At 39.8% G+C, this 144,179-nt stretch overlaps 3 protein-coding genes and 2 long non-coding RNA genes across 6 annotated transcripts in view; 2 read left to right on the top strand and 3 right to left on the bottom strand.

Annotated features, from left to right (window-relative positions):
- Positions 1-699, top strand: part of SMIM17 (small integral membrane protein 17) — a gene marked incomplete at its 5' end in the record, with an annotated part of 10,804 nt that extends 10,105 nt beyond the window's left edge. The window contains one exon of the mRNA XM_082861953.1: positions 541-699. Within this exon, the coding sequence (XP_082718079.1) occupies positions 541-651 (111 nt within the window). The 3' untranslated portion in view covers positions 652-699. The remainder of the gene's footprint in view (positions 1-540) is intronic.
- A 17,633-nt stretch (positions 700-18,332) lies between these two features.
- Positions 18,333-25,513, bottom strand: LOC309976386 (uncharacterized protein; the record flags this gene model as incomplete). The annotated part of the gene is made up of 3 exons (XM_082861952.1): positions 18,333-20,353; positions 23,264-23,359; positions 25,450-25,513. 3 exons carry the CDS (start codon positions 25,511-25,513, stop codon positions 18,333-18,335), a joined length of 2,181 nt encoding a protein of 726 aa, XP_082718078.1.
- A 16,169-nt stretch (positions 25,514-41,682) lies between these two features.
- Positions 41,683-66,011, bottom strand: ZNF582 (zinc finger protein 582; the record flags this gene model as incomplete). The annotated part of the gene is made up of 5 exons (XM_082861951.1): positions 65,780-66,011; positions 64,389-64,477; positions 62,647-62,773; positions 62,289-62,384; positions 41,683-42,734 (listed from the first exon to the last, which is right to left on the bottom strand). Exons 2-5 carry the CDS (start codon positions 64,395-64,397, stop codon positions 41,683-41,685), a joined length of 1,284 nt encoding a protein of 427 aa, XP_082718077.1. The 5' UTR covers positions 64,398-64,477; positions 65,780-66,011.
- A 12,746-nt stretch (positions 66,012-78,757) lies between these two features.
- On the top strand, positions 78,758-102,696 carry LOC309977282. The gene is made up of 5 exons (XR_014327042.1): positions 78,758-78,852; positions 80,729-80,821; positions 98,821-98,947; positions 99,245-99,340; positions 102,561-102,696. It is a non-coding gene; the product is annotated as an uncharacterized lncRNA (long non-coding RNA).
- A 22,217-nt stretch (positions 102,697-124,913) lies between these two features.
- On the bottom strand, positions 124,914-143,641 carry LOC309977281. Of its 2 annotated transcripts, XR_014327041.1 has the most exons (6): positions 143,194-143,641; positions 142,925-143,088; positions 138,053-138,144; positions 136,459-136,585; positions 135,061-135,153; positions 124,914-127,703 (listed from the first exon to the last, which is right to left on the bottom strand). It is a non-coding gene; the product is annotated as an uncharacterized lncRNA (long non-coding RNA). The 2 variants fall into 2 exon arrangements; XR_014327040.1 differs by having other exon boundaries at positions 142,925-143,641.
- Positions 143,642-144,179: the final 538 nt, after the last annotated feature.

The following is a 144,179-nucleotide window of genomic DNA, read 5'->3' as shown; positions in this document are numbered from 1 at the left end:
AGATTTATGTCAGGAATTTAAGAGAGGGGTTGGGTCAAGAAAAACACACACACACACGTACATGTGAAGATCATTAGAGTACAGGTGGTATTTGAAACTGTGAGAATTTATATATCATTTTGAAATTTTCACCACATGTATCATCATTCTGATATTTCATCTGCTAGGACATAGGTATAGTACTTACTTTTGTATATTTATATCTGGTCACTTTGTTGTATACTTTTTTATTTGTTTTTATTGAGGTATAGTTAATTTACAATGTTGTGTTAGTTTCAAGTGTACAGCAAAGTGATTAGTTATACATATACATAAATTTTCTTTTTCAGATTCTTTTCCGTTATAGGTTATTACGAGATATTGAGGATAGTTCCCTGTGCTGTAGTTTGTAGTTTTTAATTCAAACAGCTTTACAGCTGATACACTGTCTCATTCCCAATCCTGTAATCCCATTTTCTTGCACGTGACAATGGTGGCTCCCCCTCTGATATTTATAGTTTTTCTTTCTTCTTTTTGTGTGTGTGTGTGTGTGTGTTTCAGGGCTTTGTGGAGTGGTCAAAATCTCCGCAACAAATGACCATAGTTTTGGTAGTGTGTGTGCTTTATTTGTTCCTGGTTTTAACAGGGATGCCTATGATGTTTCACATTTAACTATAAAAGTGGCTATTGTTTAGAAATAGATGCCCTGTGTCATGTTAAGGAAGAGACCTGATTAAAAATCAGGAACAGGTCTTGAATATTATCAAATGCCTTTTAAACATCCATTGAGATGATTTTTCTTTTGTATTTAACCTTTTTGTGTGAGGTTTTGAATTACTGTATTTCACTGACCTTAAGACATCATCGATTGTAAAATACACATTACCTTGTATACCCCTGAGAAAGAAAAAAAATGCTACTTAAATGTAAGATGCCACCAAGTGGAAGATGCATCCTGACTTCAGAGAAGGTGAACACGTGCAACTTAGGAGCGATAAAATCTGGTAGATTTCTTAATTACAAATCATCTTTGCATTCTTAGGATGGTGGTACAAGCAGTCTTTTCAGATATTGAATTCTATTTCTTGATATTTTCTGTAGGATTCTTGCCTCTATCTTCTTATGTAAGACTGGTGCTATCTTTGTTAAGTTTTGGTATCGTGGCTAAGCTTGCATCATGGAAGGACTTGAGTAAAGTTTAACCTTTTTCTGTGCTTTCGAATACTTTCTGTAGCTTGAGAAGTATCAATTCCTTGACATTTTGAAAGAATTCACCAGTAAAGTAATCAGGTCCTAGAGCTATGGAGGGGAAGTTTCAGTGAGTTCTTGGATGGCTTTCTCCATTTCTTCTCATGTTATTAGCTTATGAATACTTTTTACTCCATTAATTTTTATGATTTACAGTGTTCTCTTATCCCCTAGGCTATGCTTCATTCCACTAAGCTTTCCCCCCCAAGATGATTAGCTTATTTGTGCACAGTATTTTATAATTAAACAAAATCTTCTCTTTATTTTATTCTGTCCCCTTTCTGCCTTTCAACTTCGGTTTGTGGTTATTAGATTTGTCAAAGTTTTATTTAGTTTATTATTAATTTTCTGAAGAACCATCATTAGGATTTATTTATGTCCATTATTTCTCCAGTTTATAATTTGTTTTCCTTTAACATGTATTGGGTTTATTTATTTTTTATTTATTTATTTATTTATTTATTTTTGCCGTATGCGGGCCTCTCACTGTTGTGGCCTCTCCTGTTGCGGAGCACAGGCACCGGACGCGCAGGCTCAGCGGCCACAGCATGTGGGATCCTCCCAGACCGGGGCACGAACCCGTGTCCCCTGCATCGGCAGGCGGACTCTCAACCACTGCGCCACCAGGGAAGCCCAGTTATTTTGTTTTAATAGGACTTTCAGTGGCCTCCCCTGAGTTTGCTAGAGAAATCAGGGCAGGAGAAGTATGGGCTTCTCTCTCTCTCCATTCCCCTCTCTGGATGATTGCACCCAACAAGCCAACAACTGGCCCTTAAAAGAAAGAAACACAAGCCTCAGCTGTTTCATTCATTAGCACTTTATTGTTTGCAAATAGGAGAGTCTCAATTCAAATGAACTCAAGCAAAGAGATTCATTATAGATTCACTTACACCAAAGTTCAGGATGAAATCGGCTTCATTTAGAGCTGGAATGAACTGTTGTGATGACTGAATATGTAAATGAGGATATGTAAGCTGTGTTAAAGATGTTATTTGTAAAAGGCATTTAATTACTAGAAATATGCAGGGGAGGTAGTATATCTTTTTTATTTTAATGTATTAAGTATTCCTGGAACAAAAGCAGTGAGTTGGAAGGAGAGGATTGTCCAAGTAAAGAATGGATTTATAAGGAAAAAAATTTAGAGCTGGTTTTCCAGGTCTAAAAATATTGCTGAGGACTTTCCGCTGACCTCCTAGTTACCTTCCTTTTGGGGGTGACCTCCTTCTCCTTCTCCATGTGGCTGGGAGAATAGCTACCACCCCCATCACCTACATGGCAAGGCGAGGAGGCGGGGGTGGTTTCAGGGCAGATTCTCATCACACACACACCCCCTCCCGTCGCTGCTTGGCTGCAGGGACCAGAGTCTTGCAATAAAGGATGCAGAGGCCTGAGGCAGGAACAAGCTGTTGGAGGAGTAGGCGAAGAACGATGCGCAGCTGGGCAAGGGTGGAATGGAGATGCCTGTGGAGACCATCATAGATGTCCAGGCCAAGGGACTGTGATTAGCTCAGACGGAGCTGGTAATCTTAATCACATTTGTGAGATATTGAAAATTATCACGCTAGTAATATAAATCATATTAGCAGTGCTTATTTATTTGGGCTCTACCACATGCCAGGAACCTCATTTCATGGATGATTAAAGTCTCCACCAGCACTGCTGATGCTCTGTTCTCCACCCAACAGCCAGGCAGATCCCATTAAACCATAATTAAGACCATGTATAATGCACACCTCAGCAAGTAAAAGCTAAAGTCCTCACAATAGCCGTCCAGCCCCACGCAAACCCGCCTGCGCCCCCATCTCTGCTTTTTGCTCCCTCCGCTGCTCCAGCTGCTGCTCCAGCTGCACTGGCCTCTTTGCTGTTCCAACAAGCGCATCGTGCACCAGCCTCAGGACTTTTGCACCAGCTCTGGAATGGACCTCTGCCTGGAATGCTCTTCCCCCATAAGCCCACATGGCTCCCTCAGTCCTACAGGTCTCTGCTCCAACGTTTGCCTCCTTAAAGAGGATTTCCTTGACCACCCCATCCGCAGTTCACTCTGATCATCCTTATAGCCTGTATCACCACCTGACAATTACGGATTAATGCGGCTCTTTTCTGGCGTCCTCCTACTCGGGTGGCTTTCCCCAGAGAAACTTGGTCTTGGGAAGGTTGAATTGGAGAGGGCTGCAGAGATCAGGCTCTGTCTCCCAGGAAACCTTCCTACACCGACACCACCTTGTGGGGCCCCAGCCTCTTGGACACTCTCCCCCAAATGCTTGAAGCTGCTCTGTCCCCTCCTGGAACAGAGATGTTGGACCCAGGGTAGTATCTGCATATAGTATGTGGGGTACGTGGTGGAGGGGGAAATAGATCAAATAAGTTGGCAAATATGGCAAATTTAAAATCATAGGGAAATAGCTGGGATGCCCAGCCGCTGGTCCATAGCTTTTAATTCTCATCATGAGACTGCCTACTCCGAGGATGGGCAATTCCGGTTATGAGAGTGGTTTTGGGGTCGGTGGGCTTGCTGCAAGCTGCCACCAGGGAGCGGCTTCAGCATCCAGCACCGTGGTGTTCATGGACTGTCCACTTCTCTTCCTCTTGACCTTATCTGTATCCCTAAATTTCAAAAGCTCCGAAACAAACATTTTCGATGACTCCTGCTCCAGGGGCTCAGCTCCTTCTGCAGCTGTAGACACTCAGACTCTGACCTCGCGGGGGCTCCATTCTTTCTGCAGCAGGAGGGTCTACAAACTCCTGCTTCCTCTGGGGGCTGCTGACTGCAGCAGGAGGGACTCAGGGCAGACTCGCCACACACATCCCTACAGCCCATCCCTGCTCCTGGGCAGGGACAGGAGGTCACAGCCGGCCAACCAGCCTACACGCGAGGCCGGAGCAGCACAGTCCCCCACGAAGTCAAAATCAGCTTGGGAGCCCTTCACCCAGCGAATACAGGCTGGTGCCTGTGGACTCAAGGGGCGCCGGAGCCCTCTGCGCCTGCGCACTCGGACCAGGTAGGCTCTCCCTGAAGTCTTGGTGGGAGGGCTCAGTGGACAGTCCTGTGGCCCCGCCCACGGCCCTGTAGCCCCACCCCCACCCAAGGCGGGGCTGACCCACAGCTCTCCAGCTGCTGAGGGCCTGTTTCTTCTGTTCTCTCGGGTCATTGAACTCAGCACCATGTCTGTAAACTAGGTTCCATTTTACTCATTCACCCATTTCACCTGGCATTTACTGAACACCTACTGTGTGCATAGGCCTGAACTGAGCAAAGGTCAGACGGAGGAGCCAGACTGTGTGTGGTCCATGACACTGAATGGCTCTAGGGCTGGGGCTCGGCATTTCGACTATCCATTCAGTCACTCAGTATTTCTTGAGGACCTACTGTGTGCTATGGCCTGAGTGATGTCTGGGGCACACAGAGGAACCAACTCTGTTGTCCCTGATTCTTAATGACTCCAGGGCTGATGCTGGGATGTATAAACTACTCATTCAGTCACCTGGCACTTCTTGGAGACCTACTATGTGCTGAGGCCTGGGCTGGGCAAAGTTTGGATCACAGGAATGGACTAGAATTGCATGGTCTCTGACCATGAAAGGCTGCAGGAGTGGTGCTGAGGGTGTTCGCCTACTCATTCATTTACCTGACCTATTCATTCATGTCTACTGAGGACCTACTGTGTGCTAAGGCCTGGGTTGCATGATATCTGGGGCACAGGGAGTGCCAACTCTGTGGTCCCTGACTCTGAATGACTCCAAGTGCTGGTGCTGGGGATATACAACTGTTCATTCAGTCACCTGGCACTTCATCAGGACCTACTGTGTGCTGTGGCCTGGGTGATACCTAGAACACAGGGAAGACTCAGACACTGTGGTTCCTGACCCTACAGGATACCAGGGCCAGGTCAGGGGTTTTTCTCTTATTTATTCATTCACCTGATGTTTCTTCAGGACCTACTGTGTGCCAAGGCCTGTGAAGAAAATGCCAGGACAGAAGTAAAAAAGGCAGACAGATTCTCTCCTCCCAGGCCCCTCACTAGCTTCTTTTGTAGGGCTGGGAGCTGAGGGAGCTGGTGGACTGGGAGGCAGATGGGTCTCCATTTGTTATATGTCTGCATCTCTCCCTTCCTGGCTTAGCTGAAGATCACTTGTGCTTGAGTTATTTTCGAGGCTTGACATATCAGTTTCTGATAAATTACAACAATTTTTCAACCTTTCTTGGGGGGCCAAGGAAATCTAAATATGGACTGGTCACTGGCTGATATTAAGAAATTATTTATTTCATTATGTGATAATAATATTGTGGTTGCAAAGATTTTCTTTATTTCTTAGAGATGCAGGCTTAGGTATTTACCAGTGAAGTGAGATATGTCTGTAATTTACTTTAAAATAGACCTGAATAGATAGCTAGTGGGAAGCAGCCGCATAGCACAGGGAGATCAGATTGGTGTCTTGTGATCACCTAGAGGGGTCGAATAGGGAGGGTGGGAGGGAGGGAGATGCAAGAGGGAAGAGATATGGGGATATATGTATATGTATAACTGATTCACTTTGTTATAAAGCAGAAACTAACACACCATTGTAAAGCAATTATACTCCAATAAAGATGTTAAAAAAAAAAACAACTAGACCTGGAAAATATACATATAGACATATTTTCATGACTATTTTAAAAGCAAATATATGTTATAAAATGCGGTAAATTTCATTATTTAAAAAATTTTAGGTATTATATTTTTATGTTACCATAATTATCATTATTATTATTATTTTTGTGTGTGTGTGCAGCACGGGCCTCTCACTGTTGTGACCTCTCCCTTTGTGGAGCACAGGCTCCGGACGCGCAGGCTCAACGGCCCTGGCTCACGGGCCCAGCCACTCCGCGGCATGTGGGATCTTCCCAGACCGGGGCACGAACCTGTGTCCCCTGCATCGGCAGGCGGACTCTCAACCACTGCGCCACCAGGGAAGCCCCCAATATTATTTTTTAAAACACATCTTTGTTGGAGTATAATTGCTTCACAATACTGTGTTAGTTTCTGTTGTACAACAAAGTGAATCAGCCATATGCATAAATATATCCCCATATCCCCTCCCTCTTGAGCCTCCCTCCCACCCTTCCTATCCCACCCCTCTAGGTGGTCACAAAGCACTGAGCTGATCTCCCTGTGCTATGCTGCTGTTTCCCACCAGCCAACTATTTTACATTTGGTAGTGTATATATGTCGATACTCCTCTCACTTCTCCCCAGCTTCCCCCTCCCCTCCCCCGTGTCCTCAAGTCCATTCTCTGTGTCTACATCTTTATCTCTGCCCTGCCACTAGGTTCATCAGTACCATTTTTTTTTTTTTTAGATTCCATATATATGTGTTAGCATACGGTATTTGTTTTTCTCTTTCTGACTGATTTCACTCTGTATGACAGAACCTAGGTCCATCCACCTCATTACAAATAACTCAATTTCATTTCTTTTTATGGCTGAGTAATATTCCATTGTATATATGTGCCACATCTTCTTATCCAGTCATCTGTCTATGGACACTTAGGTTGCCTCCATGTCCTGGCTATTGTAAATAGAGCTGCAATGAACATTGTGATACATGACTCATTTTGAATTATGGTTTTCTCAGGGTATATGCCCAGTAGTGGGATTGCTGGGTCATATGGTAGTTCTATTTTTAGTTTTTAAAGGAACCTCCATACTGTTTTCCATAGTGGCTGTATCAATTTACATTCCCACCAACAGGGCAGGAGGGTTCCCTTTTCACCACATCCTTTCCAGAATTTATTGTTTCTAGATTTTTTAAAATTTATTTATTGGCTGCGTTGGGTCTTCGTTGCTGTGCGCGGTCTTTCTCTAGTTACGGCGAGCCGGGGGGGCTACTCTTCGTTGTGGTGCGCAGGCTTCTTATTGCGGTGGCTTCTCTTGTTGCAGAGCATGGGCTCTAGGCGCTCAGGCTTCAGTAGCTGTGGCACACAGGCCCAGTGGTTGTGGCTCACGGGCTCTAGAGTGCAGACTCAGTAGTTGTGGCGCACGGGCTTAGTTGCTCTGCGGCATGTGGGATCTTCCCGGACCAGGGCTCAAACCCGTGTCCCTGCATTGGCAGATGGATTCTTAACCACTGTGCCACCAGGGAAGTCCCTGTTTCTAGATTTTTTGATAATGGCCATTCTGACTGGCGTGAGGTGATACCTCATTGTAGTTTTGATTTGCATTTCTCTAATAATTAGTGATGTTGAGCATATTTTCATGTGTCTCTTGGCCATCTGTATGTCTTCTTTGGTGAAATGTCTATTTAGGTCTTCTGCCCATTTTTTAATTGTTTTTTTTTTTTTCTGATATTGAGCTCCATGAGCTGTTTTTATATTTTGGAGATTAATCCTTTGTCCATTGTTTCACTTACAAATATTTTCTCCCATTCTGAGCGTTGTCTTTTTGTCCTGTTTATGGTTTCCTTTGCTGTACAAGAGCTTTAAAGTTTAATTAGGTCTCCTTTGTTTATTTTTGTTTTCATTACTCCCAGAGGTGGGTCAAAAAAGATCTTGCGGTGGTTTATGTCAAACAGTGTTTTTCCTATGTTTTCCTCTAAGAGTTTTATAGTGTCTGGCCTTACATTTAGGTCTTTAATCCATTTGGAGTTTATTTTTGTGTATGGTGTTAGGTAGTGTTCTAATTTCATTCTTTTACATGTAGCTGTCCAGTTTTCCCAGCACCACTTATTGAAGAGGCTGTCTTTTCTACATTGTATGTTCTTGCCTCCTTTGTCATAAATTAGGTGACTATATGTGTGTGGGTTTATCTCTGGGCTTTCTATCCTGTACCATTGATCTATATTTCTGTTTTTGTGCCAGTACCATACTGTCTTGATTACTGTAGCTTTGTGGTATAGTTTGAAGTTGGGGAACCTGATTCCACCAGCTCCGTTTTTCTTTCTCAATATTGCTTTGGCTATTCAGGGTTTTTTGTGTTTCCATACAAATTGTAAAATTTTTTGTTCTAATTCTGTGAAGAATGCCATTGGTAGTTTGATAGGGATTGCATTGAATCTGTAGATTGCTTCTCTGATCTTCCAATCCAAGAACATGGTAAATTTTTCCATTTATTTATATCATCTTTGATTTCTTTCATCAGTGTTTTATAGTTTTCTGAGTACAAGTCTTTCGCCTCCTTAGGCAGGTTTATTCCTAGGTATTTCATTCTTTTTGTTGCAGTGGTAAATGGGAGTGTTTCCTTAATTTCACTTCCTGATTTTTTGTTGTTGGGGTATAGGAATACCAGAGATTTCTGTGCATTAATTTTGTATCCTGCAACCTTACCAAATTCATTGATTAGTTCTAGTAGTTTTCTGGTGGCATCTTTAGGATTTTCTATGTATAGTATCATGTCATCTGCAAACAGTGACAGTTTTACTTCTTCTTTTCCAATTTGTGTTATTTTACTTCTTTTTCTTCTCTGATTGCTGTGGCTAGGACTTCCAAAACTATGTTGAATAAGAGTGGTGAGAATGGACATCCTTGTCTTATTCCTGATCTTAGTGGAAATGCTTTCAGTTTTTCATCATTGAGTATGATGCTTGCTGTGGGTTTGTCATATATGGCCTTTATTATGTTGAGGTAGGTTCACTCTGTACCCATTTTATGGAGAGTTTTTATCATAAGTGGTGTTGAATTTTGTCAAAAGCTTTTTCTGCATCTATTGAGATGATCATAATGGTTTTTATTCCTTAATTTTTTTATGTTCTGTATCACATTGATTGATTTGCGTATATTGAAGAATCCTTGCATCCCTGGGATAAATTCCACTTGATCATGGTGTATGATCCTTTTAATAGTTGGATTCTGTTTGCTAGTATTTTGTTCAGGATTTTTGCATCTATGTTCATCAGTAATATTGGTCTATAATTTTCTTTTTTGTGATATCTTTTTTGGTTTTGGTATCAGGGTGATGTTGGCTTCATAGAATGAACTTGGGAGTGTTCCTCCCTCTGCAATTTTTGGAAGAGTTTGAGGATTGGTGTTAGCTGTTCTCTAAATGTTTGATAGAATTCGCCTGTGAAGCCATCTGGTCCTGGGCTTTTGTTTGTTGGAAGATTTTAAATCACAGTTTCAATTTCATTACTTGTGATTGGTCTGTTCATATTTTCTATTTCTTCCTGGTTCAGTCTTGGAAAATTGTACCTTTCCAAGAATTTGTCCATTCCTTCGTAATTGTCCATTTTATTGGCATATAGTTGTTTGTAGTAGTCTCTTATAATCCTTTGTATTTCTGCAGTGTCAGTTGTGATTTCTCCCTTTTCATTTCTAATTTTATTGATTTGCGTCCTCTCCCTTTTTTTCTTGATGAATCTGGCTAAGGATTTATCAATTTTGTTTATCTTCTCAAAGAACCAGCTTTTAGTTTTATTGATTTTGCTATTTTCTTCATTTCCATTTATTTCTTCTCTGATCTTTATGATTTCTTTCCTTCTACTGACTTTGGGTTTTCTTTGCTCTTCTTTCTCTAGTTGTTTAGGTGTAGGGTTAGATTGTATATTAGAGATTTTTCTTGTTTCTTGAAGTGAGATTGAATTGTTACAAACTTCCTTCTTAGAACTGCTTTTGCTGTGTCCCATAGGTTTTGGGTCGTCATGTTTTCATTGTCATTTGTTTCTATGTTTTTCTGTTTTTGTTTTTGTTTTTGCAGTACGCGGGCCTCCCACTGCCGCGGCCTCTCTTGCTGCGGAGCACAGGCTCCGGACATGCAGGCCCAGCGGCCATGGCTCACGGGCCCAGCCGCTCCACGGCATGCAGGATCCTCCCGAACCGGGGCACAAACCCGTGTCCCCTGCATCGGCAGGTGGACTCTCAACCACTGCGCCACCAGGGAAGCCCTCTATGTATTTTTTTATTTCTTCTTTTATTTCTTCAGTGATCTCTTGGTTGTTTAGTAGCGTACTGTTTAGCTTCCATGTATTTGTGTTTTTTACAGTCTTTTTCCTGTAATTGAATTCCAGTCTCATAGCATTGTGGTCAGAAAAGATGCTTGATATGATTTCAATTTTCTTAAATTTTCTGAGGCTTGATTTGTGACCCAAGATGTGATCTATCCTGGAGAATGTTCCATGTGAACTTGAGAAGAAAGTGTGTTCTGCCACTCTCAGTTGGAATGTTCTATAAATATCAATTAAATCTACCTAGTCTATTGTGTCATTTAAAGCTTGTGTTTCCTTATTTATTTTCTGTTTGGATGATCTGTCCATTGGTGTAAGTGGGGTATTAAAGTCCTCTACTATTACTGTCGATTTCCCCTTTTAGAAGCAAATATATGTTATAAAATATGGTAAATTTCGTTATTTAAAAATTTTTAGGTATTATATTTTTATGTTACCAAAATTATTTTTAAAGGTATTGAATACGGGCACTTATTGTATTTTATACCTTTCTGTGTAATTGAAAATCTCCTAACAAAAATTTTTTTTAAAAGGAGTACTATGCTACATTACAACACAGGACAATTCATTGGTCACACTCGGCCGAAAAGCATTCTTCATTCATAACTGAAAAATATTTTTCAGTGATCTCTTTTTCTGGAGCCGAACAAATCACAGTGAGATCAAAATAATCATAAGGAATTCTTTTAATAAATCTTATGCCCAAACTTTGTGAAATGATAACATCCACCCCCCTTGTCTAAGGACACAAGGGGTCTCAGATGACAATGGATAAAAGCAAGATGGAAAACTGTTCCACATGTTACCATTTGTGTAGAAAGGTGTACTATACGACTTTTTGGAATATTTATGTATATAAAAAATCCACATAAATATTTGCTTATATATGCATAGAGTGTTCTGGAAATATACCAGGAAACTGTTCAGGGTGGTTGCCTCCAGGGAGAGGAACTTGCTGGCTGTGGGGGAGGGGGAGGATGGGGTAAGATTTTTCTTTTTCTTTTACTTTCTAAATTGGGGACATATGGATTACATAAAATAATTTTTAAAAATAATTAATTTATTTTTGGCTGCGTTGGGTCTTTGTTGCTGTGTGTGGACTTTCTCTAGTTGCATCGAGCGGGGGCTACTCTTCATTGTGGTGCACAGGGTTCTCACTCCCATGGCTTCTCGTTTCGGAGCACGGGCTCTAGGTGTGCAGGCTTCAGTAGTTGTGGCACGTGGGCTCAGTAGTTGTGGCTCATGGGCTCTAGAGGGCAGGCTCAGTAGTTGTGGTGCACGGGCTTTGTTGCTCCATGGCATGTAGAATCTTCCCAGACCAGGGCTCGGACCCATGTCCCCTGCATTGGCAGGTGGATTCTTAACCACTGCACCACCAGGGAAGTCCCATAAAATAATTTTGTAGAGGTCATGCCATGTGATTGACACTTGTCTTCCACCGAAACAGCAGATGGATTGCATTAGTGATTACCATGTTTCACTCTTCCCTGTAGCCACACCATTGGGTAGGCCCTTCCTAGGATATTCCTGGCTTGGCTATGGGGCCTGCTTTGGCCGATGGGATTAGAAACAAACTTGAAGCTGTGCCTGTGTGTCCCCACTCTCATAAATCCCTGCTCTGTCCATGAGAGCACACCCCGGCAAGATGTGAGTCAGCTGAGCCCTTCTGTACCAGCCAGCCCCCATCCAACCCACAGCTGACCACAGATGCATAACTGAGCCCTTCATGCGTTACAGTGGGGTTTCAATGGCCATGCACCTGCTGTGAGCACACCAAGAGTGAGGGTGCTATGGCGCCCCCCCTTCACATGCCCCTTAAGAGTGGTGCTTCGCCCCTGTGGTAGGCTTGGGTTTCTTCCCCATACACCCCCAGTTGCACGCCTCTTGGGCTGGGAAGTGCAGCCTGGTAACACAGACCCTCTGTGTCAGTCTCTGTCTGTTCTGCCTGCTGCCAACCAGCTGCTGTGCTCTCCTCCAAGCTTCTGAGGCTCCCTTTCTGTCCCAGCTGAAAGGGCTTTGAAGGGGCTTCCCAGGGTGCAGGAACCTTTCCTCTTTCACAGCTCCCTCCTAGGGGCACAGGTCCTGTCCTGCTTCCTCCGGTTTGTTTGTTTGGTTTTTTTTCCTTTCTTTCATCCTACCCTGCTACATGGTGATATTTCCTGCCCTTCTGGTGTCTGAGTTCTTCTGCCAGCATTCAGTAAGTTATGCTATGAGAACTGTTCCACATGGAGATGTACTTTTGATGTATTTGTGGAAGGAGGTGAGCTCCACGTCCTTCTATTCTCTTCTATTCTGCTATCTTGATTCATCTGCCTCCAGAGCTTTCTTTATCCCAGAAGCTGAGAACATTGTTGGCTCAGTGAATGACCTCACAAACAACAGCCAGGCATAATGCTATTATTACAGTCATCATCAAAAATTCTAAGGGCTACATGCTGTGTGATTCCACTTATGTGACACCCTATAATGTTATATAAGACAGGAAACAAAGCAGTGGTAGCCAGAGGCTGGGGGCAGGAGGAGGAGACTGACTACAAAAGACGTAAGGGAATTCTTGGGTCCTCTACATCCTGGTTGTAGAGGTTACATGCCTGTATGAGTTTGTCAAAGTTAGAATTCTACACCCAAAATGAGTGCGTTTTACTGTACGAACTTAAAAAAAAATTTTTTTATTGTAGTATAATTGCTTTACAATGTTGTGTTCATTTCTGCTATACAGCAAAGTGAGTCAGTTATACATTTACGTATATCCCCTCTTTTTAAGATTTTCCCATATAGGTCATTACAGAGTATCGAGTAGGGTTCCCTGTGCTATAGAGTACGTCCTTATTAATTATCTGTTTTATATATAGTAGTGTGTATATGTCAATCCAAGTCTCCCAATTTATTCCCCTCTTTCCCCCAGTAACCATAAGTTTGTTTTCTATATCTGTAACTCTATTTCTGTTTTGTAGATAGCTTCATTTGTACCCCTTTTTTAGATTCCACATATAAGTGATATCATATATTTGTCTTTCTCTGTCTGACCTTACTTCACTCACTATGACAATCTCTAGGTCCATCCATGTTGCTGCAAATAGCATTATTTCATTTCTTTTTTATGGTTGAGTAATATTGCATTGTATATAGTACCACGTCTTCTTTCTTTCCTCTGTTGATGGACATTTAGGTTGCTTCCATGTCTTGGCTATTGTGAATAATGCTGCTATGAACATTGGGGTGCATGTCCTTCTGAATTATTTTTTTTTCTGGATATTTGCTCAGGAGTGGGCTGCTGGATCATATGGTAACTCTATTTTTAGTTTTTTGAGGAACCTCCATACTGTTCTCCTTAGTGGCTACACCAGTTTACATTCCCACCAACAGAGCAGAGGGTTCATTTCTGTCCACACCCTCTCCAGCATTTGTTATTTGACGACTTTTAAATGATGGCCCCTGAATTGACTTCTTGCACCTGGCAAGTTGCTGCTATCTGGAGCTCAGCTTTCCTGGGCTCCTGCATTTACGGGAGTTCAGAAGCAACCCCCACCCCAGTAAGCCCAGCATCATAAGAATGACCATAGGGCTTCCCTGGTGGTGCAGTGGTTAAGAATCCGCCTGCCAATGCAGGGGGCATGGGTTCGAGCCCTGGTCCGGGAAGATACCACATGCCACAGAGCAACTAAGCCTGTGTGCCACAACTACTGAGCCTGCACTCTAGAGCCCACAAGCCACAACTACTGAAGCCCGTGTGCCTAGAGCCTGTGCTCCTCAACAAGAGAAGCCACTGCAATGAGGAGCCTGTGCACCACAACAAAGAGTAGGCCCCGCTCACCACAACTAGAGAAAGACCACGCACAGCAACGAAGACCCAACGCAGCAAAAAATAAATAAATAAATTTTAAAAAATACTTAAAAAAAAAAAAAGGAATGGCCATAAAGCACTTTCTGAATATAGTGATGATTTCCCCGTGGCACGGATTCAAGGAAAGGAATTTGGCCCTGTCTCACGGAGCCTAATGATAGAGTAAGAGAGAAACTCAGTAATAAGAAAGCAAATTCAGCATCCCCAAGTTTTCCCAGGTCCTTCCTGTGTATCAGGCAAGATCATTTCTGGTCGTTCAATGTCATTTAGTCATCAGTTAGGACTTAATAGATTGCATTTGTCTACCCAGAAAACTATTGGAAAAGCAATAAGCTGCACAAATTAGCACATTGAATATGTAATTCCTGATGTGTAAACCTATAAATAAATTCAACCCAGCTCAAAATTTTATTCCAACTTCTGAGGCCAAGCACTATTAAAACCCGTTCCTGAGGCCATTTTCTAGATTCTGATATGAATGTTGATAAATACTTTGGGGAGTCCTTCATCCATTTCCTAATCTCTTTTCTTATATCAACCTCTAGACCACTTGAGAATCAGACCTTTCTTTCTGTCTTTTCTTTCTTCCCTTCCTTCCTCCCCCCATTCTTCCTTTCTTCTTTTTAAATCAGTGAAGCCGTAATATTGGTAAGCTAAAAGGGAAATTGGTTAACCTTCATCCATGGCTATCTCAGGCAAATGTGAATTAGTTGGTATGTTTTTTGTTTTAAGGTTTCTTAGCGGCTTAGAGTTTCAAAATCTCAAAATTCTCCCACAAGTCCTCTTTCCAATAACCAGGATACCAACTGTTCCTAATTAATATCAAACATTCTACTTAAGAGACCTGCCAAAATTGTGAATTAACCTGGCACTGTAGCTCATTCTCTGATATTTAGCAAGCACAGCCTGATAGCTACAAGCAAGTCTTTCAACTATGTTACAAAAATGGCTTGTGTTCTACTCCATGCCTTAAAGCAAAAATTTTAAGAAATAAGCCCTTTTTTCTTCTTGCTTTATACTATTCAGTTCCACTATGAACAAACATCATACATATTTCTTGGACTGGCACTTCTTGTCCTCTTTGAATTCGTCCAAAGCAAAAGCCATCTAGACCGCAGCTGATCAGCTGTTTTACAGTTGCTATGAAGGCATATTACTTCCATGGCACAAAATATGATTAGAAGCCTTACACTGCTTTGCTCCATTTCATCCAATAACCATACTTTAATAATAATTCCACATTTTCTAAGGATCTTTTGCCTAAAACCCACTCAAGGCTACCAATTTCTATATTGGTAGGTTTCCTTGTTTGACAGCAAAAGAACTTAATCTAATTTTAAAATGAAAACAAGGGACTTCCCTGGTGGCACAGTGGTTAAGAATCCGCCTGCCAATGCAGGGGACATGGGTTTGATTCCTGGTCTGGGGAGATCCTACATGCCACGGAGCAACTAGGCCCATGTGCTACAACAACTGAGCCTGTGCTCTAGAGCCTGCGAGCCACAACTACTGAGCCCACACACCACAATTACTGAAGCCCGCATGCCCTAGAGTCCATGCACCACAACTACTGAGCCCATGTGCCGCCACTACTGAAGCCCTTGTGCCTAGAGCCTTTGCTCTACAACGAGAAGCCACCGTAATGAGAAGCCCGCACACCGTAACAAAGAGTAGCCCCCGCTTGCTGCAACTAGAGAAAGCCCGTGCACAGCAACAAAGACCCAGCACAGCAAAAAATAAATTAAATAAGTAAATAAATAAATAAAATAAAATGAAAACAAAATGCTTGTGGGAAACAACCTACCAGAACATGAAACAGGTCAGCTCTAGCAAGCAGAGCAGCAGGAACTCAGGAGCCATCTTAAAATTGTGGCCAAAGGATGACTCATATTCAGCTTCCTCCTGAGTCCCAAGGAGAGAGTATATGACTGGATTAAAGTGAACTGTGTACAGCTGGCAATGCAAACAAAGCCTCAGCGAATGACATCAGAACAGCCCAACCAACACAGCTGGGGGAAGGAGTCTATATTTGTGTATGCATGGTTTCTATTTGTATTGTAGACAAAAACAACACATTTCATAATTTTAACTTTAAAAAGTTTATGTGTTTATAACTATGCCATCATATTATATAGTTATGAAAATTACATTCTCAATAAACTACAAAGCATTGTTTTGTGAGCATAGACATCCACCTCATTCTTTCCAGTGACTGCTTAATAATCTACAGAACTGATTTTCCACAATTAAGTAACAAATTTACTACTGCTGGACATTTAAACCATTCCAAGTTTTTTACAATTCTGTAATGAATGTGCTTATGCATCTATATTTCTGTACCTGTGCTTTTCGAGAAGATAAATTCCTAGATGTAGAATTGCAGCAGTGATTAATTACATTGTAAATACTGACAGGTCACACAATATTGCCTTCTAAAATGGCTTTCCACCTATTTACCCTCCCAATGTAATATAAAAATATGGTTTCTCACATCTGCAACCATACTGGATATTACCCATAAAATGTGTGCTGGTTTGTGTTGGTGATGAGGACTTTTAAAATTTCCATTTATCTGATCATTAGTGCAATTAAGATCTTCCTTTATTTGACTGTTTTAATTTCTTCATTTAAGATTTGCTGTTATACTGTGTATCTCATCTTATCAGACTTTGTCAGACTGTGTATCTTACCTTATCCTTGCTGCTTTCCAACAGCCCTTTTTTAAGGGCTATATGCTTCGTAATATATGCTTAAAATATATCTCAGTCTGGGGGCTTCCCTGGTGGCACAGTGGTTGAGAGTCCGCCTGCCGATGCAGGGGACACAGGTTCGTGCCCCGTTCTGGGAAGATCCCACATGCCGCGGAGCGGCTAGGCCCATGAGCCATGGCCGCTGAGCCTGCATGTCCGGAGCCTGTGCTCTGCAATGGGAGAGACCACAACAGTGAGAGGCCCGCATACCGCAAAAAAAAAAAAAAAAAAAAAAAAAAAAAAAAATATATATATATATATATATATATCAGTCTGTCATGTGCCTTTTAACTTTGAATACAGTGTCTTATACCATGGAAAATTTTAAATTTTTTACATGGTCCTATCACTCTGTCTCTCTTCATGGCTTCTGGACTCTGTGTCCTGCTTACCAAAGCCTTCCTGAACTCAAAGGGATAGAAATATTCTACATTCTCTTCTAGAATCTTAATATTGTTTCCTATTACATCTTTAATCATATTGAATGAACTTCTCTGTAAGGCGTGAAATGTGGATCTGACCTTATTTCCAGTTGGATAACTGTCAAGCACCATTTAAGTAATCCATCTCTCCCACTGACACATCAAAAATAATTACTTTTGCAATAAACTAAATTCATGGGTATACAATCTTTTTCAAAAATTTCCTTGTGATGCTTTCCTATTTACCATTCTACATGATTTTCAGAACAAAACTGTCAATGTAAAGATATCCTATAGGGATTGTGACTGGAATTGACTGTACAAACATGTTAACAATATTGAAACTTCCATCTGGAGACACAGATCTCCATTTATTCAGAACCTCTATTCTCCTTAACAGAGGTTAATAATTTCCTTCCTATATATAAAACTATGAGTAAATTCATCTATAATTTTTTTTTCTTCTAGGTTTGATATTAGGGTTGAATTAGCCTCATGAAAGAAGTATTCCAAATACTGCAAAATAATCCATTTCATTATTTTTTCTACACTCTAGAACAGCTTAATTATGATTCCTTGAAGGTTTAGAATTAATCTGTTAACCCAGGTGTCTTAGAAGAGGGCTACACTATTCAAGTTCTGTTTCTTCCATTTTAAATATTAGGAATTTTTACTTTCTGCCTTGAATAAATATAGTCTTACATTCTTCCCAGTAAATTCTAGTTCTTTTGTTCCAGTCTTATCCAGAGTTCTAGAATTTCCTAAAACATATTCTATGTATCAGGTCACACTGAATTTCCTCACCAACAAAGGAACACAGCCTTATTTTGTGGTGATCTCAAGCTTTAAACATACTACTCATGCTAACCCTCATCATATACATTGTTTCAGTTCCAAAATTGTTATGATCTCCAAGTACATATACTGCCTTCCAGAGTTCACTGTTTAAAAATAACTTTCAAGCAGACTCTGAAGGATACTGAGCTAACATTATGGAGCACTTCGTCTGGGTCAGGCACTGTGCTGAGCACTTTGTATGCATCAAGTAGTTCAAAATTTCATAGCAAGGGTTTTAAGGGAGTCATAAAATTACATTTACATTTTGAAAATACCACTGTGGCAGTAGTGTGAAAAATGAACTTGAAGGGGACAAAAGAGGATGCAAGGAGACCAGTTATTAGACAATTGGAATAGTCCAGGTGAAATGACAATGTTTTGGACTAGGGCAACGAGAATGGAAAGATGTGGATGAATTCCAAAAATATTCAGCAGACATATCAACAGGACTTGGTGACACAGAAGGTGAGGAAGAGCTGGGGGCCTGAGATGACTCTACAGCATGAATTTTCTGATGATGAGCAAGGTGCGCACTTTGTCTGAAGACCTTTCTGCATTCCTTACATTCATAAGATCTCTCTCCAGTGTGGATTCTTCTATGTAGATTAAGGTGTCCAATCTGACTGAAGGTTTTCCTACATTCCTTACACTGATATGGTTTTTCTCTACAGTGAATTCTCTGATGAATGCTAAGGGATTGTCGATGGCTAAAGGCTTTACCGCACATGCTACATTCATAAGGTTTCTCCCCCGTATGACATCTTTGATGACAAATGAGCAACGATTTTGTTCTGTATGCCTTCTCACACTTAACACATTCATAGGGTCTTTGGCCAGTGTGAAGTCTCTGATGCTGAGAGCGGGATGAGCTATCACTAAAGGCCTTCCCACATTCAGTACATTTATAGGGTTTCTCTCCCGTGTGAACTCTCTGATGTTGAATAAGGCGGGTAGTCTGGCTGAAGGCTTTTCCACATTCAGTACATTCATAAGGTTTCTCTCCGGTATGAATTTTATGATGCTGTGCAAGGTGTGCTCTCTGTTTGAAAGCTTTGCCACATTCCTTACATTCATAAGGTTTCTCTCCAGTACGAATTCTCTGATGAGTAGCCAGCTGTGAACTGATGCTAAAAGCTTTCCCACATTCTTTACATTTATAGGGTTTTTCGCCAGTATGAGTCCTCAGGTGACTAGCAAGGTGTATGCTCTGCCTAAAGGCTTTCCCACATTCCCTGCATTCGTAAGGCTTCTCTCCAGAATGCACTCTTTGGTGCTGAGTGAGTGAGGCATGATGGCTAAAGGCTTTCCCACAGATATCACATTTGTATGGTTTCTCTCCTGTGTGAATTCTCTGATGGACAGTCAGGGATGAGCCATAGCTGAAGGTTTTTCCACACACATTACATCTGTAGGGTTTCTCTCCAGTATGAATTCTCCTATGCTGAATAAGTCCTATGTGATCACTGAAGGCTTTCCCACAGTCGATGCAGTCAAAGGGTTTCTCCCCAGTGTGATAATACCTCCAGTGACGGATAAGGGATGTGTTCTGCCTAAAGGCTTTTCCACATTCAATACATACATAGGGTCTTTTGCCAGTGTGACATCTCTGATGTCGTGCAAAGGATGAGCCATCACTGAAGGCCTTTCCACATTCCTTACATTTATAGGGCTTCTCTCCAGTATGAATTCTCTGATGCTGGGCAAGGTGTGCAGGCTGGCTGAAGGCTTTTCTACACTCCTTACATTTATATGGTTTTTCTCCAGTATGAATTCTTTGATGTTGAATAAGGTGAACATTTTGGCTGAAGGCTTTCCTACATTCCTTACATTCAAACAGTTTCTCTCCAGTATGTATTCTGTGGTGCTGGGCAAGGTGTTGACTCTGGTTGAAGGCTTTCCCACATTCCTTACACTCATATGGTTTCTCTCCAGTATGAATTCTCTGATGAACAGTAAGGGATGAGCTCTGGGTGAAGGTCTTCTCACATTCATTACATTTAAAAAGTTTCTTTCCTACATAGACTTTCTTGTGTTTTATTACCATGGAATTTTTAGAAAAGCTTTTTTTATCTGACTTGTGATTATAAATATTCTCTTCTATATTGTCCAATGAGACAAATTTCCCAGATTTGTTATATTTGTGGTCTATTTCCACTGTAAGTGTTTCTTTATGAGTGATTGTTTCTTGCCTGATAAATGTCTCTTGGCTTAACAACTGCCTCTCAAAAAGATCTTCACATTTCCAATCTTCTCCAAAAGTGGGACACTCAAGTCCATAGCTTATAATTCTCTCCATTAATACATCATCACACACAAATTGCTTCAGAGGTAATTCTTGTGTCTCATATACAGATTCCCAATCTGAAAGTTTCAAAAAAGCAAATGTTTCCTTTATCATGGGCTATAACAAAGGAAACATTTAACACGGAAAAGGTGAATTGAAAATAATGAATCCCACAAAATGTATGATACACAGGCGTGTCAACTGAACAAATATGCAAGCAGACCCTAGAGAATGAGACCTCATAGAGGAACATGGAAAAGGTGATTTAGAAAATTAAATGTAGGATAACAAAGTCCTGAAGTAGTAATGCAATGGTAATAATATGTTATGCCTATATTAACATAACAGACTATAAATGAAACTTCCTCTATTCTTTCCCACTTCTGAGAGACTTGCATATATAGCTAGGCTAACTTTGTTTAAAAACCAATATCATCACATAACTACTGCCACTCAAAAATCTCTGTAGATTCCCAGAAATCACAAATACTTTGTGCTTTGTGACTTCCCTTGGGATTTAGGTAAAATCTTAAAGTCATCTCTTCATAATCAGAAAATAGTGTCCCTATGAACCATTTCCATGTGTCTTAATACAGTAAACTCTCTTCACTTCTCATAGATCCCTGAACTTCAGGCTGCATATTAAGGGATTTTTCCATTCACCTTCTCACTTTCACCCGGAAAAGTGGAAAGTAGGAAAAGTGTCACATCTTAATAGGGTTTTGCCATGTGTCTTTTTGTAGAAACAAGTCTTACAGCAATATGTGGGTTGGTATCACTATTATTACTCACGTTCTTATTTCCTGCCACATAAGTACCTGTCTTGCCTTCTGAGCTAGAATATAAGCTTTGGGGAAGGACTAGATGAGCCTTACACACTACTACTAAGTCACTTAACATGCATCACAGAAACTCAGGCATATATAAGAAATTCTCGATAAATCTATAAAGAAGAAATTTGTATTGAAGAGGTGACACTAAGAGAAAAATTTAGGGGAGAGGTGATATCAAGAAAGGGCAAAGGAGAAAGTGCTTTCCTTTCCCATCTTGTCCATAGCAAATTATGGACTAATCCAATACTCCCTAAATAGTTTTCTATTACATGTAAAGCATTAGGAACACTAGAGTAATTAGACAGTTGTTCTTGAGAAGTACAGAAAGTGATTAGGAAGACAAGGCCAACAAAGGAAGTAATCTGAGAAGAAGAAAATATGGAATATCAAATGCGAACCCATGTGGTAAAAAAGTAAAATTGGTATAAAAGTTCAGAGATGGGAGGGATCAAATCTACCAGAGAAGTTAAGAAAGACTCTGAGGTGTTAACAAGTCTCCTACCCCAGGTCATCTGTGGTATCAGAAACACCCAAGCTTCAAGCATTCTAGAACTGAGGCCATAAGAGTTCAGTGAACCAATCACCTACAGTTTTTCATACATAGATGGGCTGAGGAGAGCAATACTAGAAAGAGAAAAACAGAAACCTGATGGCATCATCTACTCCTCCCTCAAATTCTTTCTTGTCTGTGAAGGCTGCCTTCATCTCCAGCCTCCCATGAAGAGTCATGGTTGTCCCTTATCTTTTGGGCTTTTCTCAACACAGATGCTGAGATATCTTAGTCACTGAATTATACTTACATCTATACTGTGACTCAACGTCCCAGCAGATTTACAGGCTTCTTTATCCCCTTTCCCTCATCCTCTAGCTATTCTTCACATGGCCAACTATTACCTCTTATCAGGAAAGTTCCTCTTTCTCTTTTCCTATTTAAGGCAGGTGGTAGCTTCCTACATAACCAAAGTATAAAGTGTGTCTAAGCACAGCTTATTTCCCTCCTAATATTTGGGTATTTGGAGGATCCTAGAAGTCTAGGGTCCAAATCATCTCCAAATGTAAAGATCAAATACTGTTATAGAAGTGAAAGGAGAATTTCATAAAGGCATAATTATCACGTGTGATCCCAATATTCCCTTGTGTTTGTGAATTTTTGGCTCATTGGGGGAGGCAGAAAATAAGCATGTACACCAGAAAAAAGTTAATTATAGGCTCTCCTAAGTGTTACAAAGAAAATAAACAGTGGCTTAGTAGAGAGTAATTGGGTTGGAAAAGGGAAAAGTTCACTATACAATGTGGTTAGGGACGGCCTCCAGTGAGATGATTTTTGAGCTCTGGCCTGATAGCCAAGCATGGACAGAGAGCTGACAGAGGAGTCTTCTAGGCAGAGAAAATAGGGAATTCAAAAGCCTGAGTCAGTAAAGAGCTTGGTAAGTTCAGAAAAGGTGACCAGTGGGTTAGAGCAGTGCTTTTCAACTGTATGTCAGGCACTCATTGATAATGACATTTGTAAGACACATGGCACTGCTTATGATCCAGAGGCAACCAGACTTAGAACTCAGACTGCTGCTAGCCCCATGTGGTCTTCCAAGGCTTAGAGACTCAGGATCTTGGCATACCTGTAACAAACTTGGAACATACCTGTATACCTTGCATAGTTTAGAAAACTCTGGGCTAAAGTATAGTGAAAAAACTAAAAAGTGATAGAAGATAGGGTTGGAGAAGTAGGAAGGAGCTGGTTACATAGGGGCTGGTAGGGTTTGGATTTTTCCTATTTGCAACAGGAAAGCAAAAAAAGATTTAAGCAGCAGGGTATGTTATGATTTTAGGTAGCATCTAATTTTAGAGTTAAGCAAAGATGTAAGAAGGAGAGAAGCTTATATAAGTCTGTATGGCACAAGAAAAGAGGATGAGAAGGAGCTGGATAAAGATTTTTGCAAAATGAGTTATTAGAGGGAAGAGAGTCAAGTAGAAGAGAAGATATTTGGGGAGCCCATGCTAAGTAGTCAAGTTTCAGATTTTTCCCAGGCTTGAGTCAAGGCGTGACTCAAGGCTTGAGATGTTTCTAAGACCATAAGAAAGCAGGAAGTATCACCTTGAAAAATGGCTGAGCCATTACCTAGAAAGAATTCCCCTATCTGGTTCTTCCACACTCACCTGGGAATCGGGTTCTTCTCATCTCACTCTTCATCTCCCAAGGCTCTTTCCCTTGCTCCAATAAGGAGATGACATATGGCTTAGAGACACAAAGTCCTGCATACAAAAATCGATATGAAAATTGGCCATGTTTTGGGCATTTCAGCTGGTTCCTTAATTCTGATGGAATGACATTACAGGAATGAATAGATCAAGGGGTGACAGACTATATAAAGCTTTTGGCATAGTTTAGTGGGACTGCCAACAGTCAATTCTATAAAAGTTAAACCATTTTCTAAGAGGCCGGGGCAGAAATTCAGCCCAGCATTTTCGGAGGATCATCAGACAGCAGTAAGTGAGGTAATACAAAGGGCCCCTAGAGGACAGGGTGTTCGACCCCTGGTCAGGGAACTAAGATCCCACATGCTGCAGGGCAACTAAGCCCACTCACCACAACTACTGAGTTTGTGCACCTCAACTAGAGAGGCTGCATGCCCATGTGCTCTGGAACCCACGTGCCACAACTACAGGGCCCACACACCCTGGAGCCTGCATGCCACAACTAGAGAAAGAAAACCCGCAAGCCACAACTAGAGTGAAGCCCGTGCACCACAATGAAGAGCCCACACGCCTCAAAGAAGATCCCACATGCCACAACTAAGACCCGATGCAGCCAAAAATAAATAAATAAACAAATAATAAATCTTAAAAAAAAGGGGGGGCCCCCTAGAGACAGTTTGGAGTTTGAGTCAGGTCAACTGCCTGATTAAAAAAAAAAAAATCAATATTCTTCAGAAGAATATAACAGAATCCAGAGTTTCCACAATGCATTATTTACAGTGTCCAGGATAAAATCCAAAATTACTATATAAAAGGAAGAAAAAATGAATCAGACTCAGAAAAACAATTAATGGAGACCTAACCTGTGATAACACAGGACTGATAACACAGAATCAGTAGACTAGGCTTTTAAAACAGTTAAAATATCTATATTCAAGAATGTAAAGGAAAATATGCTTGTAATTTCTCAGCAGCGAAATAGAAATTATAAAAAAGAACCAGTAAAAAGTCTAGAATTGAAAAATACAGTATCTGAAATACAAAAATTCTCTAGATGGGCTTAACAAGACATTGAAAAAGACATGGAAGCAATCAGTGAACTTGAAGACACAACAATAGAAATTAATAAATCAATAGAAAAAATTAGTTGAAGAAATAATGGCCAAAAATTTCTCAAATTTGGTGAAAGACATATTTAGTTTCAAGAAGTTCAGTGAACCACAAGCAGGTTAAAAGGGGCCTCTAGGCTGAAGCCCGCGCACCTAGAGCCTGTGCTCTGCAACAAAAGAAACTGCCGCAGTGAGAAGACCGGGCATTGCAACAAAGAGTAGCCCCCGCTTGCCGCAGCTAGAGAAAGCCCAAGCACATCAACAAAGATCCAATGCCGCCAAAGATAAACAATAAATAAAGAAATAAATGTAAAAAAAAAAAAAGGGGGCCTCTGGAATTTTGCTGGTGGTCCAGTGGTTAAGACTCCACCCTCCCAATGCAAGGGATGTGGGTTCAATCCCCAGTTGGGGAACTAGAATCCCTCATGCCATGCAGCACAGCCAAAAAAATAGTAATATAATAAAAAATAAATATAAAACACCCTCCTAGGGGAAAATGAGGGAAATAAAGGGGGGGGGCTCTAGACAACAGAAAGCTAATCCAACCAATGGTGGGCCCCAGGGCTGAGAAGGGTCCATTTTAGTTTCCCTAAGAATATCTGAAGCAATTTTCATAGTTTGTGCCTTGCTAGTTCATTTATTGCAAGTTAATAAAAATATACAGATTTTAAAGCAATATTCTGAATTTTTAACAATCCAGCTATACTCTTTGTGAACTTTGTTATGGTGGTAACAATACCATAGGACAGAGAAAACAAAGCAGCACAGGAGACCAGTGAGAGTCACATCACATCCTGTTCCCAACTGACTAAAGGGCACACTCATGAAATATCTGATACACACCAAATTCACTTATTAAATCTGAAATTTTCATCAGTTCCTGAATACCCTCTTTATTTCCCAGATTCGATTCTGACCTACACACAGTAAAAAAAAAAAAAAAAAAAGTTTTAATAATTAAACAAAAACCAAAACCTAAAGAGTCCCTAAGGGTAATTCTGAACTATGAGAGGGGAAAAAATCCTCACCCACTGATACCAGGCTCTGATAGTTCTCCAACATCATACTCCTGTATAAACTCCTCTGAGCAGGGTTCAGCCATTCCCATTCCTCCTGGGAAAAGTCTATTGCTACATCCTTGAATGTCACCAAGTCCTGAAATGACACAAAGACATTCTTGATCAACCAATGCTCATGTCCACACGTGACTTCGAGTTGAAGTGTTAAGCTGTCCCTACTTTATGTGAGAAATAGCCCTTAGAGAGAAAAAAAAACTTAAACATATAATATTAAACGCTAACCTAAAATAGTACTTATTGAACTAAAATGCTAACCTAAAATGCTAAACTGCATTGTATATGATGGTGCTAATCCACTTCTCAGCATGGGGAAATATGGACAGGTGGCCACAGGGCAGTAAACAAGGGCTTCAAGTAAGGACGTATACCTGTGGTTGAACCTTCCAAAACAGCAACAAAAGAATATCTAAGTTGATATTCTGTAAATTGTACTCTATGGGATCCTGGTGTTTCAGGGGAAAGAGGCATTGAACTGACATGGCTGTGGTTTTTTTCTTACATAATAAAAATATATATCTAGAATGAAATTTTTTTGTGCTGTACCATTAAGAATTAATTAGCATGCCAGGCCATACCACAGTGACCTGGATAGCAATATGAGAAATCACCCAGCATAAGACTACAACACGGGCTTTCCTGGTGGCGCAGTGGTTGAGAGTCCGTCTGCCGATGCAGGGGACACGGGTTCGTGCCCCAGTCCGGGAAGATCCCACATGCCGCGGAGCGGTTGGGCCCGTGAGCCATGGCCGCTGAGCCTGCGCGTCCGGAGCCTGTGCTCCACAACGGGAGAGGCCACAACAGTGAGAGGCCCATGTACCACACACACAAAAAAAGACTACAACACATCCAACTTGTGTGCTGAATTTGAGTATAACAAACCAATATATACTTAGACAATATCAAAATGAAATAATTATAATTTTTAGTTTCATAAAGACTTAATGTCCAGTTACCATCACCATCAGGTTGAGACAAATTTTTTTTCTTTTTTTTCAAATTGAGGTATAGTTGATGTACAATAAGTTTCAGGTGTACAACATAGTGATTCACAATTTTTAAAGGTTATACTCCATTTGTAGTTATTATAAAATAGTGGCTATATTTCCCTGTGTTGTACAATATATCCTTGTGGATTATTTATTTTACACATAATAGTTTGTATCTCTTAATTCCATACCCCTATCTTGCCCCTCCCCCCAGGAGCCACTAGTTTGTTCTCTATATCTGTGAGGGTTGTGACAAATTTTTTTAAGTATTATGGGCATTTTCATCTTCACGTTTATTTCCACTGAAAATAAAAATCTTTGTAATGCTGTGTTGTCATTTGCAGCAACATGGATGGAACTAGAGGGTATTATGCTAAGTGAAATAAGTCAAAGAAAGACAAATACTGTATGATCTCACTTATATGTGGAATCTAAAAAACAAAACAGAAACAGACTTTGTATAGATATAGAGAGCAAACTGGTAGTTGCTAGAGAAGAGGGGAGTACAGTATGGAAAAGTGGAACAAAAAAGAGTAACCTTACAGTGCAGAAACCTGACAAATACTACCTCAACCAGGTAATCAAGGTATAGTAATAACTCATGTTGATAGTATGAACCCTTGATATATGATGAAAATGGAACTCTGTGATCTTCCTTCTAAAAACACATTACTCCGGTCTAACCAGGAAAAAAACATCAGGTTTGAGAGATGTTCTGAAAAATACCAGAGAACCTCTCAAAACTGACAAGGTCATCAAAAAGAAGGAAGGTATGAGAAACTGTCACAGACAAGGAGACAAAACTACCTAGAAGATAGAACTACTAAATGTAATGTGGTATCCTGGATAGGATCCTGGAACAGAAAAAGGATATTAAGTAAAATCTAAGGAAATCTGAACAAAAAATGGACTTTACTTAATAATAATGTATCAATATTGGTTCATTAATTTTAATAAATGTCCCATACTAATGTAAGATGTTAGAAACAGGGGAAGCTGAGTGTGATGCATAAGGATCCTCCCTGCTATCAGCAATTTTTCTATTATTAAAAACAGTTTATTTTAAAAAATCTATTTTAAAAAGTAAATCCTATAGGGAGTTCCCTGCTTGCCTAATGGTTAGGATTCCAGGCTTTCACTGCATGGCCTGGGTTCAATCGCTGGTCGAGGAACTGAGATCCCACAAGCCACACAGCGCAGCCAAAAAAAAAGTAAACCCTATCAAAAGGAAGACATCAAAGCTTAAATTATCTCTAAGATTTTTAAATATACAAAGTCCAGCACTTAACTCAAAATAATGAGGCACATAAGACAAAATTAAGAGGAAAAAAATCAGAAAATAAAAACTCACAGAGGGACTTCCCTGGTGGTGCAGTGGTTAAGAGTCTGCCTGCCAATGCAGGGGACACGGGTTCAAGCTCTGATCTGGGAAGATCCCACAGGCCGTGAAGCAACTAAGCCCATGCACCACAACTACTGAGCCTGCGCTCTAGAGCCCGTGAGCCACAACTACTGAGCCCACACACCTAGAGCCCGTGCTCCGCAACAAAGAGAAGCCACTGCAATGAGAAGCCCATGCACTGCAACAAAAAGTAGCCCCTGCTCGCCACAACTAGAGAAAGCCTGCACACAGCAACGAAGACCCAATGCAGCCAAAAATAAATAAATTAAATAAATAAATAAATAAAATGAAGTGGGAAGAAGAGGGGGCTTTATGCCTCATCACACTCAGTTTTATTTACCCATTAGGCAGTCTGAGTTAAGGACAGTGCTCTCTGGGAGAAGTGGGAACCAGGCCCTTAGATAAGACTGTTAATCAGGGAATTTTCAAAAGGAAAGCAGCTTTACAAAGTCCTAAACAGTAAGACTGCTTTTCAAGAAGGAGAAATGAAATAACTAACCTGAGGTATGGCTTTCACTAGTTCAACTGTCATTTTCGCCTCCTTTTCCTGGCTTTTCTCTTGGGGAACAGCACTGTCCTGGAAGGGTAAGGCTGAAGGGAGAAAAAGGAGAGTGAAAAGATGAGGCCTTTGCACTCCCAGAATCACCAGCCTAAAAACTCTATCTTCTCCTTCTTCCTCCCAGCCTTCTTTGCTTCCACTGCCCACATAACTGGGAGATTATGGGCAACCGATGGCAGTTGAGATGTATAACTTATAACTCTGTTTCTCTTATGCTCAAGGTCCTAAATTTAATCTTTTTTCTAAAAGTTGCTTTCCCATTCTTTGGTCTTATTATGAATAAAAATAATGAGACGTGCTAGGTACTCTGCATAGATTATCTTCTCTTACCTTATTTTAAAAATGATCCCATGAAATAGCTGTTTCCTCTATTTTACATTTTGTAGGTAAAGGTGGACTCTTTCCCTTCCTGCGTCCCTGCTTCATGCTTTGATACAGTCTTCAGTTTGAAAATCTGACTCCTAAATGCCACCAGAGGCCAGGGTTATCCACCTTCTCCTGTCAAACCCCCAGGGGCTTTGCTTTCCTCTCACCCTGGGACAGTGGATCCTTTAGCACCCAATTCTGCCACCTACACTCTCATCTCTGTCTTCAACCCCTCGGTTTCCCCTCCTTTTTGTCACCCAGAACTGAGGGTGTCTCCTGCTTCAGTCAGGAGCTCCAGTCACCCCACCTCTTGCTTCTCACTGGAACTCTTGGACTGGGAGCAGGGAATTCTACTCCAGGATCCTTATCCTGGCAACACACAATTCCATAAAGCAACACACACAAAGAAGCCAAAGCTATCAACCTTCCAAGTAGTCTCCCCACACACAACACAGTCACACAGGGCCAGTTACAACCATACAGGGTAACACAGAGACACTGACACAAGACCTCACATACCTCCTGATTACACAGAGGACACAATCGCAAGCACCCAACGGAAGGCACATCATATGCAGTCACATATATCAGTCTCAGAGAGGCCATGGGTACAAACACACATGGTGATACACAAACATCACACATATACCCCCAATCTTATTCTCTCACACACACCCATGGCTCACTGCGCCTCATCTCTGTCTCACTCACACCCACACTCTCCGCAACCTCACAGAAGCTATATTTGCAAGCCTTGTGGTGACAATCCATGGTTCACAGTCTCTCTCCTACTCACTTTTGTGTCACACACATCACTAGTTTTCCTCTCTCTCACACACATCTTAATGATCTCTGTTTCAGAGACACACGGATTTCTCACACACATAGATACACAAACACTGCAATTGCTACCTCTCTCACACACAATACACACTGGGGTCTCCCTCACACTCGGACACACACGGACTGTCATACACCCTCACACGCTCACACCAACATGCTTTCGGTCTCTCTCACACACACACCCGCCCCCACGATCTCTCCCTCTCAGCCTCCCTGGGGCCCCACACACTTGCTGACCTCTCACACTCGGGCACACCCGTTTCCCTCACACACACCAACATGCTTTCGGTCTCTCACACTCACAGTCAGGTCTCTCTCTCTCTCTCACACACACACACCCGCTCTCAATACGATCTCTCCCTCTCAGTCTCTCCCGGGGCCCCACACCTGCTGACCTCTTACACACAGGCACATCCGTTTCTCTCACACCCACACCAACACACCCCGCTCGCACTCTCTCTGTATTTTTCACAGTCCAGTCTTGCCTCTCACACACACGCCGCTCCAGCCGCCCCACAGCCCAGAGCCCGGTTCGAGCCGCTGCCTCGGCGCACCCGCGCGGGCCTCTGGGAAATGTAGTCGGTCCGGGAGAGACGGCGCAGCGGCGCTCAGGCCAGGGCTTCACGGCCAGGTCCGAGCCGCTGGCCTCGCTTGCCCTGCCCCGTCCCGCCCCGCCCTCGGGCTTGGACACCCGACCACCCAAAACAACCCAGAGGCCTCCCCCCGGAAGCCAGCCGCACTCACCCGAAGGACTTCGGAGCCGACGCCCGGGAACCGAGTGCGCAGGCGCCGAATCTCCCAGGTGGGCGGAATAAGGGGAGGGGTTAGGCTCGAGGGGCGTGGAACGGGGCGTGGTTTAACGGAGAGGGGCGTGTTCTTAGGCTGTAGAGAATGGGAGGCGGAACCTTAGCGTCAGAGCGGGGGTGCCTGAGCAGGTATGTGACTACGCTCGAGGGTCTTGGCCCAGGGTTTCAGCAGAAAGACTACGATCGGGGGTCGGGGCCCAGGGTTTCGGGGCGCGTGGCGTGGCTGGGTGCGAGTGTGCGCAGGCCCATAGAATGCGCACTCGCCTCTCCCGCGCCTGGAGACCAGAAGTGTCCCTAGTTACGGGGTCTAAGCCAGGTGCGGCGGAGCCCCTGGTGTGCTCCTGTGTGTACCTGTGATTTGACGCTGTCTGTGTCCGTGTGACCGCCGTGTCGCTCCGAGTGCGGCCCTCTGAGCCTGTCTGCGGGAACGTGATTTTCTTTCTGTGCTAAGTTTTATGGCAGCAAGATCAGCGAGGGAACCCCGAATAGGCTTTATCACCTCTGTGATAACAGTAAATTATTACACTTCTCACCTGCAAAATGGGAATGTCGTTATTATCACTGTTCAGAAGTAGTGACTATGAGACGCACGTCTTTGGACCAGATCACTGGGATTGAACCCCATTCTGCCCCTGACTAGAGTGTAAATGGTCCGTCGTATGGGAGACTAAGAAAACGGTAAATTAGTAGCTGCCTTGGAAGTTGAAGTAAATAAGGAAAAGCCGTTCAGAGGGATATAGCAGAGGAAAAAAACCCCACAAAATCCCCCGACCTCTCAGATCTTACTTTCAAGTGAATGGAAACAGACCACCAAAGAATGAGTAAAATAAATAGTATATCGAATGTTGAAAAGGCTGTGGAGAAAACAGGGAAGAGGAATAGAGAGTAGAGGAAATTAGAATATTTATTGTCAAAAAATGAGTAGTCAGGGCATTGCAACCTTTAACCATCATTCAAACTTTCATCCTGAATTTCAACATCGGCTCATTTGGGAAAGGGGGCGGCGGGAGATTCTTTACGTTGAATCTACTGTTATATTCTACCATTTCGTATTCACTTTGTTTGTAGTAACACTTTTATGTAGTCTTTCGGTTTGTATTTTCTCATTTTTCTATTTGAACTCAGAGACGCCTTAAGTATTACCCTCCACCAATTCTGCCGTGGATATCCAAAATATTCTAAGACAATTTACTGAATAAATAGTCTTATTTTCCTGCTGATTTGAAATGTCCAATTCTGTTGTATCGTAAATCTCTATACGTGAATCCAATCCATCTATTTATGGACTCGGTGTCTGTTTCAACCCTCACACCCCACTGTCCTCTACGGAACAACTATCACACTGTTTTAATAGTGGGACCTTTATACTTCTGTGTTTGATAGTGGGTACCACATTTCCTACGTAAGGGTTCACCATTTGCAAAGTTGTGGTATTTATTCTCTTGGATTCCTCCTTTGTGTGGATTTTAAAATTGTCTTGGAAAATCTCCTAATAAATACTATTGGTACGTGGATTGGAATTTTAGTGAATTTATAGATTAATTGGTGGGGGAACAGACATCTTTGAAATTAATAATTTTTCCTTTCAGGAATATAACGTTCCATTTACCATGTTGTTTTCCTTCTCCTTTATTAATATTTTATAGGTATATATTTCATTCCAGTCTAGTATTTTTTTCATACTAAATCTATTCCTAAGGGTTATATTGGCTTCATCACCATTGGGAAGGATTTTTTGTTTTGTTTTATTCTGATTACATTTTTAACTGGTTACTTGGGTAAGATTGCTTCTTCCAATGTGTTCTAGATCAGACCGGGTTTTTAATCCGCTTGTCAGTTCCATTATTTTGTTTGTTGAATCTCTTGAATGTCTAAGCTGTACAACCATATAACAATTTTTTTTTCTTTTTCTATCCAACATTTACCTCATTTCTAGATTTAGTGTGTTGGCAAGTTTCTCTGATATAATACTTGTCATGGGAATTATGGGTCTCTTTGTATTGTTCCTGTCTTGACCACAAATACTATCAATATTTACCATTAAAAATCAGGCTTCCTGGGCTTCCCTGGTGGCGCAGTGGTTGGGAGTCCGCCTGCCGGTGCGGGGGGCGCGGGTTCGTGCCCCGGTCCGGGATGATCCCGCGTGCCACGGAGCAGCTGGGCCCGTGAGCCATGGATGCTGGGCCTGCGAGCCATGGCCGCCTGGCCTGCGCGTCCAGAGCATGTGCTCCGCAACGGGAGAGGCCACAACAGTGAGAGGCCCGTGTACCGCAAATAATAATAAAATAATAATAATAATAATATTGTTAGGCTTTTGAATCAAACTAAGAGATTTTATTCCATTTTGAAATTGCAGACAGTTTTCTCTGGTTTGGATGAAATTTATTTGTTAGAACCTACGGAGATGATCATTTCCTCTTTAAATTATCCATTTTCTGAGCTGTGTTAATAATGTGAGCAATCATTTATTCCTGAGATGTGCCTTTTTTAGTTATGGTGGGTTACTCTTCAATGAAGTTGGTAGATTAAATTTGTTAACACTGCATTTGGAAGTTCTGCATCTATATTGATAAATAATATTGGTCTATAGTTTTCTTGTTCGATGCCATCCCTGTTGGTTTTTTATGGGTACATTTATGTATGTATGTGATAATATTTACAAAAGTGTCTGGAATCATTCAGACCAAAGTTATTTTTAGTTACTTCTTGGGAAGAATCTTCAAACGATAAAGACTTATCCAAAGGAAATTTTGCTCCATTTATTGTATATTAGTATATTATTATATAGCATATTATAGTTCTCCACTGGGGCGATATCATCCCCAAGGGGGCAAAAAATGATTTTTTTAAAAAATTGATTCTTGGTGGGGGAAAAATATTCCTTTATTCTTTAAAAGAAACAGACATACATAAACATAAACATATACAGTACTTCTGTGGTATTAAAATTTCATGGAGGTGGGAATGATTAGAAAAAGAAAAGTCTAAAAAAGGTTTCTTGGGAGGACAATACTGAAAAACAGTTTGAGAAGACAGTGATCTCTCTATATATATTTTGCTCTTTCATAAAGTAATATGTTCTTGTTTTATTTGAATCACTAGAAAATTAAAATTATTGAGTAAGAAAATATCAAAATTAAACAAACCCTCTGGTCAGGTGATTCAGATTTACAGCCAAGTTTGGAATTCACTGTCATCAGAGATGCATAAGACTCCTGGATCTAGGATTGGGCAGGTTGTTGGGAAAACAGGCAGAAACATAAAAGGCATTGTATTTCTTTGATATAATACTTTGGGTGTGGGGCCCTTAGGAGAACTCTGGTAGAACTATGATTATCTTAGAGAAGGAAACCGGTGATGAGATACACAGGCGAGAGTAGTTTTCCACCCAACACTGCGTTTGGTGGACTCAGAATTTAGAATATCCATGTTGTTGACGTCATCAAAGTGAGCCTTGGCAGTTGGGAGACAGAGGTTCCTAATGAAAACGGTCTGGCATCCTAGAAGAAAAGAAAAGAAGAAGAAAAAAAAAAGAAGGCATCAGTTTAAAAAAAAAAAAAATCACCGTGGGAAATGCTGTTTCGCAGTACGGCAGCGCTGCCTTCCGGACAGAGGCCCCAGGTGCAACGGCTCTACGTCCTGGAAGCTGAGATTTCTCTCTTGGAGGCCTTGTGAATCTCCCCTTGACATCCGCATGCCTGAGCAAGTCGACGAATGATTAGCAAGCAAAGGACCCCACTGGCTTCGCTGGCCAAATGAACATAGTATATTCAGGGGTGTAGCCGACACGGCCCTGGCGTCATCTCAGTTTTACACGAAGGGGTGACAGCCACCCTTTCTGGGAAATTCTATCCCTATCTCTGCCTCCTAAAGATGCACTAGCTCTAGGGGCCTTTTTTCACAGAGTTTCCTCTGAGACTCCTGGGCCCGATTTGTTGGTATTTCGGCCAAGAAGAAGGCTGATGGTACCTGCTGATGGTGGCAGCTCTCCAGACCGATGACAACCTCAAAGAGGAAGAATAAAGGTCAGATAACAGAACAGGTCAAATGAAAAGCCATCAGCCTGCCTTAGACAACACTCTAAGGACCAGGCCTCACAAAACACTAAGAATCTAGAGGAGCAACGGCCTACTTTCTACCCAAACAGGAGAGAGAAGAAAGGGCAACTGATTTTATTAGTAATTGTTACATACTTTACTTTAAAAAAAATTTTTTTTGGAGTATAGTTGATTTACAATGTTGTATTAGTTTCTGGTGTACAGCAAAGTGATTCATATATATATATATATATAATGTATACATGTATTCTTTTTCATATTCTTTTACATTATGGTTTATTAAAGAATATTGAATATAGTTCCCTGTGCTATACAGTAGGAACTTGTTGTAATTTTTACATACTTTAAAAATCACAGCAGTTGGCTAAGACAGGGAGAAATAGGTCATACTAGTTGTCTCACATTTTAAGAGATACGATATGCAAATTGATGCAAAACAAAGCTTGCGACTGTTAAAATAATCCTAGGATCTTAGATAAGGACTTTCCCCTCCCTAAGAACCAGAAAATATATTTCATATAAAACAATAGTTCCTGGGGACCTCCCTGGTGGCACAGTGGATAAGACTCCACGCTCCCAATACAGGGGGCCCTGGTTCGATCCCGGGTCAGGGAACTATATCCCACATGCATGCTACAACTAGGAGTTCACATGACGCAACTAAGGAGCCCGCGTGCCGCAACTAAAACCCAGTGCAACCTAATAAATAAATAAACGTTTTTTTAAAATTATCATTTATTAAAAAAACCAATAATACTTCCTATAAAATCTCTACTGAGATTGTGTCCAGTGCAGATGGGGGTCCCACTTAATACTCCAGGAAGATGAGATATTCATGGTTTTATTTTATTATTTTTTTAAAGATTTTTTTTTTGATTTGGACCATTTTTAAAGTCTTTATTGAATTTGTTATAATATTGTTTCTGTTTTATGTTTTAGTTTTTTGGCCACGAGGCATGTGGGATCTTAGCTCCCCAACCAGGGATCAGACCCGCACCCCCTGCATTGGAAGGCAAAGTCTTAACACTGGACTTCCAGGGAAGTCCTTAATAGTTTTAAAATACTGTCAGTTTAACTCTAGTCAACAAATATTCTCTAGGCACATGTTGGATCCTGAGAGTTCAGAAACCAATAAAATAGAGTGTCAGCCCATAAGGAGTTCATGGTCAAGCTAGAAACACAGATAGGCACTTTGTATTAGTCAGGTTTTTCTCCAGAGAAACAGAGTCAATAGGACATATATAGACATAGAGATGTATTGTAAGGAATTGGTTCGTTTGATTACAGAGGTTGGCTAATCCAAAATCTGCAGGGTGGGCTGGCAGGCTTGAGACCCAGGAACATTGATGTTTCAGCTCCAGCCTGAAGGCCATCTGCTATAGAGCCAGGAAGAGCTGATGTTTCAGATGAAGTCCAAAGGCCACTGCGAGAGAATTCTCTCTTGCCCAGGGGAGGCTGGTCTTTTTGTTGTATTCAGGCTTTATTACGGAGGACAATCTGATTACTCAAAGTCCACCAATTTTAAAGTATGATTTTTTTTAACATAAATTTATTTGTTTATTTATTATTTATTTTTGGTTGCGTCAGGTCTTTGTTGCTGCGTGCGGGCTTCCTCTAGTTGCGGCGAGCGGGGTCTACTCTTCATTGCAGTGCACGGGCTTCTCATGCCGGTGACTTCTCTTGTTGTGGAGCACGGGCTCTAAGCACGCGGGCTTCAGTAATTGTGGCATGCAGGCTCAGTAGTCGTGGCTCATGGTCTCTAGAGCACAGGTTCAGTAGTTGTGGCACACAGGCTTAATTGCTCTGAGGCATGTGGGATCTTCCCGGACCAGGGCTTGAACGCGTGTCCCCTGCACTGGCAGGCTGATTCTTAACCACTGCTTCACCAGGGAAGTCCCTTCACCAATTTTAATGTTAATCCCACGGGACTTCCCTGGCAGTCCAGTGGTTAAGATTCCACACTTCCACTGCAGGGTCATGGGTTTGATCCCTGGTTGGGGAACTAAGATCCTGCATGCTGTGCAGCACAGCCAAAGAAAAATTTTTTTTACTTTTCTAAAATTTTAATCCCATCCAAAAACACCCTCACAGAAACACCCTGAATAATATTTGACCAAATATCTGGGCCCCATCCCATGGCCAGTTTTGCAAATTACATATAGACATATAGACATACATATAGACATATAGACATACATATAGACAATGTGAAAGAGAGGTGTGGGTGTAAAAATGTATCTAAGTTTTGCATCAAAATATGAAAAGTGGGCTTCCCTGGTGACGCAGTGGTTGAGAGTCCGCCTGCTGTTGCAGGGGACACGGGTTCGTGCCCCGGTCCGGGAAGATCCCACATGCCGCGGAGCGACTGGGCCCGTGAGCCATGGCTGCTGAGCCTGCGCATCCGGAGCCTGTGCTCTGCAACGGGAGAGGCCACAACAGTGAGAGGCCCATGTACCGCAAAAAAAAAAAAAAAAAAAAAAAAAAAGAAACAAAAGGCAGACTGTAAAGAAAGCAGTAAAACTGTATTTGTGGGTGACATGATTACATAGAAAGTCCTATGGATTATACAAAAAAATTACTTTAAAAATAAATGTTTATCAAGGTTGCAGAATATAAGATCAATATATAAAAACCAATTACAGGGTTTCCCTGGTGGCGCAGTGGTTGAGAGTCTGCCTGCCAATGCAGGGGACATGGGTTCGTGCCCCAGTCTGGGAAGATCCCACATGCCGTGGAGAGGCTAGGCCCGTGAGCCATGGCCGCTGAGCCTGCGCATCTGGAGCCTGTGCTCCACAACGGGAGAGGCCACAACAGTGAGAGGCCTGCGTACTGAAAAAAAAAAAAAAAAAAAAAAACCAATTACATTTCTATATACTAGCATTAAAAATCAGAAATTGAAATTAAAATACTTATTAAAATAGCACCAAAAAATGAAATACTTAAAAGACCTGTACACTAAAGACTACAAAACACAGTTGAGAGAAATGTTGAAGAAATACAGAGATATGTTTATGCATTGGAAATCCCAATATTGTTAAAACATCAGTTCTCCCAGAATTCATTTGTAAATTTAACAACATCTCAATCAAAATCCCTGTAGCCTTTTTAATAGAAATCAATAATCTGATTCGACCATTCATATGGAAATGCAAAAGTTGAATAGTCAAAGCAGTTTTTATTTTAAGTGTTTTTTTTTTTTTAATTTATTTTTTGGCTGCGTTGGGTCTTCATTGTGCATGGGCTTTCTCCAGTTGCAACGAACAGGGGCTACTCTTTGTTGTGGTGCGTGGGCTTCTCATTGTGGTGGCTTTTCTTGTGGTGCACAGGCTTCAGTAGTTGTGGTGCGTGGTCTCAGTAATTGTGGCATGCGGGCTCTAGGGTCCACAGGCTTCAGTAGTTGTGGCACACAGGCTTAGTTGCTCTGCAGCATGTGGGATCTTCCCAGATCAGGGATCAAACCTGTGTCCCCTGCATTGGCAGGAGGATTCTTTTTTTTTTTTTTTTTTTGCCGTACACGGGCCTCTCACTGTCATGGCCTCTCCTGTTGTGGAGCACACGCTCCAGACGCGCAGGCTCAGCGGCCATGGCTCATGGGCCCAGCCGCTCCACGGCATGTGGGATCTTCCCGGACTGGGGCACGAACCCATGTTCCCTGCATCGGCAGGCGGACTCTCAACCACTGCGCCACCAGGGAAGCCCGGCAGGAGAATTCTTAACCACTGCACCACCAGGGAAGTCCCAAAGCAATTTTGAAAAAGAGTAAAGTTGGAGGGCTTACATTACCTGACTTCAGGACTCATAAAGCTACAGTCATAAAGAGAGTATTGGTATAAAGACAGAAAAAGGTTAATGGAACAAACTAGAGTCCAGAAATAAACCTGTACATATATGGTCAATTGATTTTTTTTTGAAAAAGAAACAAAGGCAATCCAGTGGAGAATGGAAAGTGTTTTATCAATTGATGCTGGAACAACTGGATATCTATATGCAAAAAAAAAAAAAAAAAAAAAAACCAACTTTGATCCATCTCTTGCAGTGTATACAAAAATTGACTCAAAAATATGATAGAGCTAAATGTAAAACCTAAAACTACAAAACTTTTAGGAGAAAATATTTGTAGCTTTAGGTTAGGCAAAGGTTTCTTTTGATATGACACCAAAAACACAATTCATAAAAGATAAAAATGATAAATAATGACCTCATCAAAAATTAAGAGTTTCTACTCCTCAGAACATACTCCTAAGATGAGAAGATAACAGCCTAGAAAAAATTTGCATTTCACAAATATGAAAAGGGATTTGATCTGGAATATATAAAGAGCACTCAAAGCTCAAAAGAAAGCAAACAAATCAACTTTAAATGGGCCACAGATTTGAACAGATATTTCATTAAAGATTAACTGATGGCAAATAAGTACATGAAAACATGTTCAATGTTAGTCATTAGGGAAATGCAGATTAAAACCACAGTGAGATACCACCACGCATATTAGCATACATAAAATAAAAGGAATGTCCGCATACCAACATTATGATACGGAATAAATGTTGGAAAGGATATTGTTTGTAGGCATGTCAAGGTATATGTTAATATAAAAATATACTTGGAAGGAATAATGTCAGTGTATTAGAAGTATTTCACATAATTATACAAGATTATATATGCAATTGACTGATTTTATTATAGCCACTTAAACATTCTGTTGGTATAGTGAAGAACAGTTGTCACAAATCAAGAATAACTGAAACAGTAATAACTGATTGCTGTAATGACTTCATTCTGATCTTGTCAATTATCCTAAAACCTAACAAAAGTTGGAAATAGAGAATATTGCTTTCTCTCTGTTTAGAAATTTTCACAGAATATATATGGTTGGAAGACTAAAGCAAAAAGAAGAAAAATTATATTGATGTCGTTCACGATGTAACAGAGGAATTTAAGAAGCATATATTTCAAGGACTATTAACATTATTTCCTACAAAACAAAAACAAAATAATACATTTTAGGACTGCAAGCAGTTCTTTCAAGATTCATGCTTAAAGATTTCAGAGATGCTTAAATACAAACTTTAAAAATAAAGCAAAACACTGATATTATGAAATCTTCCTTTTTATACTTGACTGAAGGAAACCTCAAAAGTAATGTTTTCATTTGGATATAGAGGAAGACATAGTTAGAACTTGTCTTCTTGAGACATAGGTTAAACTTGCTTAGCTAAAGTTTTCTTCAATTCTCTTCCAAGGACAGCCTTTACAAACATTTGTATAAGTTATGTAAAAATTGAGAAATGTAGCTTTCTACTCATTTTTTAAAATTTCCATTTTAAAGAAGGCTGAGTAAAAGAAGACATTCCACATTTTCTAAAGAAAATGCATATGTCCAGGTGATTCTAAGTTGTTCTTATTTTTTGTGGTTAATAATTATTTTTAAGTATCACATTCTGATTCTACCTATGTCATCATACCATTCTTCAATGCAAGGATCAAGTAATTTTTAAATATTTTCCTTTTAGTTAATCTGTGTAAACTGTGGAAGGATAATCAAACTTGGAAATAGATACGTTCTTCTAAATTCCTGAAAAGTAATCTTCTAGTTTAAAAAATACTAATGAATATATTACTGGTTTAAAAATATTTCCATTTTAAAGAGAAAAAACTAAGATGTATTAATATGCTAGTTCTTATGACTTTTTAAATTTAAATTCAAAATTAACATGTAGAAAAGTACCTGGCTCTCATAGGTACTCAACATTTTTTTTGTAATTGGGAGGTTGAGGACATCTGCAAATCTTGGTTTCTGTTTATATATTAAAATTATGCAAGATTCAGAAAAGGAGCTGATGAAATCTGCATGTTTTCAAACTTGGAAATTTGTATCATATTTTCTATACACTTATAGTTTGGTAAATCTTTGCTCTTAACAACTGATGATACTACAGTTTAAAAAAAAACACTTAAGTGAATTCCCTATAAAATCTGTCCTTTTCTAATATTCAGTCAACTCTGGAAAACTTAGGTTTTTCTTTATAGGAAGTGAAGTATATCTAAATTTGAAATTTATTGGTATCAAAAATGTAAAGCATTCAACCTTATTTTTGAATACTCTTTATGTGTGTTATTACATCCTCTTTTTTTTGTTTGCTTGTTTACATCCTCGTTTTTAACAATACTGTAGCATACTTTTACGAAATTTATAAGTGCTTATATTTTCTTTTTAAAGAAAAGGCTTCAAGGTTAATAAAACCTACTTCTCTGTTTAAATTTCAATTAATTTTTTTTCTTAATTCTGTCTGTTGGTGAGTTATGTTCATTTTTTACCTTCTCGAGGTCTCTGGTTCACTTATTATTTACATTGTTTGTAGTTTTCTTATCTATAAATGCATTTAAAGTAGTAACTTTGAGTATAGATATGGTCACATCCCACGGGTTTTGTTTTATACTGCTCATTCACTTCATCTTGCTCTCATTGTTTCACTGAAGGAGAAAATATTAGGTAGTATGTAACATAAATATTTTGTTAATGTCTAACTTATTACATTTTTACCTGAGCTATAGCCCTATATGATTGGTTACAAACTTCTCCACACCTTCCTCAACTTGATAGTTAAATGTTTAACTGTTGTTTTTAAATGTGTGGTGTTTTATTCACTGTGTATTTTCTGATGCACAGTAAATGATGAATGGGGATTTTTTTTAACTTATATTCTTCAAATATGAATTTTCTTTAGCCATAAGAGACTTATGGCTAAAGAACTTCCCACATACCTGACATTCACAGGATTACTTTCTCTTTTGCTTTCTTTATGTGTTAGAATTAGCTTAAACTAAAGGGTTTCCAAAATTTCTCTACTTTAATGGTTGCTAGCCAGCATGAATCTTCCAATTACTAATGATTGATAGGTAGTGTTGGGAAGCTTTGCTACATTATCATATTAATATGGTCTTTAATGTTGAATGTGATGGTGATGAATCTGCTGATGAATGTAACATGAGTTGAACCAAAAAACGTTTCCACATTTCACAAGGTTGTACATAATTACCTGATGTTCCTTGAGGGATGAGACCAGTGAAGTCTTTGCTTCACTTTTTTATGGGGATTTTCCATAGCATGAATTCCTTAAAGTTGAGGAAGAGGAGAGTGCCCGAAGGCCTTCCCACATTTCTTACATACATTAGGAATGAATTTTCTTATGTCGAGTAAGTTGTGAGCACTGACTAAAGGCTTTCCCACATTCCTTGCATTCATAAGGCTTCTCACCAGTGTGAATTATCTGGTGTTGTTTAAGCTGTGAGCCCTGCCTAAAGGCCTTCCCACATTCATTACATTTATAGGGTTTCTCACCAGTATGAATTCTTTGGTGGTGGTTAAGCTGTGAGCCCTGCCTAAAGGCTTTCCCACAAACCTTACATTTGTAAGGTTTCTTACCAGTATGGATCCTCTGATGTTGAGGAAGATATGAACGATGGCCAAAGGCCTTTCCACATTCATTACATTTATATGGCTTCTCACCAGTATGGGTTCTTTGATGTTCATTAAGTTGGGTGATACCTCTAAAGGCCTTTCCACATTCCTTACAGACATAGGGCTTTTCTCCAGTATGAATTCTCTGATGTTTAATAATCAGTGATAAGTAACTGAAAGCTTTTCCACATTCAGTACACTGATAGGGTTTTTCACCAGTATGAGTTCTGTGATGTACGTTAAGTTGTGAGAGCCGAACAAAGGTTTTTCCACAATCCTTACATTCATAGGGTTTCTCACCAGTATGAATTCTCTGATGTCTGGTAAAGAGTGAGACAGAACCAAAGGCCTTTCCACATTCTGTACATTCATAGGGTCTTTCCCCACTATGAGTTCTCTGATGTTGAGGAAGATAGGAACGGCGATGGAAAGCCTTCCCACATTGCTGACATTCATAAGATTTCTCACCAGTATGAATTTTCTGATGACTAAGAAGACATTTCTTCTGCCAAAAACCTTTTCTACATTCATTACACACATAGGGTCTACTTCCAGGTGGAATGTTATGAAGCAGGTTATGGGATGTTTGTTGTGTCAAAGCAGGTATTTCTTCATGAGTGATTATGACTTGACTGGAACTTCCGTCCTCATTTCTGTGATATGTTTCAAATGTGCCTTCACATTCCCAGGCATCTTGGAAACTGGGGTTCTCAGGATCTTTGTTTATAAATTTTTCCATTTTCTCCCATTGGGATACCTGATCTGAAAAATAATGAAAAAGCAGAGATGCTTTAGTTCCTGGTGTCAGTTAGAGCTTCTTTAGTAGAAATAGTTTTAAACTGAAAATAATGCTTATGAAAAAAGTAAGTGTTCCGTACAGCTCCCAAATGTGACTACGCAGTTCCTGTTCTCCAAAATCCCCAGAGTTCCTGCTTTAGCTGGAAGGATCCAGCCAATCAGCAATGCATGCTTGAAACATTGATGGGATACTAGGTGGGCTCTGACCTGGAAGAGCTGCCCCCCTGGCTGCAAGGACCAGACACAACCTCATCAGGGCAGCACGCAGGATGAGGTTGGGTGCCCTTGGCCAAGGAGCAGTGCACAAGCCCAAACCAGGAGCAAGAACAAGACAGCAGCATATATTGAGAGAGAACATAAGTATGGTTTAAAATGCATCAAGAGGTCAAGGAAGAAACAAAAATCTTAACTGCTGAAAGGAAAACAAACCAAGCAAAGGACACTGACAAAGAACTAAATAGAAATTCTAGCAATTGAAAGTACAGTGACTGTAGTTAGTTTTGTCAACTGGCATTCAGTATCCATTCCCACCTCCTAGTTGGCCTTCCTCTACTTAGGCTGGGAAAGTAATTTTCCAGCTCCTGGCACTGAGGACTCTGAAGGGAACTAAGCTTCCACCCTTTAGGCACACTTGTGTGAAATTCAGATGATAGAAGCAACATTTTCTGCTGCTTTGGCTATCAAAAGGTTGTTGCTGGCCTCTTCACTCCAGTTTCAAATTACGTGTGGCAGCAGTGGTGGTGGCTTCATCACCTTACTTTCTGATCCCAGATCATAGCTAAGGCAGTGTGCACTTGCAGGTGGTGGTCCTAGTGGCAGCTCCTGTGTCTCTACATCTTGGCTGTGGCTGAGGTAGCACATCTTCCAAAGATTCAGTGTTGCCACGTTCTGGAAAGCATTTCTGGAGAGCCAGCTCCTGTTACCCTTCTAACAGTTTTTAAGCACCCATTTCCCATATTTTATATCTTTAAATACCTTCCTAATTTAAAAAAGACACACACATACACAGTCTTAATACTGATCTTAAGAAATTAGGAAAAAAAAAACAGGATTTCAGGAGAAGATAAGCCAGAGCAACCCTTCCAATAAAAACACATTTAAAAAATAAAACTTACACCAAAAAATCTTTATCAAAGATCTGAAAAAAATAGCCCAGAATTACCAGGCAAAAATCTAAGGAAACTTGAGCTACCAGCTCAAAGAGTACTGAAGCTGGTTTGCCCTGAGTACCAATCCTAATTTTAGTTCAGGTGATCGTGTGTGTGTGTGTGTGTGTGTGTGTGTGTGTGTGTGTGTGTGTGCGCGCGTGTGTCTTTTTTGCCCAAACCCATGTCAGGTGTCTTAGTCCATTTGGGCTGCTGTAACAAAATACCACAGACTGGGTAAGTTATAAACAACAGAAAATTTTATCTCACAGTTCTGGAAGCTGGGAAGAATGAGCTCAAGGTTCTGGCACTCAGTGTCTAGGAAATAAATTCTTATGTTGAGCCACCATATTTTGGAGTCAAGCTAAGTTTGCATACTAGCTTGAGCCCTAAGACAAAAGTAAAGTCAGTTTAAGATCGCATGTGAAAGGAGCCTCATTTTCTCTGTAAACCTTTGAGAAAAGAGTTTAGAAGGAAAACCTTTGAAAGCCAAACAGGTGAGGTTTGTTTGTTTGTTTTCCCTACAATGGCTTACCTCTTCCTCATTCAGCTACTAGGCTGCTGTCTCTTCACCACCAACAGCTATTCCCTTGTTCCAACAATCGATCACACTTGGCTTAGAATTGCTAAACTTTCCATGTAGGAAAATGAGTGGGACCTGGTCATGCTATTGCTATCCAAATGCCCAATCCCTTGAGGGGACATGGATACAGCAAAGTAAAGAGAATGCCTTGAAAAATCAGGAAGGTGAAGTTTCAGAAGTAACTCAGACCTATTTCCAGCTTTACAAATCTCAAACTGTTGCTTCCAAAATGCAGTCAAACACTTTAGCACTTCCCTGGAGGGTCAAAATGGAGGAATCATGATGCTCAGGTGATAGTGAATTATGAGAGGACGGTCTTAACCAACAGCTGAGACTCCTGTCTTTCTCTAGTTTGTACACATCCCTCTGGGTGGCTATGTGTGGGAGGAGAGGGAGGGAATTAGCCACACACACACACTCTGCTTAAGTGGAGTTGATGGCCACATCTTTGTGGTTATCCTGATAAGAAAAACCAACATTTTTAGACTTTGAGAGCTGAGTGACCACATGACCCTAAGGGGAGGGGCAAATTTGCCTCGGAAAGGGAAAGAGGGCACTATAAAAAAATTTTCTCGGATAGCCTTAATGTATTGAGTCCAATACTAGTTAAATAAATTACCTAACACCCATGGATTTACTCATTTAAAAAAGTATTTGAATGTAATCGGCAAATTTCTTTCTGACAGTGCAATTTAAATACAATTATTTTTTGAGAACACATACATCATTGTGAATGTTTAACATTACCACAGACATTTTCCCTTGTTCTGAAAAATTCTTCAAACATAATTTTTGTTAACTGTAGAGTAATCCACCACATGAATGGACATGAGATTCACATGTAAGTCTATGACTTGCCCAGTCATTCTTGATTGTAGGGCACTCCTTTTAGATAAGACCTTAAGGTCTTTCCCAGAATCTGCTTCTAGACTAGTGGTTCCAAATTTCTGAGAGGTGGTATACATATATTGAGTCTAAACAGGGTGAGACTGCTGGGGTTGGAAGGGCAGCTGCACCAGTATCCTTAACTTCTCCATGCCTCAGTTCTCTAATCTTTAAATGGGATAGGTGACATTATGTACCTCAAAGTGTTGCTGTGAGGATTGACTTATGTGCTTACTATATTATAGTGCTTGCTACATAGTGATTAGCAAATATATATATATATATGTATATATAAATCTGTATGTATATATACACACATCTATAGCTACAGATCTGCCTCAATTTACTATGGCGTTATGGCCTGATAACCCCATGGTAAGTTGAAAATATTCTAAATCGAAAATGCAATTAATACACCTACTGAACATCATAGCTTAGCCTCGCCAACCTTAAACGTGCTCAGACCACTTATATGAGCCTACAGTTGGGCAAAATCGTCTAACACAAAGCCTATTTTATAATAAAGGGTTGAACATCTCAGGTAACTTATTGACCACTGTACTGAAAGTGAAAAATAGACTGGTTGTAAGTGTATCCATGGTTTACCCTTATAACCTCCTGGCTGCCTGGGAGCTGCAACTTGCTGCTGCCCAGCATCATGAGAGCATCATAGAGCATAGCACTAGCCCAGGAAAGGGTCAAAATTAAAAATTCAAAGTAGAGTTTCTACTGAATGCATTATCGCTTTCATGCCATTGCTAAGTGAAAGAATCCTAAACTGAACTATCGTAAGTTGGGGACCATCTGTATATATAGAGTGATCTATATCGACATGTATCAGATATATTTATCAATGGATATCAGTCAGTCAGTCTCTATCTTTCTTTCTCTAAACACACACACACTCTCTCTGTCTCTCTCCCTGAACTAACTCTAGTCAGGCTCCTCTAGGCCCCAGTCTTGGGCTCTGTCCTTCACCCATTTAGTCCAGTTTTAGGAAGAATTCCCCTAGGTCAGTTTATCAAGAACACCACCACCCGCCCCCATCCATAACATCTCATCACTCTCGCCAGCCCTCAGCAAGAATCCTATTAAGTCCTTTTAGCCAGATACTCCCTCTTACCCTTGATGGTTCTTTTTTAGTAACCGTATATCCAGTGACACCGCCCCCCTTCACTATAAATCCCCACTTGTTCTTGTATTTGGAATGGAGCCCAGTTATGGACAAAGGTCTCTCGCCCTATGGCAATAAAGTTCCTGAATAAAGTTTGCCTTGAGAAGCTTTCGATTCTGTCCGGCTCTGGTATTTTTTGACAATATACTGAGGAAGGCTCAGATAACTTTGGGAATCCATACAACTATAGTCCTATTCCTAAGAGAAAACGCAAAAAAAAAAAAAAAAAAAAGCAAAACTGCACAAAACCTTAAGTGGTTTGTGGGGTCTACGAATCCCAGATTAAGTATCTTTAAGGAAAAGACGCTGGGATCCATTTGTGGCTGGACACATTCCCTGCCGCCATGGTCTCTGAGAAACGTAGTCCAGAGGCAGGATAGCCAGAACTTGGTCATCCCATCACCACCCCCGAACCCCCAAAATACCTTCCCCGCCACCCATAAAGAGCTCGGACCCGGCCCCGGGCGGAGCCGAACGTCGACCCGCTCTAACGCGGAAACAATCGCCCGGAATTAAAACGCGCGAAGGCTCCGCGGACGAACCCGCTTATAAACTCCAGGGAGCTTGGGCTCCTCAGTTGGACAACAAGGAGGCATCCGAGAGCGGCCCCAACGCAGTGCCTTCTGGGAAATGTAGTCCAGAGCCGGAGGGCCGGTCGCCCGAAGAATGCTGGGAAGACAAACCCGGACCGTGATTGGGCCCCGGCCGCAGTTGGCTTTTGGGAGTGTAGTTCGGCGTGTCGCTCTGGTCAAGCTGGAGCCCGGTCTTCCATCTCCTCAACCTTGGCCTCGTATGACCGCCCAGAACCGAATCTTTCTCCGTGAGTTGTGCCTGTGGGCCATGACCTGTCCTGCGTACTTCTCCGGGTATGAGCTGTGGGGCAGCCTGTTTGTGACAAAGGGGAGGCTGTGGGTCTGTGACGTGAGAGGTTTGGCCCAAGACGGTGCCAGTGACTGAGGGTGGGGAGAGGCAGGTGAGTGGATACACCTGCCTCTGCGTGGGTGGCGGATGGGATTCTGCGACGTGGAGCGTGACCGTGCGAGGAGGGCTTTGTATGTGACGTGTCTTTGTGTGTGACCGCAGGTCTTAGAATGTGTGGCCTTGGTTATGTGTGAAAAGTTGGTGTGACTCTCAACCTTCCTTCAGCCTATCAGTGTGACCGGAGTTGTTCAGAAACTGTGTAGGTTTAAGATAACATGAATGTGGGTTTCTGTTAGGTTGCCTGTGGGATTGTGATAACTGCTTCCAGGTTTGCTTTCCCCCTTTACAAATAGCGTAATAACTCCAAATTTCTTATTACCCTGAAGTTCTGCAGCAAAGCGCAAACAACATAAAACATGATAAAAACATGACTTTTACATTAAATAAACTCAAAATTATTATAGAGAAAAATTCAAAATCAGCCTAAAATGTTAAAACATGAAGATGGGTTTGTTCAAAACAATTTCTTATCAATAGTATGGTACGGCCTGTCTTGGCTCTGCCCCAAACACCACAGTTAGTCATTTCCTTTTGCTGATTGGAATGTACCTGCAGAAATTCAGGAAGCCTTGGACTGCAGAATTAGCGTTACCCATCCTGAAGCGCTCATCTACAATATGCATGGCCTGGTCTGCCCACTCTCTGAGGAAGGACGCTTTCCCTCAGAAGGTCTCGAAGCTTGCCCAAGGCAGCAGTTTCTCCCTGAGTCAGACCCAGAACTCAAGAGTTTCTATCCCTTAATATAGTTTTGTTTTCATCTGGCCTCATGGCTTCTGTGATGTCATGAAGCAAATGTCTGCTATCTCTGATATTGCTTTCTCTAAAGAGTTTACCACCTTGATTCCACCCATATGGGGCTGGAATAAATAGAGGAACATTTCCCTGTAGGCCTTGTATTTCATGGAAGGAAATTTTAGAGTCACAGAGATCTGACTGTAAATACCAACTCAACCACTCATATTCTACAAGTCACTTGTAGTTTGTGGTTTTCAGCAAGTCACTTTTCTACATCTGTCTTATTTTTTCTCCTACAAAGAAAATCTGACTGCAAGGTTATTTTGAGGAATTACGATTACTGATATTAAAAGTGATGTTAGCATAAAGAGGTTGAATCTCACACTTTAGTTGTTACTGCATCCCTTTTACATCTTCAAGTTTTTGAATCATGAGGATATACTGCTTATTCAAAATATTAAACATTTTTAAGCAGAAATAAAATAGAACAATTGAGAAGTAATAAACAATATTTAGAAGAAAATTATCTTGGGCTAAAAAAAAGACATGAGATATTTAAACATATCCTGCTAAGTTCCCGAATTCTAAGGATAGAAATAAACTCTTGCCAAATGCTGGGATGGAAGCAGTTACTGTGGTAGGCAGAATTATGGCCCTCCAAAGATGTCTATGTCCTAATCCCAGGAACCTGTGGATATGTTTTTACATGGCAAGAGGGAATTAAGTTGCAATAAAATTAAGGTTGTTAATCAGCTGACCTTAGGACAAGATTATCCTGGGTTGTCCAGATGAGCCCAATATAATCACAAGGGTCCTTGAAGGTGAAAAGAAAGGAGGAGGCAGAAGAGTCAGTGTCAGAATGATGCAATGTGTGAAAGACTCAGCTGGCTACTGCTGGCTTTGAAGGTGGAAACGGGCCACACCAAGGAAGGTGGTGGGTAGCCTCCAGAAGCTGAAAAGGCTAGGAAATAGATTCTCCCATAGAGCCTCTAGAAGAGAACACAGCCCTGTCAAGACCTTGATTTTGGCCCACTGAGACCTGTTTCAGACTCTGACCTCCAGATAATAAATGTGTGTTTTTTTAAGATGCTAAGTTTTGATAATTTGTTACACCAGCAACAGGAAATGAATACATCCCCATAAGCTAAAAGAAACAGACTAGCATTGGGTTCCTCTTCTAGAAGATCAGAAGCCAGAATTCAGTGAAGTGACATCTCTGGATTACTGAGGAAAAAACTGTAATCCAAGAACATTCCACTAACCAAAAATATAACTTGTGAAGGTCCAAGAAACTCTTTTGGACATATAAGGATTCAGAGAATACCAACTATGTAACATTTATTGAGATAAACATAAATACTCAATAAAATAGTCTAACCAAATTGCATTTGAAATAAATCTGTAAACTCAAGACAGGGGAAAACAGTAAAAAAAACAGTGGCCAGCAATGAATGTTACTCTGAATACTATATTTAAGTTTAAATGGAAATCATGAATGGGTCTGGCAGTAAGTAATATAAGCATCAAATACAGTGAGTCCCCTACATACGAACCTTCAAGTTGCAAACTTTCAAAGATGCAAACATGCATTTGCATATCCAATCACGTTAGTTCATGTGTCTGGCGTACATTGTCATGTGTATGTATCCTCTCCAAGTGGTTGTGCTTTTGTGTACTTTACTATGCAGTACTGTGTAGAGTACTGTAGTACAGTATCTTTATTTTAAGCCCAGGATGTCTGGAAGCGTAAAAGCAGCGGTGATGAAACTGGTAAGAAGCGCCAGCTGTTGTACTACAATACTTTTCAAGGTACTGAACTGGAAGATTAAAACTGTTTTATTTTTGTGTTTGTTTTTTTTGTATTATTTGTGTGCAAAGTATTATAAACCTATTACAGTAGGTACTATATAGCCGATTGTGTTAGTTGGGTACCTAGGCTAACTTTGTTGGACTTATGAACAAACTGGAATTACAAACATGCTCTTGGAACAGAACTCGTTCGTATGTAGGGGACTTACTGTAAATAAGAGTAAAACTAGTAAAACTATGAGTTTTCATTAGGTTAGTAAAACGGAGGAAATGTTAAAGAACAGGCTGTGAAGGAAGGGAAAGAGAGAGCAAGGATGGTCTCTTTTCAGAGGACAGTAACAAAGAAAACTAATGATGGGTTAGAAAGTATAATAATGCTCTCATTCTGCCCAATAATGATTAAGAATGGGGAGATAACCACTACCCTAAGCACAGTGGGAAGTTCCAATTTAGCAAGAGAAAAGGAACATAAGGAAAGGAAAAGACCAAGAAAACATAAATAGTACAAAGTAAAATGAAAGGAATAAGGTGGAGTTATTACACTAAATAAAAATGTGGGGCTTCCCTGGTGGTGCAGGGGTTGAGAGTCTGCCTGCCAATGCAGGGGACACAGGTTCACGCCCTGGTCTGGGAAGATCCCGCATGCTGCGGAGCAGCTGGGCCCATGAGCCATGGCCGCTGAGCCTGCGCGTCCAGAGCCTGTGCTCCACAACGGGAGAGGCCACAACAGTGAGAGGCCCGCATACCGAAAAAAAAAAAAAAGTGAATTTCCCTACAGAAAAAGAAATTTGTATTTTGAGTTATTAAAAAATTAGCTATATGTTTTTTTTATAAGAAATAACTAAAACGACAGAGGTTGAAAATAAATGGATGGGCAAAAACATACCAAGTAAACAAGGATAAATTATTATTAGTGTTACACAGTATGGAAATAAAATACCAAAAGGATTATACTAGGCCAAGGTTGGCAAACTTCTTATCTAGAGGGCCAGATAGGAAATAAATAGGCATTGTGGCCATAGTCCTTGTTGCAACCACTCAGCTCTACTGTTGTAGACAATATGTAAATAAATGAACATGACTGTGTTCCAATAAAACTTTATTTATAAAACAGGCAGCAGGCCAGATTTGGTTTATTGACCCCTACACTTAGCAGAGTAGGATATTGTTTAGTGATAAAAGTATGATTCTTAAATAGGGGTTAAGTTATATGTCTTTATAGGTCAAACAACATAAAGTAAAAAATCTCTGGATATTCAAGACTGTGGTTAAAAAATTCAATTTTAGGAAATTCTGATCCAGTATACCAAATTATATAAGAATGTGGAGAATTTTATCATTATAATCTACTGCTTAAATAGAATCTAGTATCCAAAAAAGAATATACATTATTTTTCAATGTTATGGAACATATACAAAAATCAATCCTGTACTTAGCCACAAAGAAAAATGCTAAATACAAAAAAGTAGATACTTTCAGGCCACATTTACCAATCATAATAAAATAAAATTTGAAGTTACATCACTTAGGATGTTTTCAGCTCAAGTTTACAAAATGTCCAACTAAAAGTAACTTCAGCAATAAAGTTTTATTTTTCTTAGATAACAAGGCATCTAAGAGACAGTTCCAAATTGGCCTCGTAGCTCAGTGTTAGGGTGCTGGGTCAGCTTCTTTGAGGTCCTTTCTTTTCTGCTCTTGGTTCCAAGATGGCTGCAGCAGCTCCAGGCATCAAGTTCTCAGAGGAAAATGTTTAAAAGCAAAAAATGAAAGAGGAGGGAGTCTCCCTAATGTATCTGTCTCTTCTGAATGAGAAAGATCTTTCCCAGAAGGCCCTGTAGATCCCTAGAACATACTGGCCATACACTGGAACATCTGGGCCATCTTGAGCTGCAAAGTGGGCTGAAAATTAGCATGTGACATCTGCAGCTTCTAAGACAAGACACAGATGCTGCCAATAGGAATGGGAATTGGGTATGGCTGCTAGGTCGGCAACCAACCCCTTCTGTCTGTGATATTATAAAAGATAATCTACAACAACCTGGAAACTAAGAAACAGTCTCCTAAATTTAGTTTACTCTTGGATCAGAAAGAAAGAAAAAATGAGATTATTGTAGGATAACCACTTTCTATTTCATCATTTTCTGTTTTTGTTTTCTGTTCATTTATTCATCATCAGGGTGTTTGGTATTCTCTTTTCTGGCTTCTTAAATAGTACATTTAGTATATTTGAGTACTAGCTTTCAGCTTTTCGTGTTTTGCATATACTTAAAGGCCATAAAATGTCCTCTGAGTAACTTCAGCCACATCACACATTTCTTGACATGTAAAAACTCTCATTGTCATTCTGTTCATTACCACTGATGGTAACTGCATTCCTTAGTTTCTTGTTAACCCAAGAGTAATTCGGCGGTTTTGTTTTGTTTTTTTTCTTTTTAATTTCCAATAAAATTCACACTTGGCTATTGTTAAAATTATTACACTGTGGTGAGAAAATGTGATTCTGGTGTGTGTTAGAGACAAAATTTTTTCCAACCTTTTCGTCTTTGACAATCATGGTCTAAAAAATTTGCATCCGTATAATTTTTCTTCAATATGAATTTTATTACTCAGGATAAAGGACAACTCTGAATAAAGGAATTCTCACTTGCATTACATTCTTCATGTCTTTCTCCAAGATAAAAAGAGTAAGTTGTGATTAGCCTAAGCAAGTGGACTCTTCCCATTATTTCCATTCATATGGTTGCTTGCTAACATAAATTCTCTGATGATTAATAAGGGATAAGTGCCAATGGAAGGTTTTTCTACATTTATTAAATTCACTTGTGTTTCTCTATTATGCATTCTCTGATGTTGAATGGTAGTTGAGTCATGATTTAAAGTCCTCCCACATTCCTTATATTCATAGGGCTTTTCCTCAGTATGAATTACCTGATGTTGAATCAGTTGTGAGCAATGGCTGAAGGCTTTCCCACATTCCTTACATTCATATGGTTTCTCACCTGTATGAATTCTATAATGTACAGTAAGATGTGAGACCCGTTTGAAAGCCCTACCACATACCTTACATTGGTAGGGTTTCTCTCCTGTGTGAATTCTCTGATGTTGCTTAAGTTGTGAGTTCACCCTAAAGGCCTTCCCACATGCCTTACATTCATAGGGTTTTTCACCAGTATGAATTCTCTGATGTCGAATAAGAGTTGAGCCTTGATTAAAGGCCTTCCCACATTCTTTACATTCATAGAGTTTCTTGCCAGTGTGAATAGTGTGATGTTGAATCAACTGAGAACGATGACTAAAGGTCTTCCCACATTCCTTGCATGCATAGGGTTTTTCACCAGTATGAATTCTATAATGTACTTTAAGATGTGAGATCCGATTGAAGGCCTTGCCACATTCCTTACACTGATAGGGTTTCTCACCAGTATGAATTCGTTGATGTTCAATCAACTGTGAGCTTCGACTAAAGGCCTTTGCACAATCCTTACATTCATAAGGTTTCTCACCAGTATGAACTCGCTGATGTTGTATGAAATTTGAACCAGAATTGAAGGCCTTTCCACATTCCTTACATTCATACGGTTTCTTGCCAGAATGAATATTCTCGTGTTGAATTAGTCGTGAGCCATATTTAAAGGCTTTCCCACATTCCTTACATTTGTAGGGTTTCTCATTAGTATGAATCCCTTGATGATTAATAAGGAAGTCCTCTTGCCAGAAGTCTTTTCTACATTCATTATATCCATAGGGTTTTTCTCCAATATGAATTTTCTGATAAAAAGTAAGAGATGCTTGCTGGTCAAAAGTGGACATTTCTTCATTATCGATTATCATTTGACTCAAATGTCCATCTGGATTTCCCTCTTGCCTGTCAAACTGACTTCTGCATTCCCAATCATCTTGGAAACTTGAGCACTCAAAACCATAACTTGTAAGGCTTTCCATTATCTGCCACCGGGGTGACTGTACTTCATAACTGTGCTGCTTTGGAGATAATACCTTAGTATCATACCTGGACTCCAATACTGAAAAAGAACAAAACAAGTATGTATTTGTTTTTTCCTTTTCCAGAAATAGTAACTTCTATAGTAAAAACTGGAAAGTTCAGACTCAGGATAATATCTGTAAGCTCTTGAATGTGACTAAGAAATTAGAAAATGGAGTAGAACAGAGAAAGAGGAAATACCATAAATAAAGATGAATGAGGTAATCAGAGAGATTATAAGAGTAGTTCTAAAATGTTAGTGTGGATCAGAATCACCACTGAACCATGGCTTTAAAAAATGAATGTTTCTATGAAACCCTAGAAAAGACACATATGAGTAACAGAAAGCAAATCATTTGTTGCCAGGGGCTGGGGGGGTATGAGCAACTGTGTGGGAAAGAGTATAGGGAGCTTTTCAGGGTGATAAATATGTTCTCTATCTTGTCTGTGGCAGTGGTCATATAAGTGTATACATTTGTCAGTAGCCATTAAAATATTGTACTTAAGATGCATGCATTTAATTTAATATAAATTATACCTCAATACAGTAGATTTTTAAAAATGATGGAGAGGGATGACTGGATACTTCTCTGGCCAGAAGAACATGATGGTGCATCTGCTTGACAGGGGATGTGGTGTTATAGGAGGGCTATTTTCACATGTCCACTGGAAGGTGTAATAACACAGCTGTGGCCTTCTGCTGTAATGCTTTCTGTCTCTGAAGTTTAGCTGAACACCATGGCTAGAGCTAATGTCAGCTGGACCAGTCTCTCCTGGACTTTTCCACTGCCTAAAAGTGTCCTTGGAAAAAGAAGGGCCTTGTTCCTTGTTTAGAAGATTAGGCCCAAATTTAATAGGGGTGGCCTCTTCCAGAGCAATATTCTTTTCTGGTTATTCAAACTGCAAGGAAAGGCTGAATGGTGTATTTGATCTTGATTCTACCTGGTACATGATTTCCGTACAGTGGCCCGTTTTACTGCAGTCACAGAAATCAGTCCCATTTGGTTAATAAAGAATTGGTTTCAGCTTCATGCAAGGAACTATGGGGAAAAGTGAATGGGTGCTTTTGAATGTATTCATAAGTTACAGACAGAAGGCCAAAGAGGACTTTATAGGGGCACGTCTGCTTCCTGTGGTAGCATATCAGAGACCACTATTGGTTTTTTTGTGAAATTATTAAGCAAAAACTACTGGAATAAAAGATTACTTTGACAATGCAAGATGATGAAAAGTCTGTGAAAGAAGTATCAATTTTCTGGGAATGATGCTGCTGTCGCCTCAAAAATTTGCACCACGTGAAGTTGTAAGAACAAAAAGAATGAAAAGAGCAAAAAGTAGAGGTATTTTTTCAGACACCATGTTTGGTTGTTGAAGAGGGAAGCTCTCTTTACGGGTCTCTTTATTGTGCTCTAACAAATGTGCTAAGACAGAGTCCAAACACATCCATTATAATGGCTACCTATGAACTGGTGGTCCATCTACTCAATGGTTAGCAACATCTGGCTGCCATCCTATAAAGAAGGGACCAAAAGATTGCAGTGGACCATGGAATATTAAAGCCAGCCTGGTGGACAGAAGAAAATTACTTTGGGAATGTAACTATGCCCTAATGGAAATCTGGTTTTAAGAACTAAAGTGATAACACATTACTTGGTCTTTTTGGCAATGTGAAAAAAACTGCTGCCTCTAAGGACATGCCATTAAAAGCACTCCTCTCTCCAAAATGCTATATTTTCTGTCACAGACATCAGACACAGTTGAGTTTTGCTGATTTATGGCAGTCAGAGTACAGTGTTTATTCCATGAGCACTTTGCACTCATCTGGATTAAGCCATCTCTAAACATATATTGTGCTATAACTATACAAAGATAGTACTAATTTTCTAATTTCTGGCTTCTGTTCTACTTCATGTAAAGTTACAAAATAGCAACAATAATAATGAGGTCCTCTGTATTATTTTTATATTTTCCTGATAGGATCTGCTGCAGTTTTTTTAGAAGCTGATTATTTAGCATTAGTAGTTACTGTTTTTAACAACAAATGAAACAATGTCTAAAAATCTTATGTATAGACTTAGCATTAAAATGTTTTGGTTTCCTCATAAGGAAACTCAAAGGATCCCAAATGGCCAAAACAATCTTGAAAAGGAAGAACAAAGTTGGAGGCCCCTCTCACTTCCTGATTTCAAAGCATATTAAAGAGCTACAGTAATCAAAACAGTGTGGTACTGGCATAAAGGAAAACATAAAGACCAGTGGAACAGAGAGCGCAGAAGTAAACCCATATACATATTGTCAAATGATCTTCAACAAGGATGCCAAAACCACACAATGAGGAAAGGACAGGCTCTTCAACAAATGGGGCTGAGGAAATTGGATATTCACATGCAAAAGAAAGAAGCAGGACCCTTACTTTATACCACATTTAAAAAAATAACTCAAAAAATGGATTAAAGACCTAAACCTAAGACTTAAAACTATAAACTAGAAGAAAACATAGGGGAAAAGCTTCATGACACTGTATCTGGCAATGGTTTCTTGGATATGGTAACAAAAGCACAAGCACCAAAAGCAAAAATAGACAAATGGGACTATATCAAACTTAAAAACTTCTGTGCATCAAAGGAAAAAAATCAACACAGTGTAAAGGCAACCTACAGAATGGAAGAAAATATCTGCAAACCATATTACTGGTAAGAGGTTAATAGACAATATAAAGAACTCCTAAAACTCAACAAAAAACACAAATAACCTGATTTTAAAATGGGCAAAGGACTTGAATAGACATTTCTCCAAAGAAGACATATAGATGGCCAACAAGCGTATGAAAAGATGCTCAACATCACTAATCATTTGAGAAATGCAAATCAAAACTATAATGAGATACTGCCTCACAGCCATTAGGATGGCCACTATTAAAAAAAAAAAGTGTTGATAGGGTGTGGAGAAATTGGAGCCCTTGTGCACTGTTGGTGGGAATGGAGAATGGTGCTGTCACTATGGAAAGTAGTATAGTGGCTCTTTAAAAAGTTAAAAACAGAATTACCATGTGATCCAGAAATTCTACTTTTGGGTATATATCCAAAATAATTGAAAGCGGAATCTGAAAGAGATACCTGCACACCCATGTTCACTGCAACTTTATTCACAATAGCCAAGATGTAGAAGCAACCCAAATGTCCATTGACAGATGAATGGATTAAAAAATTGTGGCATATACATACAGCCTTAAAATGGAATGAAATCCTGTCGCATGCTACATTATGGGTCACCCTTAAGGACATCACGCTAAGTGAAAGAAACCAGACACAAAATGCCACATATTGTATGATTTATGCGAAATATCCACAATAAGCAAATCCATAGAGACAGAAAGCAGATTAGTGGTTGCCAAGCACTGGGGGGGAGGGGGAATGAGGAATGACTGCTTAATGGGTATGTGTTTCCTTCTGGGGTATGTCTAGGAAAAACACACTTCTCAACACCATTCTACTCTCCACACTTCACTTCTGACACCTCTGGTCACCAAATGTGTGTGGGTTTTTCACTTACACCAAGCAGCCCTCCATCTCTCTGGTAGATACTGATTGGGCAACCTACAAATTCAATTCTGACACTATCTTGCTGCAGATCTCACAGATTAAGGGCTCAGTCTCACAAGACTGCCCCTACCAGCGCCCCACCCCCCATAAATGGAAGTTCCCACAACCCCCTCCATGGGTTTTAATCATTTGCTAGAATGGCTTGCAGAATTTAAGAAAACAGTTTACTTACTATATTACCAGTTTATTACAAAGGATGTAACTTACGACTAGCCAGACAGAAGAGATGCATCAGGCAAGATGTGGGGAAAGGCTTTGGAGCTTCCATACCACCTCTGGGCACACCACCCTCCCAGCACCTCCATGTGTTCGGCAAACTGGAAGCTCTCTGAACCCCATACTTCAGGGACTTTTTTTTTTTTTTTCTTCAGGGACTTTTATGGAAACCTCACTACGTAGGCATGATTGATCAAATCATTGGCCATCAGTGATTAACTCAACCTCCAGCACCCCCTTTCCTGGGGTTGGGGTGGAGCTGACAGTTCCAACCCTTTAATCACATAATTGGTTCCCCTCTCAACCAGCCCCCATCCTGAAGCTATCCAGGAGACCCCAGCCACCAGTCATCTAATTAGCATATAAGAAGACACATATGACTCTGGAGATTCCAAGGGTTTTAAGACTTGTGTGCCAAAAAACAGGGATGAAGAACAATATATATTTCTTATTATAAATCACAATATCACAGGGTGATAAAAACATTCTGAAACTAGATAATGGTGAATGTACTAAATGCCAATGAACTATATATACACTTTAATAAGGTGAATTTTGTTATGTATATTTTACCATAAGTTAAAAAAATTTTAAAACATTTTCCATAAAAACTATAAATGACCACAACTGGCTCAAGAAATGCAACACTTGAATGTTAGATTCAGTATCAGGAGTTCAGTATTAGGAAACCTATTCATATAATGCAGACTTTATAGATGGAAAGAAAAAAACACTCAATAAAATATGAAAAGGTGGATCTTCTTTAACCTAAGAAAATACCCCTATCTCATTCCTATGGCTGATATTATGCTTAATGAAAGACACTAAAAATATTCCTATTAAGGTCAAGAACAAGATTAGTACGTAAAACCCCTCTTAACAGTGTTCTGCGGGTACTACATAATCAGCATCCTAATCAGGCAAGAGAAAACAACCTGCAAGGTATAAAAATGTAAAAACATTATCACCATTTGCAGATTATATAATTGAATACTTGGAAAACTAAAGAGAGTTACATAAAAAACTGTCATAAACAATGAGAAAATTCAGTAAGTTGGGTTAGCTACAAAATTCATCTGAAGATGTGAATGGCTTCTGTCATATATAAAAAAATAACCAGTTGGAGTATAAAATGGATGAATGCCATATTAGTCTATATTATAGATTATGCCCGTAACAGCAATAAATATAAACTACCTAGGAATAAATGTAATAAGACACATATAAGATCTATATGAAGAAAATGTTAAAACCTTAATCAGGGATGGACATAAATGAAAGGAAAAACCTGTCGTGTTCTTCAATAGAAGACTCCGCATAATAAAATCAGTTTTCTCCTAAATTAATCTATAAATTTACAGTGATCGCAGTAATAAAAATTGCATGATTGGTTTTTTTTTTGAAAGAAAATATTCTGATTCTAGGGTTTGGATAGAAAAGTAAATGAGACTAGCCAGGAAAACTCTGAAAAATAAGAATGAAGAGGTACTAATTGTACCAGATATTTAAAACATTTAAACTCTTAATAAATTAAAACCATAATGGTATAGACACATGGTTAGAGAGAATAATGAGCTAGAACAGAAAGTCCAAAATAGATCCAAATACAGAGGTGATAAAGCAAACGACAAAGGTGGCTTTATACATTAGTGGTGAAGAGATAAATGCTGTTTCAATAAGTGGATAATAATCTGGAAAATAACATGAAATCACATCTTACACTGGGAAAAATTCCATATGGATCATAAATTTCATCATAAATAAGCTAGAAAGATATCACAGGAGACTCATAACCTCAGAGGGTGAAGTTCTCTTTAAATATGACACAAACCCACATATCTAAGGAGTAAACAAATTGAGCACCTCAAACAAACACATGCTGTCAAAACTCAAACGACAAAAGCAAAAAAATCTGTTCTGTGACATTTCAGGTGTGGTAGGCAGAATAATGGCCTCCCAGAGATGCCCATGTCCTAATTCTCGGAACCACGAATATGTTAGGTTACACGGAAGCACACAGCTTCTCTCCCCATGTTCACTCCACCCCTGATCTCACTCACTCCAACGGGCCAACTACCACTTCAGCGTGGATGAATCTACCACATCAGTAACGCTTAGTTCTTAGCTTCCCATTTGAAATTCTCTTGAATGCTGCAGAAACTGTTTATGGACATGATTTTGGTCTCGTGTCACACTGTAACTTTGGGTCTAATCAGGGAAGATTTTGCCCCCCCAGGGGACACTTGGCAATGTCTGGAGACATTTTTGGCTTCACAAGTAAAGGGAGGCCAGGGAAGCTGCTAAACATCCTGCAATGCATAGAATGACACCCCCTCCACACTGGCCCCAACAAAGAATTATCCCACTCAAAATGTCAGTACCACTGAGGTTCAGAAATCCCCCATCCAGAACAGGAGCACCCCAGGCAGAAGGGACAGCAAGGGAAGAAGCCTCGAAACAGGAATACGCTTGATGTTTCAAAGCCAGGATGCATATACTTGTATTGTCTGCTTTCGTGCTCCCATGGCAGAGCTGAGTACTTGCGACAGAGACCACAGAGCGGGCAAAGCCTGAAACACTTAACTGTCTGGACCTTTAAACAAGACATTTGCCAACCTCTATGTTAATGTAACAGCAAAGAGGCTTGTGTGGCTATAACCGAGTCAGCAGCATGGAGCGGGGTAGGAAATCAAATCAGAGTGGAGGCTGCAGGGCAGATTTTCTAGAGCAACTTAGTCCAACACAAGTTTCTGTGATACTGAAAATGTTCTATTCTATTCCAGTACGGCAGCTACTAGCTACCCATGGCTACTCAGCATTGGCACTGTGGCTAGGGCGACTGTGAAATGGAATTCTATGTTTTAGTTAAAATTTAAACAGCATGTGTGGCTGATGGCTACAGTACAGACACAGAGCCTTCTAGGTCATAGTATGGGTTTTAGGTTTCCTCTTGAGTGATGGGAAGTTGTGGGCAGGTTTGTTTTGTTTTGTTTTGTTTTTGTGGTACGCGGGCTTATCACTGTTGTGGCCTCTCCTGTTGCGGAGCACAGGCTCTGGACGTGCAGGCTCAGCGGCCACGGCTCATGGGCCCAGCCGCTCCGCGGCATGTGGGATCTTCCCAGACCGGGGCACGAACCCGTGTTCCCTGCATCAGCAGGCGGACTCTCAACCACTGTGCCACCAGGGAAGCCCTGTGGGCAGGTTTTGAGCAGAAATGTGATACACCTTCACTGACGTTTTGAGACGGTCCGGCTGCTGTGTGGAGAATGCACTGTAGTGGACAACAGTGCAGGCAGAGGCACGGGGAGGAGGCTACTGCAGTAGTCCAAGTGGCGCTGGGGACGTGGGTGGTAGCAGTATTGTTTGTTGGTAAGAAGTGGTTAAATTCTGGATATATTTCAAGGCAGAGTGAACAGGATTTCCTGACAGACTGAATACATGTGTGAGACAGAAAAGTCAAGGGTGCTTCAGCAGTTTTTGACTTGAGCAATTAGAACAGAGTCCCCTGTTACTGAAGTGCAGAAGAAAGGGGGAAGAGTGTATTTGTTAGGAAGGATCAAGGACTCCCTTTTGGACTTAAGCTCAAAGTGTCTGGTGAACATCCAAGTGGAGTTGATAAGAAGGCTGTAGGATATAGGTATCTGGAGTTTTAAGGGAGAAGCTGAACGTGAAGGTAATAATTTGTGTTGTCCAAAAGAACTTTCTCCAGTGATGGAAATATTCTGTATCTGCATTGTCCAATACTGTAGCCACAAGCCACAAAATTGCTACGGAACATTTGAAATGTGGCAAGTGCAACTGAGGTACTGAATTTTAAAGTGTATTTAATTGTAGGGAATTCCCTGGTGGTCCAGTACTTAGGACTCCATACTTTCACTGCCAGGGGCTCAGGTTTGATCCCTGGTCCAGGAACTAAGATCCCACAAGCCATGCGCCATGCCCCCACCCCAAAAGTATTTAATTGTAATGAATTTAAATTTCGATGGCCACATGTGGCCAGTGGCTCCACATTAGACAGCACAGGTGTGAGTGGTACGTATAGCATGGTCACGGAGAAGGCCCTGGGGAATGGAAATAAACAGAAGAGGCCCAAGTCTGAGCCCTGGGGTGCTCCAGCTTTTACAGAAAATGAGAAGATCCAACAAAGGAGGTTGAGGATGGTTAACGAGGTAGGTGAGAACAAGAGGTAGTGATGACCCAGATATACATAAATGTTTCAGGAAGGAAGGAACAACCACTTTTGTCAAATGCTGATGATAAGCAAAGGAAGATGATGACTGAGACCAGACCTCTGAGTTTGGCAACTTGGAAGGAAAATTTTCTAACTCAAAAGGACTGCCTCCTCACCAGCCAGCTAGACAGTTACCTGCAGTGGGTTCTCTCTCCCCACACATGCCTCACTCACCTGGGCACTGGCCTCCTGTCGCTACTTTCTCCACCATCCAGGGCTCTCTGCCTTGTTCCAGGAAGGAGATCACATCAGGTTTGGAAATGGCAAAACCTGGATGTGAGAAGAAAACATGCCATGCAGTTACGGTGCGGGCCCCCAGAATTCAGACCTAGGGCCTGGTTATCGAGCAGGAGAGGCAGTTGCAGGACGGGCCAGGGGAATATGTGAGTCACCTAGGGTGAGGAAGAAGGCTGAGGAAGATGTAGCTTCAGGCCATAGAGCTACCCTTTAACCAATCAAAAGACACCCCAAAATTGGTAAGAAGGAAGAGATGTGCCCAGGGGTAACCTCCAAACTGACCACATCGCCTTACCCAGTGAGACCAGGTTGCTATAGATCTCCAACATCACATCTCTGTACAAATCCCTCTGAGCAGGTGCCAGCTGTTCCCATTCTTCTTGGGAGAAGACTATGGCCACATCCCTGAACAAGTCTGAACCCTGGAACAACAGGCAGGTATGTTATATGTGTATTTCAAGGAAATGTTTTTCACTGGGGTGAGAGGAGATGGAGGAGGTCTCTGCAAGAACGGGGTGTTCTGGTGAAAAAGAAGGCTGGGGCTGGAGGCCTTAGATGTGAACAAGTGACAGGAAATGATGAGCACAGGTGAAAGAGATGTTCAAATATTCTTGAACTTCCCTTTTTACTACAAACCAAAGCTCTTGTACTCAGTTCTGGGATGAAAATTAAAATCCAGCCAAATGGAGTTTCTCAGTTGTGACAATATAATCAAGCACACTGCCTACTCTGTCCTTGATATATGATAAATTCTCAATGTGAAACCTATCATTTGTACTTTTATGGAGTAACAATAACAAAACCCAACAATTTTTGGTAGACTTTCCCCAAAATATTTTATTAAAAAATATTTTCTATCTTAGAAAACAGAACTTTCATTTAAGTCAAGAATTGCTTCAAGATGTCGGCTCATGATTATGTGAAAGCGTATCACAAACACTTTTCCTTATGAGAAAAATCTTCAATGAAGATTATTAGCTGTACAATTTTCTATCAAGTGAAATAACTGACTCAACAATTCTCTTCCTTTGGATGCAGAGGTCTCCAAGGTCAGATCTCTTAAGGCTGTTCCAAAACTATGACTACCCAGATTCTGAACATCTATCCATCTATCTATCTTTCAGTGCTCAGCTCTGCAACTTGCTTGCTTTTAAACTCAAGAAGCTGATGGAGAATAACCAAGATTCCAATGCTCTGTTCAACTCCAAACTGGACCTTAATTCTGGCATCTTAATCTCTCCTAGATTCCCAGCTAAACTTCAGTTACACACCCAGTTGTCAATACAGGAGATGTCACCCCCCCCCACTGAAATTGAGACCAACCAATACCAGCTTCCCTGTGTTTTTATGTGCGATCCCTCATCAGTAGCCATCACCATTTCATCAAACCTCACTTCCTATAAGGGATGCTCTCATTTTGTGTAAGGAAATGGATTTCTTCTCCCTCTGGCCTCCCAGCAAAATACCAAGCCAACAGAAGATGTGGAATGCTATATAGAATGAATCCGTGTGGGCACTGATCAGAGTGGATGGGACTATGGGAGAGGGTACTAGCTGCCTGGTCTTTTTTTTTTAAGTTTTATTTTTGTTAAATTTTTGGCTGTGTTGGGTCTTTGTTGCTGCGTGCGGGCTTTCTCTAGTTGTGGCAAGTGGGGGCTACTCTTCATTGTGGTGCAAGGGCTTCTCATTGCAGTGGCTTCTCTGGTTGAGGAGCACAGGTTCTAGGTACGTGGGCTTCAGTAGTTGTGGCACATGGGCTCAGTAATTGTGGCTAGCGGGCTCTAGAGTGCAGGCTCAGTAGTTGTGGCACACGGGCTTAGCTGCTCCGCGGCATGTGGGATCTTTCCGGAGACCAGGGCTCGAACCCGTTCCCCTGCATTGGCAGGCGGATTCTTAACCACTGCGCCACCAGGGAAGCCCTGCCTGGTCTTTTTATTCCCTAAAATGGGAACCTCTGAGAACCAGAGTCTTGGATGGAACCCAGGTGGGAAGCTTCAGGATAAGGAAAGAAAATACTTATATGATTTTAAAACTCACAAGGGACATGACTGTCAAAATTTCATGGGTTGATGGGTCCTCCTCCTGGTTTCTCTCTTAGGGAAGGGCAGAGTCCTGAGATGGCAGAGCTGAGGGAGGAAAGAGCAAACATGAGAGGCTAGGCTTGCTTCACAGCTCCCAGAATGCCACGGTGACAAATGCCCACCTCCTTTACTCCCCATCCCCCCAAATTAGAGGGAGCTGGGACAAACTGTGGCCTTTACCCAGCTCCACACTGTTACTGATGCAAATCTGAGGTGGGGATGCTCAGACCTGGTCCAGTGACTAAGGATGGTGTCCCAAGGACAAGGAAGGCCATCCTTAGGCCAGGGAGCAAAGCCTGCCTGATCTGCATCAGCCCAGCCCACAGTGAAACATTCCCAGAACCAAAGCCTTTAACTGTCTCATTCCCACAACGTAACACCTTTGGAAGTCTCCCTGGCTCTTACCCTAACTTCCTAACTCACAAAGAACCTTACAGCCATACATAAGGCCTGGCAGACACAATTTTGTGGACCCTGCCTGAGTCAACAAATGTTTGCAGTGGGCAAATTAGATGGAGCAAGCCCCGTACTCCATTATCATCACATAAACGTGTCCCTGCACAGAGATACAACAGTGAGCAAAACTGTGTGCACAATATTTGCTGAAAAAACAGAACCAAAGATTAGTACCTAACAGTTCACAAGTAGACAAGTAGTTGAATCATTTTTGGCACAGCCGTATGATGGATGCCAAGCAACTATCAAAAATGATGTGGAACAACATCAACTGACAAATATATTCACAACTGGACCCTTTGTACAACAAGAGAACATTCAGCAAAAGAAGTCAAACCCACCCACCTACTGACACACAGGCTAAGCAACCCCCCCCCAAAAAAAAACACCCAAAACTGGAATGGAAAACAACCAAGTGTTAACAATGATGCCATTTAACCACTCCTGAGTTCATCAGTAAAACCGCAGTATTTTATAAAAGAGCTTAGGACAGTGCCTGGTATGTTACAAATATTTAATTCTAAGTAATGTAATGTGTAAATGAAATAATGATAAGTGTTCCTTAATATCATGTAGTAGGACTTTTTCCTTATGACCACTTTTTTTAAGCATTATTTGTATTATCTATAAATAGTCTATTACAGCGGTGGCTAGTGATTTATTCAACCACTTCCCCACGTTTGGACAAATTTTCAACAAGATCCTCTAAATTGTCTCCAAGTTGCTCCTTCTAAACTAGTGGTTCCAAATCTTCTGGGGTCTTGCAACTCGTTGACAATCTCATGAAACAAGACTTCGCCCCAGATCTTTTAAAAAGTACGCGTAAGAATAAATGCAAAACATCCATAAGTATTTTCTGGAGGTGGGGACTCCCCCAACAGACACACCCACCTAAGGGGTCTATGGACCCGGGCTATGAGCCCTGACGCCGACAGGGGGCGCAAGCAGGGCGCGCGCCGCAGGGGACGATGGGAAGCGTAGTCCAGAGCCGGGAAAGCCGCAGACCGACGATGAAGCGAGACGTTCGGGTTCTTCCCAGGCCCGCGACCCGCCCGGCCGCGGCGCTCAGTCCTGCGTGGACTCCGGAGCGCTTGGCAAGCTCCGACGCCCCTCACCTGCCGCCTCCTCGGGTCCAGTTGCCCCCGTGGTCGCGCCCCGCGCAGCCCCAGGTGCGCTTCCCCCTCCGTACCGGCGGACTCGGGAGCCGGAAGACAGCGCAGACGCACAAAGCCCCTCGGCTGATGTGTCGCGATTGGGCCAGCGCCGCAGTCTCTTCTGGGAAACGTAGTCTCCAGGCCTAAAGGCTGGAACCAAACCGCAAGGCCGCGTCTCGCGATGCTTCGGGTGGGCGGGGTGCTTGTGTGCGTGGGAGGCTGTCGGGGTTACGGCAGAGCGTGTTGGGTTCCCTGAGTCGCAGGGTGAGGATCGGTCTGTTGGGCCCGTTGTCTCCGTGTGACTGTCTCGCTGATTGCAGTTGAGTGTGTGTGACTGTGACTGGGCGCGCCGTGTTCGGTTCTCACCCGGTCGTTCAGTGTGTGACTGGGACCGTTAAACGCCAGGTACACGTTTACGTGTGGCTGTGTAAAAGTGGTATATGACAGAATTTTTCTCGTCTATTGTTAAATCACCTTTGCCGTGGAACAGCCATTTTATTGAAAGATTTGGAGAGAGGAAAAAACCCGAGAGTTCATTTGGTAACTAATTTTAAAACATTATGTCGAAATACTTGTAGATTATGAAGGAGAATGCAGAATCAGCAAAAATGTTTTAAAGGAGTTGTCAAGGAGTTTCCTGTTATGAGATGACATTCTTCGGCTAAGACCTCTAGTGCTACAACTTTGGTTTGTGAAAGCATGAGAAGCTCTGAACTTCCCCCATCCCGGGACAGCGTGTTTCAGTATGGTCGGAAGTCCAATGTCCTGGTTGCCGGTCAGGCCCTGTTATACCTGGTCTGTGAATGAGGAAAGCATCCCTATCCAAGGTGGTACATTTGTCCTTGACCCAGGCCCACAGTCCAGAGACCTTGTCTCTTGATTTCTCTTCGAATATGTACTCTTGTGTCTCACTTCTTGAAACACTTTTTTGAGATTTGTGCACATCTATGTTGCTGCCTATCTGGAGGATGTCTTTTTCTCTAAATTAATTTAGAAATGTAATTTAAACCCAGTAAGAATACCAGTACTGTTTCTTCATTGGAAATAGACAAGTTGATGCTAAAGTTCAAATGAAAAAATAAACATACAAAAATAGCTAAGAATACTCTGAGAAAAGAAAGCTATGGTGTATGCTAACCTGATCAGATATTAAAGCATTCTAAAAACTTCTATAATTATACCTGCTGTGTGGTATTGGCTCATGAATTGTCAGGTGGAAGAGACTAGAAAGTCCAGAAATATCAAATACAGAGGGAAATCTACTCTGTAGTAAAGGTGGCAAATCATTGGGATAAAAATGAACTTTTTAATAAATAATCTTGTGGAATAATTGGATAGTCAGTTGGAAAAAGATAGAATTGTATTTTATACAACTATTATAATAATTATAATATTTGTAAAATATAATTATTATACAATTACTATACAATTTTATACATACCTCACATCATGCAAAAGAATAAACTCCAAATTGATCAGAGTTCTAAACTAAACCATGCAAATAGCAGACATGTACAGAGGTGAATTCTACTATAACCTGGATGTGTGGAAAGACTGTCTAATTTCGACTTAAAAATCCAGACTTAATAAAAGACTGCTGCACTTAAAACATAAAATTAAAGCACTTATGTAAGGCAAAATACACCACGAACAAAGGCAAAAGACAGATGGCAAAATCTTTACAACTTTATAAATCTCAGATAAGGAGCTAATATTCCTAATATATAAAGACAAAAAGCCAGAAAATGCAAGCAATCTCTGAACTCAACTTAGTAGATTGTTTTTCCTAATAGCTTTGGTGTAGTGATTTCGAAACTGTTTTGTGTGCATCATAGGATTGAGCAAATGAATAAATATATAGATTTTTTGGGAGCCAGTGTTTTACTGTGGGAAAAGAGAGATATAAAAAAAGATAATGGAAGGTAAGGAAGAACCCTGTGATGTTGGGTTGGTGTGAACTCATGATTAAAAGTGTGTCTGTATACCTCACCCAGATCAGTGTTAACACCCATAGTGAGGGCATGCTGATATCATTTACTTTTGCTAAGATGTGGACAGTTTACCTCTATGGTCTTCCTCCCCAAAATGCATAACCCCAGTTTGATGAGAGAACATCAGACAAATGCCAGTTCAGGGACATTAGACAAAATATCTGACTCAAACTCCTCAAAACTGTGAAGGTCATTGAAAATGAGGAAAGTCTTAGAAACCATCACAAATAAAAGAAGCCTAAGGGGACACAACTACACTAAAAATAATGTATCCTGAATGAGATCCTGGAACAGAAAACAGACATTAGATAAAAACTAAGAAAAAATAAAGTGTGGACTTTAGTTAATAATAATGTATCAATGTTGGCTCATTGTTAAACATAAAACAGACTAATGATAGGGGAAACTGGGTGCAGAGTATGTGGGAATCTTCTGTACTATCTTTGAAGTTTTTCTGTAAATCAAAAACTTCTAAAATAAAGTTTATTTAAATTAATTAGTCTTACTATTACTTTAAAAAAAAGTATTTATGTACTTATGTATTTTCTACATTTCTATTTGGTGAATGGGCCTGGAAGCAATGATGCCTCAGTAGCAGTAAGCAGATCTTGGTCTTTAAATACAATTCTCTAATAAAAGGAACCAAAGCTTCTTGGGGTAATGTCTGATTCCAGGACGATGGCAGGGAAAGTACAAGATGACTATGGAATATCTTCTTGTGCCAAAAAGTAGGGAGATGCTCAAAAAATAACACAGAGGATTCCCTGCTCACAACTGTGATGGTGTGATAGTACTAAACTAGGTAACATGTAGGAAACAAGTTTTTTCAGATATTGGACAACTGGTAGTGCAAGACTTTGATCCCCAAGAGAGGGAAGAATAAATGAGTTCCTACAGCTGCAATGGCTTTCTCCCTGGAGGCATATTCCAGACAATGCAGGAAGGAGGAACGCAAGCACAGCGCAACAGATTTACTAAAGTGAGACAACAGAACTTAGGGAAACTGAAGTAACTGGAATTTGCCGAGCAGAGCATGGAAGAGCAAGAAAGAGGAAGGAGGGAGATACTCTGACAAAGAGCTCCAGAAATATGCATGAGTCTCCCTGAGTTTTTGGCTGAAAGCTAAGCTGCACATAGATCTATTTAAAGTGAAATTCTAGAACATGCAAAACTGTAGGGACAGAAAGTAGATCAGTGGTTGCTTTGGTCCAGGGGTCCAGGGAAAGTCAGAAAAGGAATAGAAGAGGAATTTGGGGGATGATGGAAACCTCCCATATCTTTATTGAGGTGATGATTTCATGGATGTATATGTTTGTCAAAGCTCTTTGACGTATATTCTTCAGGATTCAGCTTGAAGGGGGCTTCTGTGGGCAAAACCAGGACACTTGAAGCATCAATATAATTAGAGTAGCAGTATTAGTCAAAATATTTCATATGTCCATACTAAAATAAATGATGAATTAATGAGATGAGAAAGAACTTACAGAATTCCAACTAGTAAATGTAGAAGGAATGATAGAGTTAGAAAATATCTTTCAACCATCATGGTAGTAATTGATTCAGGCAGAAATCTCATTGATTATAAATCTGTTGCTAAAGATTGATGATGAACAGGATATTTTTGTAGTCTCAAATTATCTCCCCACAGATGACTTGCTACAAAACCAAAAATACTTTAGCGTGATCACAGTTAATCAAATGATTTGAATTTGCAACTGTCTTCTGGACTGTAGGTTCTCGAGGTGTGAAACTCAAACTTGCTGTGCTCAGTCACTTCTTGATTTAATATAGTAACCAGATCTTGTCTCTAAGATGTTGATGTTTTGTTTATCATCAACTTTTTTTTAAATTGAGACCACCAATGGGTCTTTTCCTCCCCGCCCCCACATTTTATTTATTTATTTATTTTTGGCTGAGTTGTGTCTTCGTTGCTGCGCGCGGGCTTTCTCTAGTTTCAGAGAGCGGGGCTACTCTTCGTCATGGTGCGCGGTCTTCTCTTGTTGCGGAGCATGGGCTCTAGGCGTGCGGGCTTCAGTAGTTGCAGCACGTGGGCTCAGTAGTTGTGGCTCGTGGGCTCTAGAGTGCAGGCTCAGTAGTTGTGGCGCACGGGCTTAGTTGCTCCGCCGCATGTGGGATCCTCCCGGACCAGGGCTTGAACCCGTGTCCCCTGCATTGGCAGGCGGATTCTTAACCACTGCGCCAACAGGGAAGTCCCTATCATGAACTTTTATTTATTTATTTATTTATTTATTTTTTGTGGTACGCGGGCCTCTCACTGTTGTGGCCTCTCCCGTTGTGGAGCACAGGTTCCGGACGCTCAGGCTCAGTGACCATGGCTCACGGGCACAGCCGCTCTGCGGCATGTGGGATCTTCCCGGACCGGGGCACGAACCCGTGTCCCCTGCATCGGCAGGCGGACTCTCAACCACTGCGCCACCAGGGAAGCCCGAACTTTTTACACTGATCTTTATTTTAAAAAATATTTCATTGATCTATCACGTTTTTTGATTTCTGGGGGTTTTTTTGGTGCCCCATTAAACGTTGTGCTTGAAGGAGTGCTTCACTCACCTCACTCTAGTTGTGGCCTTGGCTTAAGCATGTTTGGGAGGGGTTGAGGAAAGGAACGATGGAAGAACAGATGCACTGCGGCATCTAAACTCTACCCTATTCTCAGGTTCCTGTCCCTTCTGTTCTTCGAGAAACGTTGTTTTCTTCTCACCTCTTTGAAAGACTCCTTGGCCTTTGAAAAGCTGTCTGATTCCAACAATCCCAAACTAATCATTCTAAAAGCTGCGCTTTGTGCTTCACATATACTGACAGTGTAAAACAGATACTATTTTCCTCATTTTGACTATGAAGTAAATGGAGATGGACAAAGGTTAAATGACTTGCTAAAGGACACAGAGCTGGTGGAGTGGAGGACTTGGTATTTCCACCAAACCAGACCTTAGTACCTGTGGGTGGAGGAGATGCTGCCTCTGACTTCTGAGTGATGAGTGAGCCAGTGTGGTGGAACCTTGGAGAAAGCATTTTCAGAGACAGAAGACATTTGCTTCATGATGTCACAGAACCCATGAGGCCTCTTGGAAACAGAACCAAAGAGACTGGAGCCCTGGACTCTGGGCTGGGACCTGAAGGAGACAGAGTGTGAAGGTGCCCAGAAGAGAAAGTCACTGGGCCATTCAGGCTTGTGCTGGTTATTCCAAGAAATAGCCACAAAGGATAGGTTTCTGGTCAGGGCTGTAGGGTAGGTCAGCTGGGATTCCTGAGGCTGTGAGTGTCAGGCAGCTGGATGACCCAACTGGGAACAAACTTGAATGGAACCACAAAGCCATAACAAGGCTGAAGGTGAGGAGCCCCAGGCACCAAAGTGGGGACAGGTTGTTTGTGGCTGGCCAGTATAACAGACCAGAGTCTTAACCTCTGTGGAGGTAAGATTGGGCATTTGGTTTGGAATGTGATAGTTTGAAATGTCTGTTAGGTATATAAGTAGAAATATTGACCATGACTTCAGGGGAGATATCTGGACTGAAATCTTAAATTGAGAAATATTTTTATCGGGTAGCTATTTTGTATTCTGTTACATACTGAGGCATATCAGTTTTTCCCTTTCTACCTGTTATTTTGCTCAAAAGTTGTTTTCCTACTCCTGAATTATAAATGTCTATCTTTGTTTTTCTGTAGAACTTTATGGGAATATTTACAATGCATTTATTTCCATCTGTTTGGAATTTGTTATGCTGTAAAGTGTGATGAATCAAATACTATCTGTAAAATCTGTACTTTGAAGATTTATTAACGTTTTCTTCATGACTAATTATCAACGATTAATTTAAATATTACATGGTTATTTTAAGAGGATGACTAAAATTTTTCTTATAGTTCTTCATCTCTTTTTCTTAATTTTCATACTCCTGTTATATTTTGGGTCATTTGGATTTATTTTTTATTCTCTGATGTGGTCTTTCATAGTTTTAATTTATTTGATTTCTGTATTAGTTACCTATTGTTGTATAGCAAATTACCCCAGAACTTAATGGCTTAAACAACAGTCAACATTTATAATCTCCCACAGTGTCTGTGAGTCAGGAATTTGGGAGCAGCTTAGCTGGCTGTAATCAAGATGTCATTTAGGGCTTCAGTCAACTAAAGGCTGAACTGGGACCAGAATATCTGCTTCCAGGTGTCTCACTCATGTGGCTGGTAAGTTGGTGCTGGTTTTGGGCAAAAGGCCCTAGTTCCGGGAATTGCCTGGCAGTCCAGTGGTTAGGACTCCACATTTTCACTGCCAAGGATTCAGGTTCAATCCCTTGTCAAAAAGAGGCCCCAGTCCTACTCCATGTGGGTCTCTCCATAGCACTAAGTGTCTTTATGACATGGTGGCAAATCACCCCTAGAATGAGTGATTCAGGAGCTGCAATGACTTTTATGACCAAGTGTTGATGAAAAAATTAACGGTTGATCTAAGAAAGCAATGGAAAATTTTATTCAAGCCAACCTGAGGATTATAATTGGGGAGACACTCTTTCAGAAAGCTCTGAGGACTGTTCCACCCGTTAGAGGTCAAAGCACAGTTATGTAATTTTTTTGAGACAAAAGGTTATATGTATTATACGTGTCATTATATCAGATGACATTGACTGCTTACACAATCCAGATCTACACGTACAAAGCAAGTCATCAGTCATGGGTCATCATGCCCCTTATAAGATTGAGAAGGAAGGCTCTCTCCTAAGGAGTTGAGACCCTTTATGAGACAAGAAGGAAGGTTATCTCCTAAGGAGGTCTGGTTAATGCAGATGCACAATTCACAATAAAGGAGGGAGGAAGCCCAAAAGGGCAAAGAAAAATTTTGTTTTTAAATTTTTCTTGGCTTGCCATAAAACATGAATTTTTATTTCATCAGAAGTCATACACCACCATACTTTGTTGGTCATGTAGACCAGTTCTGACTGAGTAAGTATAGGCAGAGACTACACAAGGGTATGAGTACTAGGAGGCAAGTATCATTGAGGGCCATTTGGGAGGCTGACTACCACAGTTTCTTTCAAGTGTTGACCTAAAAATGTACAACATGAGAGTTGTGAGTTTAAGTTTTATTCAGTCGTAACTGGATAGCCCGAGAGACACTCAGTAGCTCTGAGTGAACTCAGAGCTCCCAGGAGGTGTAGAGGAGGAGCCCCGGTATATGTATGATTTTGAGGGGCTAGGATATACATGCAACCAAGCATACATCCTGGTAAAAGATTACTGCTAATCACAAAGAACAGATATCTCACATAAATGATTTCAGTGCTTTTCTATGTATGGGAAGATGCAAGAGTCTGGGGTCATTGAAATGCTTCCTGAGATACGCATCTTAACTGTCATAAGGGCCTGTTTTGCCAAAGCCCTGAGTGTCTCATACTGGTTTTTCATCCTCATTTCTCCTCGGGGTGCACTCTTGGTGGGTGACTGCAATGGGTTGAGACTTAACCCTTGTATAACTGGATGATGAGTGATACTCTTTGTTCCTTTTTTGTTCACACAAGAGTACATGAATGTCTTGATGCCTCTCCATTCTATCAGATCCACAGCTGCCTTGTCAACCACTTCCCAAGAGATTACCCTGTACACTCTCTTGTGCCAAAATACATACATAGTAACTCTAGCTCTCCTCTTCTATAAACCCTCAGCTACATTCGTGGTTTTGCTATATTCTTTCTCTCCATGATGGGACCTGCCATTATCACATGAATGAAATCAGCTGTGGGGAGGCCATGTCTTGCAGGGAATGTTTATGGAATAAGGAATGGAAGAAACAACAGAGTTGATTCTAACCCTATCTTAGCTACTCCCTCCCTGTATGACCATGACCATGGACGCCTCCCATAACTTTTCTGACATACAATCTCTATAAAGAAGGAAATGAAACTCTGTGGGGTTTTTGGTTTGTATACTTTTGTTGTGTTTTTCTTTTTCATTAATAGCAGTTATTCAGAATTAACCCTGTGTTTTACTGTTATTACTGACAACACTATATATGGTTCTCAGATTGCATCTCTCTCGCTGGTAGAAAATTCAAACATAGTTTCAGTATTTTAATATTTTAAATATATATTTATTTGTAAAGAAAGTTTTATAGGTAATACAAATTTGAGTCCTCTAATTATTTGAGAAGGTCTTTAATTTCCCTCAAATTGTCAAGCATTTTACCTAGATCTCTTTTCATCTTTGGCTATTGTCTTTATAGCTTCTGTTGTTATCTTCACATATAAGTCTATTCAGTCTATGATTATATGACTTTATTTCAGAGGACTGTGTTTGTGTTTAAGCAGACTTATGGAGTTGTGCAACTAAACCACCTGGCACCTCTGTCCACTTATACAAGAAACTTAGGTGGTACCCTTGACTCTTACCTCATTACCCTCCCTTCATCCAATCAGATGCCAAAGCCTACTGAGTCTACCTTCTAGATAAATAGTGGGGTTCTTTTTTCCTAGTGAGTAGATTTTATTTGCTCAGTCCTATAGATTGAATGCCCCCCCACCCCTTCCCAAATTCATAAGTTGAAAGCCAGTCCTCAATGTTATGGTATTTGGAGGTGGGGCCTTTGGGAGGTGATTAGGTAACGAGGGTGGAACCCTCATGAATGCGATTTGTGCCCTTCAAAAGGAAGCCCCTAAAGCTCCCCCACCCCTTCCATCATGTGAGGTTACTGTGAGAAGATGGCCGTCTGTGAACCAGGAAGCTGGCCCTTACCACCTACCCAATGAGCCTCTTTCATCTGGATGTTCATCTGTACCCTTTATCATACCCTTTTATAATAAATGGGTAAACGGTAAGTAAACTGTTTTCCTGAGTTCTGTGAGCCACTGTAGGAAATTAATCAAACTTGAGGAGGAGAGTCATGGAGCCTCCAATTTATAGCTGATTGGTCAGAAACACAGGTGACAACTGGGGTTTGTGATTGGCAGTCTCATGGAACTGAACACTTAATCTCTGGGATTTGATGCTATCTCCAGGTGGATAGTGTCAGAATTGAGTTAAGTTTCTAGGACACCCAGCTGGTGTTGCAGAATTGCTTGGTGTGTGTAGGGGGGGGCACCCTCACACATCTGTTGTCAGAAGTGTAGTGAAGTGTTCTTTGTGAGAAGAAAGGAGACACACAGGAATGTAGGTTTTCTTTTCAACAACCTAACAAAACATGTAAGATGTATTTAAAGCAGGGCTAAGAGGGAAATTTAGAGCACTAAATGCTTACATTAGAAATAAGGAAAGGTCTTAATTAATATTCCAAGTTCCTACATCAAGAAACTAGAAGGGCAAAAATAAACCCAAACCAAGCAGAAAGAAAGAAAGAAAAGAAAGGGGTTTTTTTGGTAGATATAAGATAAACTTTTCCTAAAACTTACATGGAAAGGCACAGGCTGTAAAATAGCTAAACAATATTGACAAAGAATAGTGGGAGAACTCAACCCAATATCAGTGCTTAACTGTATTGCTACAGTAATCAATACACACATAGGTCAATGGAACAGAATAGAGAAACCAGAAGTAAACCCTCACTGTATGCTGAACTTATTTTAACAATTTTATTGAAAATATAATTCACATACCATGAAGTTCACCTATTCAAAGCATACAATTCAATGGTATTTCAGTATATTCACAGGGTTATGTAACTATCACAATTAAATTTAAAACATTTTCATCACCACAAAAATGAAACCCTCTATCTATTAGTGCTCATTCTTCATCTCCTCCATCATTCCAAAGCAACCACTAATTACTTTCTGAAATTTGCCTATTCTGGATATTTCAGATAAATAGACTCATACAATATGTAGTCTTTTGTGACTGGCTTCTTTCACATAGTGTGATGTTCAAGGTTCATCCATGTAGTGTGTGTATCAGTACTTCATTACTTTTATTACTTTCGATGGCTGAATAATATGGGCATTTGTGTTGTTTCCACTCTGGCTATTATGAATAGTGCTGCTATGAACAATTTGTGTACTAGTTTTTACATGCATGTATGTTTTCATTTTTCTTAGGTATACACCTAGGACTGAAATTGCTGGTTCATATAGTAACTCTATATCTTTATCTTTTTAAGGAACTTCTGGAATGTTTTTCCAAGGCAGCTGCTTCATTTTAAATTCCCATTAACAATGTATGAGGGGTTCAGTTTCTCCACATCCTCACCAGCACTTGTTATCTGACTTTTTGATTCTAGCCATCTTAATAGGTGTGAAGTGGTAAGTCATTTTGGTTTTGATTTGCATTTCCCCAAGGACTGATGATGCTGATCATATTTTTATGTGCTTTTGGACCTTTTGTTTATCTTCTTTGGAGAAATGTCTATTCAAATCCTTTGCCCATTTTTAAATTGTGTTAATTGTATTTTTATTAGTTACTTGTTAAGTATTCTTTACATATTCTGGATACAAGTCCTTGTCAGAACTGAATTTTTTTTTTTTTTTTTTTTTTTTTTTTTTGCGGTACGCGGGCCTCTCACTGTTGTGGCCTCTCCCATTGCGGAGCAGCAGGCTCCGGACGTGCAGTCTCAGCGGCCATGGCTCACGGGCCTAGCCGCTCCGCGGCATGTGGGATCTTCCCGGACCGGGGCACGAACCCGTGTCCCCTGCATCGGCAGGCGGACTCTCAACCACTGTGCCACCAGGGAAGCCCAGAACTGAATTTTTGATAAAGCTGCAAAAGCAATTTAATGGAGGAAGAACAGCATTTTCAACAAACAATGCTGGAGCCATTAGACATCCATAGCCACATAAGAAAAAAGAGAGAACTTTGACCTCACACCTCTTACAAACCTTAAAGTACAGACTTAAATTTGCTCCAGTACTAACCCATGAAAAAATAAATGTATCTTCATTGTGACAGTGAGGGAAAAATAAAGGTTCCTTCTGTCTCGGATTCCATATTCTATCTCTAATACTCAAGATTATGTACTTAGATTATTACATTAAATTTAGATATGCTAGGCAGACATCTGTTTGCTGATTATCGACTTGAAAATGATAAATGTGCTTTTTATGCAAGTCACAGTAGATTTTGATACAAGCTTTGTAGAGGGTTCTGTCAATAGAAGGAGCTTAAAAGGTAATGGTTGAAAACGAAAAATGTTATCACCTATCTTCTTCAGGCTAAATATGCCCAATTTCTTCATACATTTGTGAAATGTGGAAAAGGCTGCAAAAACCTGGACGTTTACTGATATGTTTTTTTTGTTGTTGTTTGTTTTTTTTTGGTTTTTTGCGGTACGCAGGCCTCTCACTGCTGTGGCCTCTCCCGTTGCGGAGCACAGACTCTGGACGCGCAGGCTCAGCGGCCATGGCTCACGGACCCAGCCGCTCCGCGGCATGTGGGATCTTCCCGGACCAGGGCACGAACCCGTGTCCCCTGCATCAGCATGCGGACTCTCAACCACTGCGCCACCAGGGAAGCCCCTCCTTTTACTTTTTTATACATAGGAACAGTTTTCCAATTTTGCAATCTTAGTGTAATTGTAACAGCTCTGTTCCTCCTCAGAACAAAACTTAAGAAATATTTCTACAGGTTGCTTCATCATCACACGATTATTTTTATGTTGTATAGTTTCAAACAGATGTAGTTATTTATTTACTTCTCTATTTTTAGCCATATTGTTTATATTCAACATTTTATTACTATATACAGTGTTTCAATAACTTTGTGAATATAACATTTGCATTTTTACATTTCCTCAATATAAAAATTACCAGCTTATTTGCTTTTTGTCATTGGTTACTTTGGTGAGACAAGTTACATTGAAGCTCTGCATCTTATAACAAAATTTCTAAAGAGGTGAGGAATGAATGTGGGTTAGGACTAGAGATAGAAGTTTATGAAGTATTTTCAGACAGATTGAATAGAAACCAGAGGGTGTAACAAAGAATTAAGAACTGAAAGAATGATGTTTATACTCTGTTTTGCTTTTCTTTATAACGCGTATCAATTCCCAGTATATATTAGTACCTTTTTTTTTTCCTATTAAATTTCTCCCATAATAAAATGTCAGCTCCACGGGTGGGGATTTTTGCACGTTCACAGTTGCGTCCCCAGCATCTACAACAGTGCTTGGCACACAGTAGGCGCTCAATAAGTGGCGAATGAAAGGATAGGGAGGACAGAAGAAACAGCAAAGAAAGAAATCCCGAGCACATCATCTCTTAACTACGCCCGCATCCTCCCGGGGTCCCCCCCTCCGGCGGGCCCCAGCCTTCACACCCAGCCTCAACCAGCTGCGTTTCTCCAGCACCGGGCCTGGAGCCCCACCTGCTGTGCCCGGGCGCGGGCCCGACCACCGCGCATGCGCAACACAGCCGCGTCCGCTATTCGCGGCCGACGCGTGCACCGAGCCTGGACGCCTCCGCGACGCGAGCAAGCTGCACCTGCGCAGTTCGAGCCGGCCAATCCAGGTCCGGGCTGGATTCGGTGGCGGGGGCGGTGGGTCAGACGGCCTGAGAGGGCGGGGCGAGTGCGAGTTCTGGGTCGCAAGGTCGGGGTGTTTAAGGAGCGTGGCAAAGACGACGCGAAAGGACGAGGCAGGAAGCAGCTGTCTGCCCGGCCCCCCGCGGCGAGCAGTCCCAGGATGCTCCGCGCCGCACCGCGCCTGGCCCCGGACTCCATTTCCCAGCAGCCACTGCGGCTGGCGCCGACAGCCTGCCCGAGCGCTTTGGCCCCTTTGTGAGTCCGCCCGTCGGGCCCGAGATCGAGTCCACGCCCCGGCCGCAGAGCGCTCAGCTCCCAGCCTCCGCGAACTGTGCGGAACGAAGTGCCGACTCTCGGGGAGAAGGCGGTGAGGAGCCCGGGGTGGGTGCGCGCGCCTGGGCAGGCCTGTCGGGCGGGAGCGGGCGTGTGAGGGGGCCTGTGACGGTGGGAGCCTGGGTCCGGTGTGTGTGACCGTGTTTGAACAGAGTGAAGCCGTGTGACAGTGTGTGAGGCTGTGTGGGACCGAGGGAGAATGTGTGACAGTGTCTGAGAATGTGACAGGGAAACCGTGTCACTGTGTGTGAACAGTGTGACCGTGTATGGGACCGTGTGTTACAGTGTCACTGTGTGTGTGACCTTGTGTATGGGGCTCTGTGAGACGGTGTGTGAACAGAATTTGAGAATGTGTGTGACAGTTTCTGTAACAGTGAACGTGCAGCTGTGTTCACGTGAGACTGCTTGAGATTGTGTGACCCTAGGAGTGTGTGACAGTATATGGCACCATGTGTCATCATGTCAGTGACTGTGTGACTCACTGCGAGGGGTGGGCAAGCTACAGCTCCGGAGCATGTCCACAGTCTGCCAGGGGAGCTGCCAGCATGAGGGTTTGTGTGGTGGCTGGGAGGCTGTGTGGATGCTTTGGGAGGCCAGTGTGCTCCAGGATTTGGGAGACTTGTAGCGGGAAGACCGAGATTGAGATGAAGGGGAAGAGATGAGGTTTACGGAGAGGAGAGTGGGAGAGGGGAAGAGAGCTGGAGAGGAGGAGAAAGCCTCGGGCCTGGAGAGCAGAAGACTGAGCTGCTGGACCTTAGTCCTCTCTGGCACAGAAGGTCTTTCCGTCCCTCTCCTAGTGAGGAATCCAAGAGAAAAAAGGACGGGGAGACTTACTGTGCGCTACTTATGAAAATAAATGATTGAATGATATTTATCGACCAGGTACTGCGCTAAATGCTTGATGTGGATCATCTTATGACCCTCCCAACCGTTGATAGAGAGTAGGTACTACTCTGTTGATGAGGAAATTGAGGTTTCCAATAGAGGCTGCAGAGCCAGTTGAGTGGTGGATCAGATGTTTGAGCATTCTGATCCACAAACCTAGTTGTTCTTACCACTAAGTTATGCTGCTTCTGAGATAATTTCTTTACTCTCCAAGGCAGTGAAGTTTAGTGGAAAATAATTAATGATTAAGGGGTTGCAGTGACTGTTTCTGCATATCCCTCCCCCCAGCCCCTTCTGAGGAAATTTCTTAGAAAAGTTGAGAGATTGGTTTTCAGGTGCATTTTATTATAAGCCAGGACCAGAAGCAATATGTTCTTTTTGGTCCAGTGTCTTCCAGACCACATGATCCCTCTGATGCCTACTCTGTGTAAAGATGCTTTCTCTGAGGCATTCACTTTGTAGTTTTATCTCTCATCTTTGTAGAAAGGGTGGGGACACATTTCCTTTCAACATCATCATCTGGTGGAAAGACTAACGAGTCAGACCTGGATTCCAGTTGGGCTCAATTACTTAATTACCATGAGGCATTGGATGATTTCACTGATGAATAGCCTTCATGTGTGAAGGGGGAAATTATCCTTATTTGGCAGTGCCATTCTGAAGGATAAATACTGTTACTTCTTATAAATATAAACGAGGTATCTTAAGCACAGAAAGTTTATGTTGCATATTGAGATCTAAAGCACGTGGGAGATTTAAGTGGAGTATAATCTATAAAAATATTGAATGACTATGTTGAACACCTGAAACTAATATAACACTATAAATCAACTATACTTCAAAAAATAAAGCACATAGGTGAAAGACTTATAAATTTAGATAGGAATGACCAATGCAGTGACATCTCGTATCTACTTCTGTGGTTGGGGAGAAGTGCACAGAGAAGGAAAGGAGAGTATCTAGGCTGGTGATGCTGGGAGCTGAGGGCAGGTCCAGCATTTCATGTTTTCTTTCTCCCTCTCCAGCTCTGTTTTCTCTGGACACTGCCCTTCTCCCAAAGAGAAACCAGAAGGAGGAGGACAGAAGGGCTGTCCTAAATTCTTAAAGCCATGCCTGAGGTAAGGAAGCTTTTCTACTCTCTTCTCTGAAATGCCTTGTTTTTCAGATTTTTATATGAACATTTTGCTTTTCTTCTGAAATTTCCCATTCTAAAATTCCATTCATTCAGTGACCTGGTCCTCATGTTCTCCAGTCTAGTAAAAGGACGTCCCCCAAAACCCACTGAGCCTCCTTTTTTTTTTCTCAGCCAGAATTTTCATCTTCATTCAAGAAACAGTTTAGCGCTTCCTGCGGGTTAGGTGTTCTGTTGGGAGGTCTCAAGAGGCAAAAATACACTCCTTGGTGGAATCTGAAATTCTTCCCTGTAGGGAAGTGAAGTGATTCACTGAGGTCAAGGTGGGTGTTCAGATGTGACCAACAGTTTAGAGCTTTTCCACAGACCTGGGTTTGAAAAGTAGACAGGGACTACTTGGGGAAGTCTTAGTTGTAGTATTGATACATGACAGGGTTGCTTGCTCAAGGTGATTTTGAGGAGTGGGATTTGTTGTGTCTTGAGTATTAAAGTGTGGGTCAGCTAGGGCAGGAGTGTTTTTCAGGCATTCTGCAGGCACTGAAGAGTAGGATTCCATGGGGGTAATGAGGTCCTGTTCTAGGGATATCCTGACTTAGTAGCTGGTTACAGCTAAAATATTCTAGATCATGCAGTAAAGATTAGAGGAGTTAATATGGAAAAATAGCGGGGAATTTTTTGAAAAAGGAGAATAGTAGGGAGTATTGAATCTACATAAAAGAATGGCTAAATACATCTGTAATAACAAATCGTAAATAGTAAATAACAAAAATAGTATAGTATGAGAGCCAGAAGAAATAAATGAAAAAATCAGCATATAATATCCAGAAACCAATGCAAATATAAATAAGAATAGAAAATATTCATTCACTGAACATATAGTTATTAAAGACTTACTGTATATTAACTGCTGGCAATACTGTGGTGAAAAAAATACTGTCTTCATGGAATTTAATGTCTACTAGTTTGTTTATTACATAATAACATAATGATGTTATTTTAAATCAGTGGAGAAGAGCTGGAGTATTCATTTAGAAAAAAATTTTCTTCCTCATACTTTGAGGTTAAATACATTTTGTAGGTTAAACATAAAAAATAAAATCATAGAAAATACTATATCTTTTTATTTTCTTACATCTTAAGAAGATGACTCAGAAGCAGAAATCACCTAGAGAAGCACTGTGACGATTGATGATAAAAGTGCTTTATGTTTGCACTGCCCAATACAGTAGCAACTAGCCACATGTGGCTGTGGAGCACTTGTATGTACTAGTGTGACTGAAGAACTGAATTTTTAAATGTTAATTGATTGAGATTTAAATAACCACATGTGGCTAGTAGCTAGTGTATTAGACAGCAAAGATGTAGGTTCATAAAATGATAAAGCCAGGAAGAAAATTACGGGTGATCTTGTCTAAGACACTTGTTTTACAAATGAGGAAAAAGCCAAGGAAGGAAAGTGACGTATACACATCACTAGTTAGTGACTGTCAGATGTAGGAAGTTGTACTATATATTGAGGGTCAGTAACACACATGATGGTGAGAGATTTAAAGAGGGTGGTAGAAAATAATGAAGGACTCTAGGGAGCAGTGTGCTCAGTGTGATGGAACACATTATTTCACTCCTTTGCCCAGAAACTTTGTTCGCTTCCCATTTTACTTGGAATGAAATCCAGTTCCCTTACCTGGGCCTATAAGGTCCTACATGATCCAGCTCCTGGCTACCCCAGACCTCATTTTCCACAAGTCTTTACTGCTCTCTGTTCCAGTCACACTGGTCAACTTGCTGTTCCTCAAATGTTCCAAGCTACCTTCTATTTCTGAACCTTTGCGTTTGCTCCTCCCTCTTCTGTAATTCTCCCCTAGATGATGACATGGCTGGCTCTCCCACTTTATGTATTGACAGATTTTTGTTCAAAAATCACCTCTTTTTTAAGTTTTACATTACTTTTTTTAAAAATAAATTTATTTTTATTTATTTATTTTTGGCTGTGTTGGGTCTTCATTGCTACGTGCGGGCTTTCTCTAGTTGTGGCGAGCGGGGGCTACTCTTCGTTGCGGTGCACGGGCTTCTCATTGTGGTGGCTTCTCTTGTTGGGAGCACGGGCTCTAGGTGCGTGGGCTTCAGTAGTTGTGGCGTGCAGGCTAAGTAGTTGTGGCTTGTGGGCTCTAGAGCGCAGGCTGAGTAGTTGTGGCACACAGGCTGAGTTGCTCCACGGCATGTGGGATCTTCCTGAACCAGGGCTTGAACCCGTGTCCCCTGCATTGGCAGGCGGATTCTTAACCACTGCGCCACCAGGGAAGCTCTACATTACTTTATCTTACTTTATCTTACACAAACACTCCTGTAACTTTCAGTTACCTTACCTTGTTTTTTGTCATAGTATTTAATAGTACATGACACTGTATGACCATATGGGTTTTTTTGGTTTTTTTTAATTGGGGTATAGTTGCTTTACAATGTTGTGTTAGTTTCTCCTATACAGCGAAGTGAATCAGCTATACATATACATATATCCCCTCTTTTTTGGATTTCCTTCCCATTTAGGTAGCCACAGAGCACTGAGTAGAGGTCCCTGTGCTATACAGCAGGTTCTCACTAGTTATCTATTTTATACATATTAGTGTATATATGTGTATGACCTTATGTTTAGTGTCTTTCTCCTCTGTTAGAATATTAACTCCACAAAGGGAGGGGCTGTATTCTGTTCACCTTTGTATTCCCAACTCTTAGAACAAAATAGGTAGTAGTCATTCAGTAAATATTTGCCAAATTAATATATGAATCAACAAAGGAATGAATTTGTGAGACCAGGGCAGCAAGAGCCAGCAGGCAACCTCTTTTTTCCTGCCCCTGAATTGGTAATGGAAGAAGGAGAAGGCAGAGGATATGATGTGTAGAACAGACAAAGCCCATCAGCCCAAATGCTCTTTCTGGGATGCCACCCCAGACCTCCTGAATCACAGTCCCTTGTGGTGCTCTAAAGATTATATTTAAAGTATGCCTCTTATAAACAGTATATAGTCTTTCTTTTTTTTTTTCTCCCCTGCGCTCACAGCCAGGCACTCGGCCCAGTGTGCCTCCCAATCCCCTATGCCTCTCGTGATCCCTTGTGCCTCCCCCCAAAAAAGGTTGGCTGGTTTTTAAAAATCCAGTCTGATAATCTTGGTCTTTTTAAATAAGCGTTTAGTACATTTTCATTTAATGTATTATTAATATATTTGTGTTTAAGTATACCATGCTGCAATTTATTTTCTACTTATCCCATCTGTTCTTTCTTCCTTTATTTCTCCTTTTTTGCCTTCTTTTGGATAAATCAGTTTTTTCCTAGTTATCTTAATTATACATTACTTTTATTATTCTTTTAGTGGCCACTCTAGGATATGTACCATTGCTTCTTATGTAATGATCTTCTTTCTTCTTTCTGTAATCTTCCTTCTAAATAATTAGTATTCTTGCCACTTTCTGAATAAGGTAAGTCCCCTATTATTAGTAGATATAATATTTTGGGGGACTTACCTTATTGTTTATAGTTAGTTTGGGGGCTCTTAGTTTCTTCCTGTGTTTTGATGCTTCCATTTTCCTTTTATTTCCATTTCCTTCCATTTTCTTTCTATGTGAAGAAACTTTATTAATATTTCTTTGACTACCGGTCAACACTTTACTCCCAGCCTGAATTATTTTTTCATTAGGTCCTATTCTGACTGGGTCAAAATAGTGTAAACTGTTTTCTGATGTTAAGTAAGTTTGGGAGATCCTAGTCTCAATGGAGAGAAAAACTTTTAGGAATATATTTTGAGAAAATAATAGAGACCTTTATAGCATCATAGTGAGAAATTAAGATTCATATAACTGAAAATAAGCAAGGGGATAGTAAATAAGATATCACATATTTACATCATGTAATATTATCTAACAAGTGATGTTATAAGAAAATGAATATGTATAGATAATCATAGACATGTCTGTATAAGGAAACATTTGAACAAATATATACTAACTAAATTTTGATTGTTTCTAGATTGGGTGCCATGGTAGGTAGGTGCTGAGGGTTGAGGACTTCCAGTTTTTTACCTTAGAAACGGAAAAAAAAATCACTGAGGGTAGAAATACCAGACATTTTTGTTTTTGTTCTCTTAAGCCATCACCATATTTTATAAATTTTATTTATTACTTTTTATTGACATAAAAATTGACATATTTTTTATTGACATTGATTTACAATGTTGTGTTAATTACTGCTGTACAGCAGAGTGATGAGTTATACATATATACATTCTTTATCTTCTTTTCTATTATGGTTTATCACAGGATATTGAATATAGTTCTCTGTGCTATACAGTAAGACTTTGTTGTTTATCCATTCTATATATAAAAGCTTAGATCTGCTAACCCCAACCTCCCACTTCATCCCTCCCCCAACTTCCTCCCCCTTGGCAACCCTCAGTCTGTTCTCTATGTCTGTGATTCTGTTTCTGTTTCATAGGTAGGTTCATTTGTGTCATATTTTAGATTTCACATATAAGTGATATCATATGGTATCTGCCTTTTTCTTTCTGAGTTACTTAGTATGATAATCTCTGCTTGCATCCATGTTGCTGCAAATGGCATTATTTCATTCTTTTTTATGGCTGAGTAGTATTTCAGTGTATATATGTACCACATCTTTATCCATTCAGCTGTCGATGGACATTTAGGTTGTTTCCATGTCTTGGCTATTGTGAATACTGCTGCTGTGAACATAGGGGTGCATGTATCTTTTTTTTTTTTAACGTCTTTATTGGGGTATAATTGCTTTACAATGGTGTGTTAGTTTCTGCTTTATAACAAAGTGAATCAGTTATACATATACATATGTTCCCATATCTCTTCCCTCTTGCGTCTCCCCCCCTCCCACCCTCCCTATCCCACCCCTCCAGGCTGTCACAAAGCACTGAGCCAATATCCCTGTGCCATGCGGCTGCTTCCCACTAGCTATCTACCTTACTACGTTTGTTAGTGTGTATATGTCCATGACTCTCTCTCGTCCTGTCACAGCTCACCCTTCCCCCTCCCCATAACCTCAAGTCCGTTCTCTAGGAGGTCTGCGTCTTTATTCCTGCCTTACCCCTAGGTTCTTCATGACATTTTTTTTTCTTAAATTCCTTATATATGTGTTAGCATACGGTATTTGTCTTTTTCTTTCTGACTTACTTCACTCTGTATGACAGACTCTAGGTCTATCCACCTCATTACAAATAGCTCAATTTCATTTCTTTTTATGGCTGAGTAATATTCCATTGTATATATGTGCCACATCTTCTTTATCCATTCATCCGATGATGGGCACTTAGGTTGTTTCCATCTCCGGGCTATTGTAAATAGAGCTGCAATGAACATTTTGGTACATGACTCTTTTTGAATTTCGGTTTTTTCAGGGTATATGCCCAGTAGTGGGATTGCTGGGTCATATGGTAGTTCTATTTGTAGTTTTTTAAAGAACCTCCATACTGTTCTCCATAGTGGCTGAACCAATTCACATTCCCACCAGCAGTGCAAGAGTGTTCCCTTTTCTCCACACCCTCTCCAGCATTTATTGTTTCTAGATTTTTTGATGATGGCCATTCTGACTGGTGTGAGATGATATCTCATTGTAGTTTTGATTTGCATTTCTCTAATGATTAATGATGTTGAGCATTCTTTCATGTGTTTGTTAGCAGTCTGTATATCTTCTTTGGAGAAATGTCTATTTAGGTCTTCTGCCCATTTTTGGATTGGGTTGTTTGATTTTTTGTTATTGAGCTGCATGAGCTGCTTGTAAATTTTGGAGATTAATCCTTTGTCGGTTGCTTCATTTGCAAATGTTTTCTCCCATTCTGAGGGTTGTCTTTTGGTCTTGTTTATGGTTTCCTTTGCTGTGCAAAAGCTTTGAAGTTTCATTAGGTCCCATTTGTTAATTTTTGTTTTTATTTCCATTATTCTAGGAGGTGGGTCAGAAAGGATCTTGCTGTGATTTATGTCATAGAGTGTTCTGCCTATGTTTTCCTCTAAGAGTTTGATAGTTTCTGGCCTTATATTTAGTTCTTTAATCCATTTTGAGCTTATTTTTGTGTATGGTGTTAGAGAGTGATCTAATCTCATACTTTTACATGTACCTGTCCAGTTTTCCCAGCACCACTTATTGAAGAGGCTGTCCTTTCTCCACTGTACATTCCTGCCACCTTTATCAAAGATAAGGTGTCCATATGTGCATGGGTTTATCTCTGGGCTTTCTACCCTGTTCCATTGATCTATCTTTCTGTTTTTGTGCCAGTACCATACCGTCTTGATAACTGTAGCTTTGTAGTATAGTCTGAAGTCAGGGAGCCTGATTCCTCCAGTTCCTTTTTTCGTTCTCAAGATTGCTTTGGCTATTCGGGGTCTTTTGTGTTTCCATACAAATTGCAAAATTTTTTGTTCTAGTTCTGTGAAAAATGCCAGTGGTAGTTTGATAGGGATTGCATTGAATCTATAGATTGCTTTGGGTAGTAGAGTCATTTTCACAATGTGGATTCTTCCAATCCAAGAACATGGTATATCTCTCCATCTATTTGTATCATCTTTAATTTCTTTCAGCAGTGTCTTATAATTTTCTGCATACAGGTCTTTTGTCTCCTTAGGTAGGTTTATTCCTAGATATTTTATTCTTTTTGTTGCAATGGTAAACGGGAGTGTTTTCTTGATTTCACTTTCAGATTTTTCATCATTAGTATATAGGAATGCCAGAGATTTCTGTGCATTAATTTTGTATCCTGCCACTTTACCAAATTCATTGATTAGCTCTAGTAGTTTTCTGGTAGCATCTTTAGGATTCTCTATGTATAGGATCATGTCATCTGCAAACAGTGACAGCTTTACTTCTTCTTCTCCGATTTGGATTCCTTTTATTTTCTTTTCTTCTCTGATTGATGTGGCTAAAACTTCCAAAACTATGTTGAATAAGAGTGGTGAGAGTGGGCAACCTTGTCTTGTTCCTGATCTTAGTGGAAATGCTTTCAGTTTTTCACCATTGAGGATGATGTTTGCTGTGGGCTTGTCATATATGGCCTTTATTATGTTGAGGAAAGTTCCCTCTATGCCTACTTTCTGCAGAGTTTTTATCACAAATGGGTGTTGAATTTTGTCAAAAGCTTTCTCTGCATCTATTGAGATGATCATATGGTTTTTCTCCTTCAATTTGTTAATATGGTTTATCACATTGATAGATTTGCGTATATTGAAGAATCCTTGCATTCCTGGAATAAACCCCACTTGATCATGGTGTATGATCCTTTTAATGTGCTGTTGGATTCTGTTTGCTAGTATTTTGTTGAGGATTTTTGCATCTATGTTCATCAGTGATATTGGCCTGTAGTTTTCTTTCTTTGTGACATCCTTGTCTGGTTTTGGTATCAAGGTGATGGTGGCCTCGTAGAAGGAGTTTGGGAGTGTTCCTCCCTCTGCTATATTTTGGAAGAGTTTGAGAAGGATAGGTGTTAGCTCTTCTCTAAATGTTTGATAGAATTCGCCTGTGAAGCCATCTGGTCCTGGGCTTTTCTTTGTTGGAAGATTTTTAATCACAGTTTCAATTTCAGTGCTTGTGATTGGTCTGTTCATATTTTCTATTTCTTCCTGATTCAGTCTTGGCAGGTTGTGCATTTCTAAGAATTTGTCCATTTCTTCCAGATTGTCCATTTTATTGGCATAGAGTTGCTTGTAGTAATCTCTCATGATCTCTTTTATTTCTGCAGTGTCAGTTGTTACCTCTCCTTTTTCATTTCTAATTCTATTGATTTGAGTCTTCTCCCTTTTTTTCTTGATGAGTCTGGCTAGTGGTTTATCTATTTTGTTTATCTTCTCAAAGAACCAGCTTTTAGTTTTATTGATCTTTGCTATTGTTTCCTTTATTTCTTTTTCATTTATTTCTGATCTGATTTTTATGATTTCTTTCCTTCTGCTAGCTTTGGGGTTTTTTTGTTCTTCTTTCTCTAATTGCTTGAAGTGCAAGGTTAGGTTGTTTATTCTAGATGTTTCCTGCTTCTTAAGGTGGGCTTGTATTGCTATAAACTTCCCCCTTAGAACTGCTTTTGCTGCATCCCACAAGTTTTGGGTCGTTGTGTCTCCATTGTCATTTGTTTCTAGGTATTTTTTGATTTCCTCTTTGATTTCTTCAGTGATCACTTCATTATTAAGTAGTGTATTGTTTAGCCTCCATGTGTTTGTATTTTTTACAGATCTTTTCCTGTAATTGATATCTAGTCTCATGGCGTTGTGGTCAGAAAAGATACTTGATACAATTTCAATTTTCTTAAATTTACCAAGGCTTGATTTGTGACCCAAGATATGATCTATCCTGGAGAATGTTCCATGAGCACTTGAGAAAAATGTGTATTCTGTTGTTTTTGGATGGAGTGTCCTATAAATATCAATTAAGTCCATCTTGTTTAATGTATCATTTAAAGCTTGTGTTTCCTTATTTATTTTCATTTTGGATGATCTGTCCATGGGTGAAAGTGGAGTGTTTAAGTCCCCTACTATGAATGTGTTACTGTCGATTTCCCCTTTTATGGCTGTTAGTATTTGCCTTATGTATTGAGGTGCTCCTATGTTGGGTGCATAAATATTTACAATTGTTATATCTTCTTCTTGGATCGATCCCTTGATCATTATGTAATGTCCTTCTTTGTCTCTTTTAATAGTTCTTATTTTAAAGTCTATTTTGTCTGATATGAGAATTGCTACTCCAGCTTTCTTTTGGTTTCCATTTGCATGGAATATCTTCTTCCATCCCCTTACTTTCAGTCTGTATGTGTCTCTAGGTCTGAAGTGGGTCTCTTGTAGACAGCATATATAAGGGTCTTGTTTTTGTATCCATTCAGCTAATCTGTGTCTTTTGGTGGGAGCATTTAGTCCATTTACATTTAAGGTAATTATCGATATGTATGTTCCTATTCCCATTTTCTTAATTGTTTTGGGTTTGATACTGTAGGTCTTTTCCTTCTCTTGTGTTTCCTGCCTAGAGAAGATCCTTTAGAATTTGTTGTAAAGCTGGTTTGGTGGTGCTGAACTCTCTCAGCTTTTGCTTGTCTGTAAAGTTTTAATTTCTCCATCAAATCTGAATGAGATCCTTGCTGGGTAGAGTAGTCTTGGCTGCAGGTTTTTCTCCTTCATCACTTTCAGTATGTCCTGCCACTCCCTTCTGGCTTGTAGGGTTTCTGCTGAGAGATCAGCTGTTAACCTTATGGGGATTCCCTTATGTGTTATTTGTTGTTTTTCCCTTGCTGCTTTTAATATGCTTTCTTTGTATTTAATTTTTGACAGTTTGATTAATATGTGTCTTGGTGTATTTCTCCTTGTATTTATCCTGTATGGGACTCTCTGTGCTTCCTGGACTTGATTAACTATTTCCTTTCCCATATTAAGGAAGTTTTCAACTATAATCTCTTCAAATATTTTCTCAGTCCCTTTCTTTTTCTCTTCATCTTCTGGAACCCCTATAATTCGAATGTTGGTGTGTTTAATGTTGTCCCAGAGGTCTCTGAGACTGTCCTCAGTTCTTTTCATTCTTTTTTCTTTATTCTGCTCTGCAGTAGTTATTTCCACTATTTTATCTTCCAGGTCACTTATCCGTTCTTCTGCCTCAGTTATTCTGCTATTGATCCCATCTAGAGTACTTTTAATTTCATTTATTGTGTTGTTCATCGTTGCTTGTTTCATCTTTAGTTCTTCTAGGTCCTTGTTAACTGATTCTTGCATTTTGTCCATTCTATCTCCAAGATTTCGGATCATCCTTACTATCATTATTCTGAATTCTTTTTCAGGTAGACTGCCTATTTCCTCTTCATTTGTTAGGTCTGGTGCACTTTTATCTTGCTCCTTTATCTGCTGTGTGTCTTTCTGTCTTCTCATTTTGCTTATCTTACTGTGTTTGGGGGTCTCCTTTTTGCAGGCTGCAGGTTCATAGTTCCTGCTGTTTTTGATGTCTGTCTCCAGTGGCTAAGGTTGGTTCAGTGGGTTGTGTTGGCTTCCTGGTGGAGGGGACTAGTGCCTGTGTTGTGGTGGATGAGGCTGGATCTTGTCTCTCTAGTGGGCAGGTTTACATCTGGTGGTGTGTTTTGGGGTGTCTGTGGCCTTATTATGATTTTAGGCAGCCTCTCTGCTAATGGGTGGGGTTGTGTTCCTGTTTTGCTAGTTGTTTGGCATAGGTTGTCCAGCACTGTGGCTTGCTGGTCGTTGAGTGAAGCTGGGTGCTGGTGTTAAGATGGAGGTCTCTGGGAGATTTTCACCATTTGATATTATGTGGAGCTGGGAGGTCTCTTTTTGACCAGTGTCCTGAAGTTGGCTCTCCTACCTCAGAGGCAGAGCCCTGACTCCTGGCTGGAGCACCAAGAGCTTTTCATCCACACGGCTCAGAATAAAAGGGAGAAAAAGTAGAGGGAATTAGTAGAAATATGAGGAAAGAAAGAAGGAAAGGAGGGAAGGAAGGAAGGAAGGAAAGAAAAAAGCAAAGAAGGAAAGAAGGCAAGAAGGAAAGAAAGGGAGGGAGGGAGGAAGGAAGGAAGGAGGGAAAGAAGGAAAAAAGACAAAGAAAGAAGATACAGTAAAAATAAAATAAAGTATAATAAAGTTATTGAATTAAAAAATTCTTATTTAGAAAAAAAAAAGGGGACGGATAGAACCTTAGGACAAATGTTGGAAGCAAAGCTATACAGACAAAATCTTACACAGAAGCATACACATACACCCTCACTAAAAGAGGTAAATGGGGAAAAATCATAAATCTTGCTGTCAGAGACCACCTCCTCAATTTGGGATGATTCGTTGTCCAAAGGAGGGAAGGAAGGAAAGAAAGAAAGAAAGAATGAATGAAGATAAAGTATAATAATGTTATTAAAATTAAAATTGATTATTAAAAAAAAATTTAAAAAAAAAACCATGGACGGATAGAACCCTAGGACAAATGGTGGAAGCAAGACTATACAGACAAGATCTTACACAGAAGCATACACATATACATTCACAAAAAGAGGAAAAGGGAAAAAAATCATAGATCTTGCTCCTAAAGTCCACTTCCTTAATTTGGGATGATTGGTTGTCTATTCAGGTATTCCACAGATGCAGGGTATATCAAGTTGATTGTGGAGCTTTAATCCGCTGCTTCTGAGGCTGCTGGGAGAGATTTCCCTTTCTCTTCTTTGTTCTCACAGCTCCCAGGGGCTCAGCTTTGGATTTGGCCCTGCCACTGCGTGTAGGTCGCTGGAGGGCGTCTGTTTTTTGCTCAGACAGGACGGGGTTAAAAGAGCCGCTTATTCGGGGGCTCTGGCGCACTCAGGCCGGCGGCGGGGCGGGCCTGCGGCAGCAAAGGCCAGCGTGACGTTGCACCAGCCTGAGGCGCGCTGTGCGTTCTCCCGGGGAAGTTGTCCCTGGATCCCGGGGACCTGGCAGTGGCGGGCTGCACAGGCTCCGCGGAAGAGGGGTGTGGAGAGTGACCTGTGCTCGCACACAGGCCCCTCGGTGGCAGCAGCAGCAGCCTTAGCGTCTCCCGCCCGTCTCTGGGGTTTGCGCTTTTAGCCGCGGCTCGCGCCCGTCTCCGGAGTTCCCTCAAGCAGCGTTCTTAAACCCCTCTCCTCACGCACCAGGAAACAAAGAGGGAAGAAAAAGTCTCTTGCCTCTTCGGCAGGTGCAGACTTTTCCTCGGACTCCCTCCCGGCTAGCCGTGGTGCACTAACCCCTTCAGGCTATATTCAAGCCGCCAACCCCAGTCCTCTCCCCGCGCTCCATCCGAAACCGAAACCCGAGCCTCAGAGCCTCACCTCGCAGCCCTGCCCGCCCCGGCGGGTGAGCAGACAAGCCTCTCGGGCGGGAATCTCCCCGCTTTGCCCTCCGCACCCGTTGCTGTGCACTCCTCCGCGGCTCCGAAGCTCCCCCCTCCGCCCCCCGCAGTCTTCGCCCGCGAAGGGGCTTCCTAGTGTGTGGAAACTTTTCCTCCTTCACAGCTTCCTCCCACTGGTGCAGGTGCCATCCCTATTCTTTTGTCTCTGTTTTTTCTTTTGCCCTACCCAGGTACGTGGGGAGTTTCTTGCCTTTTGGGAGGTCTGAGGTCTTCTGCCAGCGTTCAGTAGGTGTTCTGTAGGAGTTGTTCCACGTGTAGATGTATTTCTGGTGTATCTGTGGGGAGGAAGGTGATCTCCGCGTCTTACTCTTCCGCCATCTTCAAGGTCCCCCCGCATGTATCTTTTTGAATAATAGTTTTGTCTAGATATATGCCCAGTAGTGGGACTGCTGGATCATATGGTAATTCTATTTTTAGTTTTCTGAGGAACCTCTGTACTGTTCTCCATAGTGGCTGCACCAACTTACATTCCCACCAACAGTGTAGGAAGGTTCCCTTTTCTCCACACCCTTTCCAGCATTTGTTTTGTAGACATTTTAATGATGGCTATTCTGACTGGTGTGAGGTGGTACCTCATCGTAGTTTTGATTTGCATTTCTCTAATAATTAGTGATGTTAAGCATCTTTTCATGTGCCTACTAGCCATCTGTATTTCTTCTTTGGAGAAATGTCTAGGTCTTCTGCCCATTCTTCTGTTGGGTTGTTTGTTTTTTGGGGTTGTATGAGCTGTGTGTATAATTTGGAAATCAAGCCCTTGTTGCTCGCATCATTTGCAAATATTTTCTCCCATCCTGTAGGTTGTCTTTCCGTTTTGTTTATGGTTTCCTTTGCTGTGTAAAAGCCTGTAGGTTTGATTAGATACCACTTGTTTATTTTTGTTTTTATTTCTATTGCCATGGGACACTGACCTAAGAAAACATTGGTACAACTTATGTCAGAGATTGTTTTGCCTGTGTTATCTTCTAAGAGTTTTATGGTGTCATGTCTTATGTTTAAGTCTTTAAGCCATTTTGAGTTTATTTTTGTGTGTTATGGGAGGGTGTGTTCTAACTTCATTGATTTACATGCAGCTGTCCAGATTTCCCAACACCACTTGTTGAAGAGAATGTCTTTTTCCCATTGTATATTCTTGCCTCCTCTGACAAAGATTAATTGACCATAGGTGTGTGGGTTTATTTCTGGGCTCTCTTCCATTCCATTCATCCATATGTCTGTTTTACTGCCAGTACCACACTGTTTTGATTACTCTAGCTTTCTAATATTGTCTGAACTCTGGGAGGGTTATGCCTTCTACTTTGTTCTTTTTCTTCAGGATTGCTTTGGCAATTCTGGGTCTTTTATGGTTCCATATGAATTTTAGGATTATTTTTTCTAGTTCTGTGAAACATGTCATGGGTAATTTGATAGGGATCACATTAAATCTGTAGATTGCTTTGGGTAGTATGACCATTTTAACAACATTAATTCTTCCAATCCAAAAGCATGGGATATCTTTCCATTTCTTTGAATCATCTCAGTTTCCTTCATCAGTGTTTTATAGTTCTCAGTGTATAAGTTTCATCTGCTTGGTGAGGTTTATTCCAAAGTAATTTATGTTTTGAGTTGCAATTTTAAAAGATTATTTTTACATTCCCTTTCTCATATTTCATTGTTGGTGTAAAGAAATGCAACCGATTTCTGTACATTAATGTTGTATGTTGCTACCTTGCCGAATTCGTTTATCTGTTCTAGTAGTTTATGTGTGAACTGTTTAGGGTTTTCTATATGTAGTATCATATCATCTGCATATAATGACAATCTTACCTCTTCCCTACCAATCTAGATATCTTTTTTTTTTAATTTTATTTATTTTTATTTTTGGCTGCACTGCATCTTTGTTGCTGTGCGCTGGCTTTCTCTAGTTGTGGCGAGCGGGGGCTTTGTTGTTGTGCGCGGGCTTCTCATTGTGGGGGCTTCTCTTGTGGAGCACAGGCTCTAGGTGCGCAGGCTTCAGTGTTTGTAGCACGCAGGCTCAGTAGTCGTGGCTGGCGGGCTCTAGAGTGCAGGCTCAGTAGTTGTGGCGCACAAGCTCACCTGCTTTGCAGCATGTGGGATCTTCCCCGACCAGAGCTCGAACCCATGTCCCCTGCATTGGCAGGCGAATTCTTAACCACTGCGCCACCAGGGAAGCCCTTTCTTGTTTTTTGAGGAAAGCCTGTATTGCTATGAACTTCTAAGAACTGCTTTTGTTGCATTCCATAGATGTTGTATGGTTGTGTTTTCATTGTCATTTGTCTCAAGGTATTTTTAAATCTCCTCTTTGATTTCCTCATTGACCCATTGGATTTGTAGTACCATGTTGTTTAGTCTCCATGTAATCATTTTTTTCTCATTTATTTTTCTGTGGTTAATTTCTAGTTCCATGCCGTTGTGGTCAGAAAAGATGCTTGAGATAATTTCTATACTCTTAAATTTGTTGAGGCTTGTTTTATGCCCCAGTATGTGGTCAGTTCTAGAGAATGTTCCATGTGCACTTGAAAAGAATGTGTGTTCTGGATTTTTTTGGATGTAACGTACTGAAAATATCAATTAAGTCTAACTGTTCTGTTGTATCATTTAGTATCTCTTGTCTTATTGATTCTCTATCTGGAAGATCTGTCCATTGATGTGAACGGGGTGTTAAAATATCCTATTATTATTGTAGTCTTCTCAATTTCTGCCTTTATTTCTTTTTCTTTTTTATAAATTTATTTATTTATTTATTATTTATTAGCTGCTTTGTGTCTTCGTTGCTGCACATGGGCTTTCTCTAGTTGCGGCGAGTAGGAACAGGGGTTACTCTTTGTTGCGGAGCATGGGCTCTAGGCAGACAGGCTTCCGTAGTTGTGGTGCATGGGCTCAGTAGTCATGGCTCTCAAGTTCTAGAGTGCAGGCTCAGTAGTTGTGGTGCATGGGCTTAGTTGCTCCACGGCATGTGGGATCTTCCTGGAACAGGGCTCAAACCCATGTCCCCTGCATTGGCAGGTGGATTCTTAACCACTGCACCATCAGGAAAGTCCCTCTCCCTATATTTCTGTTAGTATTTGTTTTACGTACATGGGTGTTCCTATATTAGGTGCATATATGTTGACGTAAAATTCTCTTGTATTGATCCTTTTTTCATTATATAGCATCCTTCTTTATCTTTATGGCTTTTGTCTTAAAGTCTATTTTATCTGATATGAGTATTGCAACCCCACTTTCTTGTCATTTCCTTTTGCATGAAATATCTTTTTCCATCCCCTCACTTTCAATCTCTATGTATCCTTTGCCCTAAAGTGGGTCTCTTGTAGGCAGCATATTGTAGGCTCTTTTTTTTTTTTTTTTTCCCAATCTGCCACTCTGTGTCTTTTGATTGGAGGATTTAGTCCATTGACAGTTATGGTAATTACTGATAGATATGTATTTATTGCTATTTTAAACCTTGTTTTCGTGTTGATTTTATATTTCTTCTTTGTCCCTTATTTTTCCTTTTGTGGTTTCATGGTTTTCTTTGGTATTATACTTATGTTCTCTTCTTTTTGGTTTTTGTGAATCTACTGTATGTTTTTGATTTGTGGGTACCCTATTTTTCAAGAATGTTAACCCCTTCCTATATCTACTTGCCTTAGACTGGTAGTTATATAGGCTGAAACACATTCATTCTAGGAAAGAAAAAGAATCTACACTTTTTTACTCTCCTCCCCCACATTTTATGATTTTGATGTCCTGTTCTACACCTTGTTCATCCTTTTGCTGTTCATTGTGATTACCATCATTTTCACACAAATTTTTGGATTTTTTTTTTTAGTCTGTGTCCTGGCTTTAAATTTAAAGTAAATTTAAGTAATTTACTTTCCAATTGTGATGTTTTTTTCTTTCCTATAAATTCTTCTTTTCTATTTAGAGAAGACCTTTCAATGTTTCCTTTAGGATAGATTTAGTATTTTAGTTTTTGTGAGTCTGAGAAATTCTTTATCTCTCTTTCTGTTCTAAATGATAATCTTGCTAGGTAGAGTATCCTAGGTTGTATATTTTTCCCTTTCAGGACTTTGAATATATCTTGCCACTCCCTTCTGGCCTGCAGCATTTCTGTAGAGAAATCACCTGGTAGCCTTATGGGGGTTTCCTTGTAATGAACTCTTTGTTTTCCTCTTGCTGCCTTTAGAATTCTCTCTTTAACTTTTGCTGTTTTTATTGTAATATGTCTTGGTGTAGGTCTGTTTTGGTTTATCTTACTTGGGACCCTCTGTGCTTCCTGTACCTGGATATGTGTTTCCTTCTTTAGGTTTGGGAATTTTTTTTTTTTTTTTTGTGGTACTCGGGCCTCTCACTATTGTGGCCTCTCCCATTGCGGAGCACAGGTTCTGGACGCGCAGGCTCAGCGGCCATGGCTCACAGGCCTAGCAACTCCGCAGCATGTGGGATATTCCCGGACCAGGGCACGAACCCGTGTCCCCTGCATCGGCAGGCGGACTCTCAACCACTGCACCACCAGGGAAGCCCCATTGGGAATTTTTCAGACATAATTTTTTCAAATACATTTTTGATCCCCTTTTTCTTCTCCTTCAGGAATCCCCATTATGTGTAGATTGGCATGGTTTATATTATCCCATAGGTCTCTTATATTGCTTTCATTTTTTTTCATTTGGCTTTCTGTCTGCTGTCCTTGTTGGGTGATTTCCATTATTCTATGTTCCAGGTCACTTATTCATTCTTCTGCATCATTCATTCTGCTATTCATTGCCCTTAGCTTTCATCTCTGCAGATGAGTTTTCTGATTTTTTGTGGTTCCTCTGTATAGTTTCTAGTTCCCTTTTACAGTACTCTGCATTTCTGTCGATAGCTTTTCTTACTCCTCCAGTATTTTCATTATCTCCTTTTTGAAATCAGTGTCTATTAGAATGAAGAGGTCTGTTTCACTGTTTGTTCTTTCAGGGGAATGCTCTTGGTCTTTTAACTGGGAGTGGTTCCTCTGCTGTTTACCAACCAGTGTGGAAGGATTTCAATATTTGACAAGTCAGTTCAGCTGTTTAGGTCATCTACATATCAGCTCAGCTTAAGAGTAGATTTTGCTCCGTGACATGCCAAACCTGTGAAGCATATACCAAATCAGACAGCAAGCCTTGATAATTCTGAAGCAGATTTACCACATTAGGAATAATGCCCATTTTTAATTTCTAGGGAGCAGACTAGGTCATCTTCCATGCTATCAAGATCCTTAATGTAACATAGAGTGGTACTTAAAGAGCTATGTTTTAACATTTAAAAAACTCTTGCTCATTAGATGTGCACAATTGGGTATGTTCCTCTAGTGAGAGTTGTAGGTATTTTTTGATGGCACTTCATTATCACATTTGAAATGTTCACTCTTTAACTTAATTAGTACTTAAAATTATTATTATTTTGTCTTTTAGGTAGCATGATAAGTTACCAGCTGTCTTTGAAACTTAGTGATGTTGTCAGAGCTGTTATGTAATCTTTTGTTGTCCCTGATTGTTCTCTGTAATGGCATATAGTTATATTTTTGCAAAATCACCATAAAACTTTACTGTTTTTATTATATTTGTATTTAATTTTAGAAAACCAATTATAAGCATCAAATATATTTTAATATATACCTTATTGATATAGGTGGAACATTGACCATTCCATTGTAGAATTTGGGAAAATGCTGGTTTAGACCATGTACGTCCTGTAAGGCATAACTCATGTTTCTGCCTCCTCTTTGAAGCCTTTTTCACTGCCCCTGTCTATCCTTATTTTCCATATTGAGAAATGCTCTAGCATTTAGTATGAATAACATTTTACACTTGATTGTTTACAGTGTTCTGTTATTGCCAATTTCTGTGTGTATCTTTTCTCCATCAGTAGAAACTCTGAAATTGTATACTTTCCATGACAGAATATCAACACTAAGCACAGAGAAGTTGTCTAGCAATTACTTGACATGTGTTGCTCAGAACTCAAGATACTGACAGAAATTTTCACTACCTATAGTATTTCTCTCCAGAAGTATAGACAATTTAATTTTTTAAACTATGCTCATGAGAGGGTAAGAACACTAGTTGAGCAAGAATATGTTTATGTCATTTCAGGATTTGGTGACATTTGGGGATGTGGCTGTAGATTTCTCTCAAGAGGAGTGGGAATGGCTGAACCCTGCTCAGAGGAATTTGTACAGGAAAGTGATGTTGCAGAACTATAGGAGCCTGGTATCACTGGGTAAGGAGGTCTCCCTGTAATTCAGAATCTGCACGTAGGGCTGCTTTCCAATGTAATGTTTGGGAAACCTCTGATATAGTTCGCTAAGTTTCTGATTTTTGTGCTCCCCCAGATAAATATAGTTTTGTAGAATTGGCAGCTTCATTAGACTGTCCATACAACTTCATCTTCCCCATTCTTCAGAATACTTCATCTCTTCCTCAGCTCCCTTCTACAATGGCCTCACCTTCCTGATGACCAAGCAACTTGATCTGATTTATGGGCCTGGCTAATTCCCCTTTTATTTCTTGTAAGCAGGAGTTTCAGTTTCTAAGCCAGATGTGATCTCATTATTGGAGCAAGGAAAAGAGCCCTGGATGGTGAAGAAGGAGGGGACAAGAGGAGCATGCCCTGGTGAGTGAGAGAGAACTAGGCAGGCAGAGGCCATTGCAAGGAAAAGCTCAGCTATTCTGGAAAGTTCCAGCTCATAATTGATGTTTCCTGGGTAGCCTGAAAAGGCTCAAAGCCTGGGAAGAAACACTGTGGTGTGTCTAGCGTGAGTTCCCCAACCTAACTCTCCTCACACATTATGTGTGTATATTTTCTCTCACACATAACTGTCTTCTCTGATAACATTTTCTTATTCTCTGGATGCAGATGTCACAGTTATCTCCTTGTCCTTGCTTTTTAGTTTTACACACATTGCTCCATTCTATGTTTAAAAATCCAGACAGAGCAATGCACATTTTTTCCTTTTTGGTCACTCATTCCTTTCAGATTGAAGGATTGATTCATTTACTTATTCACTTGATTCACTGAATTTCTACTTTCATAAAATTATTCTGCTCAATTTTTAGGATTATTCAGAGGTTTATAAAACATCAAAGAAAAAATAAAGCATTTCCAGTTGTATTTTCAAGTCTGGGTAACTGGAAAGTGATAGCATTTAATAGAAACAAGTCAGAAGAAAGAACAGGTTGGTAGAGGAAAAGATGAATTTGGCTTGGGACAGTAAGAGACTTATTTTTAAGAGATGGGGAGATTGCCAAGGGAAGATATGCAATGTATGATTGGAGGGAGATGGAAGCTAAGAAGAAAAAGTCTGATTTAGAGATGTTAGTGTGAAGGAATGAGGTCATAGTCTTCAAGTTTGAGAGAAAAGTCCTGGTACTTGGGCCTTTGTGGGGAAGTGGACCTTTGACAACTTTCTCAATGTCCTCTCTGGTAAATAACCTCCCTATAGTTTCTTCCTTGGGTTAAATTATATAAATTTAAATTTTTCTAGTTAGTTACCCTTTTCATTTAGGTTACAGATTTATTTCTATGAACCTGAGCATAATAATCGCTTATAATTGTTTTTCTTTTATATCTGGTAATTTCCAATTTTAATTTATTTTACATAGCTGCTATTTTTTTTTAAAAAATTGTTTGCTACTCATTAGTCAATTTTGTTAATTTTTATTTATTTTTAAAATCCAGCTTTTGGATATATCTGTTAAATATAAAATATAGTGTCATCATTCTTCTCTTTTCTAATTCTCTATTTTCTGTTTTTCTCTTTACTAATTCTTTCCATCTAATTTCCTTAGATTTTGTTTTCCATTTTGCTGAAAAAAACTTAAACTATTAATTTCATTTTCTCATTCACTAATGACATTATTAGGAGTTTTAATTTTCCTCTGAATATAGCTTTAGGTGACTTCCATAGATTCTGATATGTAGTTGTTTTTCTTATTTCCATTTCCTAGACAACCTATTTTTTTTTAAATTCCTTTTTACACAAGAGTTGTTTAAAAGAAAGTTTTCTTGTTTTATTGTACCTTGATCAAATTGTTTTATCATATTTTATCAGGATAGTAATTAGTACTAATTCTACTCTCTAACGATTTGAGGATTTTATATGTCCTAATATAGCATTAGTTTTAACGGTTCCATAGGTTCCAAGGTATAGTCTCTATTTTCAATGTAAAGAGCTTATTACATGAGTTTCTTTTTTTATTATGTTGCTAAAGTCTCTCTTTACTTAATCTTTCTTCATTCCATCTATAATTTGTTCTTTCTTATTTTTGGCTGCATTGGGTCTTAGTTGTGGCACGTGGGATCTTTCATTATTGCGCACAGGCTCTTCATTGTGGTGCTTGGGTTTCTCTCTAGCTGTGGCATGCAGGCTCCAGAGCACATAGGCTCTCTAGTTGTGGCACGTGGGCTCAGTAGTTGTGGCATGCAGGCTCCAGAGTGCATGGGCTCTGTAGTTGTGGCACACAGGCTCTCTAGTTGTGGCATGCAGGCTCAGTAGCCACGCGGCATGTGGGATCTTAGTTCCCCAACCAGGAACTAAGAAGGCGGATTCTTTACCACTGGACCACCAGGGAAGTCCCTATAATATTTTTTTTAATAACTAATTATTTACATACAGTAAATTGCATTCATATAAATTACACAATGTGATGAATTCTACCAGTTGTATATGTCCATGAAACCATCACCACAATCAAGACATAAAACGTTTCCGTCACCCCAGAAGATAGCTTGTACCTCTATGCAGTTCATTCTTCTTCACTCCTGGCTCCAAACACTAATCTGATATTTGTCATTTTAGATTACTTTGCATTTAAACTAAATGGAATCATACTGTAATGTGTGGCTTACTTTGTCATCAAAATTATTTTGAAAATCATATTGTTTCATATATAAATAATTTACTCCTTTTGTTTCTGAGTAGCAGTCTATTGTATAGATGTTCCACTTTCCATTCACCTGTTGATGCACTTTTGGGTTGTTTGCAGTTTGGGGCTATATGAAGTGGTCACATACAGGACTTTGTGTGGACATACGTTTTCATTTCTCTTAGGTAAATATCTGAAAGTAGAAAAACTGAGTCATATGACAGGAATATGTTTAAATTTTTAAGAAACTGCCAGATAGTTTTCCAAAGAGATTGTATCATTTTCATTCCCACCAGCACTGTAGAAGAGTTCCAGTTGCTCTACATCCTCACCATATCTTGGTGAGGTTTTTTTCTTTTTTAAAATAATTTTATTGAAGTATAGTTGATTTACAATGTTCTGTTAATTTTTGCTGTGCAGCAAAGTGATTCAGTTACATATATATATTCTTTTCCATTATGGTTTATCACAGGATACTGAATATAGTTTCCTGTGCTACACAATAGGACCTTGTTATTTATTCATCCTATATATTGATATAATACTTTGCATCTGCTAATCCCAAAATCCCAATCCTTCTCTCCCCCACCCCTCCTCCCCCTTGGCAAACACAAGTCTGTTCTCTAGATGAGTCTGTTTCTGTTTTGCAAATATGTTCATTTGTATTGTATTTTAGATTCCCCACATAAGTGATACCATATGGTATGTCTTTCTCTTTCTGACTTACTTGGCTTAGTATGATGATCTCTAGGTCCATCCATGTGCTGCAGATGGCATTATTTCATTCTTTTTTATAGCTGAGTAATATTCCATTGTGTGTATGTATGTATATATGTGTGTGTGTATATATGTATACACACACATATGTACCGTATCTCCTTTATCCATTCACCTGTTGATGGACATTTAGGTTGTTTCCATGTCTTGGCTATTGTACATAGTGCTGCATGTATCTTTTTGAATTATAGTTATGTCTGGATATATGCCCAGGAGTGGGATTTCTGGATCATATGGCAAGTCTAGTGTTTTGAGGAACCTCCATACTGTTTTCCATAGAGGCTGCATCAATTTACATTCCCATCAACAATGTAGGAGGGTTCCCTTTTTGGTGAGCTATTTTTAGTTTTATCCATTCTAATGATTGTGTTATGGTATCTCGTAGTTTTAGTATGTATTTATCTGATGACTAATGATGTTGAGGATCTTTTCATGTGCTTATTGGCCATTCATATATCTATTGTGAAGTATTTGTTCAAATCTTTTGCCCATGTTTTATTAGGTTGTTTTGTTATTATTGTAAAAGTTCTTAATACTGGTATACTTCATTTTATTGTGCTTCACTTTATTGTACTTCGCAGATATTGCACTTTTTACAAATTGAAGGTTTGTGGTGACCCTGCGTTGTCAGATGATGGTTAGTACTTTTTAGCAATAAAGTGCTTTTTAATTAAGGTATGTAAACTGATTTTTTTTAGACTTAATGCTATTGCACACTTAATAGACTACAGTATAGTGTAAACATAACTCTTACATGCACTGGGAAACCAAAAAATTCGTGTGACTCGCTTAATTGCAACATTCATTTTATTGGGGTGGCCTCGAACTGAACCCATGATACCTCTGAGGTATGCCTGTATAGTCCTGATACAAATTCTTTGTCATTTATGTGTATTGAGATATATGTACCAATTGTGACTTGTGTTTTTATTTTCCTACTACTGTCTTTTGAACATCCAAAGTTTTCAATATTTGTTAATTCCAAATTATTGCCTTGGTTTGTCCCTTTTGTGTCATATCTAAGAAAGTCTTGCTACCCGCAGGTCACAAACATTTTCTTCTGTGTTTTCACCTAGGAATTTTATCATTTTGGCTTTATATTTTGGTATATGTTCCATTGAGCCAATTTTTGTGTCTTGTGTGAGGTAAAGGTTGAAGTTTTTTTTTTTTTCCCCAATTTGTATATATAGTTTTTCCAGTACCCTTTCTTTTAAAGACTTTCCCTTCCCCATTATATTGTCTTGTTGGTACCTTCACTGAAAATCATTTGACCGTATATGCATGCATTAAGTTCTAAACTCTGTCCTTTCACCAGTACCACACTGTCTTGATTACTGTAGGTTTATAGCAAATTTTGATATCAGTTCAATTTGTAAAATCACTTTGACTACTTTAATAGATCATTTGCATTTCCATATAAATTCTAGGATGAAGTTGAGAATTTCTACCTAGAAATCCTCCTGGGGTTTTGTTTGGGATTGTGTTGAATCTATGTATCAGTTTGGAGAGAAATGACATCCTCATATCATTTTTTTCAATTCCTGAGTATTGTTTATTTAGCCATTTTTTACAGTCTTAATTTCTCTTAGCAGTGTTTTGTCATATCCAGTGTAGTGGCCTTATATTTATAAATATTATATTTATATAGCTATATATAAAAAATATATCTAAAATTTTTTCCCTGAGTTTTTTATGTTTTTTTGGTGCTTTTATATTAAAAAGACCATTTTCCAATTGTTTGCTGCTAGTATGTAAAAATGTAAATTGATTTTTAAAATTTTTTTATTGACGTATAGTTCATTTACAATGTTGTTAGACTTTTATATTAACTTTACATCTTTTGACCTTGCTGGATTGATTTAGCAGTTGTTCTAGTAGTTGTTTTGTAAGTTCCTGAGGATTTTCTGCATGAACATTTTTTCTGCAAATACAGTTTTATTTCTTCCTTTGTGATTTTTATGTCTTTTTCTTGATTAATTGTAATAGCTAGGACCTCCTGTAAAATGTTGAATAGAATTGGTAAGAGCATATATACTTGCATTGTTGTAAGGGGAAATGTATTCACTCTTTCACTGTTGATGTTACAGATTTTTCATAGATGCCCTTTATCAGCTTGAGGAATTTCCTTTCTGTTCCTGGTTTGCCGAGAATTTTTATAATAAACAGGTGTTGAATTTTTTTTTGCAGTACATGGGCCTCTCACTGTTGTGGCCCCTCCTGTTGCAGAGCACAGGCTCCAGACGTGCAGGCTCAGTGGCCATGGCTCACAGGCCCAGCCGCTCCATGGCATGTGGGGTCTTCCCAGACTGGGGCACGAACGTGTCCCCTGCATCAGCAGGTGGACTCTCAACCACTGTGCCACCAGGGAAGCCCTACAGGTGTTGAATTTAGTAAAATACTTTTATATCTATTGAAATGATATGATTTTCCTTTTTTAATCTGTTAATGTGGTGAATTACATTGATTTTCATATATTAAACCAACCTTGCATTCGTGGGACAAACTCCACTTGGTTATGATTATGCTTTCATATGTTCCTGGATTTTATTTGCCATAATTTTATATAGGCTTTACATTTATGTTCATGTGCTACATTGCTTTTGTAAATCATAATAGGAATTTTGGTTTTACTATAAATAAGGTGAGAAACCATTGGAAAGTCTTGAACAGAATAATAGGTGATTTGATTTGGGAATGAAAAGGGTAAGGCAAATTAAGGCCAATGGCAGGTTAATAAAACCAAGAAATTTGATACAAAATTACTTCTATATGAAGGCATCTTAGCTTGAGTATCAATTGAAAACTTACATTTGGTTGGAACATATCACACAGAAAATGATACTCAGGAAGACCACTTCCAGGCTGCAAAAGTTTAACCATAGAGTTTTATGTACAGCCTATGGCAATTAATGGTACTGGGAGTTTTTTTAGCCACACTGACATGAAATTGGTTTTTTAAAGGTAGTGAACTTAGCTTGAATGCAGGATAACTAGCAGCAAGAGAGGAAGGGTGTTTGCAGACTGTTATATTAATATATATATAAAAAGATTATTATGATTTTCTGATAGTTACCTTTAGTTATGCATGATTGTTTTCTTAATAAATTTTCCTTCATTCTCATTCTCTATACTCTCATTATTAGACTGCATTTAACAGCTGTTAAATCCTTGAACTTCTTATGTAGTTCATTCACCAATTTGTGCTTTAGAACTTCTTCTTTTCTAATGCATAAATACAAAAGACATTTGTTTTCTTGGTATCTTTTAGATTGGGAGTATGCATTTAAAAACAATGAATTTTCATCAAAGCAAGTTATTTATGAGGAATCATCCAAAGTAAGGACAATGGGAAGAAGCCATCTTAGTTATAACCTTGACTGCTCCAGTTTGAGAGAAGACTCTAAAAATGAGGACTGGTTTAAGAACCACTTGGGAAGTCAGGAGATACATTCTAGTCAATTGATCATCACTCATAAAGAAATCCTGACTAAAGATCAAAGTAATGAATATACTAAATCTTGGCAAACTTTCCATCAGGATGCAGTCTTTGATATAAGGCAGAGTTTTCCCACCAAAGAAAGAATACATAAGCATGAGCCACGAAAGAGAAGCTACCGGAAAAAATCTGTTGAAATGAAACGTAAGAAAGTCTATGTAGAAAAGAAACTTTTGAAATGTAATGAATGTGAGAAGGTTTTCAACCAGAGCTCATCTCTTACTCTTCATCAGAGAATTCACACTGGAGAGAAACCCTATGCATGTGTTGAATGTGGGAAAACCTTCAGCCAGAGTGCGAACTTAGCTCAACATAAGAGAATACATACTGGAGAGAAACCCTATGAATGTAAAGAATGTAGGAAAGCCTTTAGCCAGAATGCCCATCTTGCTCAACATCAGAGAGTTCATACTGGAGAGAAACCTTATCAATGTAAAGAATGTAAAAAAGCCTTCAGCCAGATTGCACACCTGACTCAACATCAGAGGGTTCATACTGGGGAAAGACCTTTTGAATGTATTGAATGTGGAAAGGCCTTTAGTAATGGCTCATTTCTTGCTCAGCATCAGAGAATTCACACAGGAGAGAAGCCTTATGTATGTAACGTGTGTGGGAAAGCCTTCAGCCATCGAGGATACCTAATTGTACATCAGAGAATTCATACTGGAGAGAGACCCTATGAATGTAAGGAATGTAGGAAAACCTTCAGCCAGTATGCACACCTGGCTCAACATCAGAGAGTTCATACTGGAGAGAAACCTTATGAGTGTAAAGTATGTAGGAAAGCCTTCAGCCAGATTGCATACCTTGATCAACATCAGAGGGTTCATACTGGAGAGAAGCCCTATGAATGTATCGAATGTGGGAAGGCCTTTAGCAACAGCTCGTCACTTGCACAACATCAGAGAAGTCATACCGGAGAGAAACCTTACATGTGTAAGGAATGCAGGAAAACATTTAGCCAGAATGCAGGCCTTGCTCAACATCAGCGAATTCACACTGGAGAGAAACCTTACGAATGTAACATTTGTGGGAAAGCCTTTAGCTACAGTGGATCTCTTACTCTACATCAAAGAATTCATACTGGGGAAAGACCCTATGAATGTAAGGATTGCAGGAAATCTTTCAGGCAGCGAGCACACCTTGCTCATCATGAGAGAATTCATACCATGGAGTCATTCTTGACTCTTTCCTCCCCCTCCCCCTCCGTGTCCAGTCAGTTGCCAAGACCTGTAGGTTCTATCTCCTAAATATGCCTTGAATCTGACTCTAATTAATTTCCATTCTGTCATCTTTGTCCAGTACACAATAATCTATCTGACATGGACTATGGAAATAACTCTCTAATTGATCTCCCTGTGTTTACCATTTCCTGCTAGTAGTGCATATTACAGTCAAACTTGTGTTTAAAAAGTTTAATCATATCACTTCTCCATCATTAAAACCCTTCACTGGCATCCCATAGGTCTTAGGTCAAGGCACACATTCCTCAAAATAGCCTAAAAGACCTCCAACCCCCAATACTTTGTTCCAGTCTACATTTCAGAGTCCCATCTCATGTTATCCACCTCATTCTTTGGCTACTTATCAACATTAAGAATTTGCAGTACAGCATCAAATAGATCTGGGTTCCAATTCTTACTCTTCCATTTTCTGGCCCTCTAGTTTTGGAGAAACCTTTTGTCCCTTGTAAGCTTCAGTCTTTTTATTTATATTATGGAAAATAATAATGGTACTACCTCAAGTTAATGTAAGGATTAAATGAGATAATGCATGTGAACTGCTCAGCAGAGTGCCTAGCATAAAGTAATCACTCAATAAACACTAATGTAAAATAAAAAGGTACTATGAAAAAAGAATATCATCTCAGCAATGATTATCCGCGAAATAACAAAGCAACCCAAAAGACTATAAAGGTTTTTGATTAGGAACAGCAGTCATTGTTCTAAAGGTGGGTGATAGGGGTATCCAGCACAGGAGAGTTAATGTTGGAGTCCATGATGACAGAGTAAGATGGGGGCTTCTGTTTCAACATGAATACACAGAGATATGATTTTGTTGATAAGAAAAACTAACTTCATTCTATAGTCAACAGTTTTAAGAAGCCAGGTGTTAAAAATCACTTGTAATAAGTAAAATTTACTGAGATGTATTCATCATTTGCATTTAAACAAAGGCAATTTAGTTTTTAAAAGACAGAAAACTTTAAAAGATCAATAACCAAAAAAAAATAGAAAGTAAAATTTAAGTTTTACTCACCTCTCTTAATTCCAGGTAGATGAATTGTATTAAACACATGTCATTTAAATAGAAAAGTTGTTAAGCTTCTAAGCTGTAATTCCAAAACTAGAGGGAAAAGAAACCAAAACTATAGGTCAAAACTCATCAACATGTTTGATTTGATATGCATCAAGTTTCAAATGAATATGAATACCTTTAGATGGATATGTTTTCCAGTTCTCCACAGTTCAAACCACTACCTGTTCCCTTATATCTGACTTGTTTTACACTTTATATTACTTCCTGACTCCTGAAGGCTTTGAGCATGCAATCAATGCAGTAACCAGTTCTCTTGTGAACATAAGTACAAAGAAAATAACTACAGTTTAATGGAGGATTAAAAGAATAGACATTTTATCCTTCTGTAGGGGAAGACTCAGTACTCTACAGATGTTAATAGGCCCCAAATTAATCTATAGATTTGTTAGTAGGCCTCAAATTAATCTATAGATTCTTTGTACCTGACAAAATAAGGCTTTCTTTTTAAGGCTTGAAACATTGTTTGCCAACATACACACATACACATTCACAACATACACACATAAAGGAAATATATAATAAAGGTGATATTTCATGTCAGTGGCTTAACAGTATTGGTAAATGAGATTCGGCTCAAAAAAATTATTTCTGTACAAAACAATCACCTCATTCTTTTATCCAGATGCAAAACAGAGTCATTAGAGGACACCATAACATGCTTTATAATCATGAAGAATGGTCTTCCTAAATATGACATGAGATCCAGAAGCCACACACACAAAGGTTCTAGGTTTGACTATATAAGAACTTTAATTAAAGCTTTTATATAGTCAAAGATAGTACAAATGAAAGGTTTTTAAACATTAGAGTTGGAAAAAATCATTAAAATATGTTTAACTTATGAAGTTCGTATACTTACCATAAAAGTGCTTCTACAAGTCATTTAGAAAAATGACACCTCCTCCCCTCATGGGCAAAAGGGTATAAAGAGCCAACAGGTGACTGATGAAAGTGGTAAGTACAGAATCTCACAAGGATCAGAACACAAGTTAAACAAATGAACTACCATCTTTCAATACCAGATTTATAAAATTTGCATTGCAAAAGCATAGGAGAGGAGGTACTTCTATGTACTGATGTAAGGATGTATGAATTTGTACAGTATTTCTGAAAGGTAACTTGTCAGCATCAAAATTTTCATTGGGAATCAAGGTTTTCTTTTGCAGTTAAACACAAGTTTATCTTTCCTCCATATCCTATTAAACAGATAAAACAATTTAAAAGGTATCAAAAAAGAGCAGAAGTCATCAGTGGATGAAAGAATCAAATTTTATAAAAGACAAAAGGGAAAAGAGTGGTTATTCATGAAATGCTGCAGAAGAAGCTGTTACCTGAAATGTTGGCATGACAGGGATTTCAGTAAAAGGAGTCAGTCTGTCCAAAGGGTCCCTAGAAAAGTTCATGCTTTGAGTTGGCTTGTGTAGAGGCTGGGTAATAAGGAGACACGATGACCAGAGAGTTAATGATTTTTTATGTGAAAGTTATGTTAGTACCCCTGCCAACAGCTTTCCCACTCCACCCTCTCTTCTATAAGTAAATTGAAATGGATCCTTCCTTCACACCATTCACAAAAATTAGTTCCAGTTGAATAAAATCCTAAATGTTAAAGTAAATAGTAAAGTATTAGAAGAAAATATAGTACCATATGCTTATGACTTTGCTGTTGGACATATCTTCCTAAATTAGACAAAAATGAAAGCCATAATGAAGTTGATTAAATCAAAAGTTAGAATGCTTTTAAAAAGACAAAGATAAGAAACAGAATGGGAAAAAACTAATATAATACAAAGGGAGAGATGTAAGAGTACCTATAAATAGGTAAAGGACAACCAAGCAAGAATAAAAATGAACAAAGGACAAGAATGCGCAAGTCAGAAGAAATACAGATGGACCATAAATATAAGTCCCTGCTTAACCTTGCTAGTATTGAGAGATGCAAATTTAAGTAACCTACAATAATAAAAAAAACTTGGTAGTTGTGTAGAGAAATAAATACTCTCATCTGTGCTAATTTGGAGGCACTGAAGTTTTAAAAATGCTCACTATAACCCCTTTGGAGGGCAGCACAGTACATGAAACTGGGAACAGTCTAAATTTCCATCAATAGAGGCATGACTAGAAATACTAGCACCAGTTTAAAAAAATGGACTTGTAATATTGGTATGGATTTGACTAAAAGACACTGATTGAAAATGGAAAATTTTCAGAATAATAGAGTATTATATATTTAAAATATATTTCTAATACATTTATATAAGTATGCAAATACTTAGAAAAAGTCCTGAACAGACACATCCAACTGATAAGTGTTTCTTTGGGGGAGGGAACTAGAATTGGACATTCTGGTCAAGAGGGTAGATTTACCATTATCTGTAATGTTTGAAGTTTTAAATAAGAATGTTAAAATTTTAAAAACTTAAACTATGAAAAAATTCAACAAACTCACAGAGAACTAGAGCAGCTAGAGTGAGAGTTGGCAGCCTAAGTTAAAACCTTTTTTGGAATTTGGAGAATTTCCCATCAACTCACCAGCCTTTCCCATGCAGGCAGAGATCCCCGTAAACCTTTTCATTCAGGGAAACAGATCTACAATGAAAATAACCAAAGAACCTCCTGCTATCTACCTAAGATAATCAAACCATATCATTATTAAATGTGAACAGACAGCTAAGGATCATCACAGATGAAGAAAAGTACCAGCATAATAAGGACCAAGAGAGAGACTAAACCAGAGTAGGGAAAGTTATATAATGAGAAGAAAATAAAAATTTATGTTAGTCTGAGATTTGAACAGATGTTGCACTTTTAAAGCAAATATGGGAAGCTACCAAAAACAGGAATAAGACAGAACTCCTAAGGATGAAAAAACATTATTGCTGTAATAGAAGGTTTGAAAGAAAATTGTGGAAACTCTTCAAGTTCATAAATTGAAAAGTTAAATGAGAAACAAAAGGGACCTGGAAGTTCAGAAGGTCTAACATCTAATTAATATGAGTTCCAGAAAAAAAATTAATAGAGAAAATATAATAGGAATGTATCAAATAAATGATTAAGAATCTTTCTAAACTGAAGAAAATTATGAACACTCAGCTAGGAATAGCTCACTCAATGTTGGGCAGGCTGAAGTGGCAAAAAGCACAATTACAATAGAAAAAAAAGACACCCAGAAATACGCTTGTGAAATTTCATAATACTAAAGACGAGGCCATCCTAAAAGCTTTCAAAATATGGAAATTTCTCCTGATAAAGAATAATGATCAAGATAGCATTAGCCTTCCTCTGATGAGCAATATTAGATTGTAGGATACAGAACAGCACTTTCCAATTTGTGAGTTAAAACTGCTTTGAATCTAGAACTTTATACCCAAACAGTAATGAAGCATGAGGCCAAGTACTGATATTTTGTATTACCAGTTTACTTCAGTTTACTCCCACTGTCTTTTAATAGGGTATTGAATGATTAGCTTCAGCAAAATTTGGATGGAAAAGGTAAAAAACAGGAAAGGCTTTAAACAGTGGATCTAACCCAGTAAAGTGGTGCTGAGGATGAATAGGATGATCACCCTGCAAGAATCAGACCAAATTACTGGTAGGCTAGATATCCAGGGAGTCAGTGAAGAGGAACTTAAGAATGAAAGGGGTGGGTTACATTAAATAGAATTAATACAAAGTTTGAGGATTTTAGTAATATGGTGAAGACAAAAGTTCGTCAGAAGGAAAGAAAAACAATTACTGGCTCTGGAAAAAAAAAAGGAGAAGCCATACCAGATATTATGGTCCTAATATAAAGCAAGCCCCCATAAAATGTGACATGACTTTGGAAAATAACTAGAATATGAAAAAAAAAAGTCCATATGACTGATACAAGGAATAGATTCCTTTAAGTGGGTACTGGGATCATAACATTGGACTTGTAGAGCAGAAAACGTAATCGTCACACATTGCTTGGCTCTGACTCTTCAGACAATAATATTTACGTGGTGATAACGATCTAATGCTATTTTATTTCCAACTTTAAAATAGACAAATCACTGAAGTCTCTATGTGTATATATATCTACATATCTAATATCTACCTAATAATGTAAAGGCAAAATATAGCTTATATAGACTGGATGGTGGGAGGTTGACAAGGAAATAAGAGCTTGAAGCAAGGATAAGGGGAAATATGCTCACTGTATATAGAGGGGATTCAGGAGATGTCTAAAGGCGATAGAATAAGAAATGTAGGTTAGCTGTATTTCAAGTTAAAACACATCAGAGGAGCTAATATAACTCAGTGGGATGAATTAAATCCTTACCTTTCATAAGAAAGACTGTATAAAGTTGATAAATTTACAAATAAAATTACAACTGTAATCAGGATTATGACAGAAACCCAATTCAAGTCAGCTTAGGAGAAAGGTATTTATTAGTTCCTACAACTCAAAGATGTAGAGCATGTATGTTACAGTCTCAGGTAGGCTGCATGTAAGTGTTCAGACTCATCAGAGATTAATAGCTCACAGCTCTGTGTTCAGTTGTTTCATTCTCTGGCAGGTTCGGTCTCTTGGCAGGAAGAAAATGGCATCTGATGATACTTAAAAAATCCTTAGAGCTTTTAATCTCAAAAGCAAGGTGATCTCTTTCTGAGCCTCCATGTCAATCCCTGGGAGGAAAATATAATTTGTTCCAGTTTATGCTATGTGCCCACCCTGGACCAATCACCAGATCCAGGGTAGGGGGTACTCTGGCCAAGCTGGGTCAAGTTCACATACCAGGGGAATTGGATCACTGGATGGCCAATTAACAAAATTCCCATGGGATGGGGGTAGGGTGGAGGGCAGTTGAGAATCAGTTCCCATAAAGAAAACAACAGACCTGAACTGACATATGAGGGCAACACTGACTCACTAAGTGTGTAGATATACCTATCTTTTGCTGCAGAAATACTGTGTGTAATTATAGGGAGCTGCCTCAGCCCCTGTAGCAAGGGTAAGTTAAATTTCCAGGGGTCAACTGGACTCAGTACATAGTTGCTAGTATTTAAGCTATCTTGCCAGACTCCTGAGATGGCTGCACATTGGACAAGGTAACTGCAACAGCAAGAGACTAGGGTTTGGGTGACAAGTGGTTGAGCCTCACCTGCACCATTTATGCCAGGAGATATCAGGGGAGTTCCCTTTAAAGACCTCCAAAGAAGGCTTTCTGCACAGAAGATGTCAGAGACAGCCAACAAAAAGTGAAGCTGTTTACATAAAGGACAGCAGATCTGCTCTACTAAGGGGATTGCCTTCCAGTTTAGAAAAACTCCATTTCCCCCCCCGCCCCCGCCCCTTTTCATGGTCTCTATGGAAGAGTAGCAGACTGGTACATTCCCATAAGGAGGCAAATTCAAATGTATGTATGAGGAGCTTTTAAAAATACTAACTTTGAATTTAAAGTGGTGGGACCAAGATATCTCTATCCATTTCTCCTTTCTGAAACCAAGTGAAAGCAACAAGAAGAATAAGAAACAGAAGGAAACTCCATCTTCGATGAAGTAAAGAAACGTCTATAATTCTGAGTCTCAAAATCCACAAGGAAATGCTGCTAAATGTGGTGAGAATCCTGGGAGAGGAAACTGATGATGCATTGATGAGCACAAAATACCTCCAAAGTAGTGGCATATCTGGAAGGGCAAAAGAAAAGGCACCTCAACTGAAGCCACAGTATTACTCTGAAAAGTCTGGCTTTAGAAGTCTCCGGAAATTCTGTTTACAATTGCAAAAGAGTGGCAGGGGTGAGGAGCTGGAGTGTTCAAGGAGGAAATACATGGGTTTTGAAGAGGTGATTTATCATCTGACAGAGGAGAGGGAAGCTGCGAATGATGTGCAGGACTGCAAGGTAAATGCTAAATCCTTGCTACTCAACATGTGGGGCCTGGACTAGCAGCATCGGCCTCACCTCGTAATTTCTTAGGATTCCAGAACCTTGGGCCTTAACCCGGAGCTAGTAATTCAGAATCTGTATCTTACAAGATGCCCAGGTGATCTGAATACACGGTAATACATGAGAATCACTAGGTTAAAACAAATTTCCTACTAGTCTAGAATACAGGCCTTTGATAAACAGCCAGATCAGGAAGAGCTCTACTCAATCAAAAATGTAGTCTAGTCTTTCAGAGACCCTATGGAATGACAGTAGACTCAGATTTACAAATTCCTCTTACTAAGATTGAACAGAGTGAGGAAAAAAACCCCAATATACCACCTTATATCACACACTATGAAAAACAGAATACAGAATTAACAGAGCCACATTAAAAGAACATGCCAATATCTTTGGCACAGTCTGCCCTCTGGTAAAGTGGCATAATGGAGAAAAAGTAGGCAGAAGAAATTCTGAAAAACTTTACTAATATATCTCAAGATGGGCAAGATGTAGGCAGCACTGGACAAAGGTACATAACATTTCTCTAGGTAACCTTCATTCTAGATAAATACTAGTTTGAACAGGAAAGGCAAGTTGGCAGTAACTATCAAAATATGCCTATCTTTTGATCCAGCAATTTAATTCTCCAAAAACATTGGTAAAAAATTTCAAAAGCACATGTGAAAGACTTAATTGCAACCCTGTTTTTAAAAATAAATCCTAGCTCCACAGTGAGGCCTACCCTAACTAAATGCTTATTTGAGATCTGCTGGTGAAAATGGAATTATAGAGAATTGTTTATCCTCCCATCTGAAACAATAAAACACTGGACAAAACATGAAACCTTGGCATTCAAGACATTGGATAACAGGCAATGAAACAGAGACCCCTGAAAAATGGGAAACAAATGAGATGAGTACTATGATTTCCCCAGATAACTGCATGGAAAGTTTCCAGGCTGTTGCCTCCCAAAGTTGAGGAAATGAAGCTAAAAGTCACGGAGACTGAGGTGACTGGAGTTCACAGGATGAAGTGCCTGAAAGCTCTAAGAGGAAAAAACCCTAGACATCTGCAGAATTTTTAGCTGAATTTTACCTGAATACTCATCAGAACATGCATGTGAAGAAATTACCTGAAGCAGGGGGAAAAAACTGATAGAACTACAAAAAGAAATAGACAAATCTAAATCTTTAAAGTAAAGACTGTTACAAGAAACAAAGGACACTACATAATGATCAAGGGATCAATCCAAGAAGATATAACAATTGTAAATACATATGTACCCAACATAGGAGCACCTCAATATATAAGACAAATATTAACAGATATAAAAAGAGAAATCCACAGTAATACAATAATAGTAGGGGACTTTTAACACTCCACTTACATCAATGGATATAAAAAACACACACTTAAGTAACACAGTAGAGCAAATGGACTTAATTGACACCTATAGAGCAGCAGTCCCCAACCTTTTTGGCACCAGGGACTGGTTTCGTGGAAGACAATTTTTCCACAGACTGGGGTTGGCAGGGTGGATGGTTTCGGGATGATTCAAGCACATTTCATTTGTTGTGCACTTTACTTCTATTATTATTATATTGTAATAATATAATGAAATAATTATACAACTCACCATAATGCTGACAGGAGGTGGAGCTCAGGTGGTAATGCGAGCGATGGGGAGTGGCTGTAAATACAGATGAAGCTTCGCTCGCTTGCCTGCCACTCACCTCCTGCCATGTGGCCTGGTTCCTAACAGGCCACGGACTGGTTGGGGACCCCTGCTATAGAGCATACTATCCAAAAGCAGCAGAATACACATTCTTTTCAAGTGCACATGGAACATTCTCCAGGATAGATCACGTGCTAGGTGGCAAAACAAGCCTCAGTAAATTTAAGAAAACTGAAATCATATCATCTTTTCTGACCACAATGCTATAAGGCTACAAGTCAACTCCGAGAAAAACTGCAAAAAACAGACACGTGTAGGCTGAATAAAATGCTACTAAACAACAAATGGGATCACTGAAGAAATCAAAGAGGAAATCAAAAAATACCTAGAGATAAAAACATGACAATCCAAAACCTATGGGACACCACAAAAGCAGTTCTAAGAGGGAAATCTACAGTGATACAATCTTGACTCAGAAAACAAGGAAGAGCTCAAATAAACAACCTAACCTTACACATAAAGGAACTAGAGAAAGAAGAACAAACAAAACCTAAAGTTAGTAGAAGGAAAAAAATCATAAAGATTCAGAGCAGAAACAAATGAAATAGAGACTAAAAAAATAGAAAAGATCAATGGAACTAAAAGCTGGTTCTTTGAAAAGATAAATAAAATTGATAAACCTTTAGCCAGGTTAATCAAAAAAAAAGGGAGAGGGTCCATTTCAATAAAATCAGAGGGCTTTCCTGGTGGCGCAAGTGGTTGAGAGTCCGCCTGTGGATGCAGGGGACACGAGTTCGTGCCCCAGTCCGGGAAGATTCCACATGCCGCGGAATGGCTGGGCCCGTGAGCCATGGCCCCTGAGCCTGCGCGTCCAGAGCCTGTGCTCCGCAACGGGAGAGGCCACAACAGTGAGAGGCCCGCATACCACAAAACAAATAAATTTGAAAAAAATAATAATAAAATCAGAAATGAAAAAGAAGTTACAACCAAAAACACAGAAATAAAAAGGATCATAAGAGACTACTATGAGCAATTATAGGCCAATAAAATGGACAACCTAGAAGAAATGGACAAATTCTTACAAAGGTACAATCACCCAAGACTGAGACAGGAAGAAACAGAAAATATGAACAGACCAATTGCCAGTATTGAAATTGAATCAGTAATTTTAAAACTCCCAACAAACAAAAGTCCAGGACAAGATGGCTTCACAGGTGAATTCTACCAAACATTTAGAGAAGTTAACAACTATCCTTCTGAAATGATTCCAGAAAACTGCAGAGGAAGGAACACTTCCAAACTCATTCTGTGCAACCACCATCACCCTGACAGCAAAATCTGACAGAGATTCCCTAGTGGTCCAGTAGTTAGGACTCCGTGCTGCCACTGCAGGGGGCCCAGGATCAATCCGTGGTCAGGGAGCTAAGACCCCACAAGCTGTGTGGCGTGGCCAAAAACAAAAAAACAAAAAACTCAGACAAAGATATCACAAAAAAAAGAATTACAGGTCAATATCACTGGTGAACATAGATGCAAAAATCCTCAACAAAATACTAGCAAACCAAATAATAGGTTAAAAGGATCACACAACCAATATCAAGTGGGATTTATCCCAGGGAGGCAAGGATTTTTCAATATCTACAAATCAGTCAATGTGATGATACACAACATTAAAAAACTGGAAAATGAAAACCATATGATCATTACCATAGATGCAGAAAAAGCTTTTGACAATATTCAATATCCATTTATAAAAACTCTCCAGAAAGTGGGCATAGAGGGAACATACCTCAACACAATGAAAACCATATATGATAAAGCTAACATCATAATCAATGGTGAAAAGCTGAATGCATTCCCTCTAGGAACAAGACAAGGATGCTCACTCTCACCACTTTTATTCAACATACTTTTGGAAGTCCTAGCCACAGCAAGCCGAGAAGAAAAACAAGAAAAGAAATCCAAATTGGAAAAGAAGAAGTACAACTGTCACTGTTTGCAGATGACATGATACTATACATAGAAAATCATAAAGACACTACCAGAATACTAGAGTTCATCAATAAATTCAGTAAATTTGCAAGATATAAAATTAATATATAGAAATCTGTTGAATTTCTATACACTAACTACAAAATATCAGAAAGAAAAATTAAGGAAACAATTCCATTTGCCACTGCATTAAAAAGAATAAAATTCTGAGGAATAAACTATCCAAGAGGGCAAAAGACCTGTATAAGACTGATGAAAGAAACTGAAGACAATACAAACAGATGGAAAGATACACAGTGTTCTTGGATTGGAAGAATCAATATTGTTAAAATGACCATACTACTGAAGGCAATCTACAGATTCATTGCAATTCCTATCAAATTACCAATGGCATTTTTCACAGAACTAGAACAAAAAAACTTTTAATTTGTATGGAAACACAAAAGACTCCTAGTAGCAAAAGCAATCTTAAGAAAGAATGGAGCTGGAGGAATCACGCTCCCTGACTTCAGACTATAATACAAAGCGACAGTAATCAAAACAGTACAGTACTGGCACAAAATCAGACAGATCAATGGAACAGGACAGAAAGCCCAGAAATAAACCCACACTCTTATGGTCAATTAACCTACGACAAAGGAGGCAAGAATATAAAACGGAGGGCTTCCCTGGTCGTGCAGTGGTTAAGAATCCGCCTGCCAATGCAGGGGACGTGGGTTCAAGCCCTGGTCTGGGAAGATCCCACACACCGCGGAGCAACTAAGCCCATGCGCCACAACTACTGAGCCTACGCTCTAGAGCCCATGAGCCACAACTACTGAGCCCACATGCCTAGAGCCCTGCTCCACAACAAGACAAGCCACCACAGTGAGAAGCCTGCATACTACAACAAAGAGTAGGCCCCGCTCGTCATGACTAGAGAAAGCCCATGCACAGCAACAAAGACCCAAAAAATAAATTAAATTAAAAAAAAAATATATATATATATATATAGGAGAAAAGACAGTACCTTCAATAGTAAGTGCTGGGAAAACTGGATAGCTACATGTGAAAGAATGAAATTAGAACATTCTATAACACTGTATACAAAAATCAACTCAAAATGGATTAAACACCTAAACATAAGACTGGATACTATAAAGCTCCTAGAGGAAAACATAAGCAGAACACTCTTTAACATAAATTGTAGCAATATTTTTTTGGATCCTTCTCCTAAAGTAACGGAAATAAAAGCAAAAATAAACAAACTGGACCTAATTAAGCTTAAAAGTTTCTGAACACAAAAGAAACCATGAACAGAACAAAAGACAACCTAGGGAATGGGAGAAAATATTTGCAAATGAGGCAACCACAAGGGATTAATTTCCAAAATATACAAACAGCTCATAAAGCTCAGAATCAAAAAACAAATATATTTAAAAATATAAAAAAAATGGACAGAAGACCTAAACAGACATTTCTCCAAAAAAGATATACAGATAGCCAACAGGCACATGAAAAGATGCTTCACATTGCTAATCAGTAGAGAAATGCAAATCAAAACTACAATGAGGTATCACCTCACACCAGTCAGAATGGCCATCATCAAAAAGTCCACAAATAATAAATGCTGGAGAGGGTGTGGGAAAAAGGGAACCCTCCTACACTGTTGGTGGGAATGTAAATTGGTACAGCCACTATGGAGAACAGTAAGGAGGTTCCTTAAAACACTAAACATAGAGTTACCATATGATTCTGCAATCCAACTCCTGGGCATATATCCAGAAAAATTATAATTTGAAATGATACATGCACGACAATGTTCACTGCAGCACTATTTACAATAGCTAAGACATGGAAACAACCTAAATGTCCATCAAAAGATGAATGGATAAAAAAGATGTGGTATATATGTACAATGGAATACTACTCAGCCATAAAAAAAGAATAAAATAATGCCATTTGCAGCAACATGGAGGACCCAGAGATTATCATATTAAGTGAAGTAAGTCAGACAGAGAAAGACAGATATCAAATGATATTGCTTATATGTGGAATCTAAAAAAAATAATACTGATAAAAATGAACTTTACAAAACAGCAATAGACTCACAGATACAGAAAACAAACTATGGTTACAAAAGGGGAAAGGTGGGGGGAGGGAATAAATTAGGAGCTTGGGATTAAGAGATACACACTATTATATATAAAATAGATAAACAACAATGATCTACTGTATAGCACAGGGAACTATATTCAATATCTTGTAATAACCTATAATGAAAAAGAATCTGAAAAACATATATATATATATACATATATATATAAGTAAATCACTCCACTGTACATCTGAAACTAACACAACACTGTAAATCAACTATACTTCAATTTAAAAAAAGAAATAGACAAATCCACAATTATAATAGATTTTGACATGCATCTCCCGAAGAACAAGTTGACTGAAAATCAGTAAGGGCACTGAAGACTTGAACAACACCGTCAGCCAACTTGATCTAGTTGACATTTAAAAAACACTCCACCCAAGAACAGTAGAATATGCATTCTTTTTAAATGCACCCAGAACATTTACCAAGATAGACAATATTCCGGGCCTTAAAACACATCTCAATAAATTTAAAAGGATTCAATTCATACAAAATATTTTCTAACTAGAATGGATTTAGAAATCAGTAATAGAAAGATAATTGGAAAATCCCCCAAATATTTGGATCTAAATAGCACAATTTTTAGTAACCCATGGGTTAAAAGAGAAATCAAAAGGCAAAACAGAAAGTATTTTTAATTGAATGAAACTTGTAACACAGCATATCAAAATATGTGGAATGCAGCTAACACATTACTTAGAAGGAAACATAATATTACTGAGTTGGAAAATAAAACTCTCAAATCAGTGACTTCAATTTCCACCTTAACAAATTAGAAAATGAAGAGCAATGAAACCCAGTTACCATAAAAATGGAAATAAAGAAATCAGTAGGAAACAGAAAAGACAAAAGCAGGTCAATAAAACCAATAAATCTTCACTCAGACAATATGGAAAAAAAAGAGATAACATACAAGTTACCAATATCTGGAATGGCAGAGATGACATCACTACAGTTATTAAACATATAAGGGAGTATTGGGAACTTTATGTAAATAAATTTAACCACTTAGATAAAATGGAAAAATTTTCTTGAAAGAACCAAACTGCCAACCTTACTCAAGAAGAAATAGATAATTCTTCAACTTATTCCTGGTTTATCCTTTGTCAAGTGCTTTTTATAAAGGAATGTTTGATTTCTTGATATATCTGCCACAGTTAGTAACACCCAGTTTCCCACAGCAAATTTTATAAGCTTCATGAAATAAACACAAAGTGAAACTCACCTTTTGGGATCTTAAATAATGAAGCAGGCAAGGTAGATGAGCTTTTGTCTGTCAACAAAAAGATCATTAACTTTAAATTCATAGTCAAGAAGTGTCAAAAGCAGAATTAATGACCATGGAACATAAACTGAAAAACTTGTATCTTGCAAACGAATTTGAGGAAATATAGGATTGGTCAATTAAAAAAATAGGATTGAGTGTACAGTCTACCTTGGCTTTTTCCAAATAGCTGCTTGTTCTCTTCTAAATGACTCAAAGTTCATTCCATTTTTCGGTAATGTGGCAGGAGTACTGGGAATCAAACATACTGGGGCAGTAAGAAATGACTGAGGCGAACTCGGCACGAGGTCATCGAGCAGATGCCCACAGGATGTAGGTTCTGTGTCATGTGGTGCCAGCAGTGGAGGAAAAGATGGGCTTGCTCCTCGAGGTGGTGGGGCCCGAGGGGGGTGGTCCGAGATGCAGCCAGAGCAGTAGAGGGGTCTGCACTTTAAGAAGTTAAATTACATGTCAAGTTCTTGACTTTAAAATCAGGTGGGAAATTGGGGGCTTTCTCATTTCTAACCTGTTACATCTGCCTGAATTGCCTGAATTTCTGCATATGTATCTGAGAAAGAAGAAACTGCTGAAGAAAAACCCACACGTTTGAAGATTAAATTATTTGATGCTTATTAGCCAATTTCTGAATTCTTATGTATTTCCAGGAGTGTGTGACATATCAGAAAACGGCACAGAAAGTATCACATAATGGGTCTTTCCCATCATGATTTAAATCCCAGCATTTTCAGTTACTTCTGTGATTCCTCTGTACTCATTACAGTTGACCCCAAATCACTTGGGTCTGGACTGCGTAGGTCCACTTATTCAATAGTAAATTTAATTCTGTATCTATTAAAAAAGTGGAATTTGTAATTTAAACCTTCCAAATATTTTCAGATACCATGCTGTTATTGCTAGTTTAGTTCTGTATGAACAGGGAATATATGTAACTAAATTTTTTTAATTTATTAAGATTTGTTTTACGGTCTCTCGGTGAAATGTTCCATGTGGAAAGAACATTTGGAAGACTTGGAAAGAAAGCGTATTCTACTCTTGTGGAGTGGAATGTTTTATAAAGGTCAACTCATTAATTTGGTTGATCATGTTGTTCAGTTTTATATTCTTACAGATTTTCTACTTGTTCTATCAATGACTGAGAGAGAAGTGGTGAAGTTTCTAATGATAATTGTAGACTATTTACACTTTCTTTTTTCCTTTGTGAAATTTGCACCTCTGTAGTTTGATGCATATACGTTTAGGATTGTTATGTTTACCTAGAAAATTTATTGTTACGTAGTGTTTGTCTTTTTCCGTGATTATATTCCTTACTCTGAAGTCTACTTCATCTGATATTAAAAGTGAATTCAGCTTCCTTTTTACCAATGCTTGCATGATCTCTCTTTCCCCACTACTTAACTTTAACTATACCTTTAAAGTGACTTTCTGCTAGACAGCATATAGCTGTGTCCTGCTTTTTCATTCAATCTTATAATCTGTCTTTTAACTGGTGTGTTTTGACCATTTATATTTGATGCAATTTTTTATATATTTGGATTAAAACCCATCCATCCTTTTAACTATTTTCTAATTGTTCTGCCTATTCTCTGGTTTTTGTTCTCTTTCTGCCTTCTATTGGGTTAACTGAGAATTTTTAATTATTCCATTTTATTCTATTAACTGCTTACATCTCTTTAAAATGTTTTAGAGGTTATTGTAAGGTTACAATATGTCTTTAACTAACCAGAATATATCTTCAATAATGTAACATAAACAAGTAAAGATATTACACAATATATTTCTTAATTTCTCCCTCACATCCTTTGTGCTTCTGTCATCTATTTACACTGATATATGCTATAGCATACTGTTTTAGACAGCTTTTAGGTAGATAAGTTTAAAAAAAAAACTATCTTACCTTCATTTATTCCATTTCTAGATCTCTTTGTGCATCTCCTTCTGTTTAAAGAACTGTTAAATGAAGTTAGAGTAGGGTCTTCTGGCAATGTATTTTCTGTTTTTTCCTCCTCTGAGAAAGTCTTCATTTCTCTATCAATTCTGAAAGACATTTTCATGAAAAACTTCATAGACAGTTTTTTCCCCCTTTTGTTCCTATGTAACGTCTTTTTTAAAAAAATCTTTCCTTGTATTCTTTGAAGCTTTATAGATTTTTGTTCTGGTGTCATTATCTATTGTTTATTCAAATATTTCTTCCCACCCAATTTCTCTATTCCTTCCAGGAATCCAATTCTGCATGTGTTGGACCAATAGATCTTTTCCCACAGCTCTTGGACGATTTGTTCTGTGACCCCTGCCCTCCTCTGTGTTTCAGTTTGGCTATTCTTATTGACTTACCTTCAAGTTGACTTATTCTTTCCTTGGCTATGTCAAGTATACCTTTGAGCCTGTTGAAGGTATTATTCCCATCTCTTTACTGTGTTCATTTCAGTATTTCCAATTGATTCTCATAGTTCCATCTCTGATCAAATGACCCATCTAATTTGCCTGTTGTACACTTTTTTCATTAGAGCCTTTAACATATTATTTAAAATTCTGTGTGAGGTAGTCTGGGTCTAGTTCTTGACTGCTTTGTCTTTTGGTGGGTGGTGACTTTTCTTGCATTTTTGTATGTCTTGTAAATTTTTATTTTTTGGCCCAAACCCACGTATCTCATGTAGGACAGTAGAAACAGGTAAACAGATTTAAGCTCTAGAAATGGTCATGTCATTTATTGTTATTCCTTGCATGTAGGTTTTCATTAATATAGTTATAAAAATTGGACTAGGTTTAAGGTTGCTCCTTGCTGTGGTTACCCTAAGTTCATCACAGCCTTCAAAATTCACTAGTGATTCCTTAGAGTGAGGGCATGTTTTCCATGGGTTAATCTCAACATCTGTGTGACCTTCAAATTTCAGTGTTCTCTTTGGATTATGCCTTAGAGACAGGCCAGCTAAACTAAGATGTTTTCATTCATTCATTCAATATTATTGAGTACTTACTACTTCCTATGTGCCAGTCACTGTACTAAATGCTGGAACTTGTTAACTCCCCTAATACTCCACAACCCTCTGCCTTTTGTTTGTACCTCTGTACTTTCTCTTGCCTTCAATAGCCTCCCAACTTTTGTGTGCCTAGTAAATATCTATTCTCCCTTTAATACTATCGCTGTCTCCAAGTGATCCATCACCATGGAGTTCATCATCCTCTATATTACCTGTGTACCTTACATGCTTCCATATTTAAATATCCTGTATTCCCTAAAACTGTAAATGCCTGCAGACAAGAACAGTGTCTTATTAGTACATATTAGGTTTGTGACCATTATTTTGGAACCAACCTCTATGGCAGACTGACAGAGGACTTAACAAAGTAGAGGGGTGTGTGTATAGGATAGGGAGAAAAGACATGCCCCTCCATGAGCCTTCTCTATGCTGTTTGCTCATCCATTTGCTTGAAGTGTTGATTTTTTACGCTGATCTTGCAGACTGATATGACAAGTTTAAATGGAAAATTGTTCTATTATCCTACATGCATGCTCCCTTCACAAATCCAGTTGTCGTCTTCTCAGCTGTGGTCAAAGTTAGAGGGACCTAATCCATGTGGTCAAACATTTCACAAAGTTGTCTTAGATATAGGTGCTTTCAAAAGTAGCTTTTGCAATAGAAAAACGCACACAGAAGAGTCCAACTGTATATAACCTAATTCCAAAAAAGAATTCCGATTTTATTTCTTACACATTTTGCACAAACTGGAAAGCAGCACTGAAAACTATTATATATATGGTGAACAGCTGACATGAAAGAGCCTGGCACATAAATGCAGGGGTTTTCCCATGTATTAGTTTAGGTTGCCATAACAAAATACCATAGACTGGGTGATGTGAACAAAATTTATTTCTCACAGTTTGGGAGGCTGAAAGTCTGAGATCAGGATGCCACAAGGTTGGATACTGGTGAGGCCTAGTTTCTCGGCTTGCAGATAGCCACCTTCTTGCTGTGTCCTCACATGGCAGAGGTCTCTGGTGTCTCTTCTTTAAAAACACTAATCCTATTATGAGGGCCCCACCCTCATGACCTCATCTAACCATTATCTCCCAAAGGCCTCAATTCGAAATACAATCACATTGGGGTTAGGGTTTTAACAAACAAATTTTGGGAGGACACATTCAGTCCATGACATCCCATTCTCCACCAATCACTTGTACACCAGTGTTTTCACATGAAAATACCAATGTTTATTCATATAAATATAAATTCATTTTCAAACAAAACAATAACAAATGATTTCTCCTTGTTCTGAAGTTCCTCATTCTTCAATACATCCTGTTTTTTTTTTCCTCATTAGCTTATCCCAGGCTTGTTAGATTTTTCACACCATTAAGATCATATGTCTTCATATCCACAGAGACAGTATGGTAATGACTCTATTGCTTCACACAATTATGAGTGATATCTTTACTCAATCTTCTTTATTCTCAACCAGAAGTTTCTGCCAGCTGAAAATGGCACCCTGGTTTGTGAGCAAATCCCTTCTGTGTGATACTTCTAGTTCTAAGGGACAAACTCAAACTCTTTCTTCATGTGACCTTAAATCAGGCTCACAGCTCCATCCAGAAAAATGGATTTACAATTCACTTTGTTGTACATAACCAATGAAATAGCTTTAAAATTACATTGGAAATAAAGTACCAGTTATTTTTATCAAATGAAGAATGCTCTTCATTAAAAATGACTGATCCAATCATCTGAGCTTGCTATTTTGAAACAAAGACCTATGATAAAGTCACTGCCTCAGTTGATTTCAAATACTCAGGTCAAAATCACCAATGACTTTTGCTCTTTGGGTTTCAAAGTGGGACACACCATCAAACTGTCCCATTTTTACACAATTTATGTTATAGACAAATGCATTTTCCCATGCCTGTGTCTCTGCTACTTTGCTAGCCTCCCTCTTAGCTTTTACATATTTAAAACAATCTTAAGCCTTTTCCTCAGAATGTGTATTCTGATGTCGAATCAAGGATGAGCTCCGACTATATGCCTTCCCACATTTACTGCACTCATAGGGTTTCTCTGAAGAATGACTTCTCTGATGCCGAATAAGATCTGAGCCACTGCTAAATGCCTTCCCACATTCGTTACATTCATAGGGTTTCTCTCCAGTATGACTTCTTTCATGTAGAATAAGGGATGTACGCTGGCTAAAGGCCTTCCCACACGTTTTGCATGTATATGGTTTCTCTCCAGTGTGAATTCTTTCATGTTGGGCGAGGTGTGCACTCTGACTGAAGGCCTTCCCACACTGATCACATTCATAGGGTCTATCTTCAGTATGAATTCTCTTATGTCGAGTAAGAGATATTCGGTGACTGAAGGCTTTCCCACATTCCTCACACTGATAGGGTTTTTCTCCAGTATGGATTCTCTGATGTTCAATAAGAAATGATTGGCGGCCAAAAACTTTACTACATTTATTGCATTTGAAAGGTTTCTCTTCAGAATGAATGTTTTGATGTATTTTAAGGTTGGCAATTCCAGAAAACATCTTCCCGCATTCCTTACATTCAAACAGTTTCTTTTTCTTTGTATGAACTTTCTGATGTTGAATAAGGGATGAATGCCGGTTGCAGACCTTCTCACATTTATTACATCTGTATAGTTTCTCTCTATTATGAATTCTTACATGTAGAGTAAAGGTTGAAAGCCGCATGAAGATCTTCTCACATTTATCACATTTGTAGGGTTTCTTTGAAGCGTGAATTCTCTGATGAAGCATAATGGATGAAATCCTATTAAAGAATTTCCCACATTTTCTGCATTTATAAGGATTCTCTGTATGGTGACTTCGCTGCTGTAAACTCTGACTTAAGGCCTTCTCACTTTCATGGGTTTTCTCTCCAGTATGAATTCTTTTATGTATAACAAGGACTGATTTCTTACTGAAGCCTCTCCCACATTCATTGCATTTATGTATTTTCTTTCCATTGTGAATTTTCTTATGAAGTAAAAAAGATGACATTCGAATGAAGGCTTTCTCACATTTTCTGCACTGGTAGACATTTTGGACAAGGTGGATTTTCTGATGTATACTGAGAGATGGGCATTGACTCAAGGCCTTCCCACAGTCAAAGATTTCCTTTTCATCGTGACTTCTCCCATGTAAAATAAGGGTTGTTCTTTGAATGAAGCTTTCCCCACATTTATCACATTCATAGCTTTTCCTTCCATTGTGAATTTTCTGATGAAGAATAAGGGATGAGATCTGTCTGAAAGCTTTTCTACAATTACTGCATTCATAAGGCTTCTCTCTAGTATGAGAATTCTGATGAAGTTTAAGAGATAAGCTTTGACTAAAGAATTTCCCACAGTCGTTACATTTTAGAGATTTCTTCTTTGAATGCACTTTCTTGGGTTTTATTAGGACTGAATTTTTCTTGCAGCCTCTCTTTCCTGTGGGAACTTTTTGTGGTGCAGAAACTGCTTTCTGATAGATGCTTTGCCCAGATTTGTTGCACTGATATGGAGATAACTTCTTGGTCTCACATTTAGACCCTAAGTCTGAAAGACATCAAGAAATTCAATTTGTTTTCCTGTGCTAGGAAAATAAAGCTATTTGCAATCATTATCATAATAACGATGATAATCAGAATAACTTTTTAGTGTCTCATTATGGTTTTAACACAGTAAGGGCTTTATAGAAACACTTCATAACTGAAATTCAGGGAAGCGCAATTGGAAATGAATAAATAAAGGTTTTATTTAGAGAATAAATGTATACCATATACCACATTAAACTCCATACACTGTTCAGCAGATGAATGTAGTTTTATTATAGGAAATGTCCAGAAAAGGCAGAAGGTAAAATACAGACAGAACGTAAATTACTGGTTGCCTGTGGCTGAAGGTGGGAATGGGGATTATCTGTAAATGGTCATGAGGGATCTTACTGAGGTGACAAAACTGTTCTAAAACTGGTTTATGGCGATGGTGGCACAACTTGGTAAATTTAGCAAAAACTACTGAATTATACACTTAATATGGATGAATTTTACAGTATGTGGCTCAATAAAGTTGTAAATTTTTAAAATGTATTCTTAAAATCGAATATTAAAAAAAAACCAAACTGGACTTCTGGTTTCTGGCTCCTCGTGTCAAAGTTTGGAAGTCACCATTTTGCCCTACAACTCTTCTTAGATCCATTATAGAGGGGAGGGCATGGGGCGAACCACTTCCTCCAAGACTGGAGAGACAAACTGAAGCTTACTGGAGCAGAGACTCACAAGCACAACCACCATGGGAACCTGTGCTGGGGCAGGAAAACCTAAACTATAATTAATGAATTGTTGGAGGCTCAGTGCCAACAACTCTGAGAGTTAAAAACTCCAGGGGGACCTAGTCAAAGCAGCCCACACAATATGGCAAGATTTACCTTTAGGAGTTTGATCAGATTCTCACCTTAAATATAGGAGAAAAATTATCTTGGGCTACCTCCAGGGGGTGGGGAAAAGGAATCATTTTGAAATATGCCAGATCAGTCTGTTCCTCTTAACCAGGCCTGCCCTCAGGGGACACTAGGTAGGTAACCAGAACCTACCAGGCTGAGGTATTATCAGAGCTTAATTGACCTGGGGAAGGAAAATATCCAACTCCACCTGGCTCTAGCCAGCTTGTCCCACCTAACGTGGGAGGGAAAAACAGAATCACTTGTGATGTTCACAATCCAGAGAAGTCTCACTAAAAGACTGAAAACCTAATCATAGGACTAAAGACTTCTTCCCTCCCCCACCTCACCATCACATCACTAAAGGCCTATTTAGAGCAGTTCCTTTTAAATGGTATATCATGGCTAGCTACCAAGAAAAAATTAGAAGATATACCAAAAGGCAAAAAACACAACTTGAAGAGACAAAGCAAGCATCAAAACCAGATTCAAATATGGCAGGGATGTTTGACATATCAGGTCAGAAATTTTAAACAAGTATGTTTAATATGCTAAGGGCTCTAGTGGATAAAGTATACAGCATATTAGAAGAGATGGGCAATGTAAGCAGAAAGATGGAAATCCTAAGGAAGAAACAAAATGAAATGTTAAGAGATCAAAACCACTATAGCAGAAATGAAGAATGCCTTTGATGGGCTTTTTGGTAGATTTAACACAGCTGAGGAAAGATTCTGCAAGTTAAAGAATTTATCAATAAAATCCTCAAAACCTGGAAGGCAAAGAGAACAAAGACTGAAACAACAGAACAAAATATCCAAAGACTGGAACAATTACAAAAGAAATAACATATCTGTAATAGAAATACCAGAGGAGAAGAAGAGAAAAAAGAATAATGACTGAAAACTTCCCCAAATTAATGTCAGACACTAAATTACATATGTAAGCTGCTCAAAGAACACAAAACAAGATAAATGTTAGGAAACATATAAACCTATAGGCATATAATTTTTTTTTTAGGCATATCATTTTTTAACTGCAGAGTATCAAAGAAAAAATCCTGAAAGAAGCCAGAGGGAAAAAAGATCCCACCTATAGAGGAACAAAGATTAGATTTACATTCAACTTCTCAGAAACCATGCAAGAAGAGAGTGGCATGAAATATTTAAATTACTGAGAAAAAAACCCCACCAATCTAGTATTCTGTACCTTGTGAAAACTTCCTGCAAAAGTGAAAGAGAAAGACTTTCTCATATACACAAGTATTGTGAGAACTTGTTGCCAGTACACGTGCCTTGCAAGAAATGTTAAAGAGGTCCTTTGGAGAGAAGGAAAATAATGTAGGTCAGAAACTCAGATCTACATAGAGAAAGGAAGAGCACTGAAGAAGGAATAAATGAAGGCAAAAAAACCACCCTTTTATTATTTTTGATTAGTCTAACAAATAACAGTTTATTCAAAATAATAATAGCAACAATGTATTTGATTACATATGCTTATATATTTATCTTATGTGTGTGTGTATGCTAATGTATACTTACATATATAAGTAAAGTAAATGACAGCAATGATAGAGGGGATGGGAGGAAGGAGTTAGCATTATTTATTATAAGGTACTCATGCTATCCACAAAGTGGTAACAGTGTTATTTAAAAGTGGACATGGATTAACTGTAAATGTGTGCTGTAAGCTCTAGGGCAACCACTAAAAAGAGTTTAAAAAGTAAAAAAAAAAAAAAAGTATAAAAAAAGAAAGTATGCTACGGATAGAAAATGGAATCATATGAAATGTTCATTTAAAATCACAAAAGGCAGAAAAGAGTGGAAGACGAAAACAGGAACAAAAAATAAAGGTAACAAATAGAAAACAGTAACAAAATGGTAGATATAAATTCAACTACATCAATAATCACTTTAAATGTCAATGGTCTAAATGCATCAATTAAAAGAGATTTTTCAGGGTGCATAAAAAACATGACCCACCTGTATGCTGTCTATAAGAAACCCACTTTAGATATGAAGATACATATGGATTAAGAGTAAATGAATGGAGAAAAGTAGACCATGCTGACACTTATCAAAAGACAACAGAAGTAGCTATATTAATTCTAGATAGAGCAGGCTTAAAAACATGGAAAGTTATCATGGATAAAGAGGGATATTACAAAATGATAAAGGGGTCAATTTTTCAGGAAGACATAACAATTCTTAACATGTATGTACCTAACAACAGAGCATCAAACTACATGAGACAAAAACTGATAGAACCACAAGGAGAAATAGATGAATCCACTATCATAGTTGGAGACTTCAACACCCTCCTCTCATAAATGGACATATCCAGCAGGCAGAAAATCAGTAAGGACATAATGGAACTCAACCTTACACCATCATTCAACTGGATATAATTGACACCTATAGAGTATTTCATCCAACAGCAGAATTAACATTATTCTCAAGCTCACATGGACCATGCACCAAGACAGACCATATTCTGGGCCATAAAACGCACCTTAACAAGTTTAAAAGAATAGAAATCATAGTGTCTGCTTTCAAACCACAATGGAATTAAACTGGATATCACTAACAAAAAGATGACTCGAAAATCCCCAAATACATGGAGATTATACAGCACACTTCTAAATAACACATGGGTCAAAGAAGAAATCTCAAGAGAAATTTTAAAATACTTTGAACTAAATGAAAATGGAAACACAACTTATCAAAATGTGTGGGATGCACTGAAAGTAGTGCTTAGAGGGAAATTTATAGCACTGGATGCATATAATAGAAAAGAACAAAAACCTAAAGTCAAAAATTTAAGTTTCCCCCTTAGGAAACTAGAAAAAGAGCAAATTAAATCCACAGTAAGCAGGAAAAAAAAGAATTAGAGCAAATCATTGAAAAGGAAAACAGGAAATCAATAGAGAAATACAATGAAATAAAAAGATGGTTCTTTGAAAATCAGTAAAATTGGTAAGTCTCTAGATAGACTGAGAGAGAGAAGACACAAATTAATATCAGAAATCAAAGAGGGGACATCACTACATATTTCATGGAAATTAAAAATATAATAAAAGAAAACTGAACAATTCTATGCCCACAGATCTGATAATCTAGATGAAACTGATCAATTCCTTAAAAGACATAATTTGCCAAAACTCACACAAGAAAAAGATGACGTGAATAGGCATATATCTATTTAAAAAACTGAATCAGTAATTAATAAACTTCAAAAACAAAGTACCAGGCCCATTATGTGTTCACTAGTGAATCCTACCAAACATTTAAGGAAGAAATCATTCCAATTCTCCATAATCTCTTTCAGAAGACAGAAGCAGAGGGAATACTTACTCATTGTATAAGGCCATCATTACCTTAATGCCAAAACCAGAGACATCACAACAAAGTAAAACTATAGACCAATATCCCTGGATAAATACTGATGCAAAAATCCTAAACAAAATACTAGCAAACCAGATTCAACAACATATTAAAAGGATCATACACATGAGCCAGTGGGATTTATACCTGGAATGCAAGGATAGTTTAATATGGGAAAATAAATGTAGTCTATCATCTATCACATTAACAAATTAAAAGATAAAAACCACACGATCATCTCAACTGATGCAGAAAAAGCTTTTGACAAAACTTAACATGATAAAAACACTCAAAAAAATAGGAATAGAAGGAACTACCTCACTGTTTGAACCAATCAATGAATTCAGTAAAGTGGCAGGATACAAAATCAACACCTGAAAATCAGTTGTATTTCTATACACTAACCATGACCACTCCGTAAAGGAAACTGAGAAAACAATCCTATTTATTATAGCATCAAAAAGGTTAAAATATTTAGGAACAAGTTTAACTAAAGAGATGAAAGACTTGTACACTGAAAGCTACAAACATCGCTAAAAGAAATCAAAAGATATAAATAAATGGAAAGACATCCTGTGCTTGTGGATTGGAAGACTTAATATTGTAAAACTGTCCATACCACTCAAAGTTATCTACAGATTCAATGCAATCCCTATCAAAATCTCAATAACATCTTTTTGCAGAAATAGAAAAAAGTCCTAAAATTCATATGGAATCTCAAGGGACCCTGAACAGCCAAAACAATCTTTCAAGAGAGGAATGAAGTAGGAGGGCTCAGACTTCCTGATAATTAAGATGGTGTGGTAGTAGCATAAAGACAGATATGTAGACCAAAGGAAGAGAATAGAGAGCCCAGAAACAAACTCTTGCAAATCTGGTCAAATGATTTTCAACAAGGGTGCCAAGACTATTCAATGGGGAAAGAACAGTTTCTTCCACGAACGGTGTTGGGAAAACTGGGTATCTACATGCAAAAGAATGAACTTGGACCCCTACCATACACCATATACAAAAACTAACTCAAAATAAATTAAAGACCTAAGAGTAAGACCTAAAACTATTAAACTCCTAGAAGAAAACATAGGGGAAAAGCTTCAGGACATTGGATTTGGCACTGATTTCTTAGATATGGCATCAAAAGCACAAGCTACAAAATGAAAAAACAGACAAATGAGACTACTTCAAACTTAACTTTTGCATGTCAAATAAAACGACAGGGAAAAGGCAACCTATGGGTATTGTAAATCATATATCTGATAAGGGATTAACATGCAAAATATATAAAGAACTCCTACAATTTAAAAACAAAGGACAAACAACCCTGTTAAAAAATGGGCAAAGGACTTGAACAGACATTTCTCCAAGAAAAACAAATGGCCAATAAACACATAAAAAGATCCTCAACATCACTAATCATCAGGGAAATGCAAATTGAACCCACAATATCACCTCACACCATAAGGATGGCCACTATCAAAAAAACCCCAGAGGACTTCCCTGGTAGTCCAGTGGTTAAGACACCATGCTCCCAATGCAGGGGGGCCCAATTCAATCCCTGGTCAGGGAACTAGATCCCACATGCCTTAACCAAGAGCCTGCATGCCGCACTAAAAGAGCCTGCATGCCGCAACTAAAGAACCCACATGCCGCAACTAAAAAGAACCCACATGCCACAGTAAGACCAGCGTGCTGCAACGAAGATCCCACAAGCGGCAACAAAGATCCCGGGTGCCACAACTAAGACCCGGCGCAGCCAAATAAATAAATATTTTTAAAAAATAATAACAAGTGCTAGTGAGCATGAGCAGAAGTTGGAATCCTTGTGTACTGTTGGTGGAAATGAAAAATCGTGCAGCCACTGTGGAAAATGGTATGGAGGTTACTCAGAAAATTAAAAACATAACTACCATATGATCCACCAATCCTACCTCTGGGTACATACCCAAAGGAATTGAAATCAGGATCTCGAAGAGATATCTGTACTCCCATGTTCATTGCAGCATGATTCACAATAGCTAAGAGGGGAAGCAACCCAAATGACTATTGACAGATGAATGGATAAAGAAAATGTGGTATATACATACAACGGAGTATTATATAGCCTTAAAAAAGAAAAAAATCCTGTCACATACTACAACATGGATGAAACCTTGATGACATTATGCTAAGCAGAAAAAAGCCAGTCACAAAAAGTCAAATACTGCATGATTCCATTAATATGAAGTATCCATAGTAGTCAAAATCATACTAAGGGCTCAGTGGAGGGGTGGGAAGAACTAGTATTTAGTGGATACAGAGTTTCAGTATTGCAAATTAAAGTTCTAGATAACTCTTGGTCAACAATGTGAATATACTTAACAGTACATTTAAAAATGGTTAAGATGATAAATTTAATGTTATGTGCTTTTTACCACAAATAATAAACTCATAAATCTATAAAAACAAACAAAAAAACACAAAAAAAATTTTAAAAACCCATAACTTGACCAACCAAAGAGGAATCTATGAGAAAAGGGAATGAGTTCTTGAAAAGCAGTCAAAATAAACAGTTATGGAAAAGATTTTTAATTTTTTTTTTAAGGATTGAAGAAAATGATGCAAGTTTGATCACTTGAAATGCTATCATTAGAGAAATCAGAACACACTTTCTCTGAAGGGAAATATGAAAGCCGAGGCAGGGGACTGGATAGGTGGGGATGAGGCTGTTGAAAGCTGAGCTTCTGGGACCGGAAGCTGGGGTTCAAACTCCAACTCTGCTGCCACTTCCTAGCTGGGTGACCTTGGGCAAGTCACCGAACCTCCCTGGCCCTCAGCTTCCTCATCTATAAAATAGGAATAATAATAGTACCTACCTTATAGGGTTGTTGGGAGGAACCTGTACTTAAAAGAGTACCTAATAAGGAGCTTGTTAAATGTTGGTTATTCTCCCTCTTGGGGCTCATACTGAAGAGGCTTGCGTTTTCTGCACAAGCCTGGGGCCTCTGAGGTGGAGAAAGTGGCTCTCAACTATTATCTTAAAGATGTTGCCCTCTCATGATGGAGGGCACCTTTACACAGGATGCCAGCTTCTAAGCCTTGGTTCTCTGTCACTCACCCAAGCCCCGGCGTCTTTTCACTGGCTCCACCATCCAGGGTGCTTTCCCTTTTTCCAATAAGGTGATCACATTTGGCCTCCGAAATGAAAGTCCTGCACACAGGAAAACACTGGAACTGAGCATGATGTGGGCACCACAGCCGTCAGAGCCAAGCTTTGTGTCAACAAAAATGGGGTTTATTAGTGCAAGAGGAGCATGGAGGATGTAAAGGATAGGTGGAGAATAAGAAGGATGAAAGTTCAGTCATAGCCAGCAGAGTTATTCATTTCTAACTCTACAAAGCCAACTATTTTCATGAAAAGTTGGACCAGAAACTCCTGAGGCTGGTTATTCACCTATTGCCTTTCTGCTCCCAAGCCCACTGTTCTCTGATCTGCTGTAATCCACACTTCTATGCCAGGTGCTCCGTGTCAGCATCTACCAATAGGGGTACTGCTGGTTTCAATTTACGCTTTTCTTTTTTTCCCTGCACTTCCAGAACTAGCCTCATCTTGCCCCCTCAGGAGGATAAACCAGGCAGTGCACCCCTCTCCTTCAGAAGTCTGAGTCCCTTCCTCAGGGTCCTAAAAACTCTCAACTCTTTCCTCTGTCCTCCCAGCCCCAGGATGGTGGCTGTGTCCTGCAGTTACCATCTGAGTCTAATATTCACCTTTTAATAGTACCTGTTAAGTCAATACTTTAAATTTTTTCTCTTAAAAACAAGCCAGGTGTCCTCAAAAGATTACATATATAGTTACCATATGACCAGCATATACCACTCCTAGGTATATACCCAAGAGAAATGAAAATATGCATCCACACGAAAATTTGTATGTGAACATTCACAGCAGCATGTTCGTAACAGCCACACAGTGGAAACAAGCCTAATGCCCACCAACTGGTGAATGGATAAACAAAATGTGGAATATTATTTCGCCATAAAAAGGAATGAGGTATTGATACACACTACCATGTAGATGAACATCAAAAATATTACCTTAAGTGAACGACGCCAGACACAAAGGACAACATATTTGATTTCATGTTTATGGAATGCCAAGAACAGGCAAATTCATAGAGACAGAAAGTGGATTAGTGTTTGCCTAATCTGGCGGGATTAGTGGGCAGGGGGAAATAAAAAGTGATTGACGATGGGTATAGGCTTTCTTTTGGGGATAATGAAAATGTTCTAAAATTGACTAGGGTAATGGATGCACAACTCTGTAAATACATTAAAAAAATCACTGAATTGCATACTGCAAATGGGTGAATTGTATAATATGTAAATTATACCTAAATAAAGCCATTAAAACAACAACAACAAAAAAACTGGAGTGGCTTCTGTTTTCTTGACTAGACTGATTGATTCATGTCCCACGATGGGCCAGCTGTGGATTATGGGGGCAGGAGAGCCTTACCGAGAGAAACCAAGTTCTGGTAGTTTTCCAACATGACATCTTCATACAGATCCTTCTGAATGGGGCTCAGCCATTCCCACTCCTCCTGGGAGAAGTAGATGGCCAAATCCCCAAATGTGACTGGTGCCTGAAATGGAAAATCACACGTCCTTTCACTGTGGGCTTGTGCTTCCACATGGCTGAGAAAACGTTGGACTTCCAAACACGGGAGATACATGGTGCCAGGATTCTATTAAGGAAACATTTGCGGTTCTGAGATCAAAAGGGGCAGGTGTATTAAACAAAACACAATGCAACACGATAAAGATTTTGTTGCATAAAAAGCATATCAACTTGGATTTACGGGGCATTGACAAAGACAAGGCATTTTTCTAAGTACTCTGCATGTACTGGCTCATGTTAGCCAGTGACTGAGGCCCAGAGACATGAGGTGACTTACTGAAGATCTAATAGCTTGTAAATGAAGGAGCTGGGGTTCAATTTGGGCAGTCTGGCTGCTGATTCATGTCCCTAACCACATGTGTCTGCGTTATACGTGGCAAAAGTTTATTTGCAGATGTAATCAAGGTTACTAATCAGTTGACCTTAAAATAGGGAGAGTAGCCTGGATTATCCAGGTGGACCCGATGTCATCACAGGAGCCCCGAAGAGCAAAGAATTTTCTCCAGCTGGTGGAAGAGGAGAGCAGAAAGGGAAGTCTAGGAGATGTGAAGGATGAATGGGATGTGACCTGTTGCTGCTGGTTTGAAGATGGGATGAAGGGAGCCACATAAAATGCAGGAGGGGGATCTAATTTTGCCAATAACCAATGAGTTCAGAAGAGGACCCTGAGCTTCAGATGAGACCACAGCTGCTGACATCTTGATTTCACCCTTGTGAGACCCAAAGCAGAGGATCCAGCTAAGCCAAGCTGTATCTGAACTCCAGCCCACAAACTGTGTGATAATAAATGTGTGCTGTTTTGAATGGCCAAGTTTGTGGCAATAGGGAATGAATACACATAACTTAGAGGGCAAAAGTGTCTATTATGAGAAACTACACTGGAGAGGCTTATTGTAGAAAGTCACTTCATCATCTAAAGTCTTGAAACATGCTCATTTCAGGAGGCTGACTCACTGGCCTGGCTCCAACTAACTCAACCTGAATACAGGGTTATGAGGAGTCCCTTAGAGAGATGTCCTCCTTGTAAAAAGGGGGTGTACATGTAAAAACAAAGCAACATCAAGAGATTAACTCTGGAGCGCAGCATCCAATCCTCCTCTGCCCCAGCAGGTCCCACCTGGGTACTCATGTCCACCTCGAGAAATCATGGTGGCTCTGGTCTTCTCTCTGGGGAGAGTATTCCTCCCAGCACAGGCAGATACCCTGGAGATGCTGAATGAATAGGTGAATGGTCACGTGCACACTGAGAAAAAAGGAGAGGGGGGACGCTGAGTGGCCCTTCTCACGCTCCCACACCCGGTGGTGGTGATGGAAGGAAACCAGGGACTATGTCTTGGTTGGGTCTCTGTGGGTTAGGATGTTCCCATGGAAGGAAAGCAAATGGTTTCTTACACGATGGAACTTTCCCAAAGGACGAGGAACCACTACTTACCTTGGACTTGGATTTCCCACGTGCAGCAGGCATCCTTTCCTCCCCCTTGAGGGTTTCAATTTGGAGAGGGGCAGAGTGCTGAGAAGGTGGGGCTGGGAGAGAAGAGAAGTCATGAGTCGACTGGGCCTTCTGCGTGGTCCCAGGGTCTCTAGGATAAGAATCCCCTGGTCACACACACGTGCACAGACATGCACATTGTGGGAGGTCACAACATCTTCTGAAGCATTCCTGCCCCTTCTCAGGATCAGGGAGGGACCACGGCCAACACTATCTGTTCTTAAGATCACAGGAGGCTCCAGATCAGGAGGCAAATGAGACAGGCAGACACCTGTTCTTCCATTTGACAAGGAATTGTGGAGTGCTCATCAGGTGCCAGGCACTGTCCCCAGTGCTGGGGAGAGAGCAGAGTTAGAGCAGAGAGGTACTGGCTCCCAAGTACCTTACATTCCAGCAGGGAAGACAGGTCCAGATAGAACACAGTGTTAAAAAGAAAAAAAGGACCCGAGCAGGGGATGGAGTGACGGGGTGGCAGTGAAAGGCCTCTCAGAGGAGGCAACATTGAGCCGAGGTGTGACTGCAGTGTGAGCCACCTGGGCACTGGGAGAAGGGCATTCTGGGTAGACGTACAACAGGTGCAAGGGCCCTGCGGCAGGCACATGCTTGCATGTGAGGAGGAAGTGCGAAGGCGGGTGAGCTGACGCAGAGTGAGCGAGATGGGGAGTGGTGGACTAGGAGGTGTGTGAGGGCAGGAGGGGCCAGATCATGAAGGGGTGAGGAGCAGTTTGGAATTCATCCTAAGCACAATAAGGCATCATGGGGGGTTGGTGGCTGAGCAGAGGAATGATGTGGCTGACCTAACATTTAACAAAATTTTTCTCGGTGGCTATGTGGCAAATAAACTGGGTGTGTGTGGTGGGGGAGGGGCGAGGGGGAAGCAACAGCTGGAGAAGGGACTCATTAGATAGGTATGCAGAAATCTAGAAGGGCAATCTCAATGGTGTGCATTAGTGGGAGAGGAAGAGGTGAGACGTCAAGTATCACCTCCACAGGAGGCCCTCCATCACCCTGAGTCACTCTATACCTGTGCTGCCCAACACATGCCAGCAGCCACGTGAGACGTGGAGTTCTGGAAATAAGAAAATGTTTAATTTTATTTCAATTTGTTTATTATTAAAACCATAATAAATGATAAATACTAAAATCACTGAATTAAAATTTATTATTAATCTAAAACTAAGAATTGATCCTTAATTCAGTTACTGTAAACTTTTAAGTATGTTTGGAACAACTTGGGTGTGTGAATCTACTTTTCCAGTGGTAAATTTTGTGAAATTTAAATACAGATCAATTAAGTGTCTGGATTGAGGTGCACTATACATGTAGAAGACACACCTGACTTTAAAGACTCAGTTAAAAAAGAAAACAAGAATGTAAAAAAATCTCACTGGTAACTGTTTATATTGATTACGAATTAAAACGGTAATATTTCAGATATACTGTATTGAGTTAAACAAAATGTATTATTAAAATTAACTTTAATAATTAATTTGTTTACTTTTTTCAATATGGCTTCTGGAAAATTTAAAATTCTGCCTTGCATTATGTTTCTACAGGACAGCACTGCTTCATAGTATACAGTCTATGCCATTCTTCTGCTCCATTTTCTGTGCAGTACCCCCGGCTTCCTGAAAAGGGCTTGTTTATGCAGGTACCATCTCCCCCATGTGACTTGGGCTCTATGAGAGCAGACACCTTAACTGTTTTGTTCACTCTCTCCTCCCATGTGTGAGACCATGCCCTGTGCAAAGCGGTGCTCAATAAAAATTATTGACTGACTTAGTAACCAGTCCAAAATGCTTCCTGGCATGCTGAAAGTGGGGTGGAGTGCAACCATTTTATGTTGAAACCACAGCACAGAGAACAGTTCTAACAGCAGTCATTCCAAGCCCTCTTGTCTTTGGAAAAGGGCAGGGTCTAAAAAAGGCCAAAATGGGGACTTCGCAGATATGACGAAATGAAGGATGCTGAGGTGGGGAGATGATCCTGGATCATCCAGGTGGGCTCAATGTGGTCATAAGGCCCTTACGAGAGGGAGGCAGGAGGTCAGAGACAGAGAAGATGATGGAAGCAGAGTCAGAGAGAAAAAGGTCTGGATACACTGTGCCACCAGTTTTGAAGATGCAGGAAAGGAATGCAGATGGCATCTAGAAGCTGTAAAGGGCAAGGTCACACATTCTCCCCAGAGCCTCCAGAATGAACATGGCCCTGCCTAAACCATTTCAGACATCTGACCTTCAGAACCGTAGGAGAATGAAGGTGTGTTGGAAGCCACTAAGTTGGTGGTAATTTGTCACCAAAGCAATGGGAAACAAATAGAGTGACCCTTCCATTTGTTCCTTCCCATTCATGTGCCCTATAAGTGGGCTTTTCTTCTCTTTTGTCAATCACCTGGTGCTAAAAAAAAAATGCATGATTCAGAGGAATCTCAGGGATGCACTAAGGCCGGATGAAAGGGGCTGGTTGGAGATCACTGAGGTTAGCATATGAGGTCACTCCAACAGGGCAGAAAGGAGCCGTGGGACACCAGCCCTGCCTAACTCAGACTCACAGGTCCAGAAGGAGCTTGGAGCCCTGCCCTGTCTTCACCTGGGTTACAGGGAGCGGCTGGGTGGCCTGGCGTGTGTTAAACACCTCACTCTGAAGTTGGACCACCTGGGCTTGATGACTATTTTTATTAGCTGTGTTACCTTGGGCAAATTACTTAGCCTCTCTGTGCCAGTTTCCTCCCCTGTTAAACGGGGACAACACAGAACTACTTCTGGAGTTGTGAGGATTAGGTAAGAGTCTACATGTAGTATCTGGCCTTATTTTCCCTCCCATGAGCTATGAATTCAGGTCTTACAATTCTCCCCTTCCTCACACTGGCCTCCTTGCCAATCCCTGAACGAGCTGCCACAGTCCTGCCTCAGGACCCCGCCTGCAATGCTCTTTCCCCTGTCTCAGTTCCTCACTCCCTTTAATCTTTGTTCTAACCTCACCTTATCTGTGAGGCTCACCCTAACCATTGTATTTATTACTGCAACCTACCCCTGACCCGCCTATCCATCACCCCCCACCTCTCCCTTTCCCAGTTCTGACTTCTCTTTTCTCCACAGTTCTCCTCGCTAACACACTATGTGATTTGCTTCTGGTGCTTACAGTCTGTCCCAACCACTTGAGCATAAGCCCCATGTGCCCTGGACCAGGAGCTGGCACGTGGAAGGGGCTGGCTAACTATTCGCTACCTGAGTGACTAAATGGCCCAGTAGTAAATACTTTCTTTACCATCACTTCTTCAAAGAGCCCTCCCTGGCCCATTTAGCTGGGGTAGGGGCCTCTTGAACATGCAGTAGGTGCCACTTCATTACGTGGGAAACTAATTCTATTGTTACTACATCTGCCTTTGCCTTCACCTCCTGTTCTCCACTGCACACTGTGAGTTGACCAACATTCCTGTGTGTATCTGTGTGACCTTGGGCAAGACACTGAACCTTACTGGGCCTTTACCTTGATCCTTTATGTCTGCAAAAGGAAGGTGAAGGGCTGCTGCTGTGAGGAGCAGACAAGACAATTATCGTGGTAGCTGTATTTATCATTACTGTTGTTATTAGTGTGGCATGTGGCCAGTGCTGTGGGCTGTGAGTCTTCTGTTCTGAACAGTCTACTGTCCTTCTGTTCACATGCTCTGGGGAAGCCCTCAGGTGGTGTGCATGTTAAATGTGCTCAACCCCTGGTGACAACAATGCCTCCCAGTTAATAATAAGTATGAGATAATAAGGACCTACTATACAGCACAGGGAACTCTACTCAATACTCTGTAATGACCTATATGGGAAAATAATCTGAAAAAGAGTGGATATATTTATATGTATAACTGATTCACTTTGCTGTACACCTGAAACTATCACAACATTGTAAATCAACTATACCCCAATAAAAATTTAAAAATCAATAGAAGTAGTAAGTATGAGACTGAGAGCTGTACTGGATATTTATGCATTATATGATTTCACCTTTAGAGCAAACTGATCACATGGGTTCCAGTTTCCATTCTGAGGATGAAAGAGGGAAGAAGACCTGCCCAACGTCTCAGAGCTTTAAGTGATGAAGCCTGGATTTAAGCCCCATCCACATGCAGCACAGTCTGTCCTCTTGGAGCAGGATAAGGGTCTACACTGCAAATACTCGCACTGTCTTCTCTGGCAGGGTTCAGGAGGTGTCAATGTGGCACCGCAGTTACGAGATATGTACCTCTGTTATATCAGAGTGCCACAGCACTTGGGGAGCTTTGGAGCAGACCACACTAAGGTTGATGAGTTGTGGCTCAGTGACAAACCGAGTGGCCTGGCCTTCAATTCTGACTGTGCTGAGCAAGGCTTCCCTTGTGTAGAAAATGGTGACAAAGAATCCTGGATGCCTGAATTCTCTCTGTATTCAACCTTGGGACAGTGATGTGCTGGGTAATTTGCAGTGTCTGCCAATTTCCACGGTGTACATACTCCCACCAGGGCCCACTGTAATATATCAAACTGATGTCACTGAACATGGAACTGGGGAGAGGTGTGCGCAACGGGTTCATGTGAGGTGGGGCAAGCCAGCTCCAGCACTTCACTGACACGTGGCGTCTGAGAACTTCTGACTAATGTCCCTGCACAGTAGAGGAGGGTTAATGGCTAGCTCTGTGGCCTGAGAATACCCCAATGCAGCTGCCCCATAACATAAAACCCTTGAAATCTTCTGTTTTGTTCTGAAACATCCATATAACTTTCTGCATCCTACATCATGATAAATCTGAGTCTGTGTTAATAGAAAATCATGTTTTAAATCATTTACCAGATTCTTCTCTTCTGATTCCTCAAGTAAAATGGATTGCTCCAGGAAGTGGCAACGCATCCATCCTGTGGTTTCTCATGGCTGTTTGCCCTTGGCACACACCCCAAGTTGAAGGAGCACGATTCTTGTCCACAAAATAATTTTCTCCAAGGGACTCAGCACTGCTGGGGAGGAAAGAACAGCAGTTTGATATTAGATAATTCTGGATTCAAAGCTCGCTTCTGCCAATTATTGGCTGTGGGAGAGCCACACAAAGCCTGTTTGCTCACCTGTGCAATGGGGTAAACAAAACCTGCTTCACCCTTAGCTGTTAAAAGTTTACATGAGATATCTTCAGCAACAGCCACACGGTTCTTTCTTGCCTTCCTTTTCCTTTTTAATTCAGTATACACCACGCATCATCAAGGAAGCCTGACACTAAGAGGGCCAAAGTAAGAATTCTCACACAGTGCTGGTTGGAGAGAAATTAACAGTATCTTTTTTTTTTTTTTTTTTTTTTGCGGTACGCGGGCCTCTCACTGTTGTGGCCTCTCCCGTTGCGGAGCATAGGCTCTGGATGCGCAGGCTCAGCGGCCATGGCTCACGGGCCCAGCTACTCTGCGGCATGTGGGATCTTCCCGGACCAGAGCACAACCCCGCGTCCCCTGCATCGGCAGGCGGACTCTCAACCACAGCGTCACCAGGGAAGCCCAACAATATCTTTAAGGCTGAAGGTGCACATACCCTTTAACCCAGTAACCTCATTTCTGGTATTTGTCTTCAGACGTTCTCGTATGTGTGTAAAATGACAGGGTTTGTAGGAAGAGGCAGTACAGTCCTACAGTGAAGGGCATCCATCTGGAGCCAGGCTGTCTGGGTTCAGCTTCCAACTCTGCCACCCACTACCTGTGTGACCTCAGACATGCTCCCTGTCCTCTTTGGGCCTGAGCTTCCTCAACAGTCAAATGAGGCAAATAACAATGACGACTCCACAGGGCTGTGGTGAAAATTAAATGAATAAAAACATGTAACACACTTCGAGCAGTGCCAGTGCTAAACAAATGTTAGTTTCTTTATTATCATTATGTTACTGAGGCCAATCTCATAGTGCTCGCCCTACGACAGGCCAGTAAATCAAGAGACGAGTTGTTGGGGCAAGGAACAGTGACTTTATTCGGAAAGCCAGCAGACGGAGATGATGATGACGCACGTCCCAAAGAATCATCTTTCCTGAGTTAGAATTCAAGATTTTTTTATACTAAAAGGGAGGGAAAAA

The sequence above is a fragment of the Leucopleurus acutus genome (genome assembly GCF_964270905.1).
Source record: "Leucopleurus acutus genome assembly, chromosome: 20".
Taxonomy (NCBI): Eukaryota; Metazoa; Chordata; class Mammalia; order Artiodactyla; family Delphinidae; genus Leucopleurus; species Leucopleurus acutus.
The sequence above is the reverse complement of the archived record's forward strand: the minus strand, read 5'-3'. Positions and strand labels throughout refer to the sequence as shown.